We start from the raw sequence: 144,179 nt of genomic DNA, 5'->3' as shown, positions 1-144,179 counted from the left end.
AAAACCGTAAGCACAAAGCTTAATGAGTTTCCCAAAATACCACATACCATACATACCATTGGGCCTAGCCCTCACATTGCGCCCAACCCGTATATTAGGCTCAACCCACCATAATGGGCCTAGTCATGCCAAACCAATGGGCCTAGCCCGATCATACAAATGCAAATGTCACAAAGATAGTTAGCACCCTACATAACATACAATGGGTCTCGCCCTTCCTGATCCATGGGCCTAGCCCAACATACAAATGGGCCTAGCCCGTCATACAATGGGCCTAGCCTAACATACAAATGGGCCTAGCCCAACATACCATGCAAAAATCACAAAGACAACTAGCATAACATATCCTAGTGGGCCGGCATTTGTGCCTTCGACCCACGAGTACAGTGAGGAGACTCACCTCAATTCGCTGATAACCAGAAACTGTTCGGGTCGCTGAACCGGATAATCTCGCACCAACTTACAATAAATACAACCTTAATTAATAACTAACCCAATAACCCAAAATCCAAGGCCCAATCTATAATCCAATTTCCTAAAGGGTAAAATACCATTTTACCCCTCACATAACTGGTCCCACATCTAATGGCCCAACCCCTAAAAGGCCCAAGGCCCAAAAGGCCCAAAATAGATTTCCTGGGGAGTACGCCCTGCGTACTCAAAATGTACGCTCCACGTACCGACTGCCGAAGCATGATGTACAAGTCGCCAATGCACGTAAATTGCATTACACTGAGCTTACTCCTATGTACTCCCAACGTACCCAACAGAGGGCCAAAGATCCCACAAAAAGCTCTTAATGGTTAAGACAAGGACATCCAAAATCATATATGACCCTAAATGATGTCTTAACGCGTAAAGTTGGCAACTTTACTCCTTTACATGCCTTAAAGGGACACAATACTCAATTAAATCCATGATAAACAACCAAACTCATGCATGGTCCAAAATAACTTATCAAGTTTGCATTTTTATGAACAAGGGACCTCACAAATGCTAAGATCTAGCATTCTGAGCTCGTGGAGTAGCTCATACTCACATGGATGACTCTAAGGACCAAAATAAACCCAAAACATTCCTTAAAATAGATCCAACACATAGAGTCATCAAGCTAGAAACTTTATACCTCCATAAGGTAGATCAAGATGCACAAAGCCTGGATCCAAAAGCTTCAAGCAATCCCATACTTCTCCAAGAAGCTCCATCTTCTTCAATAAGCACCAAAATGCATGAAATACCACCAAAATCTCAAGAACAACACCAATGGGGGCTAGGGTTTCATTTATAGGGTTTAATGGGATGGAGGCTGAAGATAAGAGGGTTTGGTGTTAAGTTAAGGAGCTTAAATAAGGTCCAAGACCCAAAATTAGGGTTTAGGTCTGACTGGAGTATGCCATGCGTAATCTCAGTACGCCGAGCATACTCCAAAGGAGTCCCACAACTACCTTTCATAGTATGCCTAACGTACTTCCATGTACGCCCTGCGTACTAGGCTCAACCCTAAAACCGCCAAACTTCCAAAGGCCATAACTTCTTCGTTCTAAGTTCGTTTTCAACGATCCTTATATCCTCGGAAAGGTAGCGAGAAGCTCTATGCTTCTATCAACTCATCCTTGCCTTAAAACTTCCGAACTAAAATCCAATATTCATAAAAGCCCGAACTGCCACTTTACGGTTATACCCTTGGGCTTCAAATCACAAACCGAACTCTCAGATCATCTAACCTACATTACCCACACCCAAAGGGTCTAAATCTCTCTTTCCCAAAGGCCCTAAGCCTTATGATAACCGACCTTCGGGTCACGGCCCCGAATTAGGAAACGATTCGGAACAGGGTGTTACAACTCTCCCCCACTTAAATTAGATTTCGTCCTCGAAATCACTCCTTACTACCTCCAGCCAATGCTCTGAACAAAACCTCCTAACGCTGAACAAATCATTGATCCTTTAACGGTCGAACCAATACATTACTGCTATGATCCCGAAGCCCCATAACTTGCTTCAACTTCACACAGGTAGAACCAAATCCAAAACACAATCACAATGGCCTCTTTCTACCATCAGAACTGAAAACATCCTTTTGATTAGAAACCCTCCAACTGATACCCTTGGCATACAGATTCCTTAATCCATAACTTGCTGAAGTACAGATCTTGCATATATACACTCACGACTCCCACACGAGTCTCGACGAAAATCCAACCCGGTACATAACTCATAACCTAAGATCCAAGGATTTACCCTTGCATTTCACCCGAAATCTTCTGATTCACGGTGATCTTTCACTAAACTGGGATATAAAAATCCCCAATCCACCGCTGAGACTGCCAACCTTACACATGGTCCGGCCACCAGGTTCCTGAGAGTCTAACCGATAAGGCTACCCTAGCCTATGCATCACTCCTATGCCACTCTAATCATGATCCAATACCTTGACCCAACCGGTCCCTACCGGGTCTCACCCGCATTGTCATAACCATACGTGCCTTGCCCATGGGTCTCATCCAGTCTATAGCAACGAACGGGCCATGCCCACAGGTCTTACCCAATCGAGAGCTATACAGATCTAACCTCGCCTCGGACCCCAATAATCTTCCTCCCATAAAAGGGAGATGCTCTCCGACAATACTGTTCGCCTTGCCCTAGGCACGAGCTGTGATAACCCGCAATTTTTTGCCTTGTAAGTCCAGCCATTCAATTCAACCGAGAGTCAGACTCGTTTCTGCTATCAATTAGCATTGTTAAGGATCACTTTAAGGGTTCTAAGCTCAGTACATTCAAGGATTGAGTATATGATTGAGTTGCTTAGGTTCTTCGCGTTGAAATCAAGCCGAACACTCCATCAAAGGGAGTGTACGGCCGTACATCCATGGCGGCTGTGAACTCTCCCCTATATATAAGCCATCACCTAATTTTTCATTCATTTCTTCAACTTCCAAGTCAAGAACTCAAATTCTCTCTCAACTATCATCAAGCCTTTTCACCTAGATCTTCAAAGAAAGTAAGTATTCTTCCATTGTTACTTGATTCCTTGCATTAGCTAGTAAAGATCCATGATTCAAAGCCTTTAAACATCATCAAACTCAATAACATCAAGAGTGTACGGCCGTACACTCTATCTATGGCCGTACACCCTTGTTAAGTCCATAATCTAAGGCTTTAAACACTTGCTAGGTGTTAGCTATCCATTAGAACTCTTGAACCCTTGAACCCCTTTGATTTAAGACCCAAAAAGTGCATCCATCTTAGAGGGTGTACGGCCGTACACACTTGGTGTGGCCGTACATACCTCAAAACCCTCCAAATTGAAAGCCTTATTCATCCTTTGGTTGTACATTTGTCACACTAGCTTCCCCATGGATCAAAACCATCTTTTGCATGTTTTCCATGAGTGTACGGCCGTACACTCATATGTCCGTACACACCTTGGCCGTACACTCCATGTTGTAGCCTTAAACCCCCTTTGATCAATCACATGTGATTGTAACACTTAGTCCAAGTGTTTCCTAGTCCCGAAGGGTGTTTCCTTGCATGTTAGTTGTGTAAAACACTAATTTCATGCCTATATATGCCATTATATATCATTTAGGATTCGTTTGTGTCTCGGGAGTTCATTCGTGGAACTTGTCATCCTTACACGCATATTCGATTGAATCACCCACATAAGGTGAGTTCATACCCCTATAATCAATCTTTTAAATGTTTTAAATTCTTTTAAGGGGGGAATACAAGTTAAACACAATGATAATTATGTAAATATTATTTGTGATAACTATCATATTCAAAGGATTTCTTATGCTTTATAAGTGATCAAAACCATTTCAAAAACTCTTTTAAAGTTATGTTACTTTATTGTTTATAAAATACTGTTTTTAAAGTACAATCATAACTCAGTAGATAAATGAGTCTTTTTGTTCAAGTCAGTAACAGTTCAAGTCAACATACTAGTAAACTATAATAGGTATAGTTTAGGGGTTCAGTACATACTATAACTAGGGCAGGGAGGAACATACTATAAAGAGAAACAGGGAGGAACATACTATAAAGAGAAACAGGGAGGAACATACAATATACTATAACCTAGGACCTTAAGTGGTTAATTCAATACACTGTTTCTAGTACAAAACACACTTTTCAGATAGAACATTGAGTAAACTAAACTACAAACTTACTAGTAAAGGGTTTAATCCATTTTATTAAACCATCATAACGTAAAGGACCTTAAGTGGTTAATTCTATAATACCTTAGTTTATACATCAGGGTTATATATAATTAATATCCGATAGGTTGTTGGATGTGTGATTTCCGCCTTACTTCTTGTTCCTTGTTTGGTTGTGGGCTTAGGGCAGATTCACACAATTAACTATCCGTTCGATATTATATTATATATAGCCAGTATAAACTAAGTGATTATAGAAGGAACTATTGTGGTTACTATTTTTACTAAAGAAAATAAGATTTTTTCTTAAAGAATGTTTTCATCAAATTTAAAGGAACTATTACAGTTAACTCCGTGAGTACCAAGTGAATACGCCAGGGTTATATACAACGATGATCTAACAAACAATGGGATGTGTGAGTTCCGCCAAATTTCCTGTTCCTTGTTCTGTTGTGGGCTTAGGGCAGATTCACACAACCGATTGTTTGTTTACTCTGAGTTTTATATAACTTGTATCTATTTAGTACTCATAGAAAGGATTGTAGAGCCATTTTTACTTAACTTTCATCATATCAGAAGATATAGGATCTTCTGGAGGAACATGCGAACTTTTCTCAAAGAACTTTCAACTTACTTTACATTCACTAAAATCTTATGAACTCACCAGCTTAAATGCTGATCTACTCTTTCAAAATAACTTGTATCCTCAAGAAACTAGTAGACAGGTACGCGCGCCGGGATTCAGAAGATGAAGTATAGTAGCGTCATGTCTTGTTTTGTTATTTACTTTTGAATTTAATCTTTTGTGAATCACTACTTGTAAACACTTTAATATTAATACAATGGTTGTTTGTTACTTTGATTACCATGATGCATGTCTTGTGATACTAAACATGACGTCCTCCGCCCCCGAACGTTTCCACCGTTCCGGTTTGGGGGTGTGACAGATTGGTATCAGAGCATTGTTTATAGTGAACTAAGTATATCAACCCATAAAAGATATACAACTATAAATACAATGGGGCCGAAGTGCTCTGGATAATGATATATTTTAAGGATATAACAATACCTTATAAAAGTATACATACGTGCTTATACATATATACATACCAGAACAAGTATCACAAGAAGAAAAAGAACAGAAGTATTTAAAGGTTGAACACTACGGTCAAACCTGGACAGTTATGTAATCATATCTAGGATCAATATAGCCTGATCAAATATATTCATTCGAGATTTGACCGACATGTGTTTGGGAGTGATGTGGTGTTGCAACAGTCTTAAAACTTACCTAACACTATTCCAGGGATTTCTAGATCAGTACATAAAGTTAGAATACTATGGGAGTATTTTATGATTCTATAAGACAACAAACAAGTTTAAAACATACCAAGTTCATTACATTAAAATACTATAGGAGTATTTTAGGCACTATATAAATAACTTATGTGATAATGTAAAGACCCTTCTAGTAGGTCTATAATTCCGGAGTGTATACTTCCAAGGTTTTATATAATTGAGATTTTATAGACTTAGAATTTGTGATCTATGCTTCACTACCTGTTCCTTGTTTGGTTGTGGTTTTGGAGTAGGATCACTTATTCAAAGGTCTATTTAATCTAAAATTATATACAACTTGTGTACATTGCGCAATTATAGGAGGACCCAGTAAGGAATCACCCCATAATGTATCACCTAAATTCCATAGATTCTTTAGACACTTCCATTCTCGCACGACAAACCCAGATAGATGTAACCACTTCCTCATAGCGGTCAACAGAAGAGTCAAGGAGGAACAAGAGCAGGTTCATGAGAAGTTTTCAGAGAAGTGATCAGCCAGAGAAACTAAAACGTCTTATGCGTCACACTAATAAATAATTACCTTATTTGAATTAGTGAGCTAGTAATTTTACTACTCACACTATGTGTTAGAATTATTTCTTTTCATGCAACCAATATCAGTTATTCAATTCACAAAAATTTCATTCGAGGATAGCCACTTCTGATTCATAAAGTTATTTTATATAGACTCCCTTTATGAATTGTTTCCAGAACCATATGAAAGTCAGAACCAGATACACTCAGACCAGGGTTAACTTAGTTTAAATATCACTCGTACCATACCTACTTCTACCCACTACCATGGGCACATCTCAGGAATGCTGTCAGAAACATTGAGTATAGTCCAGCAAAGCGTGAAACTATTAAGTATATTTAAATGTTGGAATGCAACTAGCGATGACCATCATTACTCACGAGATCATTCTTTGCCATGCAACATAATCATGTCTTCACAAGGAGGAAACCAACCAACAGGCGAGGCACCAATTTTGCAGATAGACTCCGCTACTTTTTAGGCTGCAGTCACAGCTGCTGTGACAGCCGTCATGGCACAACTCAATGCTAATAACGCCAGTGGAAGCGGTGCCAGTCATGCTAATCACAATAACAATCAAGGGAAACCACTAGTGTCTGGTGACAAGGACACCCTAGACCACAAACGTAAGAACAAGAAACGAGAGTTCTGGGACAAAAAGGGGAAAAAGTCGGCTCAAGGTTCTACCAAGAGACGACAACCCGTGGCTACCCCTGTAGTCACAACAACAGTCACAACATCTGGAACTTCATCTGCCACTATAACTCCCGTCAAACGATATGCTGGAAGTCTTCCAAGGTGAGACAAATGCACCTACCACCACAACGGAGCTTGCCGAGTGGTGCAGTGTACCAATTGTAGCAGGAAGGGGAACACTGCCCGTTTCTGCAGGGCGCCGGCACAACCGATCTCCCAAGTCCCCGGAGTTGAAGTAAACCAGGCCTGCTATGGATGTGGTGAGACAGGACATTACAAGAGGGACTGCCCGATAACGAGGAACTCAGGCGCGGATGGAAAAATTCTGATGATCACCACAGGAGAACCTACCCCGGAGTCCCCAACGACCAGCGATACGTCTTTGAATTATAAATTGCTTTAAAATTTAATTTATATTTATATAAGATTAAAACTTGGGGAAAACATTTAAAAGTAGTTATAATAACTCACTCATATGTAACTAGTCACAACAGTCACAAAGGAACTAAAGATCCATTCAGGGAAGCTATGATGGCTTAGTTTATACATCAGGGTTGTGTATAGCTGAGATGTTGCAGACCTAGAGTGAGTGATTCCGCCTTAATTCCTGTTCCTTGTTTGGTTGTGGATTTAGGGAAGAGTTACTCAGTCGACCGTCCTATTCATCTAAATTATACATAACTTGTATACGTCAGGCGATCATAGTGGTACCGAGGAGGATCATAATATAGAGTATCGACACTAGTTATCAAAACACGTGCACTGTTTGTACTCTCCCATCGCGGTACAAGTGTGACAGTGGTACCATCAAAGGGAAAACAGAAAGCACTAGAGCATTTACACAGAGTACATTGTCAAACACACTTAGAATACACCATCGTATAACAAACGTTTCTTTCAAATCGGCCAAACTTTTGTTGAGTAAAGAGTCCGTTGCTATCATTCGTCATGAGTTGGCGTGGTCCTCACCATACTAAGTTCATAAGTTTCCATCGCCTTGACCGTCAAATTCACGAAACCTTCGTCATTCGTAACGACAGCCCAACCCAGACCTCGGAATCGTCTACCTCGGAATCGTCTACCTCATATTCTAAACCCCGAAGTACTCATGCGAAGAGTACTTTGCCCTCCGAAACCTTGCCACCGTATATTCAGCAGACCTTCCCGAACTACCACTCGTCCAACAGATCAAGTTCAAGCACAGAGGCTAAGGATGAATACAGCCCACCTATCACTAATAAGTGTATACGCTAGAGTGGTATATAATTATGATTATGCATATTTAGAATGTGTGTTCCGCCCTATCTCCTGTTCCTTGTTTGGCTGTGGACTGGGACAGAGTCGCACATCCGACCGTCTTACCAATCTTAATTATATACGACTTGTATACACGAGGTAATGATAGATGGACCATGTATGAATCCTATCATGGACATTAGGGCAAAGTTGCCAGGTCTACGAGTGAGTATTCTGCCAAACAGAGGAGCACAACCCCCGTAGTACTGCTAAGAAAGCTAATTTCGGGATGAAATCCCATCTAATAGGGGGATGATGTGACAACCCGAAATTTTTTTCCTTGTAAATCCAGCCATTCAATTCAACCGAGAGTCAGACTCGTTTCTGCTATCAATTAACATTGTTAAGGATCATTTTAAGGGTTCTAAGCTCAGTACATTCAAGAATTGAGTATAGGATTGAGTTGCTTAGGTTCTTCACGTTGAAATCAAGCCGAACACTCCATCAAAGGGAGTGTACGACCATACACATGGGTGTACGGCCGTACACCCATGGTGGTCGTGAACTCTCCCCCATATATAAACCATTACCTTATTTTTCATTCATTTCTTCAACTTCCAAGTCAAGAACTCAAATTCTCTCTCAACTATCATCAAACCTTTTCACCTAGATCTTCAAAGAAAGTAAGTATTCTTCCATTGTTACTTGATTCCTTGCATTAGCTAGTAAAGATCCATGATTCAAAGCCTTTACACATCACCAAACTCAAGAACATCAAGAGTGTACGGCCGTACATTCTATCTATGGCCGTACATCCTTGTTAAGTCCTTAATCTAAGGCTTTAAACACTTGCTAGGTGTTAGCTATCCATTAGAACTCTTGAACCCTTGAACCCCTTTGATTTAAGACCCAAAAAAGTGCATCCATCTTAGAGGGTGTACGGCCGTACACACCTCATGTGACAGTCGTCAAAATTCGAGTCGGTTTTAGATTTAACTAAACTTAGTTGCACATATAGGCACTACACATACTAGACTTAGTAACTAGAAGCTAAGTTATAACCTACTAGAAACTTGGAAACAATTAGAATCAATGGATAGTGTGCATAGATTTCACATTGATATGTGAATTCTATAACTACTTAACTGTAGAGACTATCCATATTCGGGTCATTCTTTGACTCGAACACCATTTCATGAATCATATTCACACATCATGCACTTGACCTAGAAGTAGAAATTAGGTCAAAGTCTCATAGAAACTTAAGTCAAAGTTGAAGAGTAGGACTAGTATACTTGATTCCTCAATTTCGTTTGAATCTCGGAATCACTACATAGAATGCCAATAAACCGCTAAAAATAAATTACAAACAATATTTCTAATTTGAATAAGAGTTATGAAACTCTAAAATAGTTTGAAGTCTCAAAATTCAAGTAATTTTGATATCCAAAGATTTACAAACTCTCAAAAACCCTAAATGCCCTAAAAACTCACATTTATAAACTTTGACCTTAAAAATTCTATAAAAATAATCATGAACCTTATAATATGATCTTATAACAATTAAAATTATGAAAATGCATTCAAGGAAAATGAAATTTAACTCATTAACATTTACCCTTAATTTATAAACCAAAAATCAAGAGTTTTATGCATAAAAACTAGGTTAAGGTGCACATTTTATAAAAAGTTGGATATTTTTATAAAAGATTTGAATTTTTATAAAAGAAACAAGAGAGAGGGAGCCTCTCCTCCCCTAAAATCGGATCCCTCTCTCCCCATATCTCTCTCTCACACTCTCATTCTCCAACACACACATCTCTCTTCTTTCTCTCTCTAGAAAACTCTCTCTACCTTCTCTCTACTTTTTCTCTCCAAACACCACTCCATTCTCTCTTCCTCCCTCTAAAGAACCAAGAAATATTCCAGAAAACAAACCCAAGAACACTCCTCAAACTCGAAATCTTCATCATCTTGTGGTATTCTTGAAGGTAAAATCGATTTCTACTTCACTTTTCCTTCAAGTTTTGCTCTTTTCTTACACTTTCTCCTTCTTCATCTTCTTCAAACTTGTTTTCTTTTTGTTAAAATGGTTTTTAGAACATGATGGATGTGTTTTAACACCATGCATGTATGATAAACAAGGTTGCATGTTCATGATCTTAGTGCAAAAATCGATTTTAAGGATTAAAACATCAAACTCAAGTTAAGAGTTTTTGAGAAACAAAATTTTCTTCATAAATGCATGTATACATTTTGATAAGTTTTAATCTTTTGATCTCTGGAAACATGACCAAAATATGAGGTTATCATGATATATTTAAAATACTTCAAAAGATTTACTCAAGGAAATGATGAAAACCCACTTTTCTAACCAATCATCATGCATGCAATCTGCCAGATTTCTTTACCTGACTTTAAACTGTCATATCTCACTCATTTCTTAGCCACAATTTGTGATTCGTTTTCTGAAATATAATATCTTGAGTTAGCTTTCAAACCCATCTGACCTCACTAAAAAATTCCAAAATTTCGATTTTTACCAATTTTTACAAAACTGTTGCTCAAACAGCACTTTCCTTATGAACATTTGTTTTGTGTTGCATGTTCAAAGGACTTATTCATCACTAAAAATCATTCAAAAAATATTTTGAACTCTTAATATCATGTATTAATAGGTACAAAAAGTTCTTGATTCAAAAGTCTTTGTAACATGTTGCAAAAATTGTCAAAGTAACATCACTAATCTTTACACAAATCACAAGAACCAAGTTTTCTCTATAATTTATTGAGCCTTTAGGCATGGTGTTCAACATCAAAAATAAGAACACAAATTGTCATTGTTATCAAATTGTATGAAGATGCATTCTGGAAATTTTCAGCTCAATATATATTTTCTTTATTTTTATATGAAAATAATAAGAAAATAAAGTGTTAAATCATATAAAATACTTAAGCTAGTAAATAAATTATGGAAAAATTCTTGGATGATCCTTTAAGTTAATAAACATCTCCCATTAAGTTTCATCCATTTTTATTACTGTTTAATATGGTTTTGAATTTTCTTTTTGTTTAGCTCTAATAAATCATAAAACCACATTAGGGAATATAAAAATGGTATCTAATAATTTTCGCAGCTTATACTCTCTGTGGAACACTTAGAAAAATATTTTCAGAATTTTTCATAGTGTATTCCTATTTTTCTCCGATTTTTGTATTTATAATGGACTAAAAACAGGAAAAATAGTTTTACTCATCCAAACATTATGAAAATTTACCAGAACACCTTTTAGTACATTAGGATGCTACATAAAAATTTTGATGATTTTTCTCTTCTGTATACTATTTTTCTTCTATTTTCCCAAGATTAAATACACTTAAACCCAATTTTTATTAGAATACATACACAAAAATCATAAAATTGGGATAAACAGTTTAGAAATTCATTTTTATATTTTTCCTAGCTTAATAATGACTAATAACAGCGTTACAAAAATTTTGGACAATTTTGGAAACTATTTTCTATTTATTTCAATTTTTATTAGAATAAATGCTCAAAAATCATAAAATTGGGTTAAATTGTCTGGAAATCTATTTTTATATTTTTCCCAGGTTAAGTACGTGTAATGACATTACTATAAAAAGTTTGGGGCATTTTCTTAACCGATTTCTATTTTTCATGAATTTTTATATATTTAGAGAATTAAATATATGAAAAATGGTTATGCATATCCATAATCCATGAAAATTTATCTAGAAGTCTTTTAACATATTTAGAACCAAAATCTGAAGTTTGGTAATTTTTATTAATTGTTTAGTATTTTTCATGATTTTATGGTTATTCAAGAAACTAAAATGGTGAAAAATAGTTAGACAAATCAAAAATTCAAGAAAATTTATCTTGAGGTCTTTGACTTCAATTAAAACTGAAATGCAAAGTTTGGGAACTTTTAGAACTAAATTGATTTAGTTTTGAATATTTAATCATTGGAACACCTCTAAAATGTTAAATATTAACATTTCAATAATGAAAATTTTCCACTTAAATTGTTATATAACAATTGATTCTTTGAAACTTAATTTCCACAGAAAAATGTTTGTAACTTATCAATATTAAATTTTGACACATTATTGGCATAATTCTATTGTAGTAGTAAGTATACTAGTGTTAGATTTCGATTAGAGACTCACTAGCGAATACCATTATTGTAGGAATCGGTAGTGGTACACGTGGAACGTAGTTCAAGGCACCATTTGCATCATCTAAATGTATTGTGAGTATTCACGCACTCCCCTATTTTCAGTTTTTATGTTTTGGGGTGGAAAAGCATGTCCCGAAAAACTATTATTTGAATGTTGTATTTAAACTGATTTGTATCAAACATGATTGCTATTTTATTGCTATGTCTCTCTATGTATGTCTATGCAACACGGAACATGAGAACTTATCGTACTAAGGCCCTTCCCTTATCTCTAACCATTAACTCTTTGAGCCAATGGTTATTATGGATAGCGCTATTAGGAATTGACAACTCCTCACTCGCCCTATTGCTGGAGTGCATGATACCATATTCATCTATGGAACGATAAGCATAGATCTTGATAGGGCTTCAGTCATAGGTTTGGTTGAGACTCATTGTTTGCTCATACACATACAAACTCGTTACTTATTATAGCAATAAACTTGTTTATTAATTATAGCAATGAACTTTGTTTCTCATTACAACAACGAACTGTTATTACTGAAAACTTATATACATGTTTTAGCAATGAAATTGTTTGCTCCTTGTAGCAACGAAATTGATTGCTCATTTTAGCAATGAAACTTGTTTACTCGTTTGAGTAACGAACTTTATCTTCCATGAGAATATGAATGTTGCATCTTATTTGGGCAACATACCTTATCTCTCATGATGACAAAGAACTTTGTTTTTACAAACTTATTTACTCATCTTAACAATATACTTTTATTATTGGAAACTTTTATCAAAACTTTGATTTCAATTCATGGAACCAATATTATTTTGTTTATCTGTGAGTACTCACCAACTATTTTTATAGTTGACGCTCGTTTTACATGCTTTTTCAGGAATCATCGAGTAAGTGGCACTTAGGGACACTTCACTTTTAGGAGCATTCGCATGTGTTGTATTTCAATTTACATTGTAATTTCTTTTAAAAGTTGTTCAAACCCATTGTGAATTTGTAATGATTTTTAATACTATGGTTGGTGTTGTCTTTTAACTTTTGCGATGAAACCCTTTGTACTGCCACACCCTGTGTTTCCGCTTTAGCGGGGTATGACAGAAAATGGTATCAGAGCCGAAGGTTATAGAGAATACCAGTTTTCCTTTGGAGAACCACAACTATAGCCAAAAATTTTCTAAACGTTTTTAAAATATAGAACATACTCCTGGTATAACTAATTCGAGTACGCATTATTGGACTTTAATTAAGTATAGCCTGGCCAACTATGCTTAATTAAGGAAGGTTAATGTGAGGCTGGAAACGGTTATACTAGAATTATGTTCCAAACAATTTTCAACTTAAACTTTTGAAAAACAAAATTTTTCGATGAGCGTACGGGCATTGCATATTATAGGCATTCATCTAGATACACTTAGAAACTAAGTGCACTTTTATAACAATGTCTTTATTTAGAAATATTCTTATCCCTTATCAAGTGCTAGGTTAACAACTTAGGTTATATCACTAGCCACTCTAGGAGCAATGCACTTAGTACTGAGAATGAGTATTCCTTGGTAGCTATTGACTTTAGATGTAAGGTTAGTAGCTAGATATACACTAGTAATAATCATAAGTCGAAACCTATACCAATTATTCCTCAATACCTCTTCATCGTCTTCGTACTAGAGTTACAACTATGAAAAAGTGTTTCGATATCGACACGAATGATAATTGGAGCATCGCGTAAGGAGGTAGATGAGTCGCCACTAAGTAATCATTTGGATACCATTGGTGGGCATTCCGGATTCGACTCACGAGGAGACACGGAGGTTTAACCCATACGTGAGACCTTATTACTATGCTACGATTTAGCTCTAAGTTGTTTCCACCTTGAGCTTAAAACTTAACATTGGATATCCATTTGACCTCTATAAAAGGTCGTAAACTGTATTGAGACCATAAAACGTTTTTCAAACAATTTTTCTTGTCCTTTATCTTGGGGGAAAAGACATCGGCACTCGCCTTAGACTCGCATTAGTATTTAGGTACAATCAGCTACACTAACATACTTATTCCTTACTTCTTAATCTTCCATCGAAAAATTATTTCGCTTCATCGGTTTTATTTATCATCGATATTTTATAACCACTTCAGTCAACTTAGTAGACATTTCCTAACAATGTAAGCCATATTCTCGCTAAAAAAAATATTTTGACAACTTGCTTTAATTTAACATTTTTCTTCAAAACTCAATTTAACCAATATTGGTTTTAACATTGCTATTTCAATTTCATTTCAATCCATTTCAATGGATAGATGTGCTTTTAAGGGCATATAAACCATTTTAAACCTTGATTACCATTTTGACACGTTTTCGAAAAACTTAGAAACATTTTCTTTTATAAAAGTGTTTAAATTCTATGCTATAAAACTTAGACATATGACATTGAAGTTCATATTACGTGTAAAAGCTTCATCGGATCTTTCAAACGAGTTTTGTTTTGGCTCTTTTGACCACTTTCTCATTTAGGCATTTTACTTTACTTAAATGTGTTTTCCTGAAACCCAACATGGTATTTTTACAACTTTCTAATTCAAACATGTTTATAAGAAATCTCTAATTCCTACATTTCCAACATACCTCATTTATTTATTTTATTTCAAATTACTTTTATACTTTGTAAAGTTTCTAAAATTTAAAGCATTGCAAAACTTAGTGTTCACTTTTAAACTTCCAGTGACGCACTTTCGACAATGCACAATTATTCATCTAAATATGTTAAGTCTTTACCTTATCCGTTTTAACCATTGTTGGACTCTAGTCTAAAAGGTCAACACTATCAGATTTTCAATTACCAATTGTAGTGCTTCTTCTTTTTCACAAATGGATTTTAATTTAATAGATAACTCATGAATTTTTAGCAAACACTTTAAAACTCCCACATGACTACGTAACCATCAACATACATCAAATATTGATGTTTGAAATATATCTCAACCTGGTTTTAAATCTACCTATATGTATTATTCTTAAAATTTTAACAATAGCAATCATTGTCGCTGGTACCTTCCTTTCTATCCCCCGCACTTGATTTCTTGCTCTCCTTCTAATTTTAGATATTGCACACCCACGATAATAACATAATACATTGACTAACTTTGTTTCTGTCTATTCTGCTTCTCGTGGTATCATGTTCGTACACATACAGACTAGAAGTCTACCCTTTCGTTTTGAGCGATTAATACGTGTATAGTCGTGACACATAATTTTGATTTAGTCAACTTTGATATATTCAATTACGCCTTTTATCATATACATCTTGTTTTTATTTTGAAATCTACTATAAACAAATGATCCTTATTTACATTTGCTCTTTCGTTCTAAATTCAAAAACTTGATATAAAATGCAATTTTCATTGTAAGTTTTCCTTATAATTAATACACAAGATGAATACTCGTATGCTTATCATTTTTCTATATTCAAAAATTATATGTGAAGGATATGTTTCCTTATGTTTTTCTTTTCTTTAAAATACATCAAAAGCTTTGAATTTTACGATTATCTATTCTCTAAATGATTGTTTTTTTTAGAAACACTAAACTAAGAGTGTACTATTTTCAAAGATTGACATTTTTACACATTTCTTAAAATAATATTTTACTTTGCAATTTTCAGTGAGTTCCTAAACTCTCAAACTTGTTTTCATAAGTATTCCGACTCCTCGTAAACTTGAATTTGTCCTGACTTAGACAATTGGACAATTTCTCAAAAATTTAATACAAATATTTCTATACAAATTCCTTTAATGGCGACTTAAACCTTTAACCTTAATTAATCTTATTATTTTACTACTTCGTTGGATCGCCACACATGTATCTTCATTATCTTGGAATTATTGAACATTTTGATAACAGTGAGATTTTTGATCACTTCTAAACACTTAAAATGCTATATAAACAATGTGATTTAATTTATCATAAATTTTCTTCGCCTCCATTTGCACCAATGACTCTCTAAATATATTTATTCTTCGAATAAGGTTTTATTATTGTAAGAGTAACCGTAGTGGTAATTATAGCCTCGGAGATGCTCAATCATTTCGTAATTTATTTTGTCGACGACACTTAATTAGCCTTTACATTTGAGATGTACCAAAACTTCGTTGCCTACCCTTAGTACGTATTTTTAAGAACTTACCCTCAATCGCTTCTCTTTCATTCATGCCACCCCTTCTTATTTCAAAATATATCTTTTCCAGATGTAGTAGCCAACCCGGAAGTGAACAAATTGTTCCTAATCTCTTCTTTATTAGGCGGCAAATTCACACTTAGTGCTAATTTAGAATGCAACTTAAAGATCAATGCGGATTTAACGCTAAATGCAGTTGGTGCTTCGGAAAAAAAAAATTATAACTCTCTTGATTCAGATAATATCTAATTAAATAATCTTTTTCAACTAGGTCGCCATGGTTGGATCATGATTTCCATGATCCTAATTTCTCGCAATCTAGACTGTAGAACTCGAATTAAGGAAACATTACTTTGATTATAGCTAAAGAACTGGGCTCTTCCCTTGGAGAATTAACCCAAAATAATCAAAGAACACTTCAAGTCACCACCTCCCGAACGATACAATTGTATTCGGCTGAGTTCTAATAGAATACGTCACGAATTTAATTTCGGGACGAAATTCTTTCAACCGGGGGAGACTGTGACAGTCGTCAAAATTCGAGTCGGTTTTAGATTTGACTAAACTTAGTTGCACATATAGGCACTACACATACTAGACTTAGTAACTAGAAGCTAAGTTATAACCTACTAGAAACTTGGAAACAATTAGAATCAATGGATAGTGTGCATAGATTTCACATTGATATGTGAATTCTATAACTACTTAACTGTAGAGACTATCCATATTCGGGTCATTCTTTGACTCGAACACCATTTCATGAATCATATTTACACATCATGCACTTGACCTAGAAGTAGAAATTAGGTCAAAGTCTCATAGAAACTTAAGTCAAAGTTGAAGAGTAGGACTAGTATACTTGATTCCTCAATTTCGTTTGAATCTCGGAATCACTACATAGAATGCCAATAAACCGCTAAAAATAAATTACAAACAATATTTCTAATTTGAATAAGAGTTATGAAACTCTAAAATAGTTTGAAGTCTCAAAATTCAAGTAATTTTGATATCCAAAGATTTACAAACTCTCAAAAACCCTAAATGCCCTAAAAACTCACATTTATAAACTTTGACCTTAAAAATTCTATAAAAATAATCATGAACCTTATAATATGATCTTATAACAATTAAAATTATGAAAATGCATTCAAGGAAAATGAAATTTAACTCATTAACATTTACCCTTAATTTATAAACCAAAAATCAAGAGTTTTATGCATAAAAACTAGGTTAAGGTGCACATTTTATAAAAAGTTGGATATTTTTATAAAAGATTTGAATTTTTATAAAAGAAACAAGAGAGAGGGAGCCTCTCCTCCCCTAAAATCGGATCCCTCTCTCCCCATATCTCTCTCTCACACTCTCATTCTCCAACACACACATCTCTCTTCTTTCTCTCTCTAGAAAACTCTCTCTACCTTCTCTCTACTTTTTCTCTCCAAACACCACTCCATTCTCTCTTCCTCCCTCTAAAGAACCAAGAAATATTCCAGAAAACAAACCCAAGAACACTCCTCAAACTCGAAATCTTCATCATCTTGTGGTATTCTTGAAGGTAAAATCGATTTCTACTTCACTTTTCCTTCAAGTTTTGCGCTTTTCTTACACTTTCTCCTTCTTCATCTTCTTCAAACTTGTTTTCTTTTTGTTAAAATGGTTTTTAGAACATGATGGATGTGTTTTAACACCATGCATGTATGATAAACAAGGTTGCATGTTCATGATCTTAGTGCAAAAATCGATTTTAAGGATTAAAACATCAAACTCAAGTTAAGAGTTTTTGAGAAACAAAATTTTCTTCATAAATGCATGTATACATTTTGATAAGTTTTAATCTTTTGATCTCTGGAAACATGACCAAAATATGAAGTAATCATGATATATTTAAAATGCTTCAAAAGATTTACTCAAGGAAATGATGAAAACCCACTTTTCTAACCAATCATCATGCATGCAATCTGCCAGATTTCTTTACCTGACTTTAAACTGTCATATCTCACTCATTTCTTAGCCACAATTCGTGATTCGTTTTCTGAAATATAATATCTTGAGTTAGCTTTCAAACCCATCTGACCTCACTGAAAAATTCCAAAATTTCGATTTTTACCAATTTTTACAAAACTGTTGCTCAAACAGCACTTTCCTTATGAACATTTGTTTTGTGTTGCATGTTCAAAGGACTTATTCATCACTAAAAATCATTCAAAAATTATTTTGAACTCTTAATATCATGTATTAATAGGTACAAAAAGTTCTTGATTCAAAAGTCTTTGTAACATGTTGCAAAAATTGTCAAAGTAACATCACTAATCTTTACACAAATCACAAGAACCAAGTTTTCTCTATAATTTATTGAGCCTTTAGGCATGGTGTTCAACATCAAAAATAAGAACACAAATTGTCATTGTTATCAAATTGTATGAAGATGCATTCTGGAAATTTTCAGCTCAATATATATTTTCTTTATTTTTATATGAAAATAATAAGAAAATAAAGTGTTAAATCATATAAAATACTTAAGCTAGTAAATAAATTATGGAAAAATTCTTGGATGATCCTTTAAGTTAATAAACATCTCCCATTAAGTTTCATCCATTTTTGTTACTGTTTAATATGGTTTTGAATTTTCTTTTTGTTTAGCTCTAATAAATCATAAAACCACATTAGGGAATATAAAAATGGTATCTAATAATTTTCGCAGCTTATACTCTCTGTGGAACACTTAGTAAAATATTTTCAGAATTTTTCATAGTGTATTCCTATTTTTCTCCGATTTTTGTATTTATAATGGACTAAAAACAGGAAAAATAGTTTTACTCATCCAAACATTATGAAAATTTACCAGAACACCTTTTAGTACATTAGGATGCTACATAAAAATTTTGATGATTTTTCTCTTCTGTATACTATTTTTCTTCTATTTTCCCAAGATTAAATACACTTAAACCCAATTTTTATTAGAATACATACACAAAAATCATAAAATTGGGATAAACAGTTTAGAAATTCATTTTTATATTTTTCCTAGCTTAATAATGACTAATAACAGCGTTACAAAAATTTTGGACAATTTTGGAAACTATTTTCTATTTATTTCAATTTTTATTAGAATAAATGCTCAAAAATCATAAAATTGGGTTAAATTGTCTGGAAATCTATTTTTATATTTTTCCCAGGTTAAGTACGTGTAATGACATTACTATAAAAAGTTTGGGGCATTTTCTTAACCGATTTCTATTTTTCATGAATTTTTATATATTTAGAGAATTAAATATATGAAAAATGGTTATGCATATCCATAATCCATGAAAATTTATCTAGAAGTCTTTTAACATATTTAGAACCAAAATCTGAAGTTTGGTAATTTTTATTAATTGTTTAGTATTTTTCATGATTTTATGGTTATTCAAGAAACTAAAATGGTGAAAAATAGTTAGACAAATCAAAAATTCAAGAAAATTTATCTTGAGGTCTTTGACTTCAATTAAAACTGAAATGCAAAGTTTGGGAACTTTTAGAACTAAATTGATTTAGTTTTGAATATTTAATCATTGGAACACCTCTAAAATGTTAAATATTAACATTTCAATAATGAAAATTTTCCACTTAAATTGTTATATAACAATTGATTCTTTGAAACTTAATTTCCACAGAAAAATGTTTGTAACTTATCAATATTAAATTTTGACACATTATTGGCATAATTCTATTGTAGTAGTAAGTATACTAGTGTTAGATTTCGATTAGAGACTCACTAGCGAATACCATTATTGTAGGAATCGGTAGTGGTACACGTGGAACGTAGTTCAAGGCACCATTTGCATCATCTAAATGTATTGTGAGTATTCACGCACTCCCCTATTTTCAGTTTTTATGTTTTGGGGTGGAAAAGCATGTCCCGAAAAACTATTATTTGAATGTTGTATTTAAACTGATTTGTATCAAACATGATTGCTATTTTATTGCTATGTCTCTCTATGTATATCTATGCAACACGGAACATGAGAACTTATCGTACTAAGGCCCTTCCCTTATCTCTAACCATTAACTCTTTGAGCCAATGGTTATTATGGATAGCGCTATTAGGAATTGACAACTCCTCACTCGCCCTATTGCTGGAGTGCATGATACCATATTCATCTATGGAACGATAAGCATAGATCTTGATAGGGCTTCAGTCATAGGTTTGGTTGAGACTCATTGTTTGCTCATACACATACAAACTCGTTACTTATTATAGCAATAAACTTGTTTATTAATTATAGCAATGAACTTTGTTTCTCATTACAACAACGAACTGTTATTACTGAAAACTTATATACATGTTTTAGCAATGAAATTGTTTGCTCCTTGTAGCAACGAAATTGATTGCTCATTTTAGCAATGAAACTTGTTTACTCGTTTGAGTAACGAACTTTATCTTCCATGAGAATATGAATGTTGCATCTTATTTGGGCAACATACCTTATCTCTCATGATGACAAAGAACTTTGTTTTTACAAACTTATTTACTCATCTTAACAATATACTTTTATTATTGGAAACTTTTATCAAAACTTTGATTTCAATTCATGGAACCAATATTATTTTGTTTATCTGTGAGTACTCACCAACTATTTTTATAGTTGACGCTCGTTTTACATGCTTTTTCAGGAATCATCGAGTAAGTGGCACTTAGGGACACTTCACTTTTAGGAGCATTCGCATGTGTTGTATTTCAATTTACATTGTAATTTCTTTTAAAAGTTGTTCAAACCCATTGTGAATTTGTAATGATTTTTAATACTATGGTTGGTGTTGTCTTTTAACTTTTGCGATGAAACCCTTTGTACTGCCACACCCTGTGTTTCCGCTTTAGCGGGGTATGACAGAAAATGGTATCAGAGCCGAAGGTTATAGAGAATACCAGTTTTCCTTTGGAGAACCACAACTATAGCCAAAAATTTTCTAAACGTTTTTAAAATATAGAACATACTCCTGGTATAACTAATTCGAGTACGCATTATTGGACTTTAATTAAGTATAGCCTGGCCAACTATGCTTAATTAAGGAAGGTTAATGTGAGGCTGGAAACGGTTATACTAGAATTATGTTCCAAACAATTTTCAACTTAAACTTTTGAAAAACAAAATTTTTCGATGAGCGTACGGGCATTGCATATTATAGGCATTCATCTAGATACACTTAGAAACTAAGTGCACTTTTATAACAATGTCTTTATTTAGAAATATTCTTATCCCTTATCAAGTGCTAGGTTAACAACTTAGGTTATATCACTAGCCACTCTAGGAGCAATGCACTTAGTACTGAGAATGAGTATTCCTTGGTAGCTATTGACTTTAGATGTAAGGTTAGTAGCTAGATATACACTAGTAATAATCATAAGTCGAAACCTATACCAATTATTCCTCAATACCTCTTCATCGTCTTCGTACTAGAGTTACAACTATGAAAAAGTGTTTCGATATCGACACGAATGATAATTGGAGCATCGCGTAAGGAGGTAGATGAGTCGCCACTAAGTAATCATTTGGATACCATTGGTGGGCATTCCGGATTCGAGTAAGTGGCACTTAGGGACACTTCACTTTTAGGAGCATTCGCATGTGTTGTATTTCAATTTACATTGTAATTTCTTTTAAAAGTTGTTCAAACCCATTGTGAATTTGTAATGATTTTTAATACTATGGTTGGTGTTGTCTTTTAACTTTTGCGATGAAACCCTTTGTACTGCCACGCCCTGTGTTTCCGCTTTAGCGGGGTGTGACACCTCAAATCCCTCCAAAAGACCCTCCAAATTGAAAGCCTTATTCATCCTTTGGTTGTACATTTGTCACACTAGCTTCCCCATGGATCAAACACCATCTTTTGCATGTTTTCCATGAGTGTACGGCCGTACACTTATATGGCCGTACACACCTTGTCCGTACACTCAATGTTGTAGCCTTAAACCCCCTTTGATCAATCAAATGTGATTGTAACACTTAGTCCAAGTGTTTCCTAGTCCCGAAGGGTGTTTCCTTGCATGTTAGTTGTGTAAAACACTAATTTCATGCATATATATACCATTATATATCATTTAGGATTCGTTTGTGTCTCGGGAGTTCATTCGTGGAACTTGTCATCCTTACGCGCATATTCGATTGAATCACCCACATAAGGTGAGTTCATACCCCTATAATCAATCTTTTAAATGTTTTAAATTCTTTTAAGGGGGGGGGGGGAATACAAGTTGAACACAATGATAATTATGTAAATATTATTTGTGATAACTATCATATTCAAAGGATTTCTTATGCTTTATAAGTGATCAAAACCATTTCAAAAACTCTTTTAAAGTTATGTTACTTTATTGTTTATAAAACACTGTTTTTAAAGTACAACCATAACTCAGTAGATAAATGAGTCTTTTATTCAAGTCAGTAACAGTTCAAGTAAACATACTAGTAAACTATAATAGGTATAAGTTTAGGCGTTCAGTAGATACTATAACTAGGGCAGGGAGGAACATACTATAAAGAGAAACAGGGAGGAACATACAATATACTATAACATAAGAACAAATCATGATTAACACAATTATACTAATTATTCAAAGTAACCTAGGAAGGGAACGTATCATTAACTCATTGTTCTAAACAAAAGATGATAATAAAAGTGGCATAATGGATATATATATATATATATATATATATATATATATATATATATATATATATATATATATATATATATATATATATATATATATATGGTGCATCTACAATATGCCATGATTTATATATATATATATATATATATATATATATATATATATATATATATATATATATATATATATATATATATATATATATATATATATATATATATATATATATATATATATGGGGTACATCTACAAAGTACCGGGTTTATTTATAAAGGGGTACATCTACAAAGTACCGGACAATAATAAATAAAACACATAAGTATATACAAAACTCACAACAGTATCGATAAAGGCGTTAAGAGTACATGATTTTATTACTTCTTGTAGTCGTCCAAACAATAGAACAACGCCACATAACTTCCTAGTAACATGAACATTTAGTAGAAAGGGGCCTATAATGCTAACTTTATGATTCCTTAGTTTATACATCAGGGATATATATTAGTCGGGTCCGACAGATAGTAGGATGTGTGCTTTCCGCTTCATTTCCCGTTCCTTGTTTGGTTGTGGGCTTAGAGCAGATTCACCCAGTCTACTATCTAATCGACCATAGCTATATATATATATATATATATATATATATATATATATATATATATATTCCGTATACACCAAGTAATCATAAGGAGTACCAGGTATAGGTCAGGTCATAGTATACAAATTCAATACACCATTTCTAGTACAAAACATACTTTTCAGATAGAACATTGAGAAAACTAAACTAGAAACTTACCAGTAAAGGGTTTAAACCATTTTATTAAACCAGCATAACGTAAAGGACCTTAAGTGGTTAATTCTATAATACCTTAGTTTATACATCAGGGTTATATATAATTAATATCCGATAGGTAGTTGGATGTGTGATTTCCGCCTTACTTCCTGTTCCTTGTTTGGTTGTGGGCTTAGGGCAGATTCACACAATTAACTATCAGTTCGATATTAGATTATATATAGCCAGTATAAACTAAGTGATTATAGAAGGAACTATTGTGGTTACTATTTTTACTAAAGAAAATAAGGGTTTTTCTTAAAGAATGTTTTCATCAAATATAAAGGAACTATTACAGTTAACTCCGTGAGTACCAAGTGAATACGCCAGGATTATATACAACGATGATCTAACAAACAATGGGATGTGTGACTTCCGCCAAATTTCCTGTTCCTTGTTTGGTTGTAGGCTTAGGGCAGATTCACACAACCGATTGTTTGTTTACTCTGAGTTTTATATAACTCGTATCTATTTAGTACTCATAGAAAGGATTGTAGAGCCATTTTTACTTAACTTTCATCATATCAGAAGATATAGGATCTTCTGGAGGAACATGCGAACTTTTCTCAAAGAACTTTCAACTTACTTTACATTCACTAAAATCTTATGAACTCACCAACTTAAATGCTGATCTACTCTTTCAAAATAACTTGTATCCTCAGGAAACTAGTAGACAGGTACGCACGCTGGGATTCAGAAGATGAAGTATAGTAGCTTCATGTCTTGTTTTGTTATTTACTTTTGGATTCAATCTTTTGTGAATCACCACTTGTAAACACTTTAATATTAATACAATGGTTGTTTGTTACTTTCATTACCATGATGCATGTCTTGTGATACTAAACATGGCGTCCTCCGCCCCCGAACGTTTCCGCCGTTCCGGTTTGGGGGTGTGACACGAGCTGATCCTCCTTCATACCAACGACCACCCCAACGATGGTCTACCTGAATCTGCCGAATACTACGATCTCATCGCAAACTTACAACTGTTCTAATAACCTGGTGAATGTTACGGCTACCTCGTAGTCTTACAACACTTCCATGCTGTCATGGACCCACCCATGGTACTATACCAACCATAATCATCATGAGCCGAACATGCATCTGACTTTTCCCAAATCAAATGCTTGGGTCCTGCTTCGAACCCCCAAAGCCTTAATCAGACAAGAACAGTCAGAGAAACTCTAAACAAGAAACTCTAAAATTATCATCAACTGTTGAAAATTATCAAAAATTATCGAACCATTGGAACTTCTTTATATAGATATTTGTGGACCATAATAATGATTGATTTTATCAAGATGACGGAAACAAGTTTGAAGAAGAAAGTTCGAAAAATCAAAAGTGACAATGGTGTTGAATTTAAGAACAATGTGCTTGATTCGTATTTGATAGAACAAGGCATTTCGCATAATTTTTCTTCACCCTACAACCCTCAGCAGAATGGGATGGTTGAAAGGCGAAATCGTTCTCTTTGTGAAGCAGCAAGAATGATGCTCACATGTGCGAATCTTCCTCAATACCTTTGGGCAGAGGCAGTCTCAACTGCATATTTTACACAACAAAGATCGTTCATTCATCGACGATTCAACATTACTCCTTATAAAATAATCAATAACCGAAAGCCTAATGTCAAATTCTTTCATGTTTTTGGTTGCAAGTGTTTTATCATGAATCTCAAGGATAATCTTTCGAAATTTCAGTCCAAAGCTGACGAATGAATTTTCTTGGGTTATTCTCATAATTCGGTTGCATATCGAGTGTTCAATCTTACGTTCGATGATTATTATATCAAACTGTAACATCCGGATTCCCAGGTATCTCATTTTAAGTAATTTATATTGAATTAAGAGGGGGGACTCGGCGAGTAGGCGCTCAGACTCGCCGAGTTGGATCGCGATGTGTTGGTCTGATTTAATGGCGGACTCGGCGAGTCCATACGTGGACTCGGCGAGTCCACGCTGTTTAATGAGACCCTAATTTCTCGGGTTTGGGACCTATTTAAGGACCCTTATAGCCACCAATTGCGGCTACCAGACCCTAGAGAGAAACCCTAAGAGAGCTAGAGCGTTTGTGAGGAAGGAGAGGCCATTTTTGATCCTTGTGTTGTTATTCTTGCAAGAAGAAGGTGACCAAGGCAAGAGGGAGCTGAAGAGGGTGCTATTCTGAAGATTTCAGAGCCAAGGACTTCATATTTGAGGTATAGATTCGATCCTTCTTCAGTTTTGGTGTTAACCTTTGGAGTTAGGGTTTTCTAGACCCTTTAGAGGCTTTATTTGATGAACATTTGGTCCCTTCTCGTATTAAGGCTTTGGATCTGGATCCAAAGAGGTCCAGAGACCTTAACCCCTTGGATCTTTATGATTGATATTGGGAGACATAAACTTAGGATGTCATATTTGAGGTTATTTCTTCAAATAGAGTCTTTTGGCCTTTGCATGAGCATCAAGTTCTGAAATTTACGTGATTATCATGATTGGGACGGTCAGATCTATGGATTAGAGGAACAGATCTGACCTCAGGAGGTCATTTGAGTTTGAGCATGGCATGAACTCGCCGAGTCCAAGAACAGACTCGACGAGTAGGATTAGATTCCCCGTGAATCACTCAGTTGGTGACTCACTGAGTTGGGGAAATGACTCGATGAGTCAGAGGGGATTTAGAGGACTTGAGTTCATGACTGAACTCGCCGAGTCAAGAGCCGGACTCGACGAGTTGGGACGGGTTGTCCCGCGATTCACGATCAGTGATGATTTGAAGAGTGTAGGGTTGACTCAGTGAGTCAAGTGAGGACCAGGAGTGTGAAGGACACGCATGGACTCGCCGAGTCACATTTGTGCACTCGACGAGTCTGGTCAAGGTTTGACCGTTGACTTTTGTTGACTCTTAGGAATTGGTCAACAATTGGACTTGTGGACCGTTTGAAGGGTAAAATGGTCTTTTAGCCTTCTTAGAGGACATGAGAGAGAGTCTAGTCTAGCCTGGAGAGCCGTTATTAATTGAGATGATTGTTTATGTTATTAGGCAGAGGCTAGATCAGTGTATACGCGAGCGAGATATTATCCGAGATATCCGAGGTGAGTCTTCTCACTATACTTTATAGAGTTATGTGACAGAGTTATTGTATGCTATTATGTGATGTGTTGCACTGCATTATTTCTATGTGATTTATGCTGTGTGTATATCAGAGATAGGACCGGAAGGTCCACAGAGTTAGGACCAGAGGGTCCACAGAGTTAGGGCTTAAGGGCCCACAGAGTTATAGCCTCGAATGGCTAGTATGTGTTATGTGTGGTATTTTGGGGAACTCACTAAGCTTCGTGCTTACAGTGTTTTGTGTTATGTGTTTCAGGTACCAGTGAGGATCGCGGGAAGGCGCCGGCATGATCAGTACACACACGCGGAGTTTATATATGTTATGATCTTGGGATTTTGACTTATGTTTGGATATGTGAAACAATGAGTTTTATAATATTGTAAAATAAAATGTTTTAAAAATGTGAAAATTTGTTTGAAATTTTACGGTGTTACAAGTTGGTATCAGAGCCTTGGTTTGAGGGATTCGGATGCACCGTCGAGCGCATTTGAACTCAAACTGAGGATTTAAGGAATTTTTTTTTAAAATAGAACAAAATTTTCTAAAAAGAGTAAAAAGATTTGAAACGAGCAGAGCAGAGCAGTGTGTACGATCAACCAGCGCCCGAACGGTGATTTCCCAAAATACCCTTATGTTATGCGTTATGTGATATGCTATGCATGCTAGAGTAGGCTAAGTACTCATATTAGGACTAGAGTGGCCTGATTTGTGATGCCTTAGCCTAGGGAGATTTCTACTGCTATGTGATGCTTGAGAGCGAGTAGGTAGCAGTGAGAAGCTGATTAGAGGTCTACCGAAGGGTAGCCAATGCCAGTGAGATATAGAGTACTTGTGATCTGGGATCCAAGGAGGAAGACTTAGGGTGAATACTGATGAGGTGTGGATGGTAGTATAGGGCCCGTACTACTGGAGACACCTGAGCAGTGCACACTCTAAGTAAGAATCCTTTGGGCACCAGGGAACAAGTAGGGTTGAGTTATCGAGTGCGAGTATACTCGAGCGAGTCTCTGACTTCTTTCATGTTGTGTTTCAGAGGCATTATGGTTGGGACGCGCCATCACCCAGGAGGTAGTGGTACCAGTGGTACCAGTGATGAGGAGATCCGTAGGTTGATTCATGAGGAGGTGGCTGCGGCCATTCGAGCTGAGATACCAGAGATGTTCGGGTCTATCAAGACCACGTTGATCGAGACTTTTGATGAGCGGTACGCCGCTCTTACTGATGCAGCTGTTGCTGCGGCCACCGCAGCCGTTGCTGCTGCCAGGCCGCAGGGGGTGACTCGTTGCTGTATCGAGAGTTCAGCAACACGAAGCCACCAGAGTTTGATGGGACACAGGACCCGATCGCTGCGATGAGATGGATTTCTGACATTGAGGGATGCTTCTATACGTGTTCTTGTCCGGAGCACCTGAGAGTTCTGTTCGCGCTGAACCAGCTTCGCTTGGGAGCGAAGGACTGGTGGAAGTTTGTGACAGCACACTACACACCTGCAGAGTTTGCCGCGGTGACCTGGGAGAGGTTCACCGCTATGTTTCGTGATAAGTACGTTCCCCCGGTGGAAAAGGAACGTTTGGCCCATGAGTTCTTGACCCTCAAGCAGGGTACCGAGTCTGTTACAGTGATCACCAGGATGTTCCATGAGAGGGCGATGTTCTGCCCTGAGCACGTGTCTTCTGAGCAGGCACGCATGAGCCGGTATTTGAGTATCTTGAGGAGAGACATCCGTGAGTTCGTGGCGAACTCGTCGTACCGGACATTTGCCGAGCTTCAGGCAAATGCTCGGAAGAGAGAGATAGAGCTGGAGACTCAGGCCAGGGAGGAGGCGGAGTCTCAAGGAAGGGATCGGCGACCGGCACAGTCCCAGCCGGCAGCCAAGCGGGCCAAGCCCGCCGATCCGAAGATTGGGAACCAGAAGGGCCGCACTTGTGGCAAGTGCGACAAGGGTCATGATGGGGTCTGTAGGGCAGGGTCTTGCTATAAGTGTGGCAAGGAGGGGCATATGGCTAAGGACTGCCCCAAGGGGTTTGCAGTATGTTTTCACTGCAACCAGACCGGACACCGGAAGGCCGAGTGTCCGCAGCTGCGAGGGTCAGCACAGGGAGCTTCTCAGGGATCTGCCCCTGCTACTGTCAGAGCTATCGAGAGCCGGCCGGTGAAGGCCGAGGCACCGAAGGCAAGAGGGAGAGCCTTCCAGTTGACCGCAAAGGAGGTCTGCGCGGCGCCCGATGTTGTGGCTGGTATGTATTCTTTCATGTATTTATTTTGATGTTTGAGATATTGTGCTTATATTATGATATGCGTAGGTACTTTTCTTGTGAGTTCTGTACCTGCTTTGGTGTTATTCGACTCGGGTGCGAGTCGATCTTTCGTATCTGTAGCTTTTAGTCAGCACATCAATATTAGTAGAGAGGCGTTGAGTCGACCTCTGAGAGTTTCCATAGCTGACGAGAGAGCAGTGTATGCTACTGAGGTGATACGAGGATGTGTACTCGAGATCTTCGGAGTCGAGTTTCCGATTGATTTGGTTCCGATTGCGATGGGAGATGTCTGTGTTATCGTGGGCATGGATTGGTTGAGCAGATTTGGAGCGGTTATCGACTGCGAGAGACAGCTGGTGACCATACGAGACCCTAGTGGGGGAGTTCTTACAGTGTACGGCGAGGGTACCCGTTCGGGGTCAGCATTTTGTTCAGCCGCTAGAGCGAGGCAGAGTCTACAGCAGGGCTGTAGTGGGTTCCTGGCCTATGTGATGGATGCGAGGGTTGATTCAGCGAGACCGAGGTCAGTAGATGAGGTTCCGATAGTGCGCGAGTTCCCGGATTTTTTCCCCGAGGAGTTACCGGGTGTGCCTCCCGAGAGGCAGGTAGAGTTCCGTATTGATTTGATTCCGGGGGCAGCACCTATCGCCAAGGCGCCCTATCGCCTTGCGCCTCCAGAGATGCAGGAGTTATCCTCACAGCTTTAGGAGCTGTTGGGGAAGGGCTTTATTAGACCGAGTAGTTCCCCTTGGGGAGCACCGATCCTTTTTGTCAAGAAAAAGGATGGTTCACACCGGATGTGAATTGATTAACGGGAGTTGAACAAGTTGACGGTCAAGAACCGTTACCCCTTGCCGATGATCGACGATTTGTTCGATCAGTTACAGGGAGCGTCTTGGTTCTCCAAGATCGATTTGAGGTCTGGGTATCATCAAATGAGAGTGCGCGATGATGATTCAAAAGACAGCATTTAGGACTCGTTATGGGCATTACGAGTTCGTGGTGATGCCTTTCGGGCTCACCAATGCACCAGCAGCGTTCATGGACCTCATGAACAGAGTGTGCAGGCCGATGTTGGATCGTTCGGTGATCGTGTTCATTGAAGACATATTGGTATACTCGAGATCCAGAGAGCAGCATGAAGAGCATTCGAGGGAGATCCTCGGAGTTCTGAGATCGGAGAGGCTTTATGCCAAACTCTCCAAGTGTGATTTCTGGTTACGGGAGGTCCAGTTTCTAGGGCACCTCGTTAACCAGAATGAGATATTGGTCGACCCGGCCAAGATTGAGGCAGTGATGAGTTGGGAGGTGCCGAGATCCCCCATAGAGATCAGGAGTTTTCTGGGGTTGGCTGGCTATTATCGGAGATTTATTAAGGATTTCTCCATGATTGCCGTTCCTCTCACCAGGTTGACCCGGAAGGGTGTGGCTTTCAGTTGGGGCCCAGAGCAGCAGGCCTCCTTCGAGACGCTTCGCCAGAGATTATGCGAAGCCCCGGTGTTAGCCCTTCCGGAGGGGATGGAGGATTTTGTGGTGTATTGTGACACGTCGATATCGGGATTGGGAGCGGTGCTGATGCAGAGAGGGCATGTGATCGCATACGCATCGAGGCAGTTGAAGCCTCATGAGACGAGGTATCCCACCCACGATCTAGAGTTGGGGGCTGTGGTGTTCGCCCTCAAGATCTGGCGTCACTATTTATATGGGGTCCGGTGTACTATATACACGGACCACAAGAGTTTGAAGTACTTGATGGATCAACCCAATCTGAATATGCGCCAGAGAAGATGGTTGGATGTGGTAAAGGATTACGACTGCGAGATCGTGTACCACCCGGGCAAGGCTAATGTTGTAGCCGATGCCCTGAGTCGTAGGGCGGAGAGTGCCCCAATACGAAACGTTTGTATGAGAATGACAATGATGACTCCGGTGTTGGACACCATCCGGGAGGCCCAGGTTGAGGCCATGAGACAAGAGAACCACAAGAGAGAGCGGGTAGTCGGGCAGGCGTCCGAGTTTGTTGCCGACAGCCGAGGGCTTTTGACCTTTCAGGGTCGGATTTGGGTGCCGTTTGAGGGTGGGGCACGCACCATTTTGATGGAGCAGGCGCATAGATCGAGGTTTTCGATCCATCCCGGGGCCACTAAGATGTACTTGGACCTGAAGAGAGAATATTGGTGGCCCTGCATGAAGAGGGATGTCGCGTGGTTTGTAGAGAGATGCTTGACCTGTCGCAGAGTCAAGGCTGAGCATCAGCGTCCGCATGGCAAGTTACAGCCATTAGAGGTTCCCGAGTGGAAGTGGGAACATATTTCCATGGACTTTATCACCAAATTGCCGAGGAGTGCGAGAGGCGTCGATGGAATTTGGGTCATCGTCGATCGGTTGACGAAGAGCGCTCATTTCCTTACTATCAGTGAGAGCTCTTCTGCTGAGAGGCTGGCAGAGTTGTACGTAAGGGAGGTTGTATCGCGGCATGGAGTTCCGGTCTCGATTGTTTCAGATCGAGATGTGCGTTTCACTTCCAGATTCTGGAAGAAATTCCATGAGGAGTTGGGTACGAGGCTGCATTTTAGCACCGCATACCACCCACAGACGGACGGTCAGAGTGAGCGGACGATTCAGACGCTCGAGGATATGCTTCAGGCATGTGTGTTGGACTTCGGGGGAAGTTGGGACACGTATCTGCCATTGGCCGAGTTTTCTTATAACAATAGCCATCATTCGAGCATTGGTATGCCTCCCTTCGAGTTATTGTATGGGAGGAGGTGTCGGACCCCTATTTGTTGGGGAGAGGTCGGGCAGCGTGTGATGGGCAGCACAGAGATAGTGCTTCAGACGACTGAGCAGATTCAGCAGGTCAGGCAGAGATTGCCGACGGATCAGAGTCGTCAGAAGAGCTACGCGGATAGGCGTCGCTCGGAGCTCGAGTTTCAAGTTGGTGACTTTGTACTCCTGAAAGTATCTCCTTGGAAAGGAGTGATCCGATTCAGGAAGAGGGGCAAGATGGGGCCACGGTACATAGGCCCGTTCAGGGTGACCGCGAGAGTGGGCAAGGTAGCATATCGGTTGGAGCTACCTGCGGAGTTGAGCCAGATTCATGATACCTTCCACGTGTCTCAGTTGAGGAAGTGTATAGCCGACGAGTCGGTAGTGGTACCGCTGGAGGATATTCAGGTAGATGCGAGCCTGAATTATGCTGAGAGACCGATCGCGATCCGGGATCGGAAGATCAAGGTTCTGAGGAACAAGGAAGTGCCTTTGGTGCAGGTCCAGTGGCAACATCGGAAGGGGTCCTAGCTGACCTGGGAGCCGGAGTTGGAGATGCGAGAGCAGCATCCAGAGTTGTTTGTCGAGCAGGACTTCGAGGGCGAAGTCTGATTCTAGTTGGGGAGAATTGTAACATCCGGATTCCCAGGTATCTCATTTTAAGTATTTTATATTGAATTAAGAGGGGGGACTCGGCGAGTAGGCGCTCAGACTCGCCGATTTGGATCGCGATGTGTTGGTCTGATTTAATGGCGGACTCGGCGAGTCCATACGTGGACTCGGCGAGTCCACGATGTTTAATGAAAACCTAATTTCTCGGGTTTGGGACCTATTTAAGGACCCTTATAGCCACCAATTGCGGCTACCAGACCCTAGAGAGAAACCCTAAGAGAGCTAGAGCGTTGGTGAGGAAGGAGAGGCCATTTTTGATCCTTGTGTTGTTTTTCTTACAAGAAGAAGGTGACCAAGGCAAGAGGGAGCTGAAGAGGGTGCTATTCTGAAGATTTCAGAGCCAAGGACTTCATATTTGAGGTATAGATTCGATCCTTCTTCAGTTTTGGTGTTAACCTTTGGAGTTAGGGTTTTCTAGACCCTTTAGAGGCTTTATTTGATGAGCATTTGGTCCCTTATCGTATTAAGGCTTTGGATCTGGATCCAAAGAGGTCCAGAGACCTTAACCCCTTGGAACTTTATGATTGATATTGGGAGACATGAGCTTAGGATGTCATATTTGAGGTTATTTCTTCAAATAGAGTCTTTTGGCCTTTGCATGAGCATCAAGTTCTGAACTTTACGTGATTATCATGCTTGGGAAGGTCAGATCTATGGATTAGAGGAACAGATCTGACCTCAGGAGGTCATTTGAGTTTGAGCATGGCATGAACTCGCCGAGTCCAAGAACAGACTCGACGAGTAGGATTAGATTCCCCGTGAATCACTCAGTTGGTGACTCACTGAGTTGGGGAAATGACTCGATGAGTCAGAGGGGATTTAGAGGACTTGAGTTCATGACTGAACTCGCCGAGTCAAGAGCCGGACTCGACGAGTTGGGACGGGTTGTCCCGCGATTCACGATCAGTGATGATTTGAAGAGTGTAGGGTTGACTCAGTGAGTCAAGTGAGGACCAGGAGTGTGAAGGACACGCATGGACTCGCCGAGTCACATTTGTCACTCGACGAGTCTGGTCAAGGTTTGACCGTTGACTTTTGTTGACTCTTAGGAATTGGTCAACAATTGGACTTATGGACCGTTTGAAGGGTAAAATGGTCTTTTAGCCTTCTTAGAGGACATGAGAGAGAGTCTAGTCTAGCCTGGAGAGCCGTTATTAATTGAGATGATTGTTTATGTTATTAGGCAGAGGCTAGATCAGTGTATACGCGAGCGAGATATTATCCGAGATATCCGAGGTGAGTCTTCTCACTATACTTTATAGAGTTATGTGACAGAGTTATTGTATGCTATTATGTGATGTGTTGCACTGCATTATTTCTATGTGATTTATGCTGTGTGTATATCAGAGATAGGACCGGAAGGTCCACAGAGTTAGGACCAGAGGGTCCACAGAGTTAGGGCTCAAGGGCCCACAGAGTTATAGCCTCGAGTGGCTAGTATGTGTTATGTGTGGTATTTTGGGGAACTTACTAAGCTTCGTGCTTACAGTGTTTTGTGTTATGTGTTTCAGGTATCAGTGAGGATCGCGGGAAGGCGCCGGCATGATCAGTACACACACACGCGGAGTTTATATATGTTATGATCTTGGGACTTTGACTTATGTTTGGATATGTGAAACAATGAGTTTTATAATATTATAAAATAAAATGTTTTAAAAATGTGAAAATTTGTTTGAAATTTTACGGTGTTACACAAACAAGTTGAAAAGTATTTCGAACAAAAACCAATCATTAAAGAATCAACAGATGAATCTGAAAGTTTTAATTCGTCTGATTTTGATTATGATTTAATTTTTGGTGTTCCAGATAGGGCTGCTATGCTGATATCAATGCTCCGGATTGTTGAGAGAAAAACTTTGAGACACACTTGAACAAACGTTAGAACAAGTAGTAATGCGGAATAGTTAATCTCGAAGGATCTAAAAGCTCAACAATAATATTAATAAGTTATAGTTAGATAGTTAGAGAGTTAGTTGCGGAAAAGTAAAGAAATAGAAATGACAACAATTGTTATATCAAGTATACACTTAAGTTGATTCATAACGAGGAATGCATTCAAACCAAGTTAATAAGGAAGATCAAACTTAGTGATTAAGTCACAATGACTTGCTCCAAGGAGAGATTATATTTAGCTAAATTCAGATAAGATTTAAGTAAGAAGGAAAGAATAAGAGAGAGATAGAAAGATAACTGCTGAAGTGTGTATTCAGATTAAATGCCTTGGTTATCCGTTCCGAATACAAGAGAATAAGTCTCTATTTATAGAGACTCAGAAATGCACTATATTACATCTCTATACGTAGCCATGCAAGGCATACTGGATCATAGAGTGTATTACAATAAATACAAATAAAGTAATCTAGCTAAGTTGACTGCGGTAGGAAGAGTCCGGTTGCGGTTGCGGTTGCTGGTGAAGAGACTGACTGCGGGTGCTGAAGTGGCTGCGGTAGCAAAGTTCAAGAGGGTCACTTTTATGATTTAACAATTTCCCCCTAAGTGACCTCTTTAACTTCGGTTCAGCTATCAAGTTTGAGGAACTTGATCAGGATCCACCAAAACTTCCTGATGTTTTCCAGCCAATGGATTCTCCTTAGGATCTCGAACTTGACTTCTGCGGTAGTATGCTTTGATTTTTCAACTCCGACTTTGCAGATGTCAAGTTGCTTCTTGGTCAGGCGGTGCATGGCAGTCATTGGAATGAAATATTTGACATTGTCAGTCTTCCTTTTGAAAATGACTCCAAGTTCAGGAAAGTTTGTTGCACTTAAGGATCTTTCTTGAAAGCCTTCAGTAGACATTGGCGCATGCTCAAGTGGTGGGAGGTCAAACTTCTTGATGATGGTGGGGTAGATATCCGCATCTATCTTGGCAAAGTCGCAGACTCTTTCCTTCATAAAAGTGTTGGCCCTTTCAAGCGCAATCTTCATTTTGGAGTGCTTTTCTGATTTGTTTTGAAACACCTTGGCAATGAGGAAGATTTCTTCCGGATTCATGCAAGGGAAGTTTGCCTGGCTGCGGACGTAGTCATGTTCCCTTCTTGTGAGGGTGTACTGGATGTATTCAGCCTTCATAAATTTCCGGACTTTGTAGTTCTTGACTGCGGATGGTCTGTTGTTAGACCATATATTCTCAATGGAAGAGGCATGCTTAACATAAAAACGATTAAGCCTCTCAAATTCCATTGGCAGTCTCTTGTGATCAGGAAGGCTGCGATCAAATTGCTCAAATACTGTGAAGTACTTGGCATTTGGAGAAATTGGTACATCCCAATACCCGTCCGAGGGGGGTTCAGCGTAGGTAAGGTGGGGTCGGTAGTCTTCATCCAGCAACCTGCGGTGAGGATTGATCCAAGAATTTATCAAGGATTCATCCATCATGGCATCAAAACCGCATTCTCTCCAGATAAGCTCTGCCAATTTGGCTGCCTTCCAGTCGTGTTTTCTTTGTGCGGTGGCAGGAGAGTCTGTTGAGCTTGGAGATGACATGTTCTCCGTAAAGTTTTTGAAGTGGGGAGGAGTTTCTGGCTTGTTGGGAGTGAACTCCTTCTGAGGTGAAGTGTGAGGAGATGGAGTATGTTGAGATGGTTGCGGTGAAGGCTGCGGTGTGAGAATTTTTTCTGTGATGATGGGGGGACTCTGATGTTGAGAAACGGATTCAGAGTGATGGACTTCTTCTTCTTCTTCTTCTTCTTCACTTCCCCCTCTTGAGGGATGCAACGGAGGAGCTTCCTCAAGCCATTGCTTAAGTCCATCAACCTTGGCACAGACTTCTTGGAATTGAGCTTTTAGAGCTTCTGCCAATTGTTGATTGTTGGGTGTGGAGGAGCTGAAGAGCAGCTTGTGGATTTCCTTTGTGAGCTGGAGGATCTCTAGACCATGGAAATTGGAGGACAGGGATTTCTGCAGTCTGTTAATCGTGGCTTGAAGAACAGAGATAGTGGACTCATAAGCAGTATGAGTCTCATCTATCAATTTCTTAGACTGAGAGGCTTGATCCGCGATGGCCGCTTGAAGATCCGTTTTGATTGCAGTCTCCTCAGTGATGAGGCGTTCCGCTGCAGCCATAAATTCCTTGTGGTCCGCCTTGCGGTTGTTGTCAAGGGACCGGATTCCCATCTCTACTTTGAGAGAGATTCTTTCAGCAGCCATGCGTTCCCTTGTTTCCAGACGTTCAATACGTTCGATCAGGGACTGCGGTCCCGGAGTGTCTTCAGGTTGCGGTTGAGTGGGCTTGACCGCAGCCAAAATCTGATCAACTTTGGCTTGTAGGCTTAGGAACTCTTTTCTGGAGACTGCATTCTTCTTCTTTTTCTTCTTGTCTTTTGGCTTGGAAGTTGAATAGTGAGAACCGCTGGACTCCTCTTCCTCATCAAACATCATTAAAGTCATCATCTGAGGGGCTGGGCTTGTTGACCTCTTGGATATCTTCATCATCAAGACCGAAGGTGGGTGCAGAACTGACTTCGACTGCGGTATCTTCGTCTTGGGATTCACAGACTGTTGGAGTGGGAATTGGATTGGGAGTTGGAGTAGGAGGGACTTTGGAGGTACCTGCGGCTGCACCTGAAGCTTGAGCTTTTAAAATTGTTTCAGCCATCTCATCCATCCAATCTTGAACCTTTTGAATGGTGGCTACGGTACTGGCATTGCTGATGGCATTTGCCCAATACTTAGCCACGAGCTGGATTTCCTGCTCCTTTTGCTGCTGCTGCTTGATCTATTGTTCCTTGCGGGCTTGGAATGCCCTTCTGAATGCAACATATTTCTTTTTATCTGACTCGGTTACTGGTGTGTACCGTAACCAAGAATCATTTGAATCTTCTTCGTCAAATCCTGAAAAACGCACCGAAGTGTCCTTCGGGTCCACGGATCCTAGCACACTTGTGCTCACCGTGCCTAAACCACCTGTAAAAGATGTAAGCAGAGTAGGATTTCCTGAGCTTCCTCGGTGTCCTTGACCCGTGGTCAAGTTTGGCCTCGGCTCAGTTCTGGCATGGGCGGAAGAAGTGCCCTGCGGGTGGGAAGGTGTTTGTAGTGTATGGGTGACGTTCAAAAGGATGGAGCTCAACTCCTCGGGTGAAAAGAAATGCAGTCGGGAAGCCCTGGAGACCTTAGGGCGAGAACCAGTGTCATCCTCGTGGGAGTGAACTGGGGGGGGGGGGGGGGAGTCTCCACGAAGTTGGGAATCAGACTCAGTTTCTGAGTCTGACTGGAAAATGATGGTGGTGTTGAATGGGTCTGCGGCCACCCCAAGGACTACTGGAGCCTTTTGAGAGGCTTCAGCATCTGTCCGGTCACGCATTTGGCCAGTGGTTGTGGTTTTCCGTTTCTTAAGGATGGCAATCGGTTGCACATCCTCAAAGTCACTATCAGATGGAGGGGTGACTGGTTTGGTTTTTCTTTTCCTGGAGGGTGCGGTTGGTTTGGGAGCGTTTTTCTTTGGGGTTCTCTGCTTCTTGGTTGCCAACTGCTTTATTCTTTGAGAAAGATTGGATAGTGTAGTGGCAGAGGGGACTGCGGTACCCTTAGGGTTTACAATTGCGGATATTTGAGGAAGAGGCGGGGTAGGAGGATATGGGGCAATATCTTCCGTAGCCTCAATGTGGTCTGAGACATCAGCAGTCTCAAGACCAAGGGTTGAAAGAATGTGAGTAGGGAGTTTGAGGATTGGTCCAAAAATAGATTGATCGGAAGAGGGATTGTACCTTTTGAGATCCTTAGTGACAAAGAAGTTGATGTCACTACTCATATCTAGTCCAGCGTCCGCATGTAGGTCTGATATGCAGAGAGACCAGAATCGTGCAAATGTGAGCTCTGTTGGGTTCTCCTTTGGGCTCTCCTTGGGAATGTACTGAAGAAAATCGTCCCATAGGATCTGCCCGTAGTTGACGTCATGTCCGGTGAATATGCTCCATACTAATTCCAATAGCTTTAATCCCATGTTGTCAATGCCTCCGGTTCTGCCAGATAGACAGCGGATGACAAAGTGGCATACGAACTGCCAAACCGCAGGCAAGTGGTTCTTCTTGAATTCACCAATCCCTCTGATTGGTTTTTGATACCCCATTTGATAGAGTGCAGATGTAACATCCGCCATTGAAGGTGAGAAAATCTTGATGGATGGATGAACCAGAAGATTAATGGCAGATAAGAACTTTTCTTTGGACAAGATGACCAAAGAATCGTTAATGAGGTTGAGGTGAACTTCTTAGGGGTTTTCTAGTGGGCGATAAGCAGAAAAAGCACACTTGAAGAGAGTTGAAACTGGAACAACATCTGTGAATGCGTCGAATGGACCAAATAGTGGATGGTTCTTCAGAAATTTGATCATGAGCTTGGTTGGAGCATTGTATGAGGGATGATCTTCAAACACTGCTCGAAAATTGCTCGTTGCGATCGTTGGAGTGTCTGAACCAGTGGGGTTTACTGAGCCTGAAGCCTTAGATTGCTTCTTTGATGCACCTGATTTCACCATTTTTGAGAGCTTGAGAGAAAAAGTAGAAAACAGAGTTCTTGAAGGTTTTTTTTGAGAGAGGGAATGATCGATGTTCAGAAAGCGTAAAGTGAATTTGGGGAAGAAGATGGGTTTAAAAAAGGGTTGAAGGATTTTAACCCTAGGTAAAAGGTAAAGATAGGGTAAAAACGTCGTTTGGTATTTGGGGGGGAATCTTTGAATTTGGGATTAAATCTCAGCCACAAATAATTAAAACGGTTTAAAAAGATTTGGGTGATTTACTAAATGGGGTTTGCACTTAATGAAAAGTCAGACCTCAATCGATGTGTCAGGTGATCTTGGGGGTGATGGGAGAGGAAGTTGTAACAGATGGGACGTATTAGGGAGAGGAAAGGACAAATTAAGGATGAGTTTATGGAAAAACGTTCTTTTTGTCATCATCCCTAAAATAGGTCTGACACAAGGATTATTCATAAAGAGAATGAGACAGTTTCTAAGGGAATGTTTTTTATTTAATGTTTTATTTAATGAAGGATCATTAAATAGCACACAAAAAGATTCAGGAGTTGATGAAACAGTTGAGAAATGAGTAAAGTGATCGCGGATGGAAACTGCATTGCGGTTTGAAACGTCATCGCGGATGAAAATTTCATTGCGGTTGGAAACGTCATCGCGGATGGAAATTTCATTGCGGTTGGAAACGTTATCGCGGATGAAAATTTCATTGCGGTTGGAAACGTCATCGCGGATGGACAAGGAAAAGACTGCAGTGAGGAACTGAGAAGAAACACTTGTACAAAGATTAGTAATAACAGACAATAAAGACCCATGAGAGATAAGTATAATATATGGTTGCAGTACCTAGACTGCGGTACCAAAACCATCTATCATAGGTAACTCTTAATTAGAACCGCAACGGAGACCAAGGATGGTCTGCGGTAGCTAGCAACTTAGAAAGAATTGCAGGTCTGGATTCATCATTCCTAACATTTGCAGGAAGGTGTTAAGCTTTGTGGAGTCGAGCGCTTTTGTGAACACATCAGCAATCTCTTCATGAGTATGGACAAAGATGAGTCAATGTTACCTTTCAAGATGTGGTCTTTGATGAAATGATACCGTAGTTCAATATGCTTAGTCTTGGAGTGCTGAATTGGATTGTGAGAAATAGCAATGGCACTTTCAGAGTCACAATAGATTGGTATCCGCAGCATTCTATACCCGTAGTCCATTAGTTGAGTTTTCATCCAATGGACTTGAGAGCAACAACAGGCTGCGGCCACATACTCAGCTTCTGCAGTAGATAGAGAAACACAACTTTGTTTCCTTGAAGACCAGCTGACGAGTCTTCCACCCAAAAATTGACATCCTCCTGAGGTACTTTTGCGGTCTAATCTGCATCCGGCGTGATCCGCATCTGTGAAAGCTTGCAGGCTGAAGTCGTTGCCTGCGGGGTACCATAGACCAAGTGACTTGCTTCCTTTCAGATACCGCAGTATTTGTTTGGCTGCGGTCATATGTGACACTTTTGGGTCCGCCTGATATCTTGCACATACACCAGTTGCAAAGACAATGTCTGGCCTGCTTGCGGTGAGGTACATCAAAGAACCAATGATACCTCGATAAGTCTTGTGATCCACAGATTCGCCTGTAGGATCAGCAGAGATCTTATAACCGAAGGCCATGGGGACCTTAGCAGAAGAACAGTTGTCCATGGAATATTTCTTTAAAAGTTCAGTGGTGTATTTCTCTTGATGAATGAATATCCCTTGCGGAATTTGTTTCACTTGAAGTCCTAGAAAGAAATTGATCTCTCTATTCATGCTCATTTTGAACTTGTTGGTCAAGAGCTTAGCAAATTCATCCACCATGCCTTGATCAGTCGAACCGAAGATGATATCATCCACATATATTTGTACAAGCATAAGGTGGTTACCATTTGCTTTTTCTAAATAAAGTGGGGTCAATCACTCCTCTCTTGTACCCGGATGAGACGAGGAATTCAGAAAGAGTCTCATACCATGCTCTTGGGGCTTGCTTCAGACCGTAGATTGCTTTTTCAAGTTTGTAGCAGTGGTCTGGGAATTCAACATTTTCAAAACCTGGAGGTTGCTGAAGATAAACCTCTTCTTTTAGTTCCCCATTGTAAAAGGCACTCTTAACGTCCATTTGGTGTACCTTGACGTTCTTGTGGGCTGCGTATGCAAGGAAGATCCGGATAGCTTCCATGCATGCTACCAGAGCATACGTTTCATCATAGTCAATGCCTTCAAGTTGACTATACCCCTTTGCAACTAGTCTTGCCTTGTTTCTGACTACCGCACCAGATTCATCCAGCTTGTTTTTGAACACCCATCTAGTGCCAACAATGGAGTGACCACGTGGCTTTGGGACGAGCTGCCAAACTTTGTTTCTTTGAAATTCTTCTAGCTCTTCTAGCATTGCAGCTATCCAGTCAGGTTCAAGCAATGCTTCTTTGATCGTTCTGGGCTCTACCGAGGACATGAATGCTGCGTAGTGGCAGTGGTCAGATATGTCTTGGGAAGATCGACTTTGGTTGCCTGCGGACGGGTTGCTGATGATTTGACCTGGTGGGTGGTCCTTCGTCCATACATGTAGACGAGGCTGCAGATGATCAGCAGCTGTGGTAGAGGGAATATCTTGAATATCAGAGGAATCTGCGGTTGGAGATGGCAGTTCCCCTGGATTTGAGAACATCCTGCTGAGTCATCTTGATTTGTTGGAACGAGAATGGAGTTTTCTTGAACAGTTGGGAGAGGTTCCCCCTGGATTGCTGATGGGAGTTCCTCTGGAACCTGAGAAGGTTTCCCCTGGACTGCGGATGGGAGAGTGATAATCCTTGGATCGGTTCTAGTGTCAATGTTTTCTATGATTTCATCATCCGAATCCGAAGATACGTTTGATGGTAATGCTTCTCTGCGGGTGGGACTTTGAACAGCATCAGGTACTGGAACCTCGACGGTTGGTGCTTGATCCGGAGTAGAGCTTTCCCCCTCAACCGGAGAGGTGAAAGTATTGAGAGATGCTACTTCAGATAGAGGTGGTCCAGAAACATCAGCGTGTTGTTGTTGAGCTGCGGGTGACACAAGAACTTCGGATAGTTTTGCCGTTTCAGCAGGATCGAAAAGATCGTCATAATTGACTTCAACTAGATTCAAGGGACCTGAAGAGGCAGGAATATCGCTTTCCATGATTGCAGTGGTTTCAGTGGATGGAGGGGCGTTGCGGATGTGAGAATCATCAAATTTCACATCGAAGCTTTCAATGATCAGCCTTGTATGCCTGATGAGCACTCGATAAGCAACCTTGTTAGTGGAATAACCAAGGAATATGCCTTCATCAGACTTCGGTGCAAATTTGTTAAGCTGATCGCGGTTGTTGATCACGAAACATCTACACCCAAAGATATGAAAGAATCGAACATTTGGCTTGCGGTTGTTGAGTCCCTCATGTGGTGTTTTGCTGAGTCGTTTGCACACAATGCTTCGATTTTGAACAAAGCATGCGGTTGCTACAGCTTCAACCCAGAAGTAGAGAGGAAGATGGGCGAAGTTAAGCATGGATCTGGCTGCTTCTACTAGTGTGCGGTTCCTTCTTTCAACTACTCCATTTTGTTGCGGTGTAAATGGGGCTGAGAAGTTGTGAGTGATGCCCTTTGACACCAAGAAACTATTTAGAAGATGATTAGTGAACTCAGTGCCATTATCACTGCGGATCCTTCTTACTGGGAGCTTGATCTGAAGTTCGATCTCTTTGATGAAGTTGATGAAAATCTGCGGTGTTTCTGACTTGAGTATGAGGAAGAAGACCCATGTGAAGCGTGTATAGTCATCTACAATAACCAGTATGTATTTTTTATGGTGAAGACTGGCTACGGTAGATGGACCGCAGAGATCAATGTGCAATAGCTCCAGTGGTTCAGAAATTGAAGAATCCATTACCAGAGGGTGACTTGCTTTGGACTGTTTACCGCATTCACAAGCCGGACAAAGAGTATCGTTGCTGAATTTGAGAATAGGGAGACCTCGGACTAGTTCTGCTGTGACCAAGTTGTTGATGTACCTGAAGTTGAGATGAGCTAGCTTGCGGTGCCATAGCCAGCTGACTTCTGATACAGCTTTGGATAGGAAACATAACTGCGGTCTGCCAATGATCAGAGATACATCCAAGGGATACATGGTACCTTCAGCCCTAGATTTGATCAGACAGGTGTTTCTGTCACTTGTCATTACGTAGCAAAATTGATCATCAAATTCAACACGATGTCCTGCTTTACATAGTTGGCCAACACTGATGAGATTGTGTTTAAGGCTTTCTACATAAGCAACCTTCTGAATGGAAAAGTTCCCCGTAGTGAGAACACCGTAACCTCGGATGACACCATTTGCATTATTGCCAAACGTGACATTTCCAGCATTGCATACAGGCCTGAAGTCTCGAAGGTATTCTAACCTTCCGGTCATGTGCAAGGAGCAGGCACTATCAATTAACTATTCATCTTCTTGTTCCTCCTTACACAAAGCCTGAGAATTAGACGGTTAGTTTAGGCATCCAAACTAGTTTGGAGACTGGGGCAATTTGTGAGTTGTGGAATGATGCATGAACCGAGGTTGCAGGGATGGGTCTCTTGTCAATTTTTAATCCTAGTCCTGGATGTTTGTGCAGAATTGGAGTGTTGTGAGTTTTTGAAAAAGTACGAGGTTTGTGACTCTGACTAGTTTTGACATGGGATGAACTCTTTTGACAATTACACTGACATGTACAAGAAGATTTTTTGTCTTTGGATTTGATACTATGCTTAGTCAGCTGTCCATAGGATGAAATGGGCTTGTTACCGGTCCGAGGTGGGTTATTCCTGACATGAGTGGTGTTGGAGTTTGAAAAAGTTTGTTTTTGAAGAGACTTTGCACGTGTAAATATTTGAGTTCCTTTAGGTGGATTTGGCAGAATACCCTTCCATTTGTTGAAATTTTGACGTGACTTTAAAAGTGTTGGTGTGGGTAAAATACCTTTCCATTTAGGATCATTTGAGGAATAGACCTGAAAACCATTGTTTTGAAAAGACTGAACACCCCTTTTGGTTTTGACAGAGGAAGCAGGAGTGACTTTTGAAGCTGGACTTTCCTTTTTGTCTGTTTTCTTGGAGAGAGAGTTTTTTGAAAAGTAGTGTGAGAAAACAAATTTTTCTGGACTCTTGGACTTAGGAATTCTGACATGCTTCTTATTTTTCGAAAAAATTTGTTTGTTTGTGCTTCGAGATCTAATTTCCTCTTTGAAGGCCTTTTTGGCCAAGGATTTTGGTGAACCGCAGTCATGGTTGTTCAACTGCGGTTTCTTGGAATTCTTAGAGTGATTTTGAAAACGTGGGCTTGATTCATCTGAACTTGAAGATTCTGGGGTCTGTGAGCATTGACCCACTTCAAAGTTCTCTATAGGCAATTCATGATGAATCGCCTGAAGAGTCTCAGTTCCTTTTGCTGAGGACTGCGGTAGTGACGACGTAACTATTGTAGAGTAGGTCTGATTTGAGACTGCAATGGGACTTTTGTGAGACTTTTGACTGCAGTGTGATACACTGCGGTCTGAGGGCAGAGGTGGAAAGTCTACTGAGGGCAGAGGTGGAAGCTCTACTGAGGCTTCGGGGCCCTCAACAACGATTTCTTCATCAACTACGGATGATGTTTGAGAATTTAGGTAAACGGTGCCACAGATAGGAATTAGATCACTTGTGTGACCCGAAACCTCAGGCACAATTTCCTCAATGACACAGATATTGCTTAGACTATGCAGTCTACTGAAGTGAGTTTTGATATCTTCGGGAAAGGTTTTGTTATTGACAGGGAAATGAAATTCTCGGTCCGGAGGGACATACAGTCTGTCTTTGTTGAACCAGGGTGAGGAATCCATTGCGGTAGGATATCCATTTGACCAACCCCAATTGTATGTATTATCCACGGTTCCATTATTTACCAAGTTTTCAATAGCTTCACTTTTATTGAACAATTTTTCGATTAAAAGATTTAGGCGTACAATTTCTCTCTGAGCTAAATCTCTCTAGTTCAAAGCTATCTCTAATTGGGTTTCACTTAACATTTTTGCATCTTTCTCTAACTCTAAATCCTTTTCTAACATAGCCAATTTGAGTCTTTTGTTGTCCAGGCGTCCTCTAACATGGAACATTTCTTAGGACGCAATGTTCTTCTCATCTAAGGCTTTCTTATAGTCTGTAAGGACGGCAGCACAAGTGTCATTAAGATTATCTATGTATGGTTGACAGTCATGCATGCTATAATTTAGAGTTTGGATCATGAGTTTTACCTGTTCAACGATGCTAAGAGTTCCATCCTTTGCCATGTAGCAGTAGTTCTTGTTCAGCATTGTAGACCCATCATCATCCGCAGTTGCCAGCATGCAGATTTTCCCTTTTTCCTTGACACTGCTGATGGCTTCATCTTCATCTCCGGATGACCAGACTTGATGGTTTCTTTTGACATGGGCTACGTATGCCCTTGCCTTTTCCTTATCTTCCAACTCTTGAGCCATTCTAAGGTAGAATTCTCTGTCTTTTACTACATTGGCCTTACAATCTCTTGCAAAGTGATTCTCTTTGTTACATTTGTGACAGATCACAACATCAGTCTTGTCTTCAGAGGGAGTACCAGAGTCAGTGGTTTGAGGAGACTGCGGTACCTCCTTTGGTTGAGTGCTTTGAGATTGCGGTGGTGGATGAGAACCTTCTGGATAACGAGAATGATTATTCTGTGGACCGAAGTTACGGTTGAATAGAGGCTTGTTGAAGTGTTGATTCTTCCGGTAAGAAGGAGGTGGTAGACTGTTGAACTGTTGGCTAACCAGAGCAATAGCCTTCTGAAATTCTTCTTCATCATCGTACTCTGAATCAGCTTCGTATGACTGCGGTGGAGTGTCATACGATGAAGAGTAGGGTGACTGCGGTGGAGCTTATGCTATGAGAGCAAGTGGTCCTCCGAAGTCAGCACAGTCTTTGAGTACGGTGGATTCTTGAGCTTGCAGCTCTCCATAGAGCTTGTAGAGAGACAAAGAGTGAATCTTTCTGTCGCCTTGGACTATCATCTTAGCCGTAGTCCAATGTCTTCCCAAACCATTGAGAAACTGAAGATTTGTTTCATGGTTACTGCGGATGGTACCCGCATTGGATAACTTGGTGACTATCAGGTTGAACCTTTTGAAGGAGTCTTCCAAACTTTCTCCAGTATGAGCCTTGAAGTTGTTGAACTCATTGAGTGCGGTAGTGAGCTTCTTGTCTTGTGCTTGTTCTGAGCCTTCGTACAAGTTCTTGAGAACTTCCCAGATCTCTTTTGCTGATTTGCAATTTATGATAATATCGAAGTTGTCAGGAGCAACTCCACATGAGATTTCATAAAAAGCAACAGCATCATTTTCCATTTTATCGAGATCATCCTTGGTGGGACGACTCATAACTGGTTGACCTCCTCCTAGTCTGGTAGTAGCGCCGTCAGTTTGGACTAGAGTCAGAACAGGGACATGTGGTCCTTCTTCTACGGATCGCCATACATCTCTACCAAGTCTCCTCAAGTACCTTTCCATTCTTTGTGACCAGTGATGATATTCATTTGCTACCAGTATTGGTGCTCGGTTAGAACCACCAACACTGTTGGAAACATTTAGAGATAACGATTGTGCCATTTGAAGATTTTTTTTAAAGAAATGAGCTTTAGTGGTATAGAAGGCCCTTTGAAAGATCAGAGTTCCGTTTTTCAAAAAGCAACCACTATGGATCTGATACCAATTGTTGGGAGAAAAACTTTGAGACACACTTGAACAAACGTTAGAACAAGTAGTAATGCGGAATAGTTAATCTCGAAGGATCTAAAAGCTCAACAATAATATTAATAAGTTATAGTTAGATAGTTAGAGAGTTAGTTGCGGAAAAGTAAAGAAATAGAAATGACGACAATTGTTATATCAAGTATACACTTAAGTTGATTCATAACGAGGAATGTATTCAATCCAAGTTAATAAGGAAGATCAAACTTAGTGATTAAGTCACAATGACTTGCTCCAAGGAGAGATTATATTCAGCTGAACTCAGATAAGATTTAAGTAAGAAGGAAAGAATAAGATAGAGATAGAAAGATAACTGCTGAAGTGTGTATTCAGATTAAATGCCTTGGTTATCCGTTCCGAATACAAGAGAATAAGTCTCTATTTATAGAGACTCAGAAATGCACTAGATTACATCTCTATACGTAGCCATGCAAGACATACTGGATAATAGAGTGTATTACAATAAAGACAAATAAAGTAATCTAGCTAAGTTGACTGCGGTAGGAAGAGTCCGGTTGCGGTTGCGGTTGCTGTTGAAGAGACTGACTGCGGATGCTGAAGTGGCTGCGGTAGCAAAGTTCAAGAGGGTCACTTTTATGATTCAACACGGATAATCAACTTTCGGAATCATCAAAGCATTCTGATTATTCGACACTTATTCAAGATGCTGTTGATGAAAACTCAACATCACCTTCTCCTGGAAATAGCGAAAGTATGACAAATGATCCAGTGGAGGGGGAGCACTTGGATTCGACTTCTCGTGTTGAGGAGATTACACTGCCTTTATGTCGAAGTTATACTTTTGACATCACAGATCCATATTTTTCTTAATTTGCTTCTTATCTTTTTCTTTGGCACACTGCACTCACGAAATACTTGAGGTTCTGGGTATTACTAACTCAGGTTAATGATTTCGAAAGTCTGGTACATGACTTCGTTTTCAAACCCCAAAACGAAAGAGCCCAACCTCCATTCTGAAGGTTTTTTTCCTTATCCACAAGTACTCACGAAGAGACTTTTGATGTGGCGGTTTGGTTATTGTGCGTCTTTCTCGGAGATCGTTTCCCATACTTTTTCTGACATGGCGTATATGATGGCTACTGGTGCAACTTTCAAGGGCCACGTGTCATGATCATTCATGGTAACCGTTTGAAATTCAAAAATGGGATACATATAAAAGGGGCAATTGGGTCGTCATTCCAAGTTTACACGTACTAAAAATTCTCCACACGATCTGTGCTCTCTTTATCTCTCTGTTCTTCCTTATTTTCAAACAAACCCTAATCATGGCTACTCTTCAATCCAATAAAACTGACGATGCATCCTCTTAACCCATCATGAAGATCCAGAGTACCAATTATCAATTGGATGGTGATGTTACAGTGTACCCTGAAGAACTCAAGATGCTCATTGGCGCTTTAAAACATTCTGTTTTATCGACTGCGATGTTCAGTGCATTTTAAGTACCAATGTCCTGCTTGTCAATGGCTGGTTCTACTACTTCATATAGCAAGACGATGGATACTGTGACCTTCAATTTGATCAATGATAAGAAGTTTCGTCTTACCAAGAAGTTGTTTGTCAAGATTCTTGAAATCCCTAATTCTCCACCTTTCTACAAAGTTACTCATGAACAGGTGTTACACATGTTCAATGAGATGGGTTATCAACCCGCTCTCTTGAATATCAGTGAATTCAAGAAGTTTGGTCTTCCAAGTGTGTGGAATTTTCTCTTTGGGATTTACCTTCGATGCCTCACAGGTCGAAGTGTTGGTTTAGACAAAGGACGTATGGAGGTGTATGCTATGGTCGCAGGTATTTACTATGATCTCCCTGTTGACTATGCGACTCAGATGTGGAAAGAATTTTTGAAGAGCATTGAAAACACGAATGCAGTCGATGGGATTTCATGTGCAAGGTATTGGAGTCTAATTCTTCAATATGCGTATGACAAGGAAAGTATTTTGGTGCCTGCTAATAAGCCTAAAGCAGAATTCTTGAAGTTCATTATCTAAAGTCGATTGAAGATGATGTGAGTATTTTTCCAACAGTTGCTAGGGTTCCTGATGGGATGCTTAAGAAGGTTGATCCTTCGAATCCAGTGTTGGAGGCTTATTTGCTCACTATCAACACAAATGATGGTACTGGTGTGTTGTTAACAAAACGTGATGAAGGTTCTTCGAAGAAATCTCGATAACAAAAGATAACTGATGCTGTTCCTGAAGAAAAGGTTGATCAATCACCCAAGAAGAATGTTGGAGTCGTGATTGAAGTTTCGAAAAATTCAGAGCAAAATGTTGAGCCTGAAACTGCTGCACCTTCAAAGGAAAGTGTTCCTTCGAAAACTGGTGTATTCAAGCGTCTTAAAAAGAAAGCTCATCGATCACGAAAGTCTCCTGAAAGATCTTCTAGCTTCTCTCCTTCTATGGTTCGGAAGCCACATGTAACTAGGAAATGAGTTGTTCTTCGTGAAGTTCCTATTCCTTTTTCTCCATCCTCAAAGAAACGAAGGGCTGAGGATGTTGCTAAGCATATTTCCAAGAAAAGCAAGAAGCGAAAGTTGATTCTTTGTGAAGATTCTATGGAAGAGGAAGAAGTTCCTGACACACCAATGGGTGATGATTCACCTCAGATGAAATCTCCTATCAAGTCGAATATCGAGGAGATAGGAATTTCCAGTAGCTCTGTGCAAACTTCTATAGTGGACGCATCTACTATTCTTGGTGAATCTATAAAGGTGTCAACTCCTGAGAAAATTTTGGCCACAACACCCGAGGTTTCGTTAACTGAGTCATCTTTTGAGGAGGTTCGAACCTCAGGCATTTCCACACACGTATCTGATACGGATGTGAATGTCAACATGGGTGAAGGAGTATCGAACAATGAACATCCGGTTTCTACTCAAGGTATTCTTGAACCTTCCATCATTCTCACCAATACTTCGTTACCACCATTTGTCACCACTGTTCCTACAACCACACATTCCCCAAATTTTGATTTCATCATAAATCAACCCATTACTTCTCTATTTTCATCTCAATCTACTGACCCACCCAAACCAATAAAATGATGATGATACTGATGATGGAGGGTTTGGAGGATCATTTGCTGATTTGGAATTTGATCCCGAAGAAGAAAACATTCCGGATCATATGATTATGTCGGGGAAACAGTTCAAGATTATCAACAGGAAGCTTAACTCATTATTGCAATCACAAGCAGATGCAGGGGGTCGGAATTCTGTTTCTGGTATTGAAGTCGATGTTATGGTCAAAGCACAAGAGCTTCGTCTTCTAAATAAATTGAATGTGATGATCCAAGATTCAGAATCTTGAATTCAAGACAAGCTTGATGTTCTGGATAAAAATAATGAATTAAGAGTGAAGTCTACGTCTTCGTCTTTTAATGATGAGCTCAAGGATTTGAAACGTGTTGCCAAGGAACGTCATGTTCTTTTTGTGCAAGATGTCAAAACAGTTTGTGAAAATGTGAATCAGAAACTTGAAGAAATGAAAGAAAGCGTGTTTACAGAGCTCAGTGAGTTAGATAAAAAGTACAATTCTATCCTTAAGAAAGTTGATATTATTGCTGCTGGTGTTACTTCGTTTGTTCAAACACATCAATCTCTTATTCCCAAGTTTGATGAGAAAGTTACTGCTGATGTTACCAGTTTTGGTCAACTTAACACCATGCTTGTCGAATTGAAGGAGTTTGTTTCTAAGTCTGGCTCATCATCTCTCTTCACTCCTGAGTTTGTCGATCAGAAGTTTCGCTCATTCGAGACTGCGATTCAAAATGTGTTGACTCCATTGTCTCGCTTTGTTACTCTTTTACCAATGAATGCCCCGCCTGTTACCACAGGGGTGCAAGGGGGAGAAAAGGAAGCAGTTGGTAAAGGAATAAATGTTTCTGAGAAAACGAATGAAGAAACAAAGGTTGTGGGAAAAGTTTTCAAGACTCAAATTCCTACAACAAAACCAATATTTTCGAAGTCTGAACCGGTGATGGCAACTACAGTTACTACAAGGCTAATTGCAAAAGGAATTGTAATTGAGTCTATTAGTGGAGGGAGTTCTTCGAAACCCAAACAAAATGAAGCAGATAAAGGGAAAGGAAAAGGGGTTGTTATAGAAAAGTCCAAGGAAGAAACAAAAGCTGAAATTGAAGCAGAGATGGAGAAGCAGCATCAAATTCAGAGTATTTTGATGCTTCGTAAAAATGATCCTCCTGCAATGAACAAAGGTGATCCAACGAAGTTGCACAGTTATGAAAATATTGAAGCAAGAGTGTCATACAATGAAATGTATGCATTCGAGAAGAAGCCAAGAAAAATCTATGCAATAGAGAACACAGATATGAATCCACTTGATTTCCCAATCAATGAAATGATGTTCATCACAACACAATACAAAATTATTGAGAAATTCAAGAATGAAGATGACTTTCTTCATATGAAGCTAAGGTTTCATGCTGTGTTGGGAAAGAATCAGGAAGAGGTTTGGTCTCTTATCAAGATTGTGCGTGTGATAAGTGTGACTAAGGATGTGTTGTTTGAAAACATGATTCAGAATTTTCGATTTCATGTTGTAAGGGCAAACAATGTGGTTTGTGATTTTTCGGTTGTTGATTTTCCATTGATGAACTTGAATGATCTTATTCAAGTTGCATTGATTCTTATAGATATGGACGCTTCGAAACTTCAAGGGACAGGCAAGGAGATTTTGAGACTTGGTCTAGGTCACATCAAAATCTTTAGAGATAATTATTATGATTGTCTAGCCTTAACTGATATTGAGCTGTGTGCGACATTGGGAAAGGAAGTAAAAGTAGCTCAAGAAACTGTGAAGAGTCAAGAAGAACTGAAGAAGTTTGCTGATGGGGAAATTTGTTTAAAGCCTATGGGATTAGTTTTTTCGGGAAAAGACAAGAAAGGAAAAGCTAAGAGGTTCTTATTTCAAGCTTCGGAAGTGGAATGATATACTACAGCTCAATATACGAACTTTATTGTTCGTATGAACAATTGTAAGAAAAACAACGAAGGAGATAAGGCTGAGCTGAAGAAGGTTATGAGCTGGTATACAGAGGTTCGAAGGTTAATGCATATGGCTGCTCAAATTCTCACAAACTGAGTTCGACACTGATTACAAAGGGGGAAAATGTTAGTGTCAAGTATGTTGTAATGTGTCGAAGTTATTTGATTTAGTTTCGAAAGTTATCTTATCTATTTACTAAGGCATAATAGTTTCGAAGTCTTGATGTGTAGCCCTTAGTATTTTTTGTATACTTTCTTATTCTCCTATAAATAGGAGTTGTACTCTGAGTTAGATATAACATTTCCAAGACATTCTGTCTAGATTCTCTTTGTACACGAAAGTATAATTGAGCTATAAACCAGATCTTATTTACTCTCGTTGTTCATACTACTTTGATTACTCTGATTACATTGATACTCGACTAAATCACAACTACATCTATCACAAACCTTAACCTAAATCCAAACCCTGGAAATCTAAACGATTCTCCCCCATTTGGAATCGACTGGGTTCATCCAACTTACAAGGCTTGATGGATTTCCAACCCATCTCACATCCTTACGATTCAAACTGTTGACAACTTGAGCTTACCTTAACTAACATTCCATTATTAGCCGATGTCAGTGATCGCACAACCTTGAAATCTAGATGAATACTCCTCGAAATCTCAGCAAGTTCGATAACCCCAAACACTACTCATGATACAACACCAAATCCTTAAATCCTTTATGCTGGTGACAAAGACTATAGTCCTAGACCGGAATTGGCGAATCACCACTCCAACTTCCCACATTCCGTAGGATATCTGCATTCTAACCATCTTCAACCCTTGCGATTATAAAATTCCCTTGGCACTTCCAATGTCCAAACAACCTCATGCGACTGCCACCATCATCTTCTCGCTACCGCTCCTTCCCTAACAACGGTATTGATTGGACCCAAAGGACCTTCCATGAACGACTGTCATTCCTACTTGAACAAACACTAACACATCTGAACTCTGAATTCATTGTTGAACTAATCATGTTAATTCGTCTATAGATCTTCCAAGCGATACACCAGAGTTGACCCCATCAAAGAACTGAAACAACAACCGAACAAACTGAATCCCACTCAGCAAGATTCGACCCACTAATAACCCTCGGAATGAAAAAAGGCATATAACAATTCTCAATGATATAACCGAGGCAATAACAGAGAACTAAACCAGAGATGATGCTTACACATACCGACACAAGATTCCAAAGAAAATATAAATATTGATAATACGGCATGGAAGAAATACAAAAGATAACATACCTGTGACAACATCCGATGAAACTCTGGCCTCCCCCGTCTGACATTGCAATGCTCGACTCCTCGCTCCTGGGGCTCCTGCCCTACCCTTACGACCTCCAGTGATCCTCAAATTAACTGGAGCAAGTGCACTCACTATTCCACCCCTCAACATCGGACAGTCGATCTTCTTGTGGCTGACCTAGTTGCAGTGAAAACACATCAGAACCGATCCACGGGGGCAATCCCTACTAAAATGACCCATCTGACCACAACTGAAACATCCTCGACCTGTCTCCTGACATCCTCCCTCATGGGTCCTCCCACACTTGGCACACGGTTCCAACCCTGATGGTCTCCCAAACGTGAACCCTGAGTCTTGGGCCTCTTCGCGTGGCCCACTACGATCTGAATCTGCCTTGACTTCCTCTTATCGAGGTGCTCTAAATCGATCTCCCACTCTTGGGCTCTAGCAATCATATCATTCAGGGTCTCGCACCCTGACAAACTCACAAACTCCCTGATGTCATCCCTCATCATGTCATGATACCTCACCTTCTTCACCTCCTCGTCCACTGTATACTGCGGAACCAACAAAGCTCTCTCCCGGAACTTGGCAGTAATCTTTCCCACAGTCTCAGTCGTCTGGCGAAGGTAGTAAAATTCCCTCGTCAATTGCTGCACCTCAAAAGATGGTGCAAACTCGGCCCTAAATCGGGTCATAAACTCATCCCAAGTCATCGTCCCCAGGGCTTCGCCTCCCAAAGTGAAGTCTACCTCTTCCCACCAATCTCGAGCTCTGTTTTTCAGAAGACAGGAAGCAAATCTGACCTTTGACCCCTCGGGGAAAAAACTCGTCCAGAAAGCGTTCACCATGTCCGCTAACCATATCCTACTGGAAATGGGGTCCTTATCCTCAAAGAACTCGGGAGCTCCACAAGCACGAAACTCGCGAAAGGAAAGAGTGCGAGCTCTTACAGTAACCATAATCTCACTACAGAATGCACCCAGACGCTCATCCAAAATCTCCATAATCCCCTCCTTGACCGTGCCGAAGATCACCAGAGTCTGCTCCAAAATACCGCAGGTAATCTCCGACGAGATGAACCCCGCATCCGCTCATTAATCGGCTTCGTACTTGCACGTGAGCCTGATCCAGAACCTTAACCTCCTCCACATGTGCTCATCACCATTCTGAAAGCAATCATAAAAATGATCAGAACATAACCATGAATCCACATCCCACAGGCTTCTGAGATTCTACAAGACTCTCCTAGTTTCGAGTATGGATCCTGTGCTTTCAGTAGTACACGCCCAATACTACCTTCCACACCTATCCATACTTTTCTCAAGAATTATCCTGAATCCTCCAGGTCACCTTCTCAAACTGGTACTCTAAGTACTCGCTAAACAGCACAACTAAACCCACTGAAGCACTTCCTAGGCTTTCCTAGGTTTCCGACCTCACCCTGCCATCAGCTGCTGAAGAACTCCCACCAACACCAGTTAACTGCCTCACGAATATAATCACATGCCACAGCTCTTAGATAATCCTTCGAGTAACAGACTCAACCCCACAACGGATAGACTCAAACGAGTGTTGCGCAATAGAGTCAAATCCATCACTCTAAGATTATTTAAGTTTTGCAACATGCGACTTGACATATTCACTTAATAGTTAACTCGTATTACTAAGAGTTCCAGAAAGCACAAAACAAGCAACATTCTAGCAGTAACACTCTAAGCCATAGAATAACCAAAGAACATCTAAGCTCACATACCACAACTCATGCTAGGAACTTCCATTCTTACTAACGGTTGCCTTATGCATGCAAATTATACACAATACATGATCAAATAGACTATCGAATAAAAGACTCTTCCCTAGGACCACAACCAGACAAGGAATAGAAAATAAGGCAAAATCCTTCATTCTAGGGCTATATGATCCTAATCGTATTCAAATTTTAAAGCATACACTTAGCAATTACTGATACCATTACATATTCCCAATCTAGCATCCAATGCTTCCTAGGCTACAATGCATCATATATCAGGCTAATCTATCATGCAATTCCTGAAAATATTCTCAGCTAGCATTTTCCTAGCATGAAATCATTCATATCATATAACATATTAACATGTAAGGGTATTATGAGAATCACTTACTTGAGCTCGGCCGATTGCCCGCATCACACCCCCTTTGTCTTTATAAAATCCTTTTAGAAATTTATTCCCTTTACAAAATATTTTTGGAAACTCATTTCCTTTCAAAAGATTATCAATTCCTCAGTTTGAGTTCAGACATACCCGAGTGTGTGCCTGAATCCCTCAAACCAAGGCTCTGATACCAACTTGTAACGACCCAAAAATTGTGAGGTAAAAATTTCACTTTTGATTCAATCAAAACACCAATTATCTTTTATTCAAACATTTAAAAGTATTTCATAATAAAACATTTATCAGAGTACAATCCCAAAATCATCACATTGCGGAAACATGGGTGGATGCACTGCGATCAAGTCGGACCCTTTCCTTTCGAACCTGAAGTACCTGAAACCATAACTATAAAACTGTAAGCACAAAGCTTAGTGAGTTCCCCCAAAATACCACATACCATACATACCATTGGGCCTAGCCCTCACATTAGGCCCAACCCACATATTAGGCCCAACCCACCATAATGGGCCTACCCCGATCATATAAATGCAAAAGCCACAAAGACAATTAGCACCCTACATAACATACAATGGGCCTACCCTTACTGATCCATGGGCCTAGCCCAACAAACAAACAGGCATAGCCCGTCATACAATGGGCCTAGACCAACATACAAATGGGCCTAGCCCAACATATCATGTAAGAGTCACAAAGACAACTAGCATAACATATCCTAATGGGCTGGCATTGGTGCCTTCGACCCACGAGTACAGTAAGAAGACTCACCTCAATGCGCTGATAACCAAAAACTACTCAGGTTGCTGAACCGGATACTCTCGCACCAACTAACAATAAATACAACCTTAATTAATAATTAACCTAATAACCCAAAATCCAAGGCCCAATTTATAATCCAACTTCCTAAAGGGTAAAAGACCATTTTACCCCTCCCATAACCGGGCCCACCTCTAATGGCCCGACCCCTAAAAGGCCCAAGGCCCAAAAGGCCCAAAATAGATTACCTGGGGAGTACGCCCTGCGTACTCGAAACGTATGCCCCGCGTGCCTACTGCTGAAGCACGATGTACAAGTCGCCAATGCATGGAACTCACATTACGCTGAGCGTACTCCTATATACGCCCAACGTACTCAAGAGAGGGTCAAAGATCCCACAAAAAGATCTTAATGGTTAAGACAAGGACATCCAAACTCATATCTGACCCTAAATGATGTCTTAACACGTAAAGCTGGCAACTTTACTCCTTTGCATGCCTTAAAGGGATCCAATACTCAATAAAATCCATGATAAACACCTAAACTCATGCATGGTCCAAAATAACTTATCAAGTTTGCATTTTTATGAACAAGGGACCTCACTAATGCTAAGATTCAACATTCTAAGCTCTTGGAGTAGCTCATACTCACATTGATGACTCTAAGGACTAAAATGAACCCAAAACATTCCTTAAACTAGATCCAACACATAGAATCATCAAGTTAGAAACTTTATACCTCCAGAAGGTAGATCAAGATGCACAAAGCTTGGATCCAAAAGCTTCAAGAAATCCCACACTTCTCCAAGAAGCTCCGTCTTCTTCAATGAGCACCAAAATGCATGAAATACCACAAAAAGATCAAGAACCACACCAATGGGGGCTAGGGTTTCGTTTCTAGGATTTAATGGGATGGAGGCTGAAGATAAGAGAGTTTGGTGTTGAGTTAATGAGCTTAAGTAGGGTCCAAGACCCTAAATTAGGCTTTGGGTCTGACTGGAGTACGTTATGCATAATCCCAGTACGCCCAACGTACTCCAAAGGACTCCCACAACTACCTTGCCTAGTACGCCCTGCATACTAGGCTCAACCCTAAAACCGCCAAACTTCCGAAGGCTATAACTTCTTCGTTCTAAGTTTGTTTTCGACGATCCTTATATCCCCGAAAAGGCAACGAGAAGCTCTACACTTCTATCAACTCATCCTTGCCTTAAAACTTCTCGAACTAAAATCGAATATTCATAAAAGCCCGAACTGCCACTTTACGGTTATCCCCTTGGGCTTTAAATCGCAAACCGAACTCCCGGATCATCTAACCTACATCACCCACACCCAAAAGGGTTTAAATCTTTCTTTCTCAAAGGCCCTAAGCCTTATGATAACCGATCTTCGGGTCACGACCCCGAATTAGGAAACAATTCGGAACAGGGTGTTACAAAAATGGATGATATGGTTCATTAGACACTAATTTTCGGATCGGTTACATATTTTAGACCATTTCACGGGACTCCGAGTTTGATCAAATTCGATATCACCTCTCATAACGCCTAAGTCAAAACTTAGCATTATTAACCATAATCTAACGTCATATTTATTAAAATGAAATTTACCGAGATAACAATTATCAGAATGACTAGTTTTGCAACTAGTCAAAAAAGCTATCGAAAAATATCGGGCTACACCCGATGTCATACAATTGCCGAAACGACATCTATCGAAATGGAAATTATCAAAATGACATATGACAAATATCGACGAATTATACATGTATAAAGGAACATTGTGGTTCGTAAAATCCATAGAAACTGAATGTTAATGTTGTGTGTAAACCGACATCAATTTATTGCTTTGCAACATTTATAAAAAACGCAAAAACAATGCTTATCGAATTAACAACTTTCGAAACGAAATTTATCGAAATAACACTTATCAAAACGACAGTAAACGACACTTATCAAAACGAGGTCCGTCCTAAATCGGATAAGTGTAAACACTAAATGCGCCCATATACATTACAAAAATACATGTTTGTAACTTGTCAAATAAATAATCGAAAGTCATCATTAGTACCGCAACTAACAAAAATTTTGACTCGCGCTATACTTCATTATACTATAAGTCTGAAGCAGGACCATACATCGAATCGCTCCTACTTCAGACTTGGGGGACTTATTGGACACATTCCTTTTTAAGGAAATTCGAACAACTTTAGTTTTCTTGACACATCAGTCATATGCGGCACCTTCGATTTACTAAAGCTGCATGACCATACAAAGTCATAGCGAATAAATGTTAACATGAACAGAGTTGTTATAACTCTAATCTCGTTCACACGCACTCGAAGACATTTGCTTGCGTATGCGTGCTACTATAAGTTCGAAGTAGGACCAGACATCTACTCGCTCCTACAGACTTGGGGGACTTGTTGATATGTATATCTCATCGTCCTTTTAGAAATGGTTCGGCCATTTCCGGACGGTTCAGCCATTTCTCGATAGTTCGGCCATTTCCGGACGATTCGACCATTTCTTGACAGTTCGGCCATTTCCGGATAGTTCGATCATTTCTCGACGGTTCGACCATTTCTGGATAGTTCGGCCATTTCCTGTCGGTTCGGCCATTTCGGTATTGTTCGTGTAACAGCCCAAAATCTCAATGATTTTTTTTTTCATTTTTAATTAGAAATTCATTTCCATAAATTATAATTCCAATCACAATTGTTTTCAAATCCATAACATCAGATAAATTATTCATAAAATCAGAGTGTCCCCAAACAAGACGCCAGAGAGTGCATGCCGCACCATCACGCCGGGCCCTTGCCCTTAGATCCTGAAGTACTTGAAACAACCAACAAACTGTAAGCTAATGCTTAGTGAGTTCCCCAGAGCATACCCCACATAATCCACATAATCATATAATCCATATCAATCATATAAGCCATGCATTTAAACATATAAACATATAAGGATGCCGTGGGCTCCTCCCAGGGTCTTACTCCAGGATGCCGTGGACTCCCCCTAAGGTCTTACATCTATGTGCCATGGATCCTCCCATGGTCTTTACCTGGAATGCCATGGGCTCCCCCACATGGTCTGATATCTAAGTGCCATGGGCTCCCCCAATGGTCTTTACCTGGAATGCCATGGGCTCCCCCACATGGTCTGATATCCAAGTGCCACGGGATCCCCCCATGGTCTTTCATGCAAATATCACATAAGAAACAATCATACCACATATCATATAACCAACTAGTATACCACATATCACTATATCAACTAGTGTACCACATATAACAAATGGGTCGGCCTTGGTCCCTTCGACCCATTGGTATGGTGAGGAGACTCACCTCTGTCTGTTGAACTCGAAAGCTGCTCGCCTAACAGTCCGAAACCATCCTTGCCGAACAATAATGCCATTAACCCAAAAATTAGGATTAAGTACAATCTAATTAAAGAGCCCAATTACCTAAGCCCAAATCCTTCCATGATGGCCCAAGAGTCTTTCCTTTGCTAATGGGCCCAAAGTCCATGTCTAAAGCTATTAATGGGCGACATGGCCTAATAAGGCTCAACTAAAACAACCATGGCCCAAAACAGATTAATCGGACCACTAACCCCAAAATATGACCATGTCTAAAACTAACTAAGTCCCAAAGGGCTTACAAGCCCACACGAAGCCCAAAACCCACTTGGGTGCATATGCCCATTGTGCCACTCCAGTATGCTCATCGTACTAACGCCTTAGTCAGTACGCGCTGCGTACATGCTGTTACGCGCGACATACAAGTCAGACATGCACAAATGACCATTAAGCTCTTAATGCTTGGAATATTAACGTCAAGATTTAGATCTAAGTCCATTAAGACGTTTACAAGGGTCTTAACTCATGCATGAGGTCAAAACACCCATCAAGACTGCATTTTTATGGTTTGAATGAACTAACGCCAACTTTATACCCTTTCATGCTCCATATGTTCCCAACAACCCCTTATAACCCATTAAGACCTTTACAAGGGTCTTAACTCATGCATGAGGTCAAAACACCCCTCAAGACTGCATTTTTATGGTTTGAATGAACTAAGGGACCTCATATATACTTTTCCTAAGCTCTGGAGTTTCTCAAACTCCCAATAGATGATCCATGAACACAAATGGGACAATAAAGAAAACCCTAGCTCAGTCTAATGAATAAGATGGCAAGAGTAAAACTTTATACCTGCAGAAGCTCCTTAAGGTGAACTAGATGCAGGATTTTGAAGCTCAATGCCACACCAATTACGTTCACTAACTTCTTCTTCTTGAATAATCTTTAAAATGGCCACAAATACACTCTTGAAGCTCAAGAACACCCTCACAAGGAAACTCTGGGGAAAAAGGGCGAAATGAGGCTGATTAGGGTTTGGTCCAAGAGGCTTAAGGATGTTTAAATAGGTGAAAAGTCTGAGAATTAGGGTTTTGCTCTTCTGTCACGTACGCCCCGCGTACCTCTAGGTACGCCCCGCATACACGACCACCCTCCACGATCATTCATCCTTAGTACGCTAAGTGTACTCCTGGAGTACGCCCCACGTTCTAAGGGACCATTATGCTATATTTTTCATTTCAAGGGTTCAAATGGTAATTACCTGATTTGGAGTGTTGCAGTTCGGCCATTTCTGGATAGTTCGGACATTTCTTGTCGGTTCGGTCGTTTCCTGACGGTTTGACCATTTTTCCTATGGTTTGGCCATTTTCGGTTAAGTGATTAATCGGCGTAGACAGGGATTATTCGTTGACCCTTAAGTGTAAATTCTTTAAATTTTAAAGAATTAAATATGACTATTATCATAAAAAAGTTATAAATACTATTAATATCGTAACAAACTACGTTAATATGTTTAATACAATACTAATCATTTCTCAAATAGTTTATATTGAGATAGAACTTCTTCAAATCGTTAAAAATTCATCGGCTTTTATTTTAATTTTCGTCAAACGAATAAATAAACGGAAGTATCTTTTAGGAGTATTGAGTAACAAGTAAACAAACAACACCTTGGTTAGGTGTTTACGGCCAAACATGAGGAGTTTGGGCCGTAAACTCCTCTTTGACCAAGAACTCATGCATATAGCATGAGTTTACTCTTCATTCCCCCATTTCTCACTTCCTAGCTCAAGAACACCCAACTTTTTCTCTCAACTATCATAGAATCATCTTCCAAATCTTCCAAAAATGTAAGTGTTCCTTCACTTGTTTTGTTGTTATAACACCTTATCTAGTGTTTATACATCATTTTATCCATGAATTCTTCATTTCTACTTAGATCTTCAAGTGTTCTTCAAAACACCAAGAACACACACTAGTGTTTTTGGTCCTTAAACACTCTTACAAGCTTCCTATAAGTAAGTAGCCTCTTCCTATCTAGTTGTTTGCTTAGTATACTTGCTAAACCATTGAAGAACATCAAAAACCCTCAAGAACACTTGTGTTTACAGTCAAGGGATATCCTTGAACCGTAAACACCATCAAGTGGTGTTTAAGTGCCACTAACACCTTCTAGGGCTTGGATATTGGACTAGAACCTTGCATGCATGAGCTAGAAACCCCAAATCACGAAATGGATGGAGTGACCATGAGTTTACGGCCGTAAACTCATGGGTTTACGACTGTAAACTCAAGGGTTTACGACCGTAAACTTCAAGGGAGTGGTCCAAGGACCGTAAACTCCAAAGATGAGCCATTTTGAGCCCTAGTCCCTTCCTAAGCCTTTGATTCAAACCTAGAACACTTCCTTGAGGGGTATAAGACCTTAAAACACAGAAATGTGCCAATTACCATGAGTTTACGGCCGTAAACTCATGGGGGAAAATTACCAAAAACCGTAAACACATATATGGTTACCAATTGGGAAGTAAACTCCAATGTGAGGCCATACTCTCTTTAGATGCAACCCTTGAGTACTCCTAGCACTTGAAACAAAGTGTTTCCATGTATTAGGATGTCTTTACTTGATTAATTAGTGGTTAAATGACTAATTAGATACATTCATGTATCACTACATGTTACATAGGATCCGAGTGTGTGTTCAAGTCCTCACTTGACACTTAGCATCCTATCCGACACTTCCATCCAAACCACTCACTGCAGGTGAGTTCATACCCCTTAATTAACCTTTGAAACGATTTTAAGTGCTTTTATGGGGGGGGGGGAATACAAGTTGAACATTTCTAGTTATTGCTTTAATCACATGTGATTAATAACTAGAACAAACATAAAGATTTTCTATTGCTATCAAATTTATGGATTTTCAAGTGTTTCAAACATTTTATTAAACTCTTTAAATGCTAAAACTGTTTTCAAATTCTTTTAAACTTACATTATTTTCAAACCCATATCTACACCAATATATTTATATAAGTAAGACTTGAAGGACTTAGGACTGATAGCTCACCTTATTTCCCGTTCCTTGTTTGGTTGTGGACTTCGGGTATTCTGTTATTTGTCCGACTGTCTTTTAATTCTTAGTTATATATCATGTATATATGTATTGGATATAATAGTTTTGTGTAACAGAGGCATGCAAATAACATTACTATTTAACTATAATAGGTATAGTTAAGGATTACTATTCATGACTACTATTACAATGACACTTACCAGGGTCAGTTCAATTATGAATCAATACTCATTTTATACTCTACAAGAGAACACTCTATACATTACACAAGAAAACATACTATACAATATACAAGAGAATACACTATATACTACTACAAGAAAACATTACTACACTATGACATACTACATAAACATTTGAATACTATAAAAACAATGTGACATACTACTTCTCGATACGACACTTTATTGTGCTATCACTTTGTAACCAGAGTCTCCTGGAGGGAGAGCGGGCATTGTGTGTATATATCTATACGGGACAGACACTCCCACATCCTGACTGCTAGCTACAGTTCCAGCCGAAAGGCCATGGGGTGACAGAATGCTACCCCACTATATATGACCTGGAGGGTCATCAGTTATTCAGCCGTCGATCAGCATGGTTACATACGAGTTCACATTCAAACCTTTAATTAACCAATTAAGAATTAAAGGCAAAAATAGACCTTTCGAGGCGTATTGTCCATTTAATACCACCTGGAGTCTACACATTAATATTTTAGACTCTCCGAGGTGTACTGTACATTTAGTACTACCTGGAGTCTGTACTTCATTATTTTGTGATTTTGTCACATACTCATTTAAGTAAACTATATTTTCATACAGATAGCTTCACTGGGGAAAAACCCTTACATTTACAAAAGAACAAATATACAAACAATCGGGTCTTGGTAGAAGACCACTTTTTACTGGAAAATATAGGATTTTCTAGGGAGTATACTATTTACAAATATGGTAATCAGTTATTACACTACATTGTTGTAAACATTTTTATACAAGCAATGACACTAAATACTTATAAAATCACCAGCTTTATGCTGATAAACTCTTACAAAATAACTTGTATTCTCAGGTCATCAGTAGACAGGTACAAATGAAGCTTTTGAGAAGATGGAGCACATACAAGACTCATCTTTTATTTTGATTATACTTTTGGTGTCTTTCAAACTATACAGAACACGCTTGTATTCCAATTATTATATTAATGCAATGGATCTTGTTGCTTGTCTTTACTATTATGCATTGTTGTGATACTGTACATGACATCCTCCACCCCAGAACGTTTCCGCCGTTCTTGGTTTTGGGGTGTGACAGATTGGTATCAGAGCACTGTTTATAGTGAATCAAGTATATCAACCCATAAAAGATATACGAACTATAAACACATCGGGATAAAACACTCTGACCAAGAATATATACTTTTAAATAATAAAATATTTAACTAAGTATATACATACATTCATTTGTACCAAGGTCAATATCATACTAGAACAGAACAAAAGTATTACGATTGTTGGACAACACAATTAGACTTAGAGACATATAGTCAAGTCTGGGAAGATATAGCCTGATCAACTATATTATCCGAGAAGTGACTAGCATGTGCCTAAGGATAGTTGTGGTGTTGCAACAAGTCTAAAAACTAACCAACACTACTACAACAAGAGCATTAGAACAGAACATAAACCTAAAATACTATAGGAGTATTTTGTATTACTATAATTACTTATGTGTAAACGAACAGGATCTTCATTAGTACGTCTATTAACTATTCTTTCCCCATTCTCGCGTAGATAACATGGCTGGTTTCCATCTCCCTGGCGATCCGTACTATCCCAACCAAGGCATTGGTGGATGGCTTGATGAGGAGCCAGAAGATGACCACCCAATCCCTCTGGATGATCACCTCGCAGAAGGCTTTTCGGATGGCTCCGACTCCGAACCAGAAGTCAACAACCTACCCCCAGTAGCTCCAAACCCCAACCCCCGTTCGGCATTCCAAGGTCCCACTCCCTTGTGGGCAACAACCTTGAATCGATGGAGTGATGAGCAGGGTCAGCCATTACCTTTCAACGGAGACCGAAGCTTTTACAATATAAGCGAGGGAGGTTCAGCTGACAGAGTCCTGCCCATCATGGTCCGTAGGATTGCTAGGAACGTCGAGCAAGGTCATGCAGCCATCAACCGAGTAGTGGAAATTGACGCTAACTCTGGCCTTAACACTGTCCGTATTCGCCAACTCGAGGAGGCTATGGATAGAGCTAGGAGGACCAATGAGGCTCTGCAGCAACAACTAGCTGCATCCCGAGCCGAGGTCATGGAACTCCGAGTGCGTCAGAGGGCGCATGAACGGCATCTTCAGGAAGTTGTACGCCAACTGGCAGACCTGAGGGTTCGCCCAAGGGATACCCGTCGCCGGTAGAAGATGTCGACTTATCTTTCTCTTTTGGTTAAGGAATAGCCTTTCTTTTCTATGCTCTATGGAGCACTTGTCTGTAAACATTACAAACTTTGAAAGTACTCTAACTAGACTTCTAAACTGCCAACATTTTTCCTTATGGTTTGATGTAAGACCTACTGTTAGGTCATTTTTTTTCCCAAACTCATTTTACATCATTAATACCAGTACTTTTCGCAGTTGTCTACTGTATGGAAAAGTCTGTACTCTTATGTTTCCCTACTCTATTGTTATGACTCTATCTGATAGTTGGTCTATGGCGATTTAGTCCATGAGACACACTCATCATACTTACAATCAATTCTTACTATTATTATCATCTTTATGAACTTTCAGTAAAAGATGCCGCCCCGAAAGCGTCCGACCAGAAACACGCCTGCAGATCAAACTCCACCACCACCACCCCCTCCGTAGTTCGATGCGGTGATGTTCCAGGCAGCTGTGACCGCAGCCATGGCCCAAGTAAACTCTGGTGGCGTTAGTGGAACGGGGACTGGCACGAACTCTAGCCATGGTGGGATCCATCCACGTGCACGGGAGTGTACTTATAAAGATTTCATCAGCTGCAAACCTACATACTTCAACGGAACCGGAGGGATCATCGCACTATCCCAATGGATCGAAAGAACAGAAGCAATCTTCGAGATATGCTCATGCCCTGAGGGAAGCAAGATAAAATTTGCTGCTTGCACCTTCACCCAAAGGGCCCTAACGTGGTGGAATGGCCATGTCAAATCACTCTCGCTGATAACAGCCAACGCCATGGGCTGGGACACACTGAAGGACCTTATGACAAGGGAGTACTGCCCGAGGGGCGAAATTCAGAAACTCGAGGAGGAACTATGGAACCTCAAAATGTAGGGTTCCGACATAGTGGCTTATACAGCCAGGTTCTGCGACCTGGTGGCTCTATGTCCTAACATGGTTCCCACCGAAAGCAAGACGATCGAAAGATACATCTGGGGTCTGGTACCCCCATATCGAGGGAACGTTCTAGCGTCACACCCTGCGACCTTTGATAGTGCCAAGGAATTGGCCCAAAGGCTCATCGATCATGAGGTTCCTTCTTTCCCAACAACGACCACGAATACTGCTCCATCATCAACCAACGCGACCGAAAACAAAAGGAAGCGTGGGGACCGAAGGAAGGGCAAGTCAACTCAACCCTCTTCCAAGAACCAACAGACGGTGGCTGTGCATGCTGCCACTACTCCTGCTGCCCCTGTACCAGCCAAACATTATGCAGGGAGCTTACCTAAGTGCACCAAGTGCACTTTCCATCACAACGGTCCCTGCCAGGAAATGCACTGCACCAACTGCGACCGGAAGGGCCATACCGCCCGGTTTTGCAGAGCACCACCCAAACCCACCACCCAAGTTCCCGGTACCGGAGTGAGTCAAGCCTGCTACGGGTGCGGCGAGACAGGGCACTTCAAAAGAAACTGTCCGAAAGCTGGGAATGCGGGAGGAGCGGGAAGACTACTTGCTATTGGCCACAATGAAGCAGTGGCAGACCCCACAGTAGTCACGGGTACGTTCCTTCTCGATAACTCTTATGCTTGTATCCTATTCGATAGTGGAGCAGAAAGGAGCTTCGTAAATCAAAAATTTAAACACTTACTAAATCAAGCATCACAAGCACTAAAAGAAACCTTCGTCGTAGAAATGGCCAACGGAAAAACAGAGAATTCTAACGAGATTTACATAGGTTGTACCCTCACGCTAGATAATCATTCATTCCCAATCGACCTCATACCAGTAGCTATCCAGAGTTTCGACGTCATTATAGGCATTGACTGGCTGAGTCTTTATCGTTCCGATATTCTATGTTTCGAAAAAGCAGTCTGCCTGAACCTACCGAATCACGAAACCTTGTTGATCTACGGAGCCAAACCCAGTACGAGTCTTCGTATTATCTCAAGTATTCAAGCCCAGAAGTACTTACGTAAGGAATATCGTGCATTCCTGGCGCACGTTGTCGATACGAGCCAGAAAACAAAAGGCCTAAAAGACCTCCCCATAGTGCGCGATTTTCCCGACGTCTTTCCGGAAGAACTCCCAGGATTACCCCCGCAACGTCAAGTCGAGTTCCGAATCGACTTAATTCCAGGGGCTACCCCCGTAGCCAAACCGCCCTATCGTCTAGCACCTGCTGAGATGCAGGAACTGTCCGCTCAACTTAACGAACTGCTCAGCAAGGGCTTCATAAGACCAAGCTTCTCACCCTGGGGAGCACCAGTCTTGTTCGTGAAGAAGAAAGACGGATCGTTCCGTATGTGCATCGATTACAGGGAATTCAACTAGCTTACAGTCAAAAATCGTTATCCTCTTCCTCGCATAGATGATTTATTCGACCAGTTGCAAGGGGCGAGCTACTTTTCCAAGATTGATCTGAGGTCCGGGTATCACTAGTTACAAGTGCTTGAGGAGGATGTTCCGAAGACAGCCTTCCGAACTCGTTACGGACACTACGAGTTCGTAGTGATGCCCTTCGGATTAACCAATGCGCCCGCATTATTCATGGACTTGATGAATAGAGTATGCCGTCCTTACTTGGATCAGTTCGTCATCGTCTTCATTGATGATATACTTATCTACTTTCGAAGTAAGGAAGAGCATATCGATCATTTGCGACAAGTCCTAGGAACCTTACGATCAGAGAAACTCTATGCGAAGTTCTCTAAGTGCGAATTTTGGATCCGAAGAGTCGAATTCTTAGGACACGTGGTTAGCGAAGAGGGAATCCACGTGGACCCATCCAAAATTAAGGCCATTGAGAACTGGTCAGCACCGAAGACGCCTACGGAAATTCGTCAATTTCTAGGCCTCGCTGGCTACTACCGAAGGTTCATTCAAAACTTCTCTCGGATCGCGAAAACCCTTACGACATTGACCCAGAAAGGCGTGGCTTTTAACTGGGAAGAGAAGCAGGAGAAAGCGTTCCAAACGCTAAAACGAGCCTTGTGCACCGCACCGATACTGTCCCTTCCCGAAGGAACAGAAGACTTCGTGGTCTATTGCGATGCGTCAAATCAAGGGCTCGGTTGTGTTCTGATGCAACGAGGAAAGGTCATAGCCTATGCCTCAAGACAACTGAAGACACATGAGGTCAACTACACCACGCACGATCTCGAATTAGGAGCGGTTGTGTTCGCCCTAAAGATCTGGAGACACTACCTGTATGGTACGAAGAGTACTATATTTACAGACCACAAAAGCCTACAACACATATTCAACCAGAAGGAGCTCAATATGAGACAACGATGGTGGGTCGAACTACTCAATGACTACGAATGCGAAATTCGTTATCATCCGGGTAAAGCCAACGTAGTAGCAGACGCCCTAAGTCGGAAAGAATATTCTGGTCGAAGAGTCAAGTCATTAACAATGACTATCCATTCGCATCTATCCGCACAAATTAAGGAGGCTCAGCTCGAAGCCTTAAAACCTGAAAATGTGGCGGGAGAATCCCTGCGTGGAATGGATAAGAACTTAGAAGTCAAGGGCGACGGGGCCTTATATCTCATGGACCGGATCTGGACACCGCGACACAGTGGCTTCAGAGACATGGTCATGAAGGAAGCTCACAACACACGATATTCCGTCCACCCGGGTTCAGATAAGATGTATCTGGATCTTAAAAAGTCATACTGGTGGCCTAACATGAAAGCAGAGATCGCTACCTTCGTAAGTAAATGCCTTACTTGCGCCAAGGTCAAGGTCGAATACCAGAAACCATCAGGTCTACTCCAGCAACCCGAGATACCTGAATGGAAGTGGGAGCGGATCACTATGGACTTCATAACCAAGCTACCCAAGACAACGGGTGGACTTGATACCATATGGGTCATCATCGACAGGTTGACCAAGTTCGCACACTTCCTGCCTATCAAAGAAACTAACAAGATGGAGAAGCTCACACGAACATACATTAGGGAGATCGTACGACTGCATGGTGTTCCTATATCCATTATTTCCGACAGAGATAGTAGATTCACTTTGAGGTGCTGGCAGTCCCTACAAAGCTCCTTAGGAACGAGGCTGGACATGAGTACAGCCTACCATCCACAGACCGACGGACAAAGTGAGAGAACTATTCAAACATTATAAGATATGTTGCGAGCCTGTGTGATCGACTTTGGGAAGGCATGGGATACTCACTTACCCCTTTTTGAATTTTCCTACAACAACAATTATCACACGAGCATAAAGTCTGCTTCATTTGAAGCCCTCTATGGCCGGAAGTGCAGATCCCCTCTGTGTTGGGCTGAGGTGGGTGACACTCAATTAGCTAAAGGACGAGTTCCTGACAGCACTCTCACGGGTCCGGAAATCATTCGAAAAACGACAGAGAAGATCGTTCAGATTCTTGAACGATTGAAAGCCTCTAGAGACCGACAGAAAAGCTACGCAGACAAACGAAGGAAACCTTTGGAATTCCAGGTGGGAGACCGAGTCCTTTTGAAAGTCTCTCCCTAGAAAGGCTTGATATGCTTCGTAAAGCGTGGAAAGCTAAATCCAAGATACATAGGGCCTTTCGAGATTCTCGCTAGAATCGGCCCCGTAGCTTACAAACTCAACTTACCCCGCGAGCTTATTAATGTACATCCTACCTTCCACGTCTCGAACTTGAAAAAGTGCCTATCCGATGAGACTCTTGTAATCCCACTCGACGAGATCGAGATCAACGAGAGCCTCAACTTCGTGGAAGAACCTGTAGAGATCATGGACCGAGAGGTCAAACGAACGAAACAAAGCCGCATCCCAATAGTGAAGGTTCGCTGGAACGCCAAGCGAGGACCGGAATTCACATGGGAGCGTGAGGATCAAATGAAACTTAAATATCCTCATCTTTTTACTTAGTTATTTTGTAATAACTTAGTTGCTTGAACTCTAATTTCGGGACGAAATTCCCTCTAACGGGGGGATGATGTGACAACCCGAAATTTTCATTTGTATAAACTCTACAGTCAAACACAACAAATAATAGTCAAATTCATTTCAGTACATTTTTGGCCGGTTTAAAGTTTGTTTGGGTGTTTTTATTTTAATTTTCGTCAAACGAATAAATAAACGGAAGTATCTTTTAGGAGTATTGAGTAACAAGTAAAAAAACAACACCTTGGTTAGGTGTTTACGGCCAAACATGAGGAGTTTGGGCCGTAAACTCCTCTTTGACCAAGAACTCATGCATATAGCATGAGTTTACTCTTCATTCCCCCATTTCTCACTTCCTAGCTCAAGAACACCCAACTTTTTCTCTCAACTATCATAGAATCATCTTCCAAATCTTCCAAAAATGTAAGTGTTCCTTCACTTGTTTTGTTGTTATAACACCTTATCTAGTGTTTATACATCATTTCATCCATGAATTCTTCATTTCTACTTAGATCTTCAAGTGTTCTTCAAAACACCAAGAACACACATTAGTGTTTTTGGTCCTTAAACACTCTTACAAGCTTCCTATAAGTAAGTAGCCTCTTCCTATCTAGTTGTTTGCTTAGTATACTTGCTAAACCATTGAAGAACATCAAAAACCCTCAAGAACACTTGTGTTTACGGTCAAGGGATATCCTTGAACCGTAAACACCATCAAGTGGTGTTTAAGTGCCACTAACACCTTCTAGGGCTTGGATATTAGACTAGAACCTTGCATGCATGAGCTAGAAACCCCAAATCACGAAATGGATGGAGTGACCATGAGTTTACGGCCGTAAACTCATGGGTTTACGACCGTAAACTCAAGGGTTTACGACCGTAAACTCCAAAGGAGTGGTCCAAGGACCGTAAACTCCAAAGATGAGCCATTTTGAGCCCTAGTCCCTTCCTAAGCCTTTGATTCAAACCTAGAACACTTCCTTGAGGGGTATAAGACCTTAAAACACACAAATGTGCCAATTACCATGAGTTTACGGCCGTAAACTCATGGGGGAAAATGACCAAAAACCGTAAACACATATAGGGTTACCAATTGGGAAGTAAACTCCAATATGAGGCCATACTCTCTTTAGATGCAACCCTTGAGTACTCCTAGCACTTGAAACAAAGTGTTTCCACGTATTAGGATGTCTTTAATTGATTAATTAGTGGTTAAATGACTAATTAGATACATTCATGAATCACTACATGTTACATAGGATCCGGGTGTGTGTTCAAGTCCTCACTTGACACTTAGCATCCTATCCGACACTTCCATCCAAACCACTCAGTGCATGTGAGTTCATACCCCTTAATTAACCTTTGAAATGATTTTAAGTGCTTTTATGGGGGGGGGGGGAATACAAGTTGAACATTTCTAGTTATTGCTTTAATCACATGTGATTAATAACTAGAACAAACATAAAGATTTTCTATTGCTATCAAATTTATGGATTTTCAAGTGTTTCAAACATTTTATTAAACTCTTTAAATGCTAAAACTGTTTTCAAATTCTTTTAAACTTACATTATTTTCAAACCCATATCTACACCAATATATTTATATAAGTAAGACTTGAAGGACTTAGGACTGATAGCTCACCTTATTTCCTGTTCCTTGTTTGGTTGTGGACTTAGGGTATTCTGTTATTTGTCCGATTGTTGTTTAATTCTTAGTTATATATCATATATATATATATATATATATATATATATATATATATATATATATATATATATATATATATATATATATATATGTGTGTGTGTGTGTGTGTTGGATATAATAGTTTTCACTTCAGTTCAGTACCTTTGTGTAACAAAGGCATGCAAATAGCATTACTATTTAACTATAATAGGTATAGTTATGGATTACTATTCATGACTACTATTACAATGACACTTACCAGGGTCAGTTCAATTATGAATCAATACTCATTTTATACTCTACAAGAGAACACTCTATACATTACACAAGAAAACATACTATACAATATACAAGAGAATACACTATATACTACTACAAGAAAACATTACTACACTATGACATACTACATAAACATTTGAATACTATAAAAACAATGTGACATACTACTTCTCGATACGACACTTTATTGTGCTATCACTTTGTAACCAGAGTCTCCTGGAGGGAGAGCGGGCATTGTGTGTATATATCTATACGGGACAGACACTCCCACATCCTGACTGCTAGCTACAGTTCCAGCCGAAAGGCCATGGGGTGACAGAATGCTACCCCACTATATATGACCTGGAGGGTCATCAGTTATTCAGCCGTCGATCAGCATGGTTACATACGAGTTCACATTCAAACCTTTAATTAACCAATTAAGAATTAAAGGCAAAAATAGACCTTTCGAGGCGTATTGTCCATTTAATACCACCTGGAGTCTACACATTAATATTTTAGACTCTCCGAGGTGTACTATACATTTAGTACTACCTGGAGTCTGTACTTCATTATTTTGTGATTTTGTCACATACTCATTTAAGTAAACTATATTTTCATACAGATAGCTTCACTGGGGAAAAACCCTTACATTTACAAAAGAACAAATATACAAACAATCGGGTCTTGGTAGAAGACCACTTTTTACTGGAAAATATAGCATTTTCTAGGGAGTATACTATTTACAAATATGGAAATCAGTTATTACACTACATTGTTGTAAACATTTTTATACAAGCAATGACACTAAATACTTATGAACTCACCAGCTTTATGCTGATAAACTCTTTCAAAATAACTTGTATTCTCAGGTCATCAGTAGACAGGTACAGATGAAGCTTTTGAGAAGATGGAGCACATACAAGACTCATCTTTTATTTTGATTATACTTTTGGTGTCTTTCAAACTATACAGAACACGCTTTTATTACAATTATTATATTAATGCAATCGATGTTGTTGCTTGTCTTTACTATTATGCATTGTTGTGATAGTGTACATGACGTCCTCCACCCCAGAACATTTCCGCCGTTCTTGGTTTTGGGGTGTGACAAGGCCTCAAGATAAACTTCTCCAAAAGTAAGTGTTAGGCACTAAACATGTCTTTATCAAAAAATTAGAAACTAGTTGATAGATATGTTCCTTAATTACCTGGGTCTTCCGATGGTAGCAAACATCTATTTATCAAAAAATTGGAAACCGGATGATGATGATGATGATGATGGTGGTGGTGGTGGTGGTGATGGTGATGATGGTGATGATGGTGGTGGTGATGGTGATGATGGTGATGATGATGATGATGATGATGATGATGATGGTGATGATGCCGATGACGATGATGGTGATGGTGATGATGATGGTGATGGTGATGGTGATGGTGATGGTGATGGTGATGGTGATGGTGTTGGTGATGGTGATGGTGATGGTGATGATGATGATGATGATGATGGTAGTGGTGGTGGTGATGGTGATGGTGATGGTGATGGTGGTGGTGGTGGTGGTGGTTGTGGTGATGGTGATGGTGATGGTGATGGTGATGGTCATGATGATGATGATGATGATGGTGGTGGTGGTAGTGATGATGATGATGATGATGATGGTGATGGTGGTGATGATGATGATGATAATTATGATAATGATGATGATGATGATGGTGATGATGATGATGATGGTGATGGTGTGATGATGATGATGATGATGATATTGATGATGATGATGATGATGGTGGTGGTGGTGGTGATGATGATGATGATGATGATGATGATGATAGTTTAGGTTTTGAAGGAGGTTTAAATGGTTTTATAATTAATTTTAAGAAGTTTAATTTCAAAAGTAAAAAAAGATATATCAATTTAATTAGATATGATAAACAAATAGGATCAAACATGAGCTGTAATTGCTGAAGTGGTTCACCTTAAGATCATTCAATAACTTTAAGATTTCGAAGACAAAATCTGTTTAGGATAGGAGAATTGTAACACGGGTGCCACTATATGTACCGCCACTCACATAAATCGTCACATCATGGGGGTACACAATCACTATTACACTCACATGGGGGGTACATATAGAACTTCCCTTGTAACACCCGTGGATTCGGGCTAGACATTTTTGTGTTAAATTACTAAATTGAGATAATATAAAAATGTTTTATTTGATATTCATTTAGTTATAAGTGGTTAATTTTACATTTAAATAAATAGTGGGTTATAAATTTCATAAATGATTATAATTGTAACCTGGAACTTAAGTTACACAAGAATCTGCATATGAAGAATCACATCATTTATCCTTATGAAAACAACTACATTAATGGGGAAGTGATATTTACCATACAAGAATCATGTCTTGTCCTATATACATACAATACAACTAAGGTTGGATGTATTTTAAAGTGTTATCTCTAGAGAGGATTGTTGAGTGAGGTCATAAGGCTATTAAGGTGCCTTGCTTTTCTGGTGAAACATATAATGAATGTATGTGTTTGCGTTCCTCCACCAATAGATCTGCAGAAAGAGCTCTTGAAAGTCTGATGCGTTTTTTCGGTGTCCATAATGATATTCTCGAGCGATATCTAAACCGACAGCTGATCTCTACTGAGCAAATGATAGCCTTCCAAAACCAACAAGAACACATAATAAGTGAATGTAAATAACAAAGACAAATTACTTCTAATATTTGAAGAAAACTCAATGGTAAACAAGAACCCTAACATGTTCCCGAGGCTAGTCTCTCCATAAGTGTAAAACACAATTTTCCAAGATGGTTTCTTACTATTCAATGACCAACCAAATAACTCCCAAATTACAAAAGACAAAAGTAATATTTCTTCCTGATTTTCCCATGTATTGTCTCCTACTGCTTCTATGGTTCTATCATCTCCAGGGATGTTCCCTTTTGTATTGGTCTTGATTTCCCATCCTACCCTTCATTTTTTCTAGAATACATGTATTGTATTGAGGGCGTAGCAATACCACTCCCCTACATATTCACCTTATCCTTGATATTGTCTTAATTAGTCGTATATTTTAGGCAATTATCTTGATAATTTATTCTAGAATGTTCTATTTTAAAGATAAATGATACTTAATATACTTTATATTGGATAAATCTTGTTAAATTCAGAGTTGAGAAGAAAAAGGAAAAGATTGGGAAAAAATGGAGTTGATAAATCTAGTTAAATTAAGAATGTTTTATTTTAAAGATAAATGATACTTAATATTACCATAAAATTCGGGTTTAGATTTGTAAAGAATGAAGATAACGACATAAAGAGGCATTAGAATTCGAGAACAATCAGGGTTGATCACACGTTACGATGTGACATATAAGGGCCCGCAACACGATACCCAAAATTCTATAAATACGAGTTTTTTCAATCCAATTTGGTAGGTAGAAAAATATACCTCTCTATTATGAAAAATTAACCCTTTGAATCATATTCAAGGTATAAGAACAATGAGGGGCATAATTTTGAAGATCGAAGAAAAGAAACTACGAAGATCGATAGGTTTGCTATTAGAATCATGTATAACATTACTTATTCAATTTTGTTTTGTTTTTTCTATTGAGATTATGGGCTAAAATCATATTCTTCTACTTAGATGTAGATGAACCTTATTACTATGGTGTGATTTATTGATTTGGATTTATAAAAGCTGATTATATACTATTTTTGGATTAATCACTTACCTTACATGTTAAAGTTTCTATTTTTATTTCTTTCATATGAGTTTTATATAATTTAGACTATAAATCTGATTATATTAACTTGTATATTAATAAGTTTGTGATATTAAACTAATAAGATCAGAGATTGATCAAATCCTAGGGTTAGGTAACATTAAGTGTAAACTTAAACATATAAGAGAGTGTTAGTTAACCAAATTGTGATTCTTATGAACATAAACATTAACCACTCGATTAATTCATTAAGAATTCGATCATTAAATTGATTAAATGGTAGTTATTTGCATGAACATTGAATCAGTTGCCTTATAATTATTAGTATTACCAATTGGATCAAGATTGCTAATCATCTTACAAATCAATGATCACTTCAATAAATCCATCACATTCAATAAATCACCCATAGGAAAGAGGGGGATTCGAAGTCTAAGTAGAAGTACTTCAAAAGTATTGTCTTATTCAGTTCTTTGTTTTGTTTGATTGTCGTAACTAATAATTGAGATCACGTTTTAAATAACTAAACTAACCCCTCTTTATTTTTCTATTTATAAGTTAATTTAATATCATTCAAATTATACTTGTTCCCCTAGTGTTTGACACCCTTATTTACCATTTATATTATGTTACGCGACCAGGTACATTGCATGTAAGTGTGTGACAATTTAGTTGAGATAACTGAGGCATTATAAATATAAAACTCTGATAACAAATATGTCACACCCCCAAACCAAGGATGGCGGAAACGTCCGGGGGTGGAGGACTTCATGTATAGTATCATAACAACAATTGTAATAGTAATTCAAGCAAACACAACCAACATATATATAATTGAAAAAAAATTACATCATTGTATGAATTACATGTTTACGAATCAATTACAATATGTTGATAAAATATGAAATAGTAGACGCCTTAGCGTCCCATCCTCAAAAGCACTTGATTACCTGTTTAATGATTTCCTGAGAATACAAGTTGTTTGAAAAAGTGTCAACACAAAGGTTGGTGAGTTCATAAGCTTTTCGTTTGTAAAAGTAGTATTTGTGTTAGAAAAATCCAATATTTTCCTTAATGTGTAAATGTAGTCTTAAAACCCAAAGACCGAAATGTACAAGTAATTTATCATATTTATAGTAAAACAATGCAAGTTTAAATCGACATAAACTCGTTAAATTTTAATGAAGTCCCCGTAAATTCCAATGTTTGTTAATACTTTATGTGAGTTTATTATAACCATACTATGACCAAGGTTGCCTAAAACGACGTTCTTCAGGCGTCGGAAATGTTATGACATTTGTCACCCCAGACCTATCGGTCTAACTGTTGCATGCAGTTTAGGTGTGGGTTTGTCAAACCCAATATAGATCTATACACAAGTATCACGCTCTCCCTCAAGGAGACTCTGGTTACAATACAGGACTTAATGGTAATTTGAAGTAAATGTCTCACAAAGTCATTAACGGAATTACGTGTTATGAAAACTTGGTACCGTATGGCCGTACCTTGCTTAATGAAAATATCCTTTGTATAAATGTACCCTTTTTAAATGTATGTGTTATGTAATGTATCATAAACTATACCTATTATAGTTTATCAACCAAGGGTAGTACGTGGTAATGTATGCAAACTATATTCAAAATAGTTTATTTAATGTTTGAATGTATCGATTGTACTTTGATTATAATCACTTGTTATTCTTTATATTTTATATGACCAAATCCATTTGTAAACTGATGTGTGTCTAAATATTAAGATAAAATGTCATATATTGCAGTAACATATAATCACATAAAGATATACACCTTGCTCAACATGTTACAAGGTGAAATGAAATTAACAGCAACTTTTCGTTAAAAACAGTTTCTGTTACCGTTCTTAGAAAATTTATAGAAAAATCATCAAAGCTCTAAATCCAAATCCGCAAATTTTGAGAGTTTGGAATATGAGTCTAGTTTGTTCGTAAATTTTATCATGATTTTTAGTGATCTCTAACAGAGGTGAAAAGGTTCATAATCACAGACTGGTCCGGGTTTGCCTCTGAAATGACAGGCAGTTTTGTAAAAATCACCATAAATTGTAGAAAAATCATATGGAGATGTGAAAGTAGTCATTTTAAAGCTAAGAGTTTGAACTACTTGCACCTGAAACAGTTTTGAAAACTAAAATATTTAAGTTGACCAAAACAGTCCGTGATTAACGTCCATCTTTTCTGATGTAATCTGTTAGAAAAAGTTTAATTGTGTTCTTGATGATTTTACTTGTATTCCCCCCTTAAAACTTAAGAAAAACATGTAAATGTATGGGTATGAACTCACCTTATGGGGTTTCAGTAGATGAAAGTGAGAGAGAGGAAGTGTTCAACTCAAGAACACTAAGAAGATGTCTTGATGATTCGAGAATCTAACACCGAATAAGATGGAACTTGTGTAAGATATCAATGATTTGAGTAGAATGGAGTTTAATAATTATGTGAATGATGAAGATACTTACTAATTGAAGAAAGAAATCCCTGGAGAAAGCCTTGAAGTTCTTGAAGTTAAGAGAAAAGATGAGAGAATTTTGGAGAGTGTTCTTGGTTGCTAAGTGTAGAATGAAAGAGTTTTATGGAGAATGAGGAGAGAGGATCAATCCTCCAGCTCTTAGAACGTGGGAAGAGCTGGAGATTGGCTGTATAGGTCCACTAAGGAGACAAGGGGTAGTGGGAAAGAGTGGCTAATCATAGAGTGAGGTGGTAGTGGTTTGCTTTTGCCATAAATTAAGGAAAAGCAAATATTCCCTCAATAATTAGTTCAATCACCAATTCTTTTAATATATTTTATAAAAACCCTGGAGATTTATATATTTTGGGGCCTTAGTTTATAAAATAAAGTTTTGGGTGAAAATCCCACGTTAAAATAATGAAAAACGGAGTTAAAACGAAGTCGTAGTCGAAAAACCGGTAAAAAGGAGCTGTCTGCGGACCTTCGGACCTTCGGACCTTCGGACCCTCGGACCCTCGGACCCTCGCTTCGGATCTTCGGACCCTCGCTTCGGATCAGAGGCCTCGGATGCGAGGCTTCGGATGAGAGGCTTCGGATGCGAGGCTTCGGTCCAGAAGCTTCGGTTTCGGATCCTTAAAGCTATTTTACTCGTTTTTACCCCGTTTCAAGCGATTTTTGACCCGGTCAAGGGTCGAGATGACCCAAATGATTACAAAAAGTTAAAGTAACTTTTGAGAGAGATTTGGGAGAGATTTCAAATAGAAAGAGATAGAGTGAAAACGATTTAGAGAGGTTTCGTTTGTGATTAATTTGAGTGTCCGGCTTCACAACGCAAGGTTCGTAAACCCCATTAAACCGTGTTTTAGTGTCTTACACAATCCCGATGATTGTGTAATAGTGTTTTATCGCTTTGGTTCGTTGTTTAGCACTTGTTAAGGCTAAGGAAAATCAAACACATGAACTTTCCAAATGATGATTTCTCATTAAAATAGCGAATTGTATAGTGATTTCATAACGTAAACCCTAGCATACAAGGGTTATTGGAGTTTACCGGTTTGACTTGTTGACTTTGAATTGACCGAAATTTGACGGTTGTCACATCATCCCCGCGTTAGAAGGAATTTCGTCCCGAAATTTTCATTTTGACTGGGATTTCAAGAGTTTGGGAAGAGATGTGGATACTTTTGTTTCATCTGATCCTCGCGTTCCCAGGTGAATTCGGGTCCTCGTTTAGCGTTCCAACGTACCTTCACGATGGGAATACGACTTTGTTTCGTTCGTTTGATTTCCCGATCCATGATTTCGACTGGTTCCTCCACGAAGTGGAGATTTTCGTTAACTTTGATTTCGTCGATTGGTATTACGAGTGTCTCATCAGACAAACACTTCTTTAGGTTCGACACGTGAAATGTGGGATGTACTTTGTCGAGTTCCTGAGGTAATCGAAGTTTGTATGCTACTGGCCCAATCCTAGCAAGGATTTCGAATGGCCCGATGTACCTTGGATTTAGTTTCCCGCGTTTGCCGAATCGTATCATTCCTTTCCAAGGGGAAACTTTTAGTAGTACTCGATCACCCACCTGGAATTCCAAGGGTTTGCGTCGTTTGTCTGCGTAACTCTTTTGCCGATCGCGAGACGCTTTTAGTCTCTCTCGAATTTAAACGATCTTTTCTGTGGTTTCCCTTATGATTTCAGGGCCAGTGAGGGTGCTATTAGAGACTTGCCCTCTAGCTAGCTGTGTATCCCCCACCTCAGCCCAACACAGGGGTGATCTGCATTTGCGACCGTAAAGAGCTTCGAATGGAGCGACTTTGATGCTAGTATGATAGCTGTTATTGTAGGAGAATTCGATAAGCGGTAGATGGGTATCCCATGCTTTACCGAAGTCTATCACACAAGCTCTTAACATGTCTTCCAACGTTTGAATGGTTCGTTCGCTCTGTCCGTCGGTTTGTGGGTGGTAGGCCGTACTCATGTCAAGCCTAGTTCCCAATGATTTTTGTAGAGACTGCCAAAATCGTGAGGTAAATCTACTATCTCTATCGGAGATAATGGATATCGGTACACCATGGAGTCGTACAATCTCTCTGATGTACGTTCTAGTCAGCTTCTCCATCTTGTCGGTTTCTTTCATTGGTAGGAAGTGTGCTGATTTGGTCAATCTGTCTACAATTACCCATATTGTGTCAAGCCCGCCCGATGTCTTAGGCAGCTTGGTTATGAAGTCCATGGTTATTCGTTCCCACTTCCACTCAGGTATATCCGGCTGTTGTAATAGCCCGGATGGTTTCTGGTATTCGATTTTGACCTTAGCGCAAGTCAGGCACTTGCTCACATAGGTAGCAATCTCAGCTTTCATGTTCGGCCACCAGTATAATCTCTTGTGGTCCAGATACATCTTATCCGACCCGGGATGGATGGAGTATCGAGTCTTGTGTGCTTCATTCATGACGACATCTCGGAGTCCACCGAACTTCGGTGTCCAAATCCGGTTCATGATATAACGTGCTCCATCATCCTTGACTTCTAAGTTTTTATCCATTCCCCTTAATGTCTCTCCTGCCACCTTTTCTGGTTTCAAAGCTTCCAGTTGAGCTTCCTTGATTTGTATGGTCAGGTGGGAATGGATTGTCATTGTTAAGGATTTTACTCGGCGGCCCGAGTACTCCTTCCTGCTTAGAGCATCGGCCACTACATTGGCCTTGCCTGGATGATAACGAATTTCGCACTCGTAGTCATTCAGCAACTCTACCCATCTCCTCTGTCGCATGTTGAGCTCTTTCTGATTGAGGATATGCTGAAGACTTTTGTGATCAGTGAAGATAGTGCATTTCGTGCCGTAGAGGTAGTGTCTCCAGATCTTCAAAGCGAATACCACTGCTCCAAATTCCAGGTCGTGCGTAGTATAATTAACCTCGTGCGTCTTAAGCTGTCTTGATGCATACGCGATAACCTTCCCTCTCTGCATGAGCACACATCCGAGGCCTTGATTCGAAGCATCACAGTACACTACGAAGTCCTCGGTTCCCTCTGGGAGAGACAAGATCGGTGCGCTGCATAGGGCTTGTTTTAACGTTTGGAAAGCAGTTTCTTGTTTATTTTCCCACTTGAATATCACACCTTTCTGCGTCAAGGTGGTGAGTGGTTTCGCAATCTTGGAGAAGTTTTGTATAAATCTTCGGTAGTAGCCAGCAAGCCCAAGGAATTGTCGAATTTCGGTTGGCGTCTTGGGTGCTGACCAATTCTCGATTGCCTTGATCTTGGAGGGATCCACATGTATGCCTTTCTCACTTACCACATGTCCAAGAAAATCCACTTCTCTAATCCAGAATTCACACTTAGAGAACTTAGCATAAAGCTTCTCCGCTCTTAGTGTCTCTAGCACTTGGCGTAGATGTAGGCGATGCTCTTCTTCGCTTCGCGAGTAGATCAAGATATCGTCGATGAATACGATTACAAACTTGTCTAGGTAGGGTCGACACACTCTATTCATTAGGTCCATGAATACCGCAGGTGCGTTTGTTAAACCGAAGGACATCACCACAAACTCGTAGTGCCCATAGCGAGTTCTGAATGCAGTTTTGGGAATATCTTCTTCTTGAACTCGTAGCTGATGGTAGCCTGACCTTAGGTCGATTTTTGAGAAGAAATTTGCTCCTTGGAGTTGGTCGAAAAGGTCGTCGATTCGGGGTAGAGGATATCGGTTTTTGATGGTGAGTTTGTTTAGTTCCCGATAGTCGATGCACATGCGAAAGGATCCGTCCTTCTTCTTTACAAAAAGGACTGGTGCTCCCCAAGGTGAGAAGCTTGGTCTGATGAACCCTTTGCTCAAAAGCTCGGTCAACTGACTGGACAACTCCTGCATTTCTGATGGTGCGAGGCGGTATGGAGCTCTGGCTACGGGGGTAGCTCCGGGTATTAAGTCAATTCTGAAATCGACTTGTCATGCGAGTGGTACACCAGGAAGATCCTCTGGGAACACATCCGGGAAGTTACACACTTCGGGGATGTCTTTGATGTCTTTCACGTCTTGTTTCTTGTCTACTACATGGGCTAAGAAGGCATGGTACTCCTTCCGGAGATACTTTTGGGCTTTGATGCATGAGATGATTTGTAAATTCGCACTAGGTTTGTCACCATAGATGAGAAGGGTTTCGTCATTTGGTAGATTGAGGCGAACGGCCCTTTCGTAACATAGAATGTCGGCACGGTGAGGAACTAACCAATCCATCCCGATGATTACGTCGAAGCTTTTTATGGTGACTGGCATCAGGTCAATTTTAAATGTATGGTTGTCTAGAGTGAGAGTACATTCTGAGTATATATCGCTAGTGCGTTCTACTTTCCCATTTGCCATTTCTACTACATAAGTATCCTTTAGTGATTGGGGATTTTGTTCAAGTAAATGTTTATATTGGTGGCTCACGAAACTCCTCTCCGCTCCACTATCGAATAGTACGCATGCATAAGAGTTATTGAGGAGAAACGTACCGGTAACCACCGTGGGATCCTCGACTGCTTCCCCATGTCCTATTGCCAGGACTCTTCCTACTCCACCAGCATTAGGGGCTTGTGCTTTGGGGCAGTCTCTTTTGAAGTGACCTGCGTCTCCACAGTTGTAGCAGGTCCGGGTTGCCCCCGTACTGGCGACTTGGTTGATTGGTTGAGCCGGCGCTTTACAGAAACGAGCAGTGTGCCCCTTCCTGTCGCAGTTGTTACAGTGCATCTCCCTACAAGCACCATTGTGGTGAAAGTTGCACTTGTTGCACTTAGGTAGTTTTCCCGCATATGGCTTCGGTGGTGCTGGAGTGGTAGCAGTAGTGACAGTATTAGTGGCAGCATGGACAGCAACAATTTGTTGCTTCTTAGCGGGGTCCTGTGCTGGTTGGCTCTTCTTTTCGTTCCAGAACTTCCTTTTGTTGTTTCCTCCTTTTGATTTATCAGTGGTGGTGGTTGTAGTATTATGACCGGCTCGGTGGTCAACAAGTTGTTGTGCCAGCTCCCTGGCACTGTCAAAAGTAGTTGGCCTTGAAGCCAGGACACTACTTTGCACGTGGAGAGACAGTCCCCAAAGGTATCGCTCCACCTTTTTCTCCTTCGGAGTAACCATTATTGGGCAGAGGAGAGCCAATTCATTGAATCGGGTGGTGTAGGTTTCAAGGTCAGAGCCCGTCATCCTGAGGTTCCAAAGTTCTTGTTCCAGTTTTTGAATTTCACCTCTCGGGCAGTACTCCTTCATCATTAACGCTTTTAGTTCTGCCCAGGTTATGGAGCTAGCCACTTCGAGAGTAAGTGACTTAATCCGGCAGTTCCACCAAGTAAGGGCCCGGCCGGTGAAGGTGAAGGCTGCGAACTTAACTTTGCTCGCTTCGGGGCAAGAGCACACCTGAAAGACTACTTCGGTCTTTTCAAACCATTGCATCAAAGCGATGACTCCCCCGCTTCCATTGAAGTTGTCGGGTTTGCCATTTGTGAAGTCTTTGTATGAACACTCTTTTGCACGCCACGTACTGTCTCCGTGGTTAGAGTGTGTAGCTCCCGATCCCGAACCACCAGCTCCGTTGGTCCCTATCTGCGACATTGCGGCCGCTACGGCTGCTGTTACTGCAGCCTGGAACATCGCGGGATCAAACTGTGGAGGCGGCGGCGGAGGAGATGTTGCTGTGTTGCTGGAAGGTCTTGGTCTTCTCCTTGGCGGCATGGTTCTGGCATAAGTCGTAAACCAATGTACTTTTAGTAAAAGTGTATTTATAGGGAGAGAAATCTTTTATACATAAAGTATATTATTACGTTGTTTTCCGGTATGTTTACGATACATACGATTTTATACTTTTTATTGACCCAATACATTGGGTTATGAGGTAAAATGAAAGTATAAAATATTTTTATTATAGTAACACAAAATACTCCTATAGTATTTGTAAATGTTTAGTTTTGAGTTCTTAAAGTATCCTTTGTAGTATGTTATTAGGTTTGTTAGATTTGTTGTCCATCCTGACCATCCCCCGGTATATGCAAGTCAATTCCCGGACAGATATAGTTGATCAGGCTATATCCTTCCCAGACTTGATTTACATATACCAAGGCATACCCATAATGTACAACTCCTCTTCTTTTATTTTATGTTTTTCTAGTTATGACACTATGTGAGCATGTATGCATGTATTTATACTTTTAAATAAAAAAATCATTTATTTTCTAAAAGTATATTTATTTGAAAAATGCACAAATCAGAGACTATTAGTCCCAATTGTGTTTATAGTTTGTATATCTTATGTGGTTTGATATACTTAATTCACTATAAACTGCGCTCTGATACCAATCTGTCACACCCCCAAACCAAGGATGGCGGAAACGTCCGGGGGTGGAGGACTTCATGTATAGTATCATAACAGCAATTGTAATAGTAATTCAAGCAAACACAACCAACATATATATAATTGAAAAAAAAATTACATCATTGTATGAATTACATGTTTACGAATCAATTACAATATGTTGATAAAATATGAAATAGTAGACGCCTTAGCGTCCCATCCTCAAAAGCACTTGATTACCTGTTTAATGATTTCCTGAGAATACAAGTTGTTTGAAAAAGTGTCAACACAAAGGTTGGTGAGTTCATAAGCTTTTCGTTTGTAAAAGTAGTATTTGTGTTAGAAAAATCCAATATTTTCCTTAATGTGTAAATGTAGTCTTAAAACCCAAAGACCGAAATGTACAAGTAATTTATCATATTTATAGTAAAACAATGCAAGTTTAAATCGACATAAACTCGTTAAATTTTAATGAAGTCCCCGTAAATTCCAATGTTTGTTAATACTTTATGTGAGTTTATTATAACCATACTATGACCAAGGTTGCCTAAAACGACGTTCTTCAGGCGTCGGAAATGTTATGACATTTGTCACCCCAGACCTATCGGTCTAACTGTTGCATGCAGTTTAGGTGTGGGTTTGTCAAACCCAATATAGATCTATACACAAGTATCACGCTCTCCCTCAAGGAGACTCTGGTTACAATACAGGACTTAATGGTAATTTGAAGTAAATGTCTCACAAAGTCATTAACGGAATTACGTGTTATGAAAACTTGGTACCGTATGGCCGTACCTTGCTTAATGAAAATATCCTTTGTATAAATGTACCCTTTTTAAATGTATGTGTTATGTAATGTATCATAAACTATACCTATTATAGTTTATCAACCAAGGGTAGTACGTGGTAATGTATGCAAACTATATTCAAAATAGTTTATTTAATGTTTGAATGTATCGATTGTACTTTGATTATAATCACTTGTTATTCTTTATATTTTATATGACCAAATCCATTTGTAAACTGATGTGTGTCTAAATATTAAGATAAAATGTCATATATTGCAGTAACATATAATCACATAAAGATATACACCTTGCTCAACATGTTACAAGGTGAAATGAAATTAACAGCAACTTTTCGTTAAAAACAGTTTCTGTTACCGTTCTTAGAAAATTTATAGAAAAATCATCAAAGCTCTAAATCCAAATCCGCAAATTTTGAGAGTTTGGAATATGAGTCTAGTTTGTTCGTAAATTTTATCATGATTTTTAGTGATCTCTAACAGAGGTGAAAAGGTTCATAATCACAGACTGGTCCGGGTTTGCCTCTGAAATGACAGGCAGTTTTGTAAAAATCACCATAAATTGTAGAAAAATCATATGGAGATGTGAAAGTAGTCATTTTAAAGCTAAGAGTTTGAACTACTTGCACCTGAAACAGTTTTGAAAACTAAAATATTTAAGTTGACCAAAACAGTCCGTGATTAACGTCCATCTTTTCTGATGTAATCTGTTAGAAAAAGTTTAATTGTGTTCTTGATGATTTTACTTGTATTCCCCCCTTAAAACTTAAGAAAAACATGTAAATGTATGGGTATGAACTCACCTTATGGGGTTTCAGTAGATGAAAGTGAGAGAGAGGAAGTGTTCAACTCAAGAACACTAAGAAGATGTCTTGATGATTCGAGAATCTAACACCGAATAAGATGGAACTTGTGTAAGATATCAATGATTTGAGTAGAATGGAGTTTAATAATTATGTGAATGATGAAGATACTTACTAATTGAAGAAAGAAATCCCTGGAGAAAGCCTTGAAGTTCTTGAAGTTAAGAGAAAAGATGAGAGAATTTTGGAGAGTGTTCTTGGTTGCTAAGTGTAGAATGAAAGAGTTTTATGGAGAATGAGGAGAGAGGATCAATCCTCCAGCTCTTAGAACGTGGGAAGAGCTGGAGATTGGCTGTAAAGGTCCACTAAGGAGACAAGGGGTAGTGGGAAAGAGTGGCTAATCATAGAGTGAGGTGGTAGTGGTTTGCTTTTGCCATAAATTAAGGAAAAGCAAATATTCCCTCAATAATTAGTTCAATCACCAATTCTTTTAATATATTTTATAAAAACCCTGGAGATTTATATATTTTGGGGCCTTAGTTTATAAAATAAAGTTTTAGGTGAAAATCCCACGTTAAAATAATGAAAAACGGAGTTAAAACGAAGTCGTAGTCGAAAAACCGGTAAAAAGGAGCTGTCTGCGGACCTTCGGACCCTCGGACCCTCGGACCCTCGCTTCGGATCTTCGGACCCTCGCTTCGGATCAGAGGCCTCGGATGCGAGGCTTCGGATGAGAGGCTTCGGATGCGAGGCTTCGGTCCAGAAGCTTCGGTTTCGGATCCTTAAAGCTATTTTACTCGTTTTTACCCCGTTTCAAGCGATTTTTGACCCGGTCAAGGGTCGAGATGACCCAAATGATTACAAAAAGTTAAAGTAACTTTTGAGAGAGATTTGGGAGAGATTTGGGAGAGATTTCAAATAGAAAGAGATAGAGTGAAAACGATTTAGAGAGGTTTCGTTTGTGATTAATTTGAGTGTCCGGCTTCACAACGCAAGGTTCGTAAACCCCATTAAACCGTGTTTTAGTGTCTTACACAATCCCGATGATTGTGTAATAGTGTTTTATCGCTTTGGTTCGTTGTTTAGCACTTGTTAAGGCTAAGGAAAATCAAACACATGAACTTTCCAAATGATGATTTCTCATTAAAATAGCGAATTGTATAGTGATTTCATAACGTAAACCCTAGCATACAAGGGTTATTGGAGTTGACCGGTTTGACTTGTTGACTTTGAATTGACCGAAATTTGACGGTTGTCACAAAATATTTATATACAAATTCACACATCAGTCCTCAAGGTGAAAGGAGGAAAAAATGAGACTAGCCTTGGTAATCGGTAATCCCTTCCAATAAATGAGTACTTTAATGGGTTTGTTCGATGATGCAATAATGGATCCTACTCCAAGCAATGCTTATGGTTCCACCAACAATTCCATATCTATAGTTCCATATATGCAATTAAATTCAAATTTTCTTAGGTATAGCAATAGAAATAGAAAGTGCTCTTGTAACACTATGTTTCGAGTCGTTTCATGATTCGAGGACGTGACCCAAAGATCAAGTATCATAAGGCTTTGATATTTGGGTAAAGAGAGGTTTAGACCCATTTGGAAGTGGGTAATGTGGATTATGTGATCCAAGAGTTCGGTTTGTGCTTTGGAGCCCAAGGGTATAATGGGAAACGTGGTGTTTCAGACTTCTTTTATGAATTAAGGATTTTAGTTTGATGTGGTTTAAGTTAAATGTAATTAGATATGGTTGTAGATCTCCTCAATACCTTTCCGTGGATATAAAGATCGTCGAAATCGGAGTTGAAAAGAAGAAGTTGTGACTGTTTGAAGTTAAGACGATTTTGGGTTAAGCTGCGTACGCTGGGCGTATGGGGAAGTACGCTGGGCGTACTAGGGTAGGTATACCTAAGTATGCTGGGCGTACGCAATCAACAACCAAACCCTATTTTTGTAGTTTCAGCCCTATTTCAACTCCTTAACTTCCCCAAACCTATTCCTTTCTCAGCCTCCACCTCTCCAACACCCTCCCTTGAAATCCTAACCCTAGTTTGAGCCTTGTGAGCAAAAAGAAGGTGTTTTCAGTGGTTTGGGGTGTTCTTGGTGCATCTTGGAGAAGAAGGAGCTCCTTGGAGAAGTGTTGGCTGCATTGGAGCTTGTAGATCCAGACTTTGTTCACCTTGATATTTTTTTCTAGAGCTATAAAGCTTGAATATTGATGATGCATTTGTTATATCTAGCTAGTTTTGGGTGTTATGAGCTTTTGGCCACTTTAGTGCATAAAGTTTAGATTTTGAAAGTTTGTGATCTGGTTATGGATAAAGTTGGAATCTTTATCCATCTAAACATCATATTTACCCAGATCTAAAGTTTGGAGACTTGGACTCAATGGATTAAGTTGAAAAAGATGCAGTTTTGGTCTCTTTGAGACTTAAAGCCTAAATCTTGGTTGTTTGGACCATTCTAATGGATAAAGTTGGAAACTTTATCCATTATGGCGTTATTAAGAACCATAAAAATGTAATCTTGGACCTTAGTTTCCTTCCATGCATGAGCTAGGATGTCTTAAAGAGTTAAGAAGTTACAATTTTTGGTATTGAGCACTTATTAGCCATGTAAGATCATAAAATTGGAAACTTTATGATTAAGAACATCATTTGAGGGCTAGATCTGGATTTTGGACGAAGGAGCTTAAGGATTAAGCTCTTAATAGGAAGAATGGGTGGCAGCCACGTACGCTGGGCGTACCAAAGGGTACGCTGTGCGTACATGGTCAACCCCTCGACTCTGGTCAAACGCATAGTACGCCCCGTGTATTTGTTTTGTACGGTCAACGTACTCACCGAGTTGACTCGATTGACTTTGCATTTGACTGTGACCAGGGGTTTGACCAAGTTTGACCTAGGGGTATTGTAGGTATATGGATTATAAGTTAAGTTTTCTTATGTTCCAATGAATAGGTGACCAGTAGAGCTGATATTCGGAGCAGTGTCCTGTTTAACGATCTTTCAGATTGAGAGGTGAGCCTCCTCCCAGTGTTTAACGGGTCAAAGGCACCAATGCCGACCTATAGATTATTGTTATATGTATGATAGCTGTGTTTGTGACTCTTGCATGTATTATATGTGTTTGTACGTATACCGGGCGGGGACCGACGCTAGGCGGGGCCTGATGAGTGTGTTGGGCGGGGCACATCGCATGTTACTGACATATCTGTTTTGGGCGGAGCCCGATGGTTGTCGGGCAAGGCCCATTGTATGTATGGTATGTGGTATTTTGGGGAAATCACTAAGCTTTGTTCTTACAGTTTATGTTTATGGTTTGAGATATTTTTTGGTTCGAAAAAGGAGGGCCCGACGTGATCACAACGCATCTACCCATGTTTCCGCAAATTTATGGTTTTGGGATTGTACTCTGATAACTATTTTTACTCTCATACACTTTTGAATGATTGAACAAGATACATGGTGTTTATGGTTGAATTAAAGCCTTGGTTTGAGGGATTTGGGCATACTCTTGGGTGTGTCTGAACTCAAACTGAGGGTTTGGTTGATTTTTTCATAAAAGAAATGTTCTAATAAAAGATTTTCTAATAAAGAAAGGGGTGTGGTGCGTGAATAAGCCAAGCTCAAGTAAGTGATTCCCAGACTACCCATACAATGTTTGTTATGTTATATGTTATGAGAATTGCATGCTAGATTTGGGCTAAGGATCTTCTCTGGATTTCATGCTAGGAGATATGCCTTTATATGCCTGATTGTTTGAGCTCTTTGAATTGCATGCTAGTATGGATTTTAGATGATTGGATGGATTGGCCTGATATGTGATGCCTTGTAGCCTAAGAGGAATTGGATGCTATAGTAGATTTGGAATCTTTTTTGGTAAAAAGTGACCTCGGGATGCCCTTCGTTGTTCTATAGCTTGGAGTTTTACTGCACGAATGTTGCTTGCTTTGTGCTTTGTGGAATTCTTAGTTAGGGATGTGCGTTTGGACCGAATACTCGAACCGAAACCGAAATTCGGACCGGACCGACCCGAATTAGGACCGAATAAGTTATTTGGGTTAGTTCTCGGGTATCTATTTTTGCCCAATTCGGGTTATTCGGTCCGTGTTACCCGAATAAAGGTTTAATTGGGCCAAAAAGACTGACCCAGAAAGTGAATAGTCACTTGAACCGAATAACCCAAATAAACCGAAATGATCTGAATAACCAAAATAAACCGAAATGGCCGGAATAACCCAAGTAAGGAAATTCTATATGTAATTCAAGAAAAAAATATTAAATTAATATTTTTTTCTCGAACTAGATATAGAATTTCCTTATTTCGGTTATTCGGACCATTTCGGTTTATTTGGGTTATTTGGGTCATTTTGGTTTATTTGGGTTATTCGGTTCAAAAACATAGTATAAATGTTTATTTGGGTTATTTCGGTCCTTTCGGGTTAATAACCGAACCGAAACCCGTATTAACCGAACCGAACCGGTCCCGTATTAGTATAATCGGTTCGGGTTTCGGTTCTCACTTTTCATCTAATTCGGGTTTCGGGTTGTTCGGGTTCGGGTCGGTTCCGACCCGAAGCACATCCCTACTCTTCGTGATGTGAATTAACTATGAAGTAAATATGTTAAGTCACATATTATGGAGCAGACTCCTGTGATCTTTGGTACGATCAAGGAGGGGATCATGGATATTATACGGGAGCGTCTGGACGCGTATCACACTAGGATTATGGAGTTATTGGATGAGCTACTCGGGGCTTTCCGGGCCGAGATCGCCGTAGGACAGTTGGGAGTGCGATCTCCCTCATTTTGCGAGTTCAGGTTTTGTGGAGCCCCAAAGTTCTTTGGGTAGGGGGATCTTATTTCTAGTTCTTGCTCTGAGGTATCGAATGTAGGATTTGCATCATGCATTTAGGGGGATCAGAATCCTGAGACGCTACATGTATGTATCATATTCTTCTCTTTCATGCTTTAATCATTGTGCTTATGATCCTGTGTTGATATGTGTGAAATGTTATGCCATGATTATCTAAGAATAGAAGCACCTGTATGACTGATGTAGTTATTTTATTCGGAAGTTGTCATATTCCATTTTGCATACCGAGAGTCATGATCGAAAACTCATCTAGTGGAGATGGATTTATGTTATTAGCCATCATTAGAGTGGGCCCTTGAGTGAACTGAGTATCCTGCTCAGAGGATCAACAACCAGATTGATGTGTTGGTTTCAACACAACGAGTCAGAAGGAGTGCAGAGTAAGTTCATGAGATTATTAGAACTCGAGTTGATGAAGATCTGTCAGGATTGAGATGTGTAAGGGATTGGTATTAACCCGTGTGTAGGGTGAGTTACTATCAGGTTTATGTTTACGGAATTGTGAGTGTGGTCCTCACATCATAAGTTTTTAGGAAAAGATATCGGGGAAGTTGGGTGTCCCCATATGGGACAACGAAGTCAGAGTTCAGGAGCACTTGTATCACTCAGGATGGATGCCAACGGATTATTGACATGATTTGAACCGATTACTACTGTTGGTAGGGCAAGAGCAGTAGTGAACCATCACTCCAGAGTGTGGTTGACGACTTAATCACACATGTTTGTTCAGATTTTGGGATTGTCGAAAGGATTTAAATGGACTTAGTTAGAGATGTTCTGCGTGCATCTATTTTTTCGATCAGTGGGTAGTTGAATTGGTGATTCGTCCGTTCTGGTCAAGGGTTATGGTTCTTTGTCATGAGCTGAAGTGGCTTACGGATGTGGGGTTGTATTATGGGAAGTAATTGGGATTATTGAGCTCGTTGAGATTTCAAAAGTATTCATCTGGTTTTGGAATGTGTATGATAGCTAGGATTGGCAAGTAATTGAATGCCAGTTCTTGTAAGCTCTGGTTGTCGACGGTTTGAATAGTAAGGTTGCGAGATGGATTGGAAATCCATCAAATGTTGTGGATGGGAAGAGTGTAGTCAAATCTAAGTGGGGGAGAAACGTTTGGTTCAAGGATTGCACGAGAATGGATATTCAGGTCTCATCGCGCATCAGTAGTGACGCATGGTGGATATGTGATCAAGAACAAGTTAAGGGTTGTGTTAGGTCCTCTCTACTTGTTCTTGTCTAATTAAGGCTTTGGGTTCGAAGCATAGCCCAAACACTTGGTTGGGGTATAGTCGAATGTGGGTTCGACTCAGGAGGATCATGGTTGGGATTGAAAATGAGTAGTAAGACCATGGTTTGGGGCCATGGAAGTATGGAAGTGTTATAATACTACGCGATAGACGTAGCATTACCAGGGTTGATAGGTAGCTGTGGGAGTGTTGTAAGACTATGTCGTAGCCGTAGCATACACAAGGATGATAGGCCGTCAGGTAAGTGCTATAAGTCTGTGACGTAGTCATAGCATTCACCCAATTGAGGTATGCCATTTTTGGAGTGGTCGTTAGCTGAAAGAGGATCATCACGTGCCTTGTTCGAGGCGGAAAATATCGTTGGAGAACTTCTCTTTGTGATGATATGAGGATCATTGGATCCAAGGCGAGGTTAGGCATGTACACCACTAGAATGGGTGAGACCCGTGGGCGAGGCCCGTTTTATTGTGCAAGACTGGGTGGGACCCGTGGGCGAGGCCCGTTTGGTTCTGAGTGTATGGGTGAGAACCGATGGAAATTGGATGGAATAAGGTATTGGATCACATTTAGAATGGGATGATTTTGTGGTTAGTGATTGGCATCTATGTGGTGGTTAGGCTAGGGTATCCCTTATTAGTTAGACTCTTAGTCGGAGTCTTGTGTTGGGACCAGGTGTGAAATTGTTAGTCTCCGCAGTGGATTGGGGATTTATTATCTCAGTTAGTGGAAGGCCGCCGTGGAATTGGAAGATTTCGGATAGAATGCAAGTGTAAATCTTTGGGTTTCGAGATGTGAGTTATGTTTTCGGTTGATGCTAGGGGTTGAGACTCGTGTTGGGAGCCGCTTTTTTTATATGAAAGATCTTTTCAACACCAAGGTATGGTTAGGATTCCGTCTGTGTCACAAGTAGCATTTTTTTTAGCTAGGAAATTTTGTCCTCATGTAAACATCAACTATCGTAAGACTTGTAATTGAAGTGGATATCATACTCTATGCTCAATCAAAATCATCAATTTGAATCAAAACTCCTGAGTGAAGTTCAAAAATCTAATACAATGCATCTCGTATACTTAACTATGGGTTGAAAACCCTAAATATTCCGGTTCAAATTTTATATGGACTAGTTACTTGAAACTAAGCAAAATTGCATAAGAGGGCCAAAAGTGACAAAATGACCAAAAATGGGTATACTTTATGTTACTCACGGTTAGTAGGGGTTCAAAAAGGATTTTTTTTGCGAAACATGGTTAATTTCGACATTTGAGAACTTACAAGGACTAAAAATGTAAACATTTTCATAAATGGGCCTTATTTGAGCTTCTCACGGCTTTGGGCCAAAATTTGTAACTTTTGGACTTTTGTGGGGTTAAATGTCATTTTCAACAAAGTTGTGCCAAAAGATGAAATTATCTATAATGGGCCGAAAATGCACATTTTTATAAAAAACAAGCCAAAAATGATATTTTTGACAAAAGCGAGTTAAAAAGGTTATTTTTACAAAAACTAGCCTTGCAATTTTTGTTCTAAAATGGGGCCTAAAATGTTATTTTTTTACCAAAAATGGGCCTTAATTGTAAATTTTTGGCTTAATGGGCCAAGAATGTCATTTTTACAAAAAGGTGGTCCTTTTATGTCATTTTAGTAAATAATTGAACCAAAACAAACAATAAACTAACAAACGGGTTAATTTTGCCAGTCTCATGTTATTGGGCCTTAGTGGCCCATTTATATGCTTGATAGGTCCTGAATACTCTTTATATGTTTATTGGGCCTTATTGACCCGCTAACATGCTCGACGGATCTTGGATACTCCTTGCGTGCTATTTGGGCCTGTAAATAACACACATGTGAAATGGGCCTTAGTTGTCCTTTTACATATATTTTGGGCCCATGTTATATAATCTCATTCCTTTCGAGCCTTGAAATAACTTACATGTTTAGTGAGCCTTAGTTGTTCACTTACATGATTCATTGGGCCTGGAGTGTGCTTTATATGTTTCTCTTCGCGTAAATTTCGATTAAGGATCTAGTGAGACGCGTCGGTTGACACCTATTGAGTGTACGATCGTAGCCTGTAGTTATAACCACAGTCTCTTGGAGGGATAGCGGGGATTTGTGTATAGATCTATACGGGGATGACACCCCACAGCTGAGCTGTTCGCTACAGTTAAACTAAATCAGTCTAGGGTGACGAAAACCTTATTCTATTTCCATCGGCGTCCATGAACGCCAAGACAGGCGATATTGTCATTATCTAGTATGGTGTGACAACCGTCAATTTCTGGTCAAGTCAAAGTCAAATAAAGTCAACAAGTTAAACCGGTCCGAACAAGCCCTTTCGGTCTATTTTGGTCCATTTCGCTCCAATTCAGCTTCGGTTCCCTCCTGACGAAGTTCGCGTGCAAGGCTTAGGACCGAACCTACCTTCGGTTCTCACTCTTTAGAACCAAACCTTCGGTCTGGTCTCGCAGGTTCGCTCCTTTTTCCCGATTTTCGACTAGATTCGTCTTTTAAGCTCGTTTTTCATGATTTTGACGGAGATTTTTCACCCAAACCCATGTTTTGATATATAAATTCCATAGACCCATAATTTAATCATATCCTTGAGGGAAAATCATATCTTTGGACAAAATCTTGTACAAGGTATGGCTTTGGAGTGTTGAATTTGCCAAGAATCTATGAAACCAACCACCCACCCACTCCATGACCACTCCATGTCACTATTCCCACCTTGCTCTAGTCAATTCGAGATCTTCCCATACCTCCATGCAATCTTTTCCATCAGCTCACTCTCTAATTCCCCACTCTTCCACCTATAAAACCTCACTCTCCTCCTCCCAATACACACTTTTTACACCCTCTCATACTCCTCTCTAAAAACTCGAGTTCCTCTAAGAGTCACAAGTTCTTCCCCTGTTGCTAGTAAGATTTTCCTTCCCACACATAAACATTCTACACTACTTCACTAAAATCATGGAATTCTTACATAAATATCGACATATTTGTTCTTAGATCTTCAAGCCTTCAAGCATCTCCCAAGTGTTCTTGACTTGGAAACCTCTCTTCTTCCACATTCATCTCAGGAAATCACTCAAGGTGAGTTCATACCCCTACATTTTCATGTTTTCTCTAGTTTTAGGGGGGGGGGGGGGGGAATACAAGTTAATACATCAAAAACTTAACTAAGCTCAAACAACAGCTTACATCAGAAAAGTTGAGTCCCATTCACGGACTGTTTTGACCATCTTAAACTTAATATCTTTGAAAACTATTTTATATGCAAGTAGTTCAGGTTTATACCTTTCTAATGGCTACTAGCATATCTCCATACGATTTTGCTACAATTTATGGTGATTTTTAGAAAACTGCCTATCACTTCAGAAACGAATTCGGACCAGTCTGTGAATATGAACAATTTCACACAAGTTAGACACTTCTAAAAATCATAATAAAAATTATGAATAAACTAGATACATTTACTAAACTCTCAGAGTTTACGGATTCAGTTTTCGACTTCGTATGATTTTTCTATGATCATTTTAAAACAGTGTAGAAAGGTTAAAAACTAGTTAACAGTTTACTACTTGCACTTTGTAACATGTCGAGCAAAGTGTTTATCCTTGACGACTCTATCTTTTATATGTGTTTTTCTGTTGAGTAACATTAAATAACAAAAATGATTCACTAAATTTTAAGAGTCCTTAATCACTACAAACATACTAGATGAAACATAAAAAGTATAGTTTATAGATTTGTACTTTTCAAACATACTACATAAAGAAGGGATTTATTTCCATCACACAAAAAGGTTTTATACTCAGTTCACATGTAAACTCATTAACGTAAGTTGTGAGACAATTCTTCAAATGTACTCCTAGAGTTCGGGTTAAAAATTCCTGTAAGTTATAACCAGAATCTCTTGTAGGGAGAGCGTGATAATTGTATATAGATCTATATTGGGATTGACAACCCACACCTTGCTGCTAGCTACAGCGGGACCTGCAGGTCTACGGGTGACAAAAGTCATAACAAATTTTAACGCCTGAGAAACGTTGTAGCAGGTCATCTAGTTGTAGTATGGTTATAACGACTCACATAGGGAGTTAACAACATTTCAAGTTTATGGGAAAATGCTACTTTACAAAAAGGGGTTTTATCTATCTAAAACCGCAGACTATCAGTCTTGGGATTTAAAGCTACATAACATTTTATAAGGAAAATATTGGATTTTCCCTTGGAAACACATTACCATTATAAACACATATTAAGTACAAAATACACACATACTCTCGGTCTTGGGATTTAAGGCTACATAACATTTTATAAGGAAAATATTGGATTTTTCTTGAGTATTCATTTACATTTACAAACAAAGGTTTTTCCAACATTTCATCCAAAAGCTTATGAACTCACCAACTTAATTGTTGACACTCTTTCAAAACTACTTGTATTCTCAGGAAACCAGTGAAACAGGTAATCGACTGTTTTTGAGGATGGGACGCAAGACGTCAAATTATACATTTTTGTCATCATAATGTAATTGATTTTGAAACATGTAAACTCATACTATGGTGTAACTTTTTCAATTATATTTATGATGGTTGTTTTTACTATGAGCACTATTATACTCGTTGTTGTGATACTATACATGAGGTCATTCCCACCCCCATACGTTTCCGCCATCCTTGGTTTGGGGGTGTGACAGATTGGTATCAGAGCATTGTTTATAGTGAACATAGTATATCAAACCACATAAGATATACAAACTATAAAGACAAAGGGACTAAGATTCTCTGATTTAAATGTTTTCCCTAGAAATATACTATTAAAAATAATAAAAGCGTTATTTTTAGGAAAAAGTATAAGTACATACATGCATACCGGTATAGTGTCACGTCTAAGAAAAACACGAAAGTTAAAAATAGAGGAGTTGTGCACTGTGATTATGCCTTGGGATATGCAATCAAGCCTAGGAGGAATATAGCCTGATCAACTATATTCGTCCGAGAAGTGATTAGTATATGGCAGGGGATAGTCATAGTGGACAACAAGTGTCTCAACTTACCAACACCCATACAAGAAACACGTTAAGAATCAAACACAACCGTTAAAATACTATAGGAGTATTTTATGATGCTTAAGTACAATATTTCTCGATTCATTATGTGCCTCTTACACCCCTATTCTCGTATAGACACCATGGTAGGATTTAATTTACCCGGAGACCCCTACTTTCCGAACCAGGGGAACGGTGGTTGGTTGGAAGCAGAACCGGAAGAGGATCCCGAGGAAGTATTCGAGGAGGAGCCTGAAGAAGACCCCAAAGAGGATGAAGAAGAAGAGGAATTGGAGGACGAAGAAGAAGAGGAGGAGTCGGAGGAGGAAGTCATCAACCTTGCTTACATCGCCAGGGTGTCTGCGAACCGTTTTGGCTACAACGGGCCTGAGCCCCTTTGGGCGACAGTGATCGAGAGATGGAGCCGTCAACAACGACAACGATCACCATTTGGCGATCAACGGGGTTACTACGACCTCAGTCATGGGGGACCGGCTGACAGAGCCCTCCCAGTCGTGATCCAGCAGATCACGAACCTTGGGGACCAGAATTAGGAAATGGCGAATCAAGTTCGGGATCTCAACGCTGTTGTAGAAGCCTCAGATGCTCGCACCAGGGACTTGGAAGGAGACTTCTACCCAATGGACCAACTCATCGAAGTCCTTACCAACGCTCGGGCGGAGGTAAGGGAGTACCAGATAAGGCACGCGACTCTCGAGGAGAGAGTGATCGCGGCCGAACGCCGAATTACAGAGCTACAGGGAGCCTCGACCTCGTCTCCAAGCCCGCAAGGGACCTCCTGATACCACCCGCCTTGAGTAGTGCTTCCACTACTCACATTTTGTTTATAAATTAGGTTTTCGAGTATGTGTTGGGACTACTCTTTCTTGCAAGTAGTTTTGACCCTGCGCCTAAGTGAGTACACTAGTCGAAGGGTTTATGCGCTGTCAAAATTTTCCGTTATGTTGATACAATGTAGACCTTCTATAAGGTCAAATTTTCCTAAGAACATGTACTAAATTGTATCAATAAAAATTGGCATGCATTTTATTTTATTGGGAGCTTACCTCAGATTCCAAAACATAGCATTACAAATGATTTGCTTATGATAACTCTAAGATTATTTAATATATACCTCGAGGTTATATGTAATTAACAGGCAATCAACTTAGAAATGGTAAGTCCGCCTTGGATCTTGTTCCTTGTTTGGTTGTGGGCTCAGGGCAGACTCATTTAGTTCGACGGTCTATTGAACCTTAGTTACACACAACTGGTATACATCGAGTGGTTTAGGAGTGGATCAGGCATGGAACAAAAATCACGAGATTACATTTGATTCATTACTACTAAATTCATGAGTTTATTCATATGGACGTCTACTACGAATTGTTTGTAACATTCGAAAAATCGGGAAATCCGATACTTGAAAACTAACAACCTAGTTTTACGACACCCGACTAATAACCATTACTAAAAGACTTATATACTCATTTCGTCTTTGAAATTCTATGACAGAAAGATGCCACCTCGTAGGTCTGCTAGACGCACTAGCGGAACGCAAACAAATCCACCACCGCCGCCTCCCCAGTATGATTCTGTTATGTTCCAGGCTGCGGTTACGGCCGCAGTGGCAGCTGTTATGTCCCAAATAACTCCACTCAAGGAGATAGACAAGGGCGTTCGAGGGAATGTTCCTATAAGGACTTCACTAATGGCAAACCCGATTCGTTCAATGGTAGAGGGGGAGTCATCGCTTTAATGCAGTGGTTCGAGAAGACCGAATCTGTCTTCGAGATCTGTACGTGCCCTGAAGCAAGCAAAGTCAAATTCGCAGCTTGCACTTTCACCGGCAGGGCCCTCACGTGGTGGAACGGCCACGTAAAATCTCTAATTCTCGCCGTGGCGAATTCGATAAGCTGGGAAGACTTGAAAACTATGATGCTGAAGGAGTATTGCCCAAGGGGTGAAGTGTAAAAATTAGAACAAGAACTATGGAGCCTCAAGATGACGGGCTCTAACCTTGCAGCTTACACTGCCCGTTTCAATGATCTAGCACTCCTCTGTCCGGCGATGGTCACTCCCGAAAGCAAGAAGGTGGAACGATATCTCTGGGGACTATCTTCCCAGATTCAAAATAGCGTGTTGGCCTCATGGCCAAGTACCTTCGATTGTGCCAAGGAATTGGCACAACAACTCATTGATCACCGGGCCAGCCATGTCACTGTGACGACCACCTCCGATCAAGAAAGAGGAGGGAACAACAAGAGGAAGTTCTGGGATAATAAAAAGAAGCAACCGGTGCAGGACCCCGCCAAGAAGCAACAAACTGTTGCCATCCACGCTGCCACTACTCCTTCCACTCCAGCACCGCTGAGGCAATATGATGGAAACCTTCCCAAGTGCAACAAGGGCAACTTTCGCCACCAAGGTCCTTGTAGAGAAATGCACTGCAAAATCTGTAACAAAAAGGGGCATACCGCCTATTTCTGCTGGGCGTCTACCCAACAAGCCAACCTGGCCGCCAACGTCGGAGCCAGCCGAGCCTGTTACGGCTGCGAGAAAACTGGGCACTACAAGAGGGACTGCCCAAAAGCTAGAAAGGCAAACACCGGCGGTGTCGGAAGGGTTTGGCCTTAGGGCAGGGAGAAGCAAGGGAGGATCCCACTGTGGTTACCGGTACGTTTCTCCTTAATAACTCATATGCATGCATATTATTCGATAGTGGAGCGGAGAGGAGTTTCGTTAGCCATAAATTCAAACAATTATTAAAACAAAATCCCCAATCACTGAAAGATACATACATCGTAGAAATGGCTAATGGAAAAACAGAAAGCACTAACGACATATACTCAGGGTGTACCCTCACTCTAGAAAATCACCCATTCAAAATCGACCTATTGCCAGTATCAATAAAAAGCCTTGACATCATCATTGGCATGGATTGGTTAAGTTCAAATCGTGCTGACATTCTGTGATACGAAAGGGCCGTTCGCCTTAATCTGCCAAGTGGCGAAACTCTTGTCGTCTATGGCAAAAAACCCAATGAAAACCTACAAATCATCTCGTGCGCCAAAGCCCAAAGGTATCTTCGTAAGGAATACCATGCCTTCTTAGCCCATGTAGTGGATAAGAAACAAGAGGTGAAAAACATCAAGGACATTTCGGAGGTCTGTAAATTCTCGGACGTATTCCCAGAAGACCTTCCTGGAGTTCCACCCGCACGACAAGTCGAATTTCAAATCGACCTAATCCATAGGGCTACCCCCGTAGCCAAAGCGCCCTACCGTCTAGCACTAGCCGAGATGCAGGAACTATCCAGCCAACTAAACGAACTGCTGAGAAAAGGGTTCATTAGACCCAACTTCTCGCCTTGGGGAGCACCGGTTCTGTTTGTGAAGAAGAAGGATGGATCGTTTCGCATGTGCATCGACTACCGCGAGCTAAATAAGCTTACCATCAAAAACCGATACCCCTTACCCCGCATCGACGACATATTTGATCAACTCCAAGGAGCCTCTTACTTCTCAAAGATCGTTCTGAGATCGGGATACCATCAACTACGGGTTCAGGAGGAGGATGTTCATAAAACGGCGTTCAGGACTCGGTACGGTCACTACGAGTTTGTAGTAATGCCCTTTGGGGTTAACTAACGCACCCGCAGTGTTCATGGATCTAATGAGCCGGGTGTGCCAGCCTTACCTAGACAAATACGTGATTGTATTCATAGATGACATTCTAGTTTATTCAAGGAGTAAGGAAGAGCATAGCCAACACCTACGACAAGTATTGGAGACACTAAGGGCGGAGAAGTTATATGTGGAATTTTCAAAATGTGAATTTTGGATCCGAGAGGTGGACTTCCTCGGTCATGTGGTTAGCGAGAAAGGGATACACGTGGATCCCTCCAAAATCAAGGCAATCGAGAACTGGCCAACACCAAGGACGCCTACGGAAATCCGCCAATTTTTAGGCCTCGCTGGTTACTACTGAAGATTCATCCAAAACTTCTCCAAGATTGCCAAACCACTTACCACCCTAACCCAAAAGAGTGTGACTTTTAGCTAGGGAGAGAAACAAGAAACCGCCTTTAAAACCTTAGAACAGGCCCTGTGTAGCGCCCCGATTTTATCCCTGCCAGAGGGAACCGAAGACTTTGTGGTCTACTGTGACGCATCAAACCAGGGCCTAGGATGTGTGTTAATGCAACAAGGAAAGGTCATTGCCTACGCGTCGAGGCAATTAAAAATGCACGAGGTCAACTATGCCACACATGAACTCGAATTGGGAGCAGTAGTATTCGCCCTAAAAATCTGGAGGTACTACCTTTACGAAATAAAGTGTACTATCTTTACCGACCACAAAAGCCTTCAGCACATCCTCAATCAAAAAGAGCTCAACATGAGGCAGAGATGATGGGTAGAATTACTGAATGATTACGAGTGTGAGATTCGTTATCACCCAGACAAAGCCAACGTGGTAGCTGACGCCTTAAGTCGAAAAGAATACTCGGTTCGCCGAGTAAAATCATTAACCATGACAATCCATTCGCACCTGTCCATGCAAATCAAAGAAGCCCAGCTGGAAGCTTTGAAGCATGAGAATGTGGCGGGTGAGGCTTTAAGAGGAATGGATAAGAATCTAGAAGTCAAGAACGACGAAGCTCGTTATCTCATGAACCGAATTTGGACACCAAGATTCCGCGGGTTCAGGGACGTCGTCCTGAACGAAGCTCACAAAACTCGATACTCCATACATCCCGGTTCGGACAAGATGTATCTGGACCTGAAGAAACTCTACTGGTCGCCGAACATGAAAGCCGAAATCGCTATCTATGTGAGCAAGTGCCTGACTTGCGCCAAGGTTAAAGTAGAGTACCAAAAGCCTTTGGGTCTACTACAACAACCTGTGATACCCGAAGTGAAGTGGGAACAAATAACCATGGACTTCATAACCAAAATGCCTAAGACAACGGGTGGTTTTGATACCATTTGGATAATCGTCGATAGGTTGACCAAATCCGCGCACTTCCTACCAATAAAGGAGACCGACAAGATGGAAAAATTGACTAGGACGTATATCAAAGAGATTGTACGACTTCATGGTGTGCCGATATCCATTATCTCTGACAGAGATAGTAGATTTACTTCACGATTCTGGCAGTCCTTACAGAAAGCTCAAGTGACCAGGCTAGACATGAGTACGGCCTACCATCCACAAACCGACAGGCAGAGCGAAAGGACTATTCAAACCTTGGAATATATGCTAAGAGCTTGTGTTATTGACTTCGGTAAAGCGTGGGATACCCACTTACCACTTATTGAATTCTCGTATAACAACAGCTATCATACCAGCATCAAGGTCGCACCATTTGAAGCTCTTTATGGCCGCAAGTGCAGATCACCACTGTGCTGGGCTAAAGTGGGGGATACACAGTTAGCAAAAGGACAAGTCCCTAACAACACCCTCACATGCCCTGAAATCATAAGGGAGACTACGGAAAAGATCGTACAAGTTCGGGAAAGACTGAAAGCATCTCGAGATCGACAAAAGAGCTACACCGATAAACGACGCAAACCCTTGGACTTCCAAGTTGGGGACCGGGTGCTACTGACGGTCTCACCATGGAAATGAACGATACGCTTTGGTAAGCGTGGTAAACTAAATCCAAGGTATATCGGGCCGTTCGAAATCCTTGCCAGGATTGACCCCGTGGCATACAAACTTCGGCTACCCCAAGAACTTACCGACGTACACCCGACCTTCCACGTGTCAAACTTAAAGAAGTGTCTGTCTGAAGAGACTCTTGTGATCCCACTCGAGGAAATCGAGGTCAACGAGAGTCTCCACTTCGTAGAAGAATCGGTAGAAATCATGGATCGAGAGATCAAGAGAACAAAACAGAGTCGCATCCCTATAGTGAAGGTCCGTTGGAACGCTAAACAAGGACCCGAATTCAACTGGGAACGCAAAGATTAGATGAAGCAAAAATACACACACCTCTTCCCCACCGCCTGAAGTCCCAGTTAAAATGCAAATTTCGGGACGAAATTCCTTCTAACGGAGGGATGACGTGACAACCGTCAATTTCTGGTCAAGTCAAAGTCAAATAAAGTGAACAAGTCAAACCGGTCAACTCAATTAACCTTCGTATATTAGGGTCTACTTATGCTTACTATTGTCTAACTCACTATTTTAATGAAAATTTCCATTTTGGGATATCACGTGTTTAGAAAAACGTAGATCCTAATCAGAATAAAATGATGTAACTACTCGATAGAACACTAATACATACCTTACAGGAGCGTATAATACTCATAACAAGGCAAAACGGGGTTTACAAACATTGCGTTTCGAAGTTAAACACTCGCAAAGGTCACAGACAAAGTCTCTCTTAATCTCTCTCGCTATATATATATATATATATATATATATATATATATATATATATATATATATATATATATATATATATATATATATATATATATATATATATATATATATATATATATATATATATATATCTCACAAATCTCTCCCAAATCTCTCTCAAAATCTCTTTCAACTTTTTATAATCACTCGGGGCATCCCGACCCTTAATTTATTCGAAAAACAACTCGAAACGCGAAGATAAATGGAGAAACAGCCTTAAGGAACCGAACCCTCTTAAGGAACCGAAACCTCTTAAGGAACCGAACCCTCTTAAGGAACCGAACCCTCTTAAGGAACTGAACCCTCTTAAGGAAGCAAACCCTCTTGAGGACCGAAACCTCTTAAAAGAACCGAAACCTCTTTAGGACCGAAATGAACCGAGCCTTCGGTCCATTTCGCTTTCGGGCACCTTCGCTCCATTTCGCTTTCGGTCCGGATCGGACTTTTGGGCCGAAGCCACTTTCACTTCACCTGTCTTGCCTTTGCATGCTCCTAGGAACCGAACTCACTTTCGGTCCGAACAAGCCCTTTCGGTCTATTTCGGTCCATTTCGCTCCAATTCACCTTCGGTTCCCTCCTGACCAAGTTCGCGTGCAAGGCTTAGGACCGAACCTACCTTTGGTTCTCACTCTGTAGGACCGAACCTTCGGCCTGGTCTTGCAGGTTCGCTCCTTTTTCTCGGTTTCGACGAGATTCGTCTTTTAAGCTCGTTTTTCATGATTTTGACGGGGATTTTTCACCCAAACCCATATTTTAATATATTAAACTCCATAGACCCATAATTTAATCTTATCCTTGAGGGAAAATCATATCTTTGGACAAAATCTTGTACAAGGTATGGCTTTGGAGTGTTGACTTTGCCAAGAATCTATGACACCAACCACCCACCCACTCCATGACCACTCCATGTCACTATTCCTACCTTTCTCTAGTCAATTCGAGATCTTCCCATACCTCCATCCAATCTTTTCCATCAGCTCACTCTCTAATCCCTCACTCTTCCACCTATAAAACCCCACTCTCCTCCTCCCAAGACACACTTTTTACACCCTCTCATACTCCTCTCTAAAAACTCGAGTTCCTCCAAGAGTCACAAGTTCTTCCCCTGTTTTTGGTAAGTTTTTCCTTCCCACACATAAACATTCTACATTACTTCACTAAAATCATGGAATTCTTACACAAATATCGACATATTTGTTCTTAGATCTTCAAGCCTTCAAGCATCTCCCAAGTGTTCTTGACTTGGAAACCTCTCTTCTTCCACATTCATCTAAGGAAATCAGTCAAGGTGAGTTCATACCCCTACATTTTCATGTTTTCTCTAGTTTTAGGGGGGGGGGGGGGAATACAAGTTAATACATCAAAAACTTAACTAAGCTCAAACAATAGCTTACATCAGAAAAGGTGAGTCCCATTCACAGACTGTTTTGACCATCTTAAACTTAATATCTTTCAAAACTGTTTTATATGCAAGTAGTTCAGGTTTATACCTTTCTAATGGCTACTTGCACATCTCCATACGATTTTTCTACAATTTATGGTGATTTGTACAAAACTGCCTATTACTTCAGAAACGAATTCGGACCAGTCTGTGACTATGAACAATTTCACACAAGTTAGATACTTCTAAAAATCATAATAAAACTTATGAATAAACTAGATACATTTACTAAACTCTCAGAGTTTACGGATTCAGTTTTCGACTTCGTATGATTTTTCTATGATCATTTTAAAACAGTGTAGAAAGGTTAAAAACTAGTTAACAGTTTACTACTTGCACTTTGTAACATGTCGAGCAAAGTGTCTATCCTTGACGACTCTATCTTTTATATGTGTTTTTCTGTTGAGTTACATTAAATAACAAAAATGATTCACTAAATTTTAAGAGTCCTTAATCACTACAAACATACTAGATGAAACATAAAAAGTATAGTTTACGGATTTGTACTTTTCAAACATACTACATAAAGAGGGGATTTATTTCCATCACACAAAAAGGTTTTATACTCAGTTCACATGTAAACTCGTTAACGTAAGTTGTGAGACAATTCTTCAAATGTACTCCTAGAGTACAGGTTAAAAGTTCCTGTAAGTTATAACCATAATCTCTTGTAGGGAGAGCGTGATAATTGTAGTATAGATCTATGTTGGGATTGACACCCCACACCTTGCTGGTAGCTACAGCAGGAACTGCAGGTCTACGGGTGACAAAAGTCATAACAAATTTTAACGCCTGAGAAGCATTGTAGCAGGTCATCTAGTTGTAGTATGGTTATAACGACTCACATAGGGAGTTAACAACATTTCAAGTTTACGGGAAAATGCTACTTTACAAAAAGGGGTTTTATCTATCTAAAACCGCATACTCTCAGTCTTGGGATTTAAGCCTACATAACGTTTTATAAGGAAAATATTGGATTTTCCCTTAGAAACACATTACCATTATAAACACATATTAAGTACAAAATACGCACATACTCTCGGTCTTGGGATTTAAGGCTTCATAACATTTTATAAGGAAAATATTGGATTTTTCTTGAGTATTCATTTACATTTACAAACAACGGTTTTCCAACATTTCATCCAAAAGCTTATGAACTCACCAACTTAATTGTTGACACTCTTTCAAAACTACTTGTATTCTCAGGAAACCAGTGAAACAGGTAATCGACTGCTTTTAAGGATGGGACGCAAGACGTCAAATTATACATTTTTGTCATCATAATGTTATTGATTTTGAAACATGTAAACTCATACTATGGTGTAACTTTTTCAATTATATTTATGATGGTTGTTTTTACTATGAGCACTATTATACTCGTTGTTGTGATACTATACATGAAGTCATTCCCACCCCCGGACGTTTCCGCCATCCTTGGTTTTGGGGTGTGACATATGGTTATAACGAATCACTTAGAGGAATTAACATCATAAATTTATGGGAAAACCATTCTCATTTCTCTTTGGATTACTCGGTAACTTACTCGCGCCGGTACGCAACCTCGGGGGTTGTATTACCAGCATTCTCTTTTACATACAACATCGGGTTGTTTCGGGGCATTCTCTTTACATTCTCTTTACATTCCCTCGGGGGTTGTTTTACTAGCATTCTCTTTTGTAATGAGCTCAACCGGGGTCCTGCAGTTGCGAGCGGTATGCCCCTTCATGTTGCACCTAACACAAAAGAGTTCTCGACAGACTCCAAAATGATGGTAGTCACACTTGCTGTAGTGGGGGATGTTTCCTAGGTATGGTCTTCTTGGTGTCGAGACAGGCGGGTTCACAGGGGTATTGTCTACCTCAGTTTGCTGCCCTTCGGAAGGTCCTTGTGCCGAGGTATTCCCTTTCTCGTTCTCAAAATTTCTTTTCAGGGGATTTCATTGGAGTTCTTGGGTGGTTTTACACACCGATGATGGTTGTTGCTGTCTATCGCTACGATCAGGATTCCCGATAGTGCTCCCCCTAACATTGGCGTTGTTAGCATTCAGGTGAGCCACGACAGCTGCTACGGCTGCTGAAACTGTAGCTTGGAACGTAGCTTCATCAATCTGAAGAGTCGGTGTCTTGCTAGCGGGTTGGTTACGCTTCTTCGGAGGCATGGTTTTCCCTACACGATGAGGAACACAAGTTGATGAGAAATGATGGTTACCCCTAGACGTATCTTTCTTTACTATAATAGGCATAAATTTTTCCCGTGCTTTTGAGTTATGGTTCACTAAGTGTCGACCTACATCCCTATGATGCAGTCCTGGTATCAAGGTAGAAGTAAGTGTATCGGAAAGCCATAAATCGGATGTCGTTCCAACTAAGTTATCTTTATACTGGATAGGTTCACTCTCCGGCTTTGAAAAGATTCGAAAGAACTTGGAACGAGATATACACAAGAGAAGACATGAAGTTTATGGCTAAAACACTCTCAATCGAGATTTTATGATTCCGATCTATTTACTTTAATCGCGACAGGAAGGACGATTTGCCTAACACATGGTGTGAGTAGTGTAATCACTAGCTCACTAAATTGTATTATTTTATGGGTTACTAGCATGACGTCTTAAGGAGGTAGAAACACTTCTCGGGTTCCATGCATTGGCTCCCTCTGTCCACCTTTTATCCTTGGTTGGAACAAGCGTTGGTTTTCTTCGGGTGCTTATATAGGGTTTTATTTTCCTGTAGACATATCGAATTCCTGCTCCGCCTTACTTCCGATTCTGACTCTGATCGCCATCACTTCGTACTGGGTGACTGGGATCTTGGAAGTTCAGGCGAATTTCCCACCGACGTCCCTAACAGGTATAGGCACATGGTGATTTCAATAGTCTCATCACTGTTCATTCATTTCCTACTTGGAAATTTCCTCAATGAACCTCTTCCGGGTCATTATCGAGTCCTCTGTCGATTACTGAAGTGGATAAGGTTTTCTAAAGGGGTTTATGTGAGAATGGGAATGTCTAAAGAATCTTAAGAGATTATTAAAACATTTTACTGGGTGATCCATATCAAGTCTTGCTACAATTACATAGTGTACACAAATCACATATAACTTAGATCTAATAGGCCTTCGAATTTGTGATACTACCCTATATCCACATCCAAATAAGGAAAACGAAGTAGAGCGAAACCACACATTCTCAGCCTATGAGATCCTAATTATATATAACCTTTGGAAGCATACACTCTGTAATCATAGACCGATCCATAAGGATCTTTTTAGTTTTCAAGCAAGGTTATTTATGGTTCCTAAAATACCCCTATAGTGTTTTAATTACATTTTTGTCATCATAATGTTATTGATTTTGAAACATGTAAACTCATACTATGGTGTAACTTTTTCAATTATATTTATGATGGTTGTTTTTACTATGAGCACTATTATACTCGTTGTTGTGATACTATACATGAAGTCATTCCCACCCCCGGACGTTTCCGCCATCCTTGGTTTTGGGGTGTGACATATGGTTATAACGAATCACTTAGAGGAATTAACATCATAAATTTATGGGAAAACCATTCTCATTTCTCTTTGGATTACTCGGTAACTTACTCGCGCCGGTACGCAACCTCGGGGGTTGTATTACCAGCATTCTCTTTTACATACAACATCGGGTTGTTTCGGGGCATTCTCTTTACATTCTCTTTACATTCCCTCAGGGGTTGTTTTACTAGCATTCTCTTTTGTAATGAGCTCAACCGGGGTCCTGCAGTTGCGAGCGGTATGCCCCTTCATGTTGCACCTAACACAAAAGAGTTCTCGACAGACTCCAAAATGATGGTAGTCACACTTGCTGCAGTGGGGGAGGTTTCCTAGGTATGGTCTTCTTGGTGTCGAGACAGGCGGGTTCACAGGGGTATTGTCTACCTCAGCTTGCTGCCCTTCGGAAGGTCCTTGTGCCGAGGTATTCCCTTTCTCGTTCTCAAAATTTCTTTTCAGGGGATTTCATTGGAGTTCTTGGGTGGTTTTACACACCGATGATGGTTGTTGCTATCTATCGCTACGATCAGGATTCCCGATAGTGCTCCCCCTAACATTGGCGTTGTTAGCATTCAGGTGAGCCACGACAGCTGCTACGGCTGCTGAAACTGTAGCTTGGAACGTAGCTTCATCAATCTGAAGAGTCGGTGTCTTGCTAGCGGGTTGGTTACGCTTCTTCGGAGGCATGGTTTTCCCTACACGATGAGGAACACAAGTTGATGAGAAACGATGGTTACCCCTAGACGTATCTTTCTTTACTATAATAGGCATAAATTTTTCCCGTGCTTTTGAGTTATGGTTCTCTAAGTGTCGACCTACATCCCTATGATGCAATCCTGGTAACAAGGTAGAAGTAACTGTATCGGAAAGCCATAAATCGGATGTCGTTCCAACTAAGTTATCTTTATACTAGATAGGTTCACTCTCCGGCTTTGAAAAGATTCGAAAGAACTAGGAACGAGAATTTCACAAGAGAAGACATGAAGTTTATGGCTAAAACACTCTCAATAGAGATTTTGTGATTCCGATCAATTTACTTTAATCGCGACAGGAAGGACGATTTGCCTAACACATGGTGTGAGTAGTGTAATCACTAGCTCACTAAATTGTATTATTTTATGGGTTATTAGCATGACGTTTTAAGGAGGTAGAAACACTTCTCGGGTTCCATGCATTGGCTCCCTCTGTCCACCTTTTATCCTTGGTTGGAACAAGCATTGGTTTTCTTCGGGTGCTTATATAGGGTTTTATTTTCCTGTAGACATATCGAATTCCTGCTCCGCCTTACTTCCGATTCTGACTCTGATCGCCATCACTTCGTACTGGGTGACTGGGATCTTGGAAGTTCAGGCGAATTTCCCACCGACGTCCCTAACAGGTATAGGCACATGGTGATTTCAATAGTCTCATCACTGTTCATTCATTTCCTACTTGGAAATTTCCTCAATGAACCTCTTTCGGGTCTTTATCGAGTCCTCTGTCGATTACTGAAGTGGATAAGGTTTTCTAAAGGGGTTTATGCGAGAATGGGAATGTCTAAAGAATCTTAAGAGATTATGAAAACATTTTACTGGGTGATCCATATCGAGTCTTGCTACAATTACATAGTGTACACAAATCACATATAACTTAGATCTAATAGGCCTTCGAATATGTGATACTACCCTATATCCACATCCAAACAAGGAAAACGAAGTAGAGCGAAACCACACATTCTGAGCCTATGAGATCCTAATTATATATAACCTTTGGAAGCATACACTCTGTAATCATAGACTGATCCATAAGGATCTTTTTAGTTTTCAAGCAAGGTTATTTATGGTTCCTAAAATACCCCTATAGTGTTTTAATTACATGGTTGATTCTAAAACTTCTGAACATTCCTTTGGGTTTATTGTTAGTCTTTTAGTATTACAAAATACTCCTATAGTATTTTAAACTTTATGTTTGGCTCCAGCATTCCTACATGGTAAGTTTCAGATTCATTGCAACACCACTATCACTCCCAAACACACGTTAGTCGCATCTCGAATAAATATAGTTGATCAGGTTATATTTATCCCAGCTTACGATTACATAACTGCCCAGATTTGACGATAATGGTCAACATCCAAAGACTTTTATTCTTGTTCTTCTTGTGATACTTGTTCGGGTTTTTATATTCTGGATGTTCTTATACTTTTGTAAAATATGGTTATATTTTAAAGTACAATTCTTGGTCAGAGTGTTTTTATCCCATTGTATTTATAGGTTGTATATCTTTTATGATTTGATATACTGAGCTCACTATAAACAATGCTCTGATACCAATCTGTCACACCCCAAAACCAGAACGGCAGAAACGTTCTAGGGTGGCGGACGTCATGTCAAGTATCACAACACATGCAGTATAGTAATCAAAGCACAACAACCATTGCATTAATAGTAATAGTTTTACATAGGTTTCATTTAGCAACAACATCAAAAGTAGATATAGAGAATAACATAAAATGCAGCTCGGTACAAGGCTGTCTTCACAAAAGCTTCCAGAGTGTACCTGTCTACTGACGACCTGAGAATTCAAGTTATTTTGAAAGAGAGTATCAGCATTTTAATGCTGGTGAGTTCATAAGTATTTTAATGACATTGATATAAATACATGTTTTTCCTCAAAATAATCTCATTAGATGATGGTGATAAGAGCTTATAAAGTATTTGAATTCCTTCCAGAAAATCAATTATTTTCTATTAAAAGTAGTCTTCTACCAAGACCATCTGTTTTGTGTTTAAAGAGCATTTTTCCCAAATGTTACTATCATTATCAAAATATAGTCTTTACATTAATGAGTATATGGGAAAACCACAATTTAATGTAATAGGGAAAATAATATTTTACTTCAGCAATGACATTGCTGTTTATGTGGTAATAAAATGCAGACTCCGGGTAGTATTAGATGGACAATACACCCCGAGGAGTCTAAAGTAGGAAAAATACAGACTCCATGTAGTATTAAATGAACGATACGCCTCGGAGAGTCTAAATGACTGAAATGCAGACTCCAGGTGGTATTAAATGAATAATACACCTCGGGGAGTCTAAAGCAGCCTTTAATCCTAAGTAGGTTAGTTTAAAGGTTTAAATGTGGCCTAGTGTATAACTGGGAAAATATATTATGATGGTTTTATATGTAGAAACTACCGTGATAATACTTACCTTAAGGCCATGAATTATAAGGTAAATGTAAAGATACTCGTAACCATACTGATTGACAGATGTAAACACGACGACCTGCTAGCGTCGAAATGAATGTGACATTTGTCACCCCTTGGCTTGGTCGGCCGGGACTGTAGCTAGCAGTCAGGATGTGGGATGGTCTGTCCCGTATAGATCTATACACACAATGCCCGCTCTCCCTCCAGGAGACTCTGGTTACCAACTTGACAACGGTGGAATCCGCGTCATGAGGATGTATCTCGTGTTTTGATTTCTATAAACCTTTCTTTTTACTAAAAGTATAAGTTTTTAGAATATTGATATAGCTAAGTTCGCCTTCATGAAAGTTATGGTTGGTTTCTAAACTATACCTGTTATAGTTTACTTGAGAGGTTATTTAGGTACCTTTGCTACCCAAAGGTATTGAACTGGAGTAAGAGTTTTAATGTCTATCCGATATACATAATATATAATTAGGACTTCAATGACACTCGGACAAATAGCCGGATGCTCTAAGTCTACAACCAAACAAGGAACAGGAAATAAAGCAGGCTATCAGTCCAAAGTCCTTCAAACCCTACTTATATAACTATATCTATATAGACATGCATCTATCAAGAATATAAGTTTAAAAGACTTTGATAAAAGCTTAGTAATTTAAAAAGAGACTTTGGTACTTTAAAAGAGTTTTGAAAACAAGATTTGAAAACCTTTAGCTGGATAAAACAGTTTAACATGCAAAAATCTAATTACTTGACAGTTATTAATCACATGTGATTGATATAATAACTTAATAGTTGAACTTGTATTCCCCCCCCCCCCCATAAAAGCATTTAAAATCATTTCAAAGGTTGATTAAGGGGTATGAACTCACCTGCAGTGAGTGGTTTGGATCGAAGTGCCGGATAGGATGCTAAGTGTCAAGTGAGGACTTGAACACACACACGGATCCTATTTAACATGTAATGATACATATATGTATCTAATTAGTCATTTTAATAACTAATTTATCAAGTAAGGACACCCTAATACATGGTTAACACTTTGATTTAAGTGTAGGAGTACATAAGGGTTGCATCTAAGGAGAGTATGGCCTCACATTGGAGTTTACTTCTCATTTGGTAACCCTACATGTGTTTTCGGTTTTTGGTCATTTCCCCCATGCATTTACGGCCATAAACTCATGGTAATTTGTACCATTGTGTGTTTTAAGGTCTTATACCCCTCAAGGAAGTGTTCTAGGTTTGTATCAAAGGCTTAGAAAGGGACTAGGGCTCAAAATGGCCCTTCTTTGGAGTTTACGGTTCTTGGACCACTCCTAGGAGTTTACGGTCGTAAACCCTTGAGTTTACGGTCGTAAACCCATGAGTTTACGGCCGTAAACTCATGGTCACTCCTACCATTTCGTGATTTGGGGTCTTTAGCTCATGCATGCACGGTTCTAGCCCAATATCCAAGCCCTAGAAGGTGTTGGGGACACTTAAACACCACTTGATGGTGTTTACGGTTCAAGGAGATCCCTTGACCATAAACCCATGTGTTATTGGGGGTTTTTGATGTTTTTCAAGGGATTAACAATTAATCTAAGCACATAACTAGTTAAGAGGAGTGTACTTACTTATAGGAAGCTTGCAAGAGTGTTTAAAGTCCAAAAACACTAGTGTGTGTTGTTGGTGTTCTTGAAGAACACTTGAAGATCTAAGAAAAGAGGAGATTTCATGGATGAAATCATGTAAAAACACTAGATAAAGGGTTATATCAACAAATATAGGGAAGAAACACTTACATTTTTGGAAGATTGGGAGAAATGTGATATAATACTTGAGAGAGAATTGTGGGTGTTCTTGAGCTAGGAAGTGAAAAATGAGCCAAAAATGACTAAGTGTCATATTTATACTCTTTAGAGTTTACGGCCGTAAACTCCATGTTTGGGGCCTTAAACTCCAAACTCTCGGAGTTTTGAGACTTAAGTGACGCACGACAACCTCTAAAGTATACTTCCTTTTATTTGTTCGTTTGACGAATATAAAATAAAAACACCCAAACGGACTGAAAACCGGCCAAAACCGTACTGAAATGAATTTGGCTACTATTCGAAGTGCTTGACTGTAGAGTTTATACAAATGAAAATTTCGGGTTGTCACATAATCCCCTCGTTAGAGGGAGTTTCGTCCTGAAATTAGAGTTCAAGCAACTAAGTTATTACAAAATAACTAAGCAAAAAGATGGGGATATTTAAGTTTCATTTGATCCTCGCTCTCCCAAGTGAACTCCGGTCCTCGCTTGGCGTTCCAACGAACCTTCACGATTGGGATGCGGATTTGTTTCGTTCGCTTGACCTCTTGGTCCATGATCTCTACAGGTTCTTCCACGAAGTTGAGGCTCTCATTGATTTCGATCTCGTCGAGTGGGATTACAAGAGCCTCGCCGGACAAGCGCTTTTTCAAGTTTTAGACGTGGATAGATTAGGGCGGAAATTATGGAATCCGTAAAGTAGTTGAGGTCTGACGGATGCTGGACCAACTCTTATCAAGAATCTCTGATGGTCCTAAGCTCCTGGGTAGATAGAACGTTTCAGTACTTAGAACATAGTGTACTTCCATGGTGAGATCATCACTGGGCGTGATCCCCATTTTGAAGTTCCAAAAGTTTTCTCTTACTGAAGGTGGAGTCCTTTTGATTGGTTCTTAGGAGGTTCAGGTCGTCTTTGGATTCGTATTTCTTATTGGTTGGAATTTTGGGGGTTTTCTGGATCATTGGAGGCGCTGACTATGTGCTGGTATCTACTGATTACGTGGCATTTACCTCAGTCCAGTGCAAAATGGACCTGTACTTCTGACTCATGAGGTGTTTCCAACGGAATATCTCAAAGTCAGTATGATCGAGGGTTTTACCAGACGATGCTTATAAAATTTCTATTTTCATCATCGTCTACTAGATGCTTTCACGGTATGATCCCTAATTGGAAAGAATCATTCTCTCACTTGCTTCGCTTGTTTCATGGATAGCAGTCTCTAATCAGGGCTAGCTTCGCCCTTAGAGCTTTTCTGAAATGATTGACTATTTCAAGAGGTGGTTCTACTATCTCTTTAGAGATAGTATTCCTTGGGACACCTAGTAGTCTAACAAATCTCTAAGACATGCTCCATTCTTCATTGTGTCTGTTCTCTACAGTTTGTAGGAAGCGCGTGTTCTTGTATAACCCATCGACTAACATCTAGACTGGTGTCAATTCCATAATCTCTTTGTGACCTGGGTTATAAAGCTTAACGCAACTTGCCGTCTACTTTACTCATGTATCCTTGGTCGCGGAGGTAATCATGTGGTTCTTAGCATCTTAGTATTAACTTTGGTGAACGTAGACTTATTATCTATAGGGCGACGGTTACTTTTCTCGCATGAGGAGGCACTATCTCAACTTTTACCGTCCTAGATACTTCTCGTCTGTATCTGGATGAACGAAGCGCTTGAGTAGTGTGAGCATCCCTTGCAGCTACTCTTCCGATGTTATCGAGTTTTCTCTATCTAGATTGAATCTAGATAGTATAGGATTCGGCCATTCAGAACCTCTAATTTCCTCATCCACTCTTCTCCGAGTTTAACCTGTCACAGCTTTCAGGTTTCTTGGCCCACTACTGAGATGCTTAATTTATGGGATTAGGCGTGAATGGATGGTCGTAGTCAATGTTTTTGACTCTTACAACTTGAGTTACTTTTCCCAACTGAGGGTGTCGGCTACTATGTTGGCTTAACCGGGATGACAACAATTTAGAATTTGTAGTCATTTTAGTAGCTCAACCCACAATTGTTTCCTTGACTTTAGCTCCTTCCCTAAAGGTATATGATGAAGGGCTTTATTTTATGGTTCATGGTTGACCTCATACTTAGCTCAATCACTATTACTCGGTGTATGCAAGTCGTATATAATTGAGATTGACAGGATGTTCAGATGTGTGGCCCCACCCCAAACCCACAACCAAACAAGGAACACGGACTAGGGAGGAAGCACACATCTTAAACTTTATTGATCTAAATTATATACCACTCTAATGCATATACTCAGTAGTAGTAATTTAATCCCATGAGTTCTTTTCTCTTGATTCACGAACTAGCTCGTGCGGTGCAAATAGCCTTTCTGGAGGATTTACGGAGTAGGCTTCGGGCGGTTATTGTCTTCCGGAATATCTGCGGTGCCTTTCGCTTCTGGTTTTAATGTCTAATGGAGTGGTTAACAGCGCGTGGTACCCCCCTCCTGGGTACTTCTGAAGGTTGGATGAGAGAGATGACCGATGGTTCGCATTAGGTTCTCTATTAGGGCTGAATGAATTTTATTCGACGCTTAGGATAAGGTGAAAGTTCTCTTTACACAGCACTAGGAATTCTCGCATGGTCGAACCAAGTCGAGCCATGACTGACGGTGGTGTCGAAATTTACAACTATCGACACGATACGTAATGGAGACTGATAGGACCAGGTGCTGAACAGGGCACACTAGTTCGTAGCGCTTCGGGTTCGTCCATGGTATTACTACCGCGAATACTTGGACTGATATGAATAAGCGTTGAACGTTAGGGGTCCTGATGTTGTGAAATAATGTACATTTTATGAACGGATTTTTCACGAGGCCTCTCTATAATCGCCTAGTATACACTAGTCATGTATAATTAAGATTAAAAGGATTGTTGACTGATCGACTCCGCCCTAAATCCCCAACCAGACAAGGAACAGGAAATAAGGCCGCATCACTCACTCGAGGTCTATCAATCATAATTATAAATGGCCTTAACGTATATACTAAGCCATCATAGCTTTACCTGATAGATTTTTAAGTTTTACAACAGTGCTGCGACTTTTGCCTTAACGAGGGAGTAATTACAATTAGAATTGATTATTTAAAGTTTTCGATTAGCTAATTAAGGTTGAGGGGCGTACCAAAATTCTACCGGGTTCCTTGATGTTTCCCTTAGGTATTAGGGTTAAACTCCTCCTGCGTTCTTGTCATTTCTTTCAGTTGGGCAGTCCCTCTTGAAGTGCCCAATTTCACCACATAGGTGGCATATTGGACTGGTCCCAACATTGGTGGTTGATGTAATGAACTCAACCGGGGTCCTGCAGCTGCGAGCGATATGCCCCTTCATGTTGCACCTAACACAAAAGAGTTCTCGATAGACTTCAAAATGATGGTAGTCACACTTGCTGCAGTGGGGGAGGTTTCCTAGGTATGGGCTTCTTGGTGTCGAGACAGGCGGGTTCATAGGGGTATTGTCTACCTCAGCTTGCTGCCCTTCGGAAGGTCCTTGTGCCGAGGTACTCCCTTTCTCGTTCTCAAAATTTCTTTTCAGGGGATTTGATTGGAGTTCTTGGGTGGTTTTACACACCGATGCTGGTTGTTGTTGTCCATCGCTATGATCAGGATTCCCGATAGTGCTCCCGCTAACATTGGCGTTGTTAGCATTCAGGTGAGCCATGACAGCTGCTACGGCTGCTGAAACTGCAGCTTGGAACGTAGCTTCATCAATCTGAAGAGTCGGTGTCTTGCTAGCGTGTTGGTTACGCTTCTTCGGAGGCATGGTTTTCCCTACACGATGAGGAATACAAGTTGATGAGAAACGATGGTTACCCCTAGACGTATCTTTCTTTACTATAATAGGCATAAATTTTTCCCGTGCTTTTGAGTTATGGTTCTCTAAGTGTCGACCTACATCCCTATGATGCAATCCTGGTAACAAGGTAGAAGTAACTGTATCGGAAAGCCATAAATCGGATGTCGTTCCAACTAAGTTATCTTTATACTAGATAGGTTCACTCTCCGGCTTTGAAAAGATTCGAAAGAACTAGGAACGAGAATTTCACAAGAGAAGACATGAAGTTTATGGCTAAAACACTCTCAATAGAGATTTTGTGATTCCGATCAATTTACTTTAATCGCGACAGGAAGGACGATTTGCCTAACACATGGTGTGAGTAGTGTAATCACTAGCTCACTAAATTGTATTATTTTATGGGTTATTAGCATGACGTTTTAAGGAGGTAGAAACACTTCTCGGGTTCCATGCATTGGCTCCCTCTGTCCACCTTTTATCCTTGGTTGGAACAAGCGTTGGTTTTCTTCGGGTGCTTATATAGGGTTTTATTTTCCTGTAGACATATCGAATTCCTGCTCCGCCTTACTTCCGATTCTGACTCTGATCGCCATCACTTCGTACTGGGTGACTGGGATCTTGGAAGTTCAGGCGAATTTCCCACCGACGTCCCTAACAGGTATAGGCACATGGTGATTTCAATAGTCTCATCACTGTTCATTCATTTCCTACTTGGAAATTTCCTCAATGAACCTCTTTCGGGTCTTTATCGAGTCCTCTGTCGATTACTGAAGTGGATAAGGTTTTCTAAAGGGGTTTATGCGAGAATGGGAATGTCTAAAGAATCTTAAGAGATTATGAAAACATTTTATTGTGTGATCCATATCGAGTCTTGCTACAATTACATAGTGTACACAAATCACATATAACTTAGATCTAATAGGCCTTCGAATATGTGATACTACCCTATATCCACATCCAAACAAGGAAAACGAAGTAGAGCGAAACCACACATTCTGAGCCTATGAGATCCTAATTATATATAACCTTTGGAAGCATACACTCTGTAATCATAGACCGATCCATAAGGATCTTTTTAGTTTTCAAGCAAGGTTATTTATGGTTCCTAAAATACCCCTATAGTGTTTTAATTACATGGTTGATTCTAAAACTTCTGAACATGCCTTTGGGTTTATTGTTAGTCTTTTAGTATTACAAAATACTCCTATAGTATTTTAAACTTTATGTTTGGCTCTAGCATTCCTACATGGTAAGTTTCAGATTCATTGCAACACCACTATCACTCCCAAACACACGTTAGCCGCATCTCGAATAAATATAGTTGATCAGGTTATATTTATCCCAGCTTACGATTACATAACTGCCCAGGTTTGACGATAATGGTCAACATCCAAAGACTTTTATTCTTGTTCTTCTTGTGATACTTGTTCGGGTTTTTATATTCTGGATGTTCTTATACTTTTGTAAAATATGGTTATATTTTAAAGTATAATTCTTGGTCAGAGTGTTTTTATCCCATTGTATTTATAGGTTGTATATCTTTTATGATTTGATATACTGAGCTCACTATAAACAATGCTATGATACCAATCTGTCACACCCCAAAACCGGAATGGCGGAAACGTTCTGGGGTGGCGGACGTCATGTCAAGTATCACAACACATGCAGTATAGTAATCAAAGCACAACAACCATTGCATTAATAGTAATAGTTTTACATATGTTTCATTTAGCAACAACATCAAAAGTAGATATAAAGAATAACATAAAATGCAGCTCAGTACAAGGCTGTCTTCACAAAAGCTTCCGGAGTGTACCTGTCTACTGACGACCTGAGAATACAAGTTATTTTGAAAGAGAGTATCAGCATTTTAATGCTGGTGAGTTCATAAGTATTTTAATGACATTGATATAAATACATGTTTTTCCTCAAAATAATCTCATTAGATGATGGTGATAAGAGCTTATAAAGTATTTGAATTCCTTCCAGAAAATCCTATATTTTGTATTAAAAGTAGTCTTCTACCAAGACCAACTGTTTTGTGTTTAAAGAGCATTTTTCCTAAATGTTACTATCATTATCAAAATATAGTCTTTACATTAATGAGTATATGGGAAAACCACAATTTAATGTAATAGGGAAAATAATATTTTACTTCAGCAATGACATTGTTGTTTATGTGGTAATAAAATGCACACTCCGGGTAGTATTAGAGGGACAATACACCCCGAGGAGTATAAAGTAGGAAAAATACAGACTCCAGGTAGTATTGCATGAACGATACGCCTCGGAGAGTCTAAATGAATGAAATGCAGACTCCAGGTGGTATTAAATGAACAATACACCTCGGGGAGTCTAAAGCAGCCTTTAATCCTAAGTATGTTAGTTTAAAGGTTTAAATGTGGCCTAGTGTATAACTGGGAAAATATATTATCATGGTTTTATATGTAGAAACTGTTGGGTTTTGAGCATTCTAACACTCCTATGTTGTACATGCAACCCTATAAACCTTGGATCTATGTTTTCTCTATTATACATGCAAATATTAACTATTCAAAGGTTTCATCCTAACTAGCATATTATGAAGCACCTATACTACAAAGTTCTAGTTAGATGACATACCTTTTGATGTAGCTTGATGTCTTCAAGCTTTTAGAGCTTAGCCCCAATAGTGTGGAAGCCTCAAATGGAATCACAAATCACCAAAACAACTTGGAAGAACTTGAGAGAATATGTATGCACACTAAAATCGGCCCACTCTTATTTTCACACACTTGTTCCAATTTTGTGAGCCAAGGACCCCTTTATATATTATGGAGGATTAGGGTTACATCCATGTAAACCCTAATACCCATGACCCTTCATTTACATAGGATCCATGGGTTAAAAGCTCCATGGACCATCCATTAAAGCTTAGCCCAACCTAAATGAACTTGGCCCATTCCATATATATAAGAGTCCACATTTAATTAGTTCTTTTTGATCACTTAATTAATTCTAAATTAATTCTTGATCAATACTAATTAAATAATATGATTCCATATTAATATATTAGAACTTATAATATATTAATATAAATCATAAATATACTATTCTCAAAAGACTATCCATATAAATTGTGCCGGTGAAGTGCAACCCAAATGGACCATGTCGGGTCGGGTCAAGTACATACCAAATATAGTTATGGACTTAGACATTAATCCAACAGTCTCCCACTTGGATAAGTCTAAAACTATTATTGAGTATGACTTCAAAACCTAACTGGCAATCGTAGCTCTTAAAGCCGCTGTCGAACTCTGACCTTGTCAATGACTTGTCCATTAGATAAGGGATCATATATTCCTCCATTCTAGATATCATATGGACTGAGACATGGATTATAATCATCCTCTCTGTCCATTTGTTGTTTCCCGATTTTCGATTTATGATGACTGACTGATTGAACAAATCAAATTAGTCCTGGCTTGGCCAAGCACTCACATGTGTCATCGCTAAATCATCGAGGGGCCCACATATATCGCTTTTATCTCGAAGGTAAAAGGAATGGATCAACTTCGACTCATATGGCTTGTTCTACTACTTGTTGAATCATACACAAAGGCACGTTTTATAACATCGAGTTACCAAATGCGTTTTCATGCAATCAATGTATAACCAACTCATAGTAACAACTCATATCTCTAGGTTTGAAGAATATAAGATATTATCGTCTCATGATCACTCGTGATAAAATCCATGAAGTGATTCAAATGAGCGCGGGTTGAATCCAATACTCAGAACTTATGAGCACTCATGAGTGTTGTAGCACCACTTTGTCCACCAACTTGGACCTCTACAAACCAACCCATGACGGTCTTGATTCATATCTAATTCCAACATATGACCGACTGTGGATGGTTTGAATAACTTAATCATTTAGAAAGAGCGACTGAGTTATTCTGGAAGTCAAAACATGCAAAGTGAAACACAAGAATAAATGAATCAAATATGGTATCAAACCCTATGAATATAAATAAACACTTTTATTTTGTCACCATACTGATTAATCATTATTCATTGTTTCGGTTTTATCAACTTTATACTTGAATTAAAAACACTAGTTGTCCCATGCTCCAAGCATGTACACTATGTTTTTCTTAAACAATAGCTTTGCCATACACCAAGTATGCACTCTATGTTTTTCTATGATCCTTACTTTGTGAAATAAACCAATTGAACATAATTTCAATGATTCTAATTTCACACTCCCAAATCCTTATCAAAAAATGTGAGAATTTCAAATTCCTATCATTTATCGAAATCTATTTAGATTTTAAACTTATATGCACTGACCCTCCTGTAATGAATATGTACAAAGTCACAAAGACTTGTCAACAGTCATTATAAGGTATTCCAATGGAGATCAACTCCAAGGAGACTAAGTCTCATATTCAAAGTACATTGCTTTGGACATGCTTCTTGCATTAAGTTTTCTAATCTTACACAGATAACTTCCACCTATGGAGACAACTCCATATTCACATTTTGACTATCACTTCTGAATAAGAGATGCCTCTTTTCAGAATATGTCAATATGGTCCTTCCAAAAGTAGCACTATACTTCCAACTGTCCCTGAGCAACCAATCTTTGGTAAACCTCAGATTGTCCTCGACAATTGCTTAATCATTTTAGTCATATCCAATTCTAGACCTTTTCCCTTCTTAATTCCGCTGGGCATGTGGAAAAATTTAAAAATGACAAATATTATAGCACATGCAATCGATCTTATACCCAAAGCAAATGGTACACGATTCATGATGTCTCACATAAAGACATGATTCTAGACCAGTCTTTTGCTACAATATTTTTATTTGCCATGTTTTCAAAATTTGACTATGAAGAGGGATGCCGTAATCATAATCGAATTTTGAGAACGCAATATATAGAATTTCCTTAAGTTGAACCAATCCAACATGAAATTCATATATATATTCTTGACTAAAGATGATTAAGGTCTCAATCTAAGCCTTTAGAACTGAAATGACGTATATCCACTCCCTTAATTATAGCAAAACAACTTTTTCAATCCTTGCAGCCTCACGAATTGAAACTTTTGTTTTCTATAATTAACATTGCTAACTTGCAACACTAACAATAATTATCATGCTCCCACTAACATGATGATTATTTGCATAACACTTATGCTCCCACTAGCTTTGACATGTACACAGAAATCAGCTGGACTTCTAGAAATCAATACTTTATTGACTTTCTTACCAAAGTTCATATTTCTGATACGAGATGCTTTGATAAAACTTTATCAAAATCATACACCTTTCATTAGATAGCATGGATGTGTGTCTAAACAATTTCAGAACTATGAAAAGGGATGCCGTAATCATAGTCTCAACTGTTTAGACCTTTTGCCATCTGCTTCAAATCTACTTGGTGGAAGTGTTTCCTCACCATCATTTTCATTAATCGGAGAGAAACCTTATGACCCTTAGATTTTATGGTGTATGTGTTCTTATCCATGTGAATCGTCAAAACCATAGTCACAAGACAAGGATAATGAGAAATCCAAACTCATATGGACTGAACTTATGCAATCTTAACTTCTTGCCACCTGGCAGTACAGGGCCTGCCATTGCTTCCAAGTTGTTATGCAACCAATTGAGAACTTTCAGAACTCCTATGCAAAGACGACTTTAACTGGAATGGGCACATAATATGTCAACACGATAGGTTATAAACCTCAAGTCGTGTGCTAGTGAAGAACCTCAGATTTTATTCTTGATTAGTTCTTGAAATTCTTTTTAGGATCTTTAAGACTCCCGCTATCCTCTTGACATATAAGACTATCTTGCCAAATATTCAAGAGATAGTTCGGATTCTTTATCAAGACAAACACTTCACATAATTGGCCTTAGTTGGTCTTTGTTTTATCCAAAACATCACAACTTACCAATTTCAAATGTACAAGAGTAGGACACTTTTACTCTTACATTTGACAAGTGTTTTAAACCTTTCTTTAAGATATGTCACTCAAGTTACAATCTTGGAGTATGACTCTAAGAATTGTTTTGGAACGAAGTATGACTAATCTTCCTGATCTAACCATTTCAACAATTCATGACTCCTCTTCTTAGTCATAAGAATGCACTAAGATGACCTTTAGAGGACTAATTGTGATATGATTTCTAAATCATTAAGATGATCACAAACATGATACTAAAGTACTCTCCCATCTTTTCAGATTTGAGAAACTTTTATCTTTCTGCCTAATTTGATTCTTCCCATTCGTTCTGCCATACATTGAGATTTTTCCAATGTTTCAGAATTATACTTAAACATGTAAGTATAACCATATTTACTAAACTTTAGTAAATCAAATAGTCTTAACGAGCTTTGTGGTGGACATGACCAGTGCACAAGAATGTGTACTCGATCCCTTTAGTCCTTCACTTGACTCACACATCCATGTGAACAAGTGATTAGTCTTGATTTTCCAATGCTTGAAAGTTCTCATTCATCATACTATTCAACATGCATGATTCCAAGTTTCGGTACAATTGAAACTTGGGTGATGAGGAACTTTCCTGATTTGGTAAATTTAGACACTACCACAAATGAAAGAACCAAACCCATTTTCCAATATTGCTGTCAGTGGAATCATATAAGCAACAATTTTCCGCAAATGCCATTGTAAGGATACTTCAAATAAATAAAATTAAACAATTTTCTTTTATTTTAAAACTTTGCGGAAAAACTTATCATTACAATCCACATGGAAAATTGTTGTTATCTATTCCTTAGCAGTATATCATAACTTCTTAAGCAACTGCTCAAAATTCTGATGTGATCGAAATCCACCTTCGCGATCAGAATCAGCATATACTTCCTTTAAGATTTCTCTCTATTCTTTGATTCTTAAAACATCAACATGTGACCCAGTCACATCATGTAATGAGGATCTCAGAATAGAACTTAACAGAGTTAGATAATGGGCTCTACCTGATGTAGAGTCAAACTTATGGACTTTAACATCCTTAGGTAAATTTGGCAGCTTTGCAATCAACGCCCCTTCCTTTGGCAAAATAAACATATGGACCCTTTGGTAATGGGACTATCTCAGACTTAGCCTTTCTCTTTACCATTTGGTCAACCGGGTTGACTATGGCCAATCCCTTTCCATTGGGAAGAGAATGCTTTTTCTGGATTTCCAGTGTCACCATTGTCACTGTCCATAAAGTTTTGGGAAGTTGATCTTCTAATCAAATTTGCTTTACTATCATTCCAAATCATTACTGATTCAGCATAACCAAGCAAATAGATATGATCATTAAGGTTCATGTCATAGTCTGTTTCATAGTAGTCCCAAAGGAACTCACTATGTGACTTAGAAAGTGATTGAACATCCAACTTTCTCAAGACTTTGACACCCAACTCTCCCGGCTTGTCAATATGTGACTTCATCTCTAAGATGTGATCACACATAGACCTTGCTTGCCATTAGGGCTTGAGTGACCTTGAACTTGTGGGTTAGGGAGAATAATTGGAGGAAGTGGAGGAAGAGAAGTATGACTTCCATGAGCCAAACTCTGGAAGTCATATTCATTAGGAAAGCTTGGTTTGGGAAGATCATTGTTGTCTAAACCAGACATTAACAATGGGAGAAATTCACGTAAAGTTGATTTAAGTCCTTAATATAACACCCAATATGATATATTAAGGCTAGGACCCAACAAACTATTTTATAACTTGAAAGAGGGATGTCGTAATCCAAGCTATAAAATATTTGAAGGTAGGTGAATGACGATTCACCAATTTCCACCAAGATAAACGAAATGTATTATTAGATTTTAATTGGTTTTGATACTCCTAGATTCTTTTGAGATTCCTTGAACTTTTCAATGGCATGTTTCAATCTCGAGTGTGCCCTTCAGGTTTTGTGACTGGGATGCCGAGGATCACAAAACAAGGTGTGAAGTAACCATGCAAATATACTTGGTACCCTTAATATTTACCCCTCAATCGATGTGTCGGTTAACCACACACGCTCCAACGATACTATGATAAACATTAAGTTACCCTTTGCCTACCTTGTTAAGTCCAGGTTAGTGTGCCGGTTAACCACACACGCTCCACTAACAGCTTAAACAAAGTGCAAAGTGTAATTTCATGGATTAGCACCTTATTCACATTTTCCTAAGTAACTAAGATTTGGAATTTATAAGTGTTTAGTTACTTAGTATTTATCATTATACTTATAATGAAGGGAGAATTATAGTCCTTGTCCTACCTGTTCGGCTAACGACCCTCCACCGGTCAAGGAAGCGGTGAGTGAGAGTGGACACCCATTAAACTGTCATTTTATAGGCAGTAACCTTATACCCCCTTATAGACCGACTTCGTGAATGAGGCCTACTAATGGTAAGACGACTTGCTCTTATACATATAATATATTAAACTTTTAATATTATAATAGTATAAGGGTGTATTTTAGACATTTAAAATACTTGGTGGTTTAATCTATTAATTAAACTAGACTTTTAATTTAATTAAACTCAAACCATATATTTATGGATTAATAATACTCTTTTTATTAAACGCTTTAATTAACTATTAATAAAGTCCATAAGAGTTAATTTGAACTATTCAACAAAACATCATAATTCCAATTATTAAACTCAAAATTAAAACCATTTAATTAATTGTTTAAGTTATGAACCCAAGAGTTTTAGAATTCAATTCTTTTTTTCATAAAAAACTTTTCTCAAATTCCAAAACTTGAGGGCAAGTTTTGTAATTCTTGAAAACCTTTGGATTCCATAACTTATGGAATTAATGGTGTTTTATGATGAAACTTTCCATGTTCCATAACTTAAGAACAAGTTATGGAATTCTTTAAAACATTAACACCAAATTTTGTAACTCCATAAAAACTTTGAATCAAATTTTTTTTTTAAAAAAAAAACTTTCATATCCATAACTTATGGAAGTTTCAAAAACCCTTAAGATCACAACTTTAAAAAAAACTTTTGAGCTCCAAAATTTTATGACAAAATATGTAACTCCTTAAAACATTTAGATTAAACTTTTAAAACTAATAAAATAATCATATCATTTTATCTTTTACTAAATTTGACCTAATTCAACTCATGTAACAAATGATTCAAATTTTACAAATAATTCGTTTTTCACAAAACAAGTAATTATCTTAAAATTTGACAAACGTCATGTTTTTTTTTCCTTTTTTTTTCAACTTGAAAATAAAACATTTGCATCAATATAACAGAAAACAACCCATGGCTCTGATACCACTGTTGGGTTTTCAGCATTCTAACACTCCTATGTTGTACATGCAACCCTATAAACCTTGGATCTATGTTTTCTCTATTATACATGCAAATATTAACTATTCCAAGGTTTCATCCTAACTAGCATATTATGAAGCACCTATACTACAAAGTTCTAGTTAGATGACATACCTTTTGATGTAGCTTGATGTCTTCAAGCTTTAAGAGCTTAGCCCCAATAGTGTGCAAGCCTCAAATGGAATCACAAATCACCAAAACAACTTGGAAGAACTTGAGAGAATATGTATGCACACTAAAATCGGCCCACTCTTATTTTCACACACTTGTTCCAATTTTGTGAGCCAAGGACCCCTTTATATATTATGGAGGATTAGGGTTACATCCATGTAAACCCAAATACCCATGACCTTTCATTTACATAGGATCCATGGGTTAAAAGCTCCATGGACCATCCATGAACGCTTAGCCCAACCTAAATGAACTTGGCCCATTCCATATATATAAGAGTCCACATTTAATTAGTTCTTTTTGATCACTTAATTAATTCTAAATTAATTCTTGATCAATACTAATTAAATAATATGATTCCATATTAATATATTAGAACTTCTAATATATTAATATAAATCATAAATATACTATTCTCAAAAGACTATCCATATAAATTGTGCCGGTGAAGTGCAACCCAAATGGACCATGCCGGGTCGGGTCAAGTACATACCAAATATAGTTATGGACTTAGACATTAATCCAACAGAAACTACCGTGATAATACTTACCTTAAGGCCATGAATTATAAGGTAAATGTAAAGATACTCGTTACCATATTGATTGACGGATGTAAACACGACGACCTGCTGGCGTCGAAATAAATGTGACATTTGTCACCCCTTGGCTTGGTCGGCCGGGACTGTAGCTAGTAGTCAGGATGTGGGATGGTCTGTCCCGTATAGATCTATACGCATAATGCCTGCTCTCCCTCCAGGAGACTCTGGTTACCAACTTGACAACGGTGAAATCCGCGTCATGAGGATGTATCTCGTGTTTTGATTTCTATAAACCTTTCTTTTTACTAAAAGTATAAGTTTTTAGAATATTGATATAGCTAAGTTCTCCTTCATGAAAGTTATGGTTGGTTTCTAAACTATACCTATTATAGTTTACTTGAGAGGTTATCTAGGTACCTTTGTCTATCCAAAGGTATTGAACTGGAGTAAGAGTTTTAATGTCTATCCAGATATACATAATATATAATTAGGACTTCAATGACACTCGGACAAATAGCCGGATGCTCTAAGTCCACAACCAAACAAGGAACAGGAAATAAAGGAGGCTATCAGTCCTAAGTCCTTCAAACCCTACTTATATAACTATATATATATATATATATATATATATATATATATATATATATATATATATATATATATATATATATATATATATATATATATATATATATATATATATATATAGACATGCATCTATCAAGAATATAAGTTTAAAAGACTTTGATAAAAGCTTAGTAATTTAAAAAGAGACTTTGGTACTTTAAAAGATTTTTGAAAACAAGATTTGAAAACCTTTAGCTGGATAAAACAGTTTAAAATGCAAAAATCTAATTACTTGACAGTTATTAATCACATGTGATTGATCTAATAACTTAATAGTTCAACTTGTATTCCCCCCATAAAAGCATTTAAAATCATTTTAAAGGTTGATTAAGGGGTATGAACTCACCTGCAGTGAGTGGTTTGGATGGAAGTGCCGGATAGGATGCTAAGTGTCAAGTGAGGACTTGAACACACACACACAGATCCTATTTAACATGTAATGATACATATATGTATCTAATTAGTGATTTTAATAACTAATTTATCAAGTAAGGACACCCTAATACATGGATAACACTTTGATTTAAGTGTTAGGAGTACATAAGGGTTGTATCTAAGGAGAGTATGGCCTCACATTGGAGTTTACTTCTCATTTGGTAACCCTACATGTGTTTACGGTTTTTGGTCATTTCCCCCATGAGTTTACGGCTGTAAACTCATGGTAATTTGTACCATTGTGTGTTTTAAGGTCTTATACCCCTCAAGGAAGTGTTCTAGGTTTGTATCAAAGGCTTAGGAAGGGACTAGGGCTCAAAATGGCCCTTCTTTGGAGTTTACGGTTCTTGGACCACTCCTAGGAGTTTACGGTCGTAAACCCTTGAGTTTGCGGTCATAAGCCCATGAGTTTACGGTCGTAAACTCATGGTCACTCATACCATTTCGTGATTTGGGGTCTTTAGCTCATGCATGCAAGGTTCTAGCCCAATATCCAAGCCCTAGAAGGTGTTGGGGACACTTAAACACCACTTGATGGTGTTTACGGTTCAAGGAGATCCCTTGCCATAAACCCATGTGTTATTGGGGGTTTTTGATGTTTTTCAAGGGATTAACAATTAATCTAAGCACATAACTAGTTAAGAGGAGTGTACTTACTTATAGGAAGCTTGCAAGAGTGTTTAAAGTCCAAAAACACTAGTGTGTGTTGTTGGTGTTCTTGAAGAACACTTGAAGATCTAAGAAAAGAGGAGATTTCATGGATGAAATCGTGTATAAACACTAGATAAAGGGTTATATCAACAAATATAGGGAAGAAACACTTACATTTTTGGAAGATTGGGAGAAATGTGATATAATACTTGAGAGAGAATTGTGGGTGTTCTTGAGGTAGGAAGTGAAAAATGAGCCAAAAATGACTAAGTGTCATACTTATACTCTTTAGAGTTTACGGCCGTAAACTCCATGTTTGGGGATGTAAACTCCAAACTCTTGGGGTTTTGAGACTTAAGTGACGCACAACAACCTCTAAAGTATACTTGCTTTTATTTGTTCGTTTGACGAATATAAAATAAAAACACCCAAACGGACTGAAAACCGGCCAAAAACGTACTGAAATGAATTTGGCTACTATTCGAAGTGCTTAACTGTAGAGTTTATACAAATGAAAATTTCGGGTTGTCACATTCTAGTAAACAATAACACACATGCATTAATACAAGATCGGACACAAACATACTAAACTGTTTTAAGAAAATATAGGATTTTCTTGTGACTACAAAGTTATACAAATCATTTTCTCAAACATGCTTATGAACTCACCAACATTTTTATGTTGACCTTTTTAAATTAACTTGTATTCTCAGGAAACCGTTGAAGAAGGTTGGGCAGAACAAACTAATGGATAATTTGTTATATTTTGTTTCATCATACTTTAACTATGTTGGCATGTAATATTCAAACACAATACTCGATGTAAACAATGTATGTTGTTATATTACATGTGTGATGATGATGATGTTACGTTTCAATTATATACTATGTGATGATACTACAAGGATGAAGTCACACCAAGCCCCCGGATGTTTCCGCCGTCTGGTTTGGGGGTGTGACAGTCTTTCAGAAGTGTCAGCTAGAGGATTTAGGACCGGAAGGATTTCTGTTAGTTCAGATTGAAGAGATAGGTCCTGATGATAGTATTTCAGAATGGTTTGTATGCCGAGAAGTCCGATAAGGTATTGGATTCCTGGATTTGAGCTGAGTAGTGATGACAATCCTTCATTGGTTAAGGTTAATGGGAGCAAGCATTCGTTCGTCGTCAGTAAGCGAGTCTGCTAAGGATGGGTTCGATTATTGGAATGCCATTGTATTTTGGGGTCGACTTTCAGCAGGGATCTAGAAGAATTGTTCGGATCGTCCTACCGCCTGGAGAGTAACAAGGAGTGATTTCGAGGACGAAATCTAACTGGGGGAGAGTTGTAACTCCTAGTTTCGAGTCATTTCATGATTCGGGGTCGTAACCCGAAGATAAAGTATCATAAGGATTTGGGCTTTGGGTAGGGAGAGGTTTGTGCTTTGGAGCCCAAGGGTATAACGGGAAAAGTGCTGTTTCAGACTTCTTTTATGAATTAAGGACTTTAGTTCGATGTGTTTAAAGTTAAAACTAATTATATACAGTTATAGAGATCCTCAATACCTTTACGAGGATATAAAGATCGTCGAAATCGGAGTTGAAACGAAGAGGTTATGACCGTTTGAAGTTAGGATGGTTTTGGGTTAAGCCCGTATGTTGGGCGTATGGGGAAGTACGCTTTGCATATTAGGGTATCCCTAAGTATGCTGGGCGTACCAGGAGTACGTTGGACCAACATAATCAAGGTCTAAACCCTATTTTTGTGGTTCGAGCCCTATTTAAGCTCCTTAACTTACCCAAACCCATTCCATTCTCAACCTCCACCTCTCCAACACCCTCCCTTGAAACCCTTGTTGGGTTTTTGAGCATTCTAACACTCCTATGGTGTACATGCAACCCTATAAACCTTGGATCTATGTTTTCTCTATCATACATGCAAATAAGAACTTTCCAAGGCTTTAATCCTAACTAGCATATTATGAAGCACCTATACTACAAAGTTCTAGATAAATGACATACCTTTTGATGTAGCTTGATGTCTTCAAACTTTAAGAGCTTAGCCCCAATAGTGTGGAAGCCTCAAGTGGAATCAAAAATCACCAAAACACCTTGGAAGACTTTAGAGAATATGGATACTTGGCTCACACTAATGAAATCGGTTATTGCCCTCTTTAGTGTATCCACACTAGCCGCTAGCCTAATTTCATGAACCATAAGAACCTTTATATAGTGTGGAGGATTAAGGTTAAACCCTAATACCCATGACCTTTCATTTCCTAGGATCCATGAAGACTTTGCCCAACCTAAGTGAACTTAGCCCACTACACACATATATCTAAAAGTCCATATTTAATTAGTTCCTTTTGATCACTTAATTAATTATAAATTAATTCTTGATCAATACTAATTAAATAATATGATTATATATTAATATATTAGAACTTATAATATATTAATATAAATCATAAATATACTATTCTCAAAAGACTATCCATATAAATTGTGTCGGTGAAGTGTAACCCAAATGGACCATGCCGGGTCGGGTCAAGTACATACCAAATATAGTTATGGACTTAGACATTAATCCAACAGTCTCCCACTTGGATAAGTCTAAAACTATTATTGAGTATGACTTCAAAAACCAAATGGCAATCGTAGCTCTTAAAGTCGCTGTCAAACTCTGATCCTGTCAACGAACTCTGACCTTTGTCAATGACTTGTCCATTAGATAAGGGATCATATATTCCTCCATTCTAGATATCATATGGACTGAGACATGGATTATAATCATTCTCTCTGTCCATTTGTTGTTTCCCAATTTCCGATTTATGATGACTGACTGATTGAACAAAGCAAATCAGTCCTGGCTTGGCCAAGCACTCACATGTGTCATCATTAAATCATCGAGGCGCCCACATATATCGCTTTTATCCCGAAGGTAAAAGGAATGGATAAACTTCGACTCATATGGCCTGTTCTACTACCTGTTGAATCATACACAAAGGCACGTTTTATAACATCGATTTACCAATGCGGTTTCGTGCAATCAATGTACAACCAACTCATAGTAACAACTCATATCTCTAGGTTTGAAGAATATAAGATATTATCGTCTCATGATCACTCGTGATAAAATCCATGAAGTGATTCAAATGAGCGCGGGTTGAATCCAATACTCAGAACTTGTGAGCACTCATGAGTGTTGTAGCACAACTTTGTCCACCAACTTGGACCTCTACAAGCCAACCCATGACAATCTTGATTCATATCTACTTCCAACATATGACCGACTGTGGATGGTTTGAATAACTTAGTCATTCCGGAAGAATAACCTAGTTATTATGGAAGTCAAAACATGCAATGTGAAACACAAGAATAAATGAATCAAATATGGTATCAAACCCTATGAATATAAATAGACCACTTTTATTTATCACCATACTGATTACTCATTATTCATTGTTTCGGTTTTATCAACTTTATACCTGAATTAAAAACACTAGTTGTCACATGCTCCAAGCATGTACACTATGTTTTTCTAAACAATAGCTTTGCCATACACCAAGTATGCACTCTATCTTTGTCTATGATCCTTTTCTTTGTGAACTTGATCAATTGAACATAATTTCAATGATTCTCTTTTCACACTCCCAAATCCTTGTCTTAAATGTAAGAATTCCAAATTCCTATCATTTATCGAAATCTGTTTAGATTTTAAACTCATATGAACTGTTCCTCTTGTAATGATTATGCACAAAGCCACAAAGAATTAGCAACAATCATTACAGAGTATTCCAATGGAGAGCAATTCCATGGAACCGATGTTTCAAATTCAAAGCGCATTGCTTTGAACATGCTTCTTGCATTAAGTTTCTTTAACCTTACATAGATTGCTTCCACCTATGAAGACAACTCTATATTCCCATTTTGACTACCACTTCTGAACAAGAGTTGCCTCTTTTCAGACTATGTCAATATGGTCCTTCCAATATTAACAGTATACTTCCAACTGTCCTTGAGCAACCAATCTTTGGTAAACCTTAGATTGTCCTCGACAATTGCTTAATCACTTTAGTCATATCCAATTCTAGACATTTTCCTCCTTAATGCCCTAAGGCATTTGGAAAATTCAGAAACAATAAATATTATAGCATATGAAATCGATCTTGTACCCAAAGTAAATGGGACACGATTCATGATGTTTCACATAAAGACATGGTCCTAGACCAGTCTTTTGCCATAATAATTTTTTGTTTGCCATATTCTCAAAATTTGACTATGAAAAGGGATGCCATAATCATAATCGAATTTTGAGAACGCAATATATAGAATTTTCTTAAGTTGAACCAATCCAACATGAAATTCATATATATATATATATATATATATATATATTCTTAACTAAAGGTGATTAAAATCTCAATATAAGCTCTTTAGAATGATTATAAACTCAATCTAAGCTTTTTAGAATTGAAATGAAGTATAATTTCCTCTCCCTTAATTATAGCAAAACAACTTTTTCAACCCCTGCAACCTCACGAATTGAAACTTTTGTTTTCTATAATTAACATTGCTAACTTGCAATACTTATCATAATTATCATGCTCCCACTAACATGATGATTATTAGCATAACACTTATGCTCCCACTAGCTTTGACATGTATCCAGAAAACAGCTGGACCTCTAGAAGTCAATACTTTATTGACATTCTTACCAAAGTTCAGATTTCTGATACTAGATTGCTTTGATAAGACTTTATCAAAATCATACACCTTATCTTAGATAGATCACAGGTGCGTCTAAACAATTTCAGAACTATGAAAAGGGTTGCCGTAATCATAGTCTCAATTGTTTAGACCTTTTGCCATTTCTCATAAGTCAGTGTTAGTGTGCCGGTTAACCACGCACGCTCCACTAACGACTTTGAGAACTGCAAATATCACAATTGCTATCTACTTAAAATCTACTTAGTGAAAGAATTTCCTCACCATCATTTTCATGAATCAGAGAGAAACCTTATGACACTTATATTTTATGGTGTATGTGTTCTTATCCATGTGAATTTGTCAAACCATAATCACAAGACTAGGTTAGTGACAAATCCTAACTCATATGGATTGAACTTGTGCAATCTTAACTTCTTGCCACCTGGCAGCTCAAGGGCCTGCCATTGCTTCCAAGTAGCTATGCAAACAATTGAGAACATGTAGAACTCAAATGTATAGCCAACTTAACTGGAATGGGCACATAAATGTCAACATGATAGGTTATAAACCTCTAGTTGTGTGCTAGTAATGAAACATAGGTTTTATTCTTGATTACTTCTTCAAACCCTTTCAAGATCTTTTAGACTCCCACTGTCTCCTTGACCTATAAGACTTTCTTGCCAAATATTCAAGAGATAGTGTGGATTCTAATCAAGACAAACACTTAACACAATTGGCCTTAGTTGGTCTTTGTTTTATCCAAAACATCACAACTTACCAATTTCAAATGTACAAGAGTAGGACACTTTTACTCTTACATTTGACAAGTGTTTTAAACCTCTCTTTAAGATATGTCAGTCAAGTTACAATCTTAGAGTATGACTCTAAGAATTGTTTTGGAACGAAGTATGACTCATCTTCCTAACCATTTCAACAATTCATGACTCTTCTTCTTAGTAATAAGAATGCACTAAGATGACCTTTAGAGGACTAATTGTGATATGATTTCTAAATCATTAAGATGATCACAAACATGATACTAAAGTATTCTCCCATCTTTTCAGATTTGAGAAACTTTTATCTTTCTGCCTAATTTGATTCCTCCCATTCGTTCTGCCATACATTGAGACTTTTCCAATGTTTCAGAATTATACTCAATGTTTCATCATACTATTCAACTTGCATGATTCCAAGTTTCGGTCCAATTGAAACTTAGGTGATGAGGAACTTTCCTGATTTGGTAAATTTAGACACTACCACAAATGAAAGAATCAAATCCATTTTCCAATATTGCTGTCAGTGGAATCATATAAGCAACAATTTTCAACAAATGCCATTGTAAGGATACTTCAAATAAATAAAATTAAACAATTTTCTTTTATTTTAAAACTTTGCGGAAAAACTTATCCTTACAATCCACATGGAAAATTGTTGTTATCTATTCCTTAGCAATATATCATAACTTCTTAAGCAACTGCTCAAAAATTCTGATGCAATCGAAATCCACCTTCGCGATCAGAATCAGCATATACTTCCTTTAAGATTTCTCTCTATTCTTGGATTCTTAAAACATCAACATGTGACCCAGTCACATCATGTAATGAGGATCTCAGAATAGAACTTAACAGAGTTAGATAATGGGCTCTACCTGATGTAGAGTCAAACTTATTGACTTTAACATCCTTAGGTAAATTTGGCAGCTTTGCAATCAACGCCCCTTCCTTTGGCAAAATAAACATATGGACCCTTTGGTAATGGGACTATCTCAGACTTAGCCTTTCTCTTTACCATTTGGTCAACCGGGTTGACTATGGCCAATCCCTTTCCATTGGGAAGAGAATGCTTTTTCTGGATTTCTAGTGTCACCATTGTCACTGTACATAAAGTTTTTGGGAAATTGATCTTCTAATCAAATTTGCTTTACTATCGTTCCAAATCATTGCTGATTCAGCAGCACCAAACAAATGGATATGATCATTAAGGTTCATGTCATAGTCCGTTTCATAGTAGTCCCAAAGGAACTCACTATGTGACTTAGAAAGTGATTGAACATCCAACTTTCTCAAGACTTTGACACCCAACTCTCTCAGCTTGTCAATATGTGACTTCATCTCTAATATGTGATCACACATAGACCTTGCTTGCCATTAGGGCTTGAGTGACCTTGAACTTGTGGGTTAGGGAGAATAATTGGAGGAGGTGGAGGAAGAGAAGTATGACTTCCATGAGCCAAACTCGGGAAGTCATATTCATTAGGAAAGCTTGGTTTGGGAAGATCATTGTTGTCTAAACCAGACATCAACAATGGGAGAAATTCACATAAAGTTGATTTTAGTCCTTAATATAACACCCAATTTGATATATTAAGGCTAGGACCCAACAAACTATTTTATAACTTGGAAGAGGGATGCCGTAATCCAAGCTATAAAATATTTGAAGGTAGGTGAATGACGATTCACCAATTTCCACCAAGATAAACGAAATGTATTATTAGGTTTTAATTGGTTTTGAAACTCCTAGATTCTTTTGAGATTCATTGAACTTTTCAATGGCATGTTTCAATCTCGAGTGTGCCCTTCAGGTTTTGTGACTGGGATGCCGAGGATCACAAAACAAGGTGTGAAGTAACCATGCAAATATACTTGGTACCCTTAATATTTACCCCTCAATCGATGTGCCGGTTAACCACACACGCTCCACCGATACTATGATAAACATTAAGTTACCCTTTGCCTACCTTGTTAAATCAAGCTAGTGTGCCGGTTAACCACACACGCTCCACTAACTGACTTAAGCAAAGTGCAAAGTGTAATTTCATGGGTTAGCACCAAATTCACATTTTCCGAAGTAACTAAGATTGGGTATTAATAACAGTTTAGTTACTTAGAATTTATCATTAATACTTTTAATGAAGGGAGAATTATAGTCCTTGTCCTACCCGTTCGGCTAACGACCCTCCACCGGTCAAGGAAGTGGTGGGTGAGAGTGGACACCCATTAAACTGCCATTTTGTAGGCAGTAACGTTATACCCCCCCTTATAGACTGGCTTCGTGAATGAGGCCTACTAATGGTAAGACGACTTTACTCTTATACATATATATATATATATATATATATATATATATATATATATATATATATATATATATATATATATATATATATATATATATTATTAACTTATAATATTATAAAGTATAAGGGTTGAATTTTAACTTTTAAAATTCTAAGGGCTTAACATGGAATTAAAATATTCATAAGTGAAAACTTTACAAATTCCAACACTTGAGGGCAAGTTTTTGAAACTGTTCAAAACTTTTCATTTCATAACTTATGAGTTTAATTAAGGTTTAATGAAAAAAAAATCCAAGTTCCATAACTTGAGGACAAGTTATGGAAGACATTACATCATTTAATGATGACATTAAAAATAGTGACTCTTCTATTTTCATAACCTATGAGACTTAATGACACTTTAAAAAGAAAAACTCTTCACTTTCCATAACTTGAGGACAAGTTATGGAGTTCATAAAAACCATTAAGATCAAATATTCCAATTAACACAATAATCAAATAATTTTTCTATGATTTAGATTAAACTCATAAGTAAAGATAATTCACATCAACAATTTTCAAGAAATTAGATAATCATATAAACTAATACAAATCTTGAAACTTTGAAAATTATCCTTTGAAGACTCTTGGAATTCATAACCTAAAGAGTTAGTAAATGAGACATTTCACATCCATAACTTATGGAAATTTCAAAACTCTTAAGATCATAACTTTAAAAAAAACTTTTGAGTTCCAAAATTTTATGACAAAATTTGTAACTCCTTAAACCCATTTAGATCAAACTTTTTAAAACAAATAAAATAATCATATCATTCTATCTTTTAATAAATTGAACTAATTCAACTCTTGTAGTAAATGATTCAAATTTTACAAATAATTAGTTTTTCACAAAACAAGTAATTATCTTAAAATTTGACAAACTTCATGTTTTTTTTTCTTTTTTTTTCAACTTTGAAAATCAAACATTTGCATGAATATAAAAGAAAACAACCCATGTCTCTGATACCACTGTTGGGTTTTTGAGCATTCTAACACTCCTATGGTGTACATGCAACCCTATAAACCTTGGATCTATGTTTTCTCTATCACACATGCAAATAAGAACTTTCCAAGGCTTTAATCCTAACTAGCATATTATGAAGCACCTATACTACAAAGTTCTAGATAGATGACATACCTTTTGATGTAGCTTGATGTCTTCAAACTTTAAGAGCTTAGCCCCAATAGTGTGGAAGCCTCAAGTGGAATCACAAATCACCAAAACATCTTGGAAGACTTTAGAGAATATGGATACTTGGCTCACACTAATGAAATTGGTTATTGCCCTCTTTAGTGTATCCACACTAGCCACTAGCCTAATTTCATGAACCATAAGACCCTTTATATAGTGTAGAGGATTAGGGTTAAACCCTAATACCCATGACCTTTCATTTCCTAGGATCCATGGGTTAAAGCTCCATGGACTATCCATGAAGACTTAGCCCAACCTAAATGAACTTGGCCCACTACACACATATATCTAAGAGTCCATATTTAATTAGTTCCTTTTGATCACTTAATTAATTATAAATTAATTCTTGATCAATACTAATTAAATAATATGATTATATATTAATATATTAGAACTTATAATATATTAATATAAATTATAAATATACTATTCTCAAAAGACTATCCATATAAATTGTGTCGGTGAAGTGCAACCCAAATGGACCATGCTGGGTTGGGTCAAGTACATACCAAATATAGTTATGGACTTAGACATTAATCCAACAACCCTAACCCCAGTTTGAGCCTTGTGAGCAAAAAGAATGTGTTTCTAAGTGCTTTGGAGTGTTTTTGGTGCATCTTGGAGAAGAAGGAGCTCATTGGAGAAGTGATGGTTGCATTGATGCTTGTACATCCAGACTTTGTTCATCTTGATCTTTCTTATAGAGGTATAAAGCTTGAATCTTGATGACGCATTTGTTACATCTTGCTAGTTTTGGGGGTTATGAGCTTTTGGTCACTTTAGTGCATAAAGTTCGGATCTTGAATGTTTGTGACCTTGTTATGGTTAAAGTTGAAAACTTTTTCCATCTAAATATCATATTGATTCAGATCTAAAGGTTGGAGACTTGGAATTAATGGATTACGTTGAAAAAGATGCACTTTTGGTCCCTTAGAGACTTAAAGACTCGATCTTAGTTGTTTGGAGCATTCTAATGGTTAAAGTTAGAAACTTTATCCATTATGGAGGCATTAGGAACCATAAAAATGTAATCTTGGACCTTGGTTTCCTTGCATGCATGAGCTAGGATGTCTTAAAGAGTTAAGAAGTTACGATTTTGGTATTGAGCACTTATTAGCCATGCAAGATCATAAAGTTGGAAACTTTATGATTAAGAACATCATTTGTGGGCTATATATAGATTTTGGACGAAGGAGATTAAGGATTAAGCTCTTAATAGGAAGAATGGGTGGCAGCCACGTACGCTGGGTGTACCAAAGGGTACGCTGCGCGTATGTGGTCAGCACCTCGACTCTGGTTAAAGACGTAGTACCCCCCGTGTACCTGTTGTGTACGCACAACATACTCACCGAGTTGACTCGATCGACTTTGACTTTGACTGTGACCAGGGGTTTGACCAAGTTTGACCTAGGGGTATTTTAGATATATGGATTATAAGTTAAGTTTGCTTATGTAACAATGAATAGGTTGATGGGTTTTGAGCATTCTAACACTCCTAAGTGTACATGCAACCCTAAATACCTTGGATCTATGTTTTCTCTATTATACATGCAATTATGAACTTTCCAAGGTATTACCCTATCTAGCATACAATACTTGATACTTGGGTAATCAAATGGATAGAATACATACCTTTGTTTGATGTAGCTTGTCTCCATGAAGCTTGAGTGCCTAGTGGCCCAAGTGTGACACCTCAAATGGTTCACACAACACCAAATGCACATGGAATGACTTGAGAGAAATGGAACACTCCTTGAAATCGTCTAGCCCTCATATTCACACATTAGTGCACGATTTCTTGAGCCATGTAATTCTTTTATATGGTGGCTATTAGGGTTACACCATGTAACTCATAACTTTACCCATTCCTTATGCTCCATGGATTTTAACCTCCATGGAGTATCCATGGGTCACCCCATGGACTTAGTCCAACATAAGGAATCTTGGATCACAAGCCCACATATATAAGAATGAATGATTTACACAATCAACCCATATGTTTAATTAGTCTCCTTTTGATCACTTAATTAATTCCAAATTAATTCTTGATCAATACTAATTAAATAACCTTATTAATATATTAGAACTTATAATATAGTAACCAACCTTAAGTGTTATTTCTCTCATTATAGTCTATCCAAATGCATGATGCCATGCAACCCAAATGGACCATGCCGGGTCGGGTCAAGTCTTACCAATTATAGTTATGGACTTAGACATTAATCCAACAGTCTCCCACTTGGATAAGTCTAAAACTATTATTGCGTATGACTTCAGGAACCGATCAGCAATCATAGCTCTCAAAAGCTTCTGTCAAACTCTGACCTTGTCGATGAAATCTGACCTTTGTCAATGACTTGTCCATTAGATAAGGGATCATATATTCCTCCATTCTAGATATCATATGGACTGAGACATGGATTATCAATCATTCTCTCTGTCCATTTGTTGTTTCTCGATTTCCGATTCATGATGACTGACTGATTGAACAAATCAAATCAGTCCTGGCTTGGCCAAGCACTCACATGTATCATCTTTAAATCATCGAGGGGCCCACAGATATCGCTTTTATCCCGAAGGTAAGAGGAATGGATAAACTTCGACTCATATGGCTTGTTGTACTAGTTGTTGAATCATAGACAAAGGCACGTTTTATAACATCGAGTTACCAATGCGTTTTCGTGCAATGAACTCGTATCTCTAGGTTTGAAGAATATAAGATATTATCGTCTCATGATCACTCGTGATAAAATCCATGAAGTGATTCAAATGAACGCGGGTTGAATCCAATACTCATAACTTATGAGCACTCATGAGTGTTGTAGCACCACTTTGTCCACCAACTTGGACCTCTACAAACCAACCCATGACAGTCTTGATTCATATCTACTTCCAACATATGACCGACTGTGGATGGTTTGAATAACTTAATCATTCAGGAAGAGCGACTTAGTTATTCTGGAAGTCAAAACATGCAAAGTGAAACACAAGAATAAATGAATCAAATATGGTATCAAACCCTATGAATATAAAGAAACACTTTTATTTATCACCATACTGATTACTCATTATTTATTGTTTCGGTTTTATCAACTTTATACTTGAATTAAAAACACTAGTTGTCCCATGCTCCAAGCATGTACACTATGTTTTTCTTAAACAATAGCTTTGCCATACACCAAGTATGCACTCTATGTTTGTCTATGATCCTTACTTTGTGAAATAAACCAATTGAAAATAATTTCAATGATTCTAATTTCACACTCCCAAATCCTTATCGAAAAATGTGAGAATTTCAAATTCCTATCATTTATCGAAATCTGTTTAGATTTTAAACTTATATGCACTGACCCTCCTGTAATGAATATGTACAAAGTCACAAAGACTTGTCAACAGTCATTATAAGGTATTCCAATGGAGATCAACTCCATGGAAACTAAGTCTCATATTCAAAGTACATTGCTTTGGACATGCTTCTTGCATTAAGTTTTCTAATCTTACATAGATAACTTCCACCTATGGAGACAACTCCATATTCTCATTTTGACTATCACTTCTGAATAAGAGATGCCTCTTTTCAGAATATGTCAATATGGTCCTTCCAAAATTAACACTATACTTCCAACTGTCCCTGAGTAACCAATCTTTGGTAAACCTCAGATTGTCCTCGACAATTGCTTAATCATTTTAGTCATATCCAATTCTAGACCTTTTCCCTTCTTAATACCTCTGGGCATTTGGAAAAATTTAGAAATGACAAATATTATAGCACATGCAATCGATCCTGTACCCAAAGCAAATGGTACACGATTCATGATGTCTCACATAAAGACATGATTCTAGACCAGTCTTTTGCTACAATAATTTTTTTTCCATGTTTTCAAAATTTGACTATGAAGAGGGATGCCGTAATCATAATCGAATTTTGAGAACGCAATATATAGAATTTCCTTAAGTTGAACCAATCCAACATGAAATTCATATATATATTCTTGACTAAGGATGATTAAGGTCTCAATCTAAGCCTTTAGAACTGAAATGAAGTATATCCTCTCCCTTAATTATAGCAAAACAACTTTTTCAATCCCTGCAGCCTCACGAATTGAAACTTTTGTTTTCTATAATTAACATTGCTAACTTGCAACACTAACAATAATTATCATGCTCCCACTAACATGATGATTATTAGCATAACACTTATGCTCCTACTAGCTTTGACATGTACTCAGAAATCAGCTGGACTTCTAGAAATCAATACTTTATTGACTTTCTTACCAAAGTTCAGATTTCTGATACGAGATGCTTTGATAAAACTTTATCAAAATCATACACCTTTCCTTAGATAGCATGCATGTGTGTCTAAACAATTTCAGAACTATGAAAAGGGATGCCGTAATCATAGTCTTAATTGTTTAGACCTTTTGCCATCTGCTTCAAATCTACTTGGTGGAAGTGTTTCCTCACCATCATTTTCATGAATCGGAGAGAAACCTTATGACCCTTAGATTTTATGGTGTATGTGTTCTTATCCATGTGAATCATCAAAACCATAGTCACAAGACAAGGATAATGACAAATCTAAACTCATATGGACTGAACTTATGCAATCTTAACTTCTTGCCACCTGGCAGTACAGGGCCTGCCATTGCTTCCAAGTTGTTATGCAACCAATTGAGAACTTTCAGAACTCCTATGCAAAGCCAACTTTAACTGGAATGGGCATAGAATATGTCAACATGATAGGTTATAAACCTCAAGTCGTGTGCTAGTGAAGAACCTCAGGTTTTATTCTTGATTAGTTCTTGAAATTCTTTTTAGGATCTTTAAGACTCCCACTGTCCTCTTGACATATAAGACTATCTTGCCAAATATTCAAGAGATAGTGCGGATTCTTTATCAAGACAAACACTTCACACAATTGGCCTTAGTTGGTCTTTGTTTAATCCAAAACATCACAACTTACCAACTTCAAATGTACAAGAGTAGGACACTTTTTCTCTTACATTTGACAAGTGTTATAAACCTTTCTTTAAGATATGCCACTCAACTTATAGTCTTGGAGTATGACTCTAAGACTTGTTTTGAAACGAAGTATGACTCATCTTCTTGATTTAACCATTTCAACAATTCATGACTCCTCTTCTTAGTCATAAGAATGCACTAAGATGTCCTTAGAAGACCAATTGTGATGTGGTTCTTAAATCATTAATATGATCAAAAAACATGATACTAAAGTACTCTCCCATCTTTTCAGATTTGAGAAAAGTTTTATCTTTCTGTCTAATTTGATTCTTCTTATTCTCTCTGCCATACATTGGAACCTTTTCCAATGTCTCAGAATTACACTTAAGCTTGTAAGTATAACCATATTTACTGAGCTATAGTAAATTATGACGAATAGTCTTATCTATCTTTTGTGGTGGACATGAACAGTGCACAAGAATGTGTACTCGATCCCTTTAGTCCTTCACTTGACTCACACATCCATGTGAACAAGTAATTAGTCTTGATTTTCCAATGCTTGAAAGTTCTCATTCATCATACTATTCAACTTGCATGATTCCAAGTTTCGGTCCAATTGAAACTTGGGCGATGAGGAACTTTCCTGATTTGGTAAATTTAGACACTACCACAAATGAAAGAATCAAATCCATTTTCCAATATTGCTGTCAGTGGAATCATATAAGCAACAATTTTCCACAAATGCCATTGTAAGGATACTTCAAATAAATAAAATTAAACAATTTTCCTTTATTTTAAAACTTTGCGGAAAAACTTATCCTTACAATCCACATGGAAAATTGTTGTTATCTATTCCTTGCTCAAAATTCTGATGCGATCGAAATCCACCTTCGCGATTATAATCAACATATACTTCCTTTGAGATTTCTCTCTATTCTTTGATTCTTAAAACATCAACATGTGACCCAGTCACATCATGTAATGAGGATCTCAGAATAGAACTTAACAGAGTTAGATAATGGGCTCTAC

This window comes from Lactuca virosa, chromosome 6, assembly GCF_052849685.1.
Source record: "Lactuca virosa cultivar CGN04683 chromosome 6, Lactuca_virosa_CGN04683_v6, whole genome shotgun sequence".
NCBI lineage: Eukaryota > Viridiplantae > Streptophyta > Magnoliopsida > Asterales > Asteraceae > Lactuca > Lactuca virosa.
Note: the sequence above shows the minus strand (reverse complement) of the source record.